The sequence below is a fragment of the Canis lupus genome, chromosome 13 (genome assembly GCF_048164855.1).
Source record: "Canis lupus baileyi chromosome 13, mCanLup2.hap1, whole genome shotgun sequence".
In the NCBI taxonomy this organism is placed as follows: Eukaryota; Metazoa; Chordata; class Mammalia; order Carnivora; family Canidae; genus Canis; species Canis lupus.
Genome location: NC_132850.1, coordinates 33,529,955 through 33,674,133, shown reverse-complemented (window position 1 = coordinate 33,674,133; position 144,179 = coordinate 33,529,955).

The following is a 144,179-nucleotide window of genomic DNA, read 5'->3' as shown; positions in this document are numbered from 1 at the left end:
GATTTGTTTGTTTGTTTCCCTCAAAGTGAAACGCATGGTAGATACTCAATAAATATTCATTACTCAATTGGTGAAAACCTGCCAGAGCACTGTTTTATCCTGGAGACTGGAAAGCTAAGGGATATCCTCTAACTCAGAGTCAGAATTCACTGAGTATATTCTTCATACTTCCCCACATACTATGTGTCAGGACTTTGATTCTTCCAATGTGATTTTATTATGGGTGATTTGAAGAATGATTGCGGGGTACCAATCCATTGCAAAGTTCCATTTGTAGCTGTAACTAACTCCTTAGCTCCAATCTGTTTCTTTTCTGTTCTAGTCATTTATCACTCAGGCACCATTTTGGGTATTCTTTGCATCTACTAAAGACAACTTGTTATATATATATTTATTGTACGTTAGTAGTGGATACTTTAAATAAAAACATATTCTATAATCAATTTGTGGAAATTATTTAATTTACTGAAGGGCTAGTTTCTCTTTATGACTAGCAATGCACTTATATGAGAAGTAATCACAAAAATCTACATTGGTTAAAAATGGAGAAATTAGGATATTCAACTACATGGTTTAAATTGACTTATTTTTGTTTGGCTGTTGTAAAACCATACAGTGAAAGATATAAGAAATATAAGAATTATTTATCGTGGGATCCCTGGGTGGCGCAGCGGTTTAGCACCTGCCTTTGGCCCAGGGCGCGATCCTGGAGACCCGGGATCAAATCCCACGTCGGGCTCCTGGTGCATGGAGCCTGCTTTTCCCTCTGCCTATGTCTCTGCCTCCCTCTCTCTCTCTGTGTGTGACTATCATAAATAAAAATTAAAAAAAAAGAGAATTATTTATCGTGTGAACTGATTTGAAGTAAATTTGTGCAGTGGTATCATTTATAACTGAAATACTATTTTTTTCTGGAAAAGCAACCAAGCCATCCTGTGCTGATTAGTACATAGCAAATACATTTGAAATGAGTTCCAAAAACAAATTAATATTTAATTTTGTCAAAAATAATAGCAAGTTCTAATTATGAAAAGGAAAAGATCTTTATTTTGAGAGACTAAGTAACTGAGTTTTGACCACACAATTTCTACATTTCCTCCCAGTGAAGGTATATCATCACTCAGGTTATGAATATATAATCATTTTACCTGGATAGGTGCCACAAACTCTCAAGTGAGATAGCATCCCTAGACTTTGGACTGAAGACAATTTGTCTCCCATGATTCTGTGATTCTGGCTTTTAAACTCTCAACTTCTTGCTCTCCCTTTTCTGATAGCGAGGATGAAAAAATTTGTTGATATTAGATATCTAGGGAAGAAAAAAACTATAACATATCAGACTATTCCTTGTAACCCTTTGGACAGGGTAAGAAATAATTGGTATTTCCATAACAGAGTACATGAAATGGATTGCAAATGTTTCCTGATACTTCTAAGTATGACAATATCAGCAGAACAGGGATATATAGCTTCCTAAGGAGAAACACCTTACATTATTTTATAAATTGTATCTTCTAGGAATTAAATAAAGTCCTATGTAATAGGAAAGAACATGAAAATTATTTTTTATGATCTTTAATGTTGATCTGAATATTTTAGTTCTCAAAGAAATCTAGAGATTTTTGAAGACATAGAAGAAAAGTCTACACTCACCAAAGAACAGATCCTATATCTAACATGATTCAACTCCATAATTCACATAAACCTCCAAAGGTTGAAACTAATTTCCACAGATAAACATAAAGATGAGCAACATTTAGAAAACATCCTTTGCCTTTTAAATTCACCAGCTTTCATTCTGGAGGTTTGTTTTTTTTTTTTTAGAGTTACTAGGTGGCAAAACTATAAGTACACAGCAGAGGCAAATAGATTAGAAATAGATTAGCTACACAGTTTGAACAATATGGATAAAATGCCCAAAAAGTAATTGATTATGAAAAAGCTAATATTCTAGAAACCAAGTTAGAGAATATTGAGCTAGAAACACTTTTCTGTCCAGAATCAATTACTACTTATTAGGCTGCTTAGTACAGTTGTCTAACAAACCTATTGGAAAGTGATTAGACAACAAGCATGTGAAGATTTAGCTAACTTAATTAGTAATTAGATTACTATGAATCATCACTGCAAGGAAATTTATAAATTTATAAAATTTTATATTTACTCGATTGAAACAAGAGCTTGATAATACTAATTTTTGAAGAGATATGAGTCAGTGAAGTCTGATATAGATCAAAGTGGTTGTACCATTTTGTTCTTCTATATTGTTGGTAACTAGTTTGGAAAATAGTTTGTGTTGTCTTGTGAGAGACATATATAAGAATGTTTATATAGAAGCACTGTCATAAAAACAAAAATAAAGTAAAAAAAAATCTCTGTAAAATGCAAATAACCATCAAGTGGAGAATATATAAGAAGAATCATTAAAATCATGACATTACACAGTAGTGAAAATGATTGAACCACAACACTATACAATATGGATGAATTACCTAGTTTTGGGTAACAAGAAAACCTTAGAAGTTATATATAACATAATAGCCTTTTCCTAAAAAAGTGAAAAAAACAGCTCAGCAAAGAACACATTGCTTAAGCATATGTTATATGTAATACGGCTATTATTGAAAAATAGGGGAATGAATTAGAAAAGGTGGTGTGATGGGTAACTTGGGTTTACACTGTAAGCAGAAGACAGGATGGGATGAGTGCAGAGATACGTGTAAGCACTTGTTGGTGTTCTAGTTCTTGACCTGGATGTTGGGTTCATAGATGCTTATCAGTTATTGAGTTGAATGAATAAATAAGTAAATAAAATAAAAGAGGGTCATGCATGGGTCTGTGTTGGTCGTGTATCATGACCCATGAATTAATTTAAATCTCTTTTCTACAAGTTCATTTCAAAATCAAGCAAGACAACAAAGAAAAAGAAGCTATTGTTGATTTTTACTATTTATTTTTTAAAAATTTTCCAGCTGAAGAAACAAAAGGTACAATATTTATGATATAAAAAATGACATTTGAATGGTTGTGTTTAGAGGATTTATAACCTAATGTCATTAACCAGTCACAGAGTATGTGGCACACAGCTAGGCACCTGACTTTTCTAAAGCCAGATTTTACTAGGATTTTGTTGGGGATGAGAAGATAAGAATGTCCCCTCTATGAGTTGACATTTCATGAACAAAATATCTACAGATCATTCTGTCAACAGAGATTCGTTCTGCCATTGGTACTGTTAGGTTTGTATCTCTTAATGATGATTTTGTTTCTTATACCTTCAGGTCAGCTCCACTGCAGTTCTTTTTTTTTTTTTTTTCTGTATATTTTTCTTTCAGCCTGTAAACAGAATTAGCACAGTCGGCATGAAGGTGGCATTGTAATTATTACCGATATTAAGCAATACCAGTGGCTACCTGGACTAAATGAAATAGAAAAACTGGCCAGTCGTTCACTTTATGTAATTTAAGTCATCTTGATATAGATAATTTAAGCTTCTAAACTGAAGCTTAAAGCTATATTTCAATAGGTAGTTGTGTCCTTCTTCAATATAATTCAGATCCTCTAATCTCCCATCTCGGATGGTGAGAAAGACCAGGGCAGTCAAAACTTACAGTTAGAACAGACTTCATGTGAAGGGTCATGGAGATTAGGGTCTGGTATGTGTGTGTATGCTTGGGGTGGGAGGAGGTAGGTGGTAGCAGCACTCTACAGATACAGATCAGAATAGTAATATTTGTATACACTTTGTCCAAGTAACTATATCATTAGAAACAGAATAGCACTTTTTTTGTTTCCTTCAGGCTATATTATAAATTATACGGTTTTAAAAAGTCTCTCTATCTCTCTCTTTTTTGGTTAGTATACTATATAAAAATAGTGGAACCCCAAGGCAGAGTTTTTTTCTCCCCATTGTACTGCATATTTTGCCATGTCAGCTCCAAAACCAGGAGTAAATATTTGTTGAATGAATGACTTGGCCCCCATTAGGCAGTGAGATTGTTTTAGCAATCAGTCTCCTTAAATGGCATTATTTACTTGCTGAAAACATGCTTTCTACATTGGCTTAGAGTTTTAATTTACATAGGCCCACTGCCCTTCTGCTGTGACACAGATCACTTTCTGGTGATGTATAGCTTTTTTGAACTCCTTCTCACATCAAGGCAGGTTGAAAAATGCATCCCTTTTAATTCAACAGTACTGCCTGACCCTACCCGTCTGCCTAAATTGCAGATCTTTGATTCTTTACTATAGATCTAACATGTTCCAGCCTGGTGTGTGAGTTCATAAGTCCTTAGCTTTAGATTATAAATAGGGTTGCAACTCAAGTGGAGTCTTGTCTGCCTGTTTACTGGACTGCTTTAGAGATTGTTCAGACCCACAGCCAGGGGAGAGATGGAAACTTAATTTGTTTCAGGCTTCATTGCCTGGAGGCATAGCAGATTCTCAGTTTGCCGTGTGCAGGCTACTAAATACTATCAACCTTGGTAAGCAGCAAACACTGCACAGGCCATAGAGAGATTTTCCAAGTACAGACTGTACTCACATGACAGAGTTACCTGTCAAACACTGAATGAGACCCACCTATCCAGGGAGTTGAGCAATTCGTTGCTTGCTCAATACTTTAATCCTCAACTCAGTTAAACAGAGGCCTCGGCATACATAACAAAATACAGCAAACACACCATGTGCCAACATGATGGGGCTTTTGCTTGCTCTCCTTGGCCCTCACCTTCACAAATCCCTACTGGAATAACGAGTTTTTAAAAGTTCTTTCTATTGTCCTGGAAGCTGTTACTGTTGAGACAAAAAAAAAAAAAAAAAAAAAAGCTAGGATCAGAGTAAATACAATTGTTACATAAGATTGAAGCCAGTTGTTTAGTAGAATGAATTTTAGGCAACAGTTAAGTTTGAAATTTAAGTGTTAAGTGACTTAATACAAATGAATTACTGTTTTGTTGACCATAGTAAAAGGAAAGATGGTAAACTTAGTGTATCTCAGATGATTCAGTTTAATTCAGTTCAGCAATGATTTATAAACACCAGTCATCAAGGCTTGAAACAGACTATATGTTAGACATTGAATGTCATTCCACTCCTTAAGAAGCCCATAGTTTGGAGGTTGACTGATTTGCACAGACCAATGATTAATAATACAGAAACCAGCTTGTAATAGGCATGTAATACATTGTGTGCCATAGTGTTATTACTGTGTTGTTATTATTATATTACTGATACATGTCAAGTATTATAGGAAGGCCTGAATATTTTCATTATTCTTAAGAAAGGATTGTTAGAGAAAGCAATATATGAGCTTATTCTTGAATAGTGATCTTGCCAGTAGGAAGCAGCAAAAGATATTGAGACAGAAGAAATGGCATGTACAGAGCATCCATGGCATAAAATAAGTTACCCAGTTCAGTGGCAAGAAGTGTCCCAATCCTTCTTGGTAGGCAAGGACACATTTGGCAGGAGAATTGTCCATAGTAGTCCAGTCTAGGTCTCATGGTCCTTCCTCAGGTCTAGACCAGGCCAGGATAGCTTGGGGCAGTGTAGCCAGAGGGTGGATTTGAAGCACTGTAAGATAATGCAGCCAAAGTAGGCAGAAATCAATGCTTGTGGTGAAGTTTGAAGAGCCGGCTGAAGCTGTGTGTAGGATAATGAATAATGTAGTAAAAAGTCAATAGGAATTGGAAGCAGGTCCAGATGCAGATCTAGAACTAGTTTGGGGAGGGGCAGATTTCATATGTTTATTGGCACACTATTGAAAATGGATGAGACACAAGAATGAAAAGGACCAGTTAGAAAGCATTACAAAATCCAAGTGGAAATAAAGACTTGAAATAAGGCAGTGTTATTGAGGTCAAGTGTGAGAAAATTTAGGAAGCAAAAATGTGTCACACTTGATAAACAATGGCACATGACATTGAGAAGATTGATGCGGAAAATGCTGCAGCTCAGGGACCGCATCTTACAGAGTGTAGCTATAGGCTGAACCTGTGATCGGTACATGTTGACCCAGGAGTGAGAACACACGAGTCTGGGAACTGAAGGGTGCAAGTAGCACTAACCTCTCATCACCATTCTTCATGACTAACCCACGTGTGGATTGATGTTTCTCAACTTCAGATTCTGTCAAATTAAGAGTCTAAATTCTCAATGGTGGAATATTTCCATCAGGGGACTTAAAGATACCACATCACTTTATAGTCCTCTTTCTAGTGCCTGTGAAGGCAAAAGTTCAGGGGAAGATGACTCTGATAATAAATAAAACTGGAAAGTGATTAGTTCCAAAAAGAAAAATATCAAAGAATGTCATGGAAATCTAGAAGATGGAGAAATTGGTGAGATTCAGAAATGTAAAAATGCATAGACAGAAGGCTAAAAACGGACAATGCATTAAGGGTGATAAAAACGATAATGTCAGAAAGCTCCATATTATCTTATTGAATGAAAATATTCAGAGATACCCTTTTGGAAGTGTCCCTGTTGCATAAATAAAGGTGCATCTGTATATAACTAGACAGTATAGTTACTTGGTGATATTGCCTAATCATAATTTTTAATAACAATGAAGGAAATTAGGAAATATATAACCTCTGATAGTGAAACTCAACACTTTTCTTCTACTGCCATGTAGAGAATATTTTTTCTTGCATATTTATACCTTATTATTTAGAGATGTGCTATCTTAAGTATTCAAACATTTTAATGTAATAATCAAAACATAATAAACTTCAGAGGGTCAGATAGATTCAACTTGATTGTCTTGACCTTGTAGTGATTTGCCCCACATTCTACCCAGATTCAGATTCATATGATAAACTAGTACAAAGCTCAGCTTAACTGAAGTTGTCCAACTTCTTCTAGACAGTTGATATTTCTACTTCCATTCTCCAGTGGAGGGAATAATTTTGTGTGAGTGGTGTTGTGCTGACAGTCAGTATAGTATTATAACTAAGGGCAATGAGTTCTGGAGTTAGATGCAACCGGATATTAAGATCTAGGCAAGATACCTACTATGTTACCATACGCAAGTGAATTAACCTCTCTGCGTCAGGTTCTTCCTACGTAAAAGAGAGTTAATAATAAGATTACCTATTATGATTTTTGTGAAGATTAAGGAGTAAGTGTAAGTAAAATATTGGCCTAATTGTAGAATATTGTGAACTTCTGCTAACATAAAACCTTTAGTTTATTCAGTACTATTAATACCTCTGGCAGTAGAAATCGCAGTAGTAATAGTAGTAGTAGTAGTGATAATTACAAAAGATGATTTTCGAAAAATGGTAAATCACAACTTTTATGCATATATAAAAAGGAACATGTATTAAGTTTAATTTATTAATCATTGAAGGAACCAAGTGCATGCTATACCCAGTTCAAAAGGGAACCCAAAGAACATATATATATATATATATATATATATATATATATTTGAGAAAAAATGTGTCACACTTGATAAACAATGGAACATGACATTGAGAATATATGACATATATATATATATATATATATATATATATATATATATATGAGGGATATCAAAATGAATGTGAAAAGGGAACAAAACTGGCTTTTTCCACAGTGGAGGAGGAAGAATAATTGAACGGCCACTCAAAAGAGCTTACATGTCTGCAGAAGACAAGATCTTCTGACATTATTGTCAGTTATCTATAGCTTACAGAATTATAAAGCAGCTTCCATGGAATCAAGTTTTTTTAAAATGGAGAGGGATGTGCTATAGACAGTGTACTTTTCCATTGAAGTACAGTTTTCTTCTACATGGTAGTAATAGTGGTAGTATTTCTGGGTCGCAAGTAACATGTACAATATAAACATCTCTAAACACAGATAAATCCTGAAAAGCCTGAAAAAGAACAGAGTATGTAAATTATTCCAAAAGTTCTTGTGGCAAGAATGCTGGTCCCAGCATCAAGCAAGCCTGGATTCTAGTCCTACCTTTTCACCATTTATCACATGATTGACCTTGAGCAAGTCATTTAATCTGTTTGAGTCTTATTTTCCTCACATGTAATTAGGCACTGGAGGTTTTAAACAGTCCCTGTGGGTTCACATCTGTAGCCAAGAAACAATGACCGTTGCTGTGAATTTTAATGCAATGTCTCATGGATCATCTACTGATGGATAATTGAGACTTGGCTACAAATCCACAATGCCATCACAGTTACTGACCTAAACAATTCCAGCAAATGACAGGTCATTAGGGCCTTTGAAATGTCTCCCATTTTACTGTGTATATTTAATGAAATGCTAATGTAATTTTGCTAAACATGCAGTACTTATCATTACACATGATGGATTGGAGATATGAGTTTCCAATGGTAGTAAACTGTCATAGAAATAGTGATTAAGCACTACAATTATGGGAACACCTACCTTTTATATTAAAAAGTCATTTTTTTTCCCAGCTTGTGTCAGTTAAAGTGGTAAGAGACTGTGAATGTGAGGCAAAGGTTGTGTGCTGAAAGTATGGCTTAAGAACATTTATTTCAAACTCTGCTTGCATGGTGTCATCTGAGGGGGTAGGACCTACCTTCCATACCACGGCCACTATACATGACTTTTGTATATCATTCCACAATTCTGTGTGTGAGATAACCTGAGTTATTTGGACAAATGTTAGACTATAAGTGGTTTGCTTTTATAAAATAATTATTCATTATAAAAATTTTTAATAAAATATTTATTATGAAACATACAGGAAATGGAATAAAACACATGTAGAGCTTAATAGATTCCCATGATGCATCTATCACAAATGTTTGATACTTACTCAAGTGATACTCTAGGTATCCTCCTCTTCCTACTTAAGAGAAACCTCTGTCCTGTACTTTGATCACTTTCTTTTATTTTTTCACATTTTTTCTACCCAAGTACACATTCATAAACACTGTATTTTGCCTGCTTTTTATTAATGTGCTATTTAAATCTTTTTCACCTAAGTGTTCTTTCTACATCTTTATTCCTTTTGAAAATGTTTTCTAAACATGGGACATTTGATCCATAGAGATTCTCATTGCCTGGATTTTGAGTAAATTGGTAGTTGGATAGAGACTTGATTAGACTCAATGTTTTGTTTTGTAGGGGGAAGGAGGCACAAATAGAGGTAGGTAATGTGTTCTCCAATTGGAGGCATACACCATGCATGATATTTATTTTTTTAAGATTTTATTTATTTATTCATGAGAGAGAGAGAGAGAGAGAGAGAGAAAGAAAGAGAGGCAGAGACACAGGCAGAGGGAGAAGCAGGCTCCATGTAGGGAGCCCGACATGGGACTCAATACTGGGTCTCCAGGATCACAGGCCGAAGGCAACGCTAAACCGCTGAGCCACCCGGGCTGCCCCACCATGCATGATCATCTCTATTTTTGTAATGTTGCCAACCATTGAAACTCTATGTTCAGATCCATAAGTCTATGAGTAGTGTTTTGGGCTTGATTTCCTATGTGAGGGACTATTTAAAATGCATGTATATATCATTAATGTATTGACTATTGGTTCTTGTTATGCTATTATGTTGATATTACTGAGGTTTGGGATCATTATTTCTTGAACATTAAGTACAATAGGTTAGTTAACCTTGTTATTTCCACTCCTCAGTGTAACTCTATAAAGGCTCTATGTTATCTCAAAGATACTAAGAAAGTTAAATTTAAAACTGCTGAAAAATTGGTCTCTGAATTGACCTCCCATATTTATAAATGGCTAGGGTCATTCATAGTAAGTCTTCCTAACAAAATCTCTTTCAACAGGTCGAATGAGGGCAATGAAATTTGAGCCACATTCTGAAGCAAAGATCAAGTTTCCTATTGTAAAGAGTAGGATCTGAATTAAACTCAACAAATTTGATGAGCACTTACTTTGTGTAAGGAAAAGGCCAAAATTAACTGCACTAGTATTTTTGAGGTAAGAATCTTCCAGTTGAAGGTTCTAGATACCACAAATATAAATGTCAGGAGAAATGTTTACCATGAGCTATTTTCTACAGGATTTTCATTGATTCAGGTCTGATTCACTAGCAGATAGTATTCTATTTTATACTTACTGAGGGAAAAAATGTATTATTTTAGTTTTCTGATCTCAAATATCAAAGTATTATGTAGAATTAAGACTTTTTCTAGGTCTGAAATAACATGACTCTAAGGGGATTTCTTAACTTTGGTGCTGTTGATAATTTGGGCTAGATAATTCTGTATTGTGGGGGCTGTCCTGTATATTGTAGGATATTTTATAGCCTACATTTCCCCCCACCCAGAAGTTAGTTGTGACAACTACAGATGTTGCCAAACGTGACCAAATATTTCCTGGGTGAAAGTGGTCTTTCCTGATTGAAAGCTGCTATTCTAAGAAGTTCTTAAGGCATGAATACTTTTGGGGCAAAGAAGGAATCTGCCTGTAGTTTGCAAATAAAACATCTAATCCATTGCTAAACCCCCAGCAGTGGTTTGACATAACCACATTCTATAATATACCAGAGAGAAGTGGATGTAGCTATGTGTATAAATATCATCTTTATACAATTTTCAATGTCTCCAAATACTTGTAATTTTTGAATACTTGGTATTTATAGTGCCTTCCTGATTATATTACTCATACATATTTGCTATGTAAAATGCAGAAAAAAGTCAAAGAAGATAAAAATTATCTGTAATCTCATCCTAAAAATCCTGGCTTTTATTTAGTTGAGGTTTATCATAAGCTTTTTTCTCTATCCATCTTCCTGTATCATTTAAATATAAAATTATAGGAGCTCCTGGGTGGCTCAGTCAGTTAAGCGGCTGATTCTTGATTTTGAACCAGTCATAATCTCAGGGTCCTCGGATTGAACTCTGTGCTCAGTGGGGAGTCTGCTTCAGGATTCTCTCTCTCCCTTTGCTCCTCCCTCCTCTCTGGGCTTGATTTCCTGTCTCTCTATATAGCTAAAATAAATAGTAGCAATAAAAATAAATCTTTAAACCATTGCTATAAAAATTATATCACATGGATATACATGTAGTGTGTAAAATATTTTGCATTGTGTAGATCATTATATAATGCACATGGCTGCATTTCTTTAATTTATTTTCCCATATACTTCTTCCTTTTTGAAATATTTCGAAGCAAATCCTGGATACTATTTCACTTTGATCCATAAATAGTTAAAATATATTTCTAAAGGCTAAGGGCTTAAAAAAATCCACAATACCATTTATCTCATCAAAAATTAATAATTCCTATTCCAATGTATGTGCAAACATACAATGATAAATTCTATACATTTACTGTTGTATTATGTACCTTATAAATCATGCAAATGCAAAAAATAATAATTCCTTAAAATTATAAATTATCCAGTCACTCTGAAGGGAAATGACAATTTGAATTCAGTGTGTGATTGAAAATGTACTGAATCTAAATTTTTGTGCTACACTAATATTTTACTAACAGATTGACTTTCTGTAGCTATAGTACTGTCATTTAAGGAAAGCTTCTGGCTACTAAAAGGCAATATTTTTCATATTCTAGTAATCTATGCAATTGTTTTCTTGACAGAATGAGGCGGATATCTTAGAGGTTTGTTCCAGGCTTGTCCGTTCTCATCACGGCCCCCTGGTGGTCAGAAAGACTTGGCAAATGTTTCTTGCCCGAGTGTGTAAAAAAGGTGGTGTGTGTGTGTGTGTGTGTGTGTGTGTGTGTGATGTGTGGGATTTTGAAAGGAGAGGAGGGAAGAGACTTTAGAAGAGTACAGCGTAGTAAATTCTAATGTATTTCTTTCCCAATATAAATACTCTTGAGGTCCACTGAAAGCTGTTATATTTACTATAATCTTGGCTATAGTGAAGCCTGGGATCTTAGTCAAATGCAGCCAGGTATAGAAACCAGAAGATAAAAAAAAAAAAAAAAAAAAGAAACCAGAAGATCCTGGCCTAAGTCCTTGATAGTCAACTCTCTAGGTCAATTAGGGTTTTAATTTCCTATTTTATAAACCTATAAATAATAATAAATGAACTGCCAGGACACTTATAATCCTCTTGATTGGACAGTTCTATAAAATAGAAACTCTTCCATCAGTAGCTCCCTCAGAAGGCAAATGTTTACATAAATATTCCTTAAAGTATTCTGAATTTGAAATGCTTGGAGAAGAAATGAGTAAGTTCTGTTCTCTTCTGGTGAATTTCTTGTAGTATTGTTTTTTAAAAATTAAAATTTATATTTTTTTCTTCAAAAAAAACATTACTGACAGTCTACAATAGACCAGATACTCTGCTAGATATTGGAGTAGGGATCAGAGAGAAAAAAGTACATGTGATCAGCCTTAAAGAGTTCAAAATTTGTCAATGAAAAGATTAAAGTGACCGACTTTGGAAAAAAAGAAAAAAAATTGAATTTGACAAAATAAATACATTGTGGAATAGTTATTTGAACCATAACAGAAATGTGAGGGTCATGCTTTCACAGGGTTAACCTGTATAAAACAAGATATTGAAGTGCACACACACGCACTCAGACTCATCATCATGTGCAATCTGAGCTTTAATTGTGAGTACAAATTAATAGTATTAGTTATATTGACTGAGCTAGTTTACTTTTGGGATATCTCTTGGTTTGGCTATTGTGACTCAGATCAAGAATCACTGTTTAGAGGCAAGTGCTTGTCAGAAACGACTACATTTTTACTTTCTTTAGTCCCAAGGTACTAAAATAGCAAGACACTAAAAATGTTTCCATTCTTTCAAGATTTTTTTGAGGAAGTGCTAAATATGAGAAGTTTATAAGCAATCAGATTAATGATAGCAATAGATTAATGATAATTACTTTTTGTGTGTAGTAAACACACATGAAACCAAATTTTTAAGTGTACAATCTAGTAGTGTTAACTCTATGCACATTGTCGTACACCAGATCTCTGATCCGTTTTCCATCTTGTGTGACTGAAACCCTATACCCATTTGAACAGCAGCTCCCATTTCCCCCTTACCGGCCCCTGGCAACCATCAGTCTAGTTTCTGTATCTATGAGTTTGATTACTTGAGGTCTCAAATAAATGGAATCAGGTAGTATTGTCCTTCTGTGACTGGCTTACTTCACTTAACATAATGTTCTCAAGCTTCACCATGTTGTAGCAGATAGCAGAATTTCCTTCTTTTTCAAAGGCTGAATAATACTCCAGTGTTGTATGTAGTATATTTTCGTTATCCGTCCATCTGTCAGTGGACATTGAGACTGTTTCCATTTCTTGGCTAGTGTATAGAATGCTGCAATGAACGTCAAAGTGCAAATATTTCTTGGAGATCTTGTTTCCAATTCTTTTGAATAAATACCCCAAAGTGGGATTGCTGGATCATATGATAGTTCTATTTTGAATTTTTAAGAAACTTCCATACTGTTTTCCATAGTGGCTGCACCATTTTATAGTCTCCCAAATGGTGCACGAGGGTTCCAATTTCTCTATATCCTTGCCAACACTTGTTATTTTGTTTCTTCTTCTTGTCTTTTCTTGTCTTTCTGTCTTCCTTTCTTCCTTCCTTCAATAGCCATCTTAACAAGTGACCTCATTATGCTTTTGATTTGCATTTCCCTGATGATTAGTGATGTTGAACATCTTTTTATATAACTTTTGGCCATATGTATATCTTCTTTGGATAAAATATCTATATTAATGATTATTTCCTTTGCCTTTTGAAGCAAAGTTCATTCCTTTTCCATGAATAAAAAATAATTTAATTCCTTATAAAGAGCATGCACTGAACATATAAAAGATATACTGAGCCTGCAAGGATGCACATCTCCCTTTCTTGAAAGGCAGTTTGCATCAGAGAAGAAAAAACAAATTATGTCTATTCAAACCTGACTATAAGATAAAGCCTAAAATGTGTTAATGATAGTACTGGTTGTAGTGTGGATATGGTGAGGAGACAGGAGCCAACATTTATTAACCAGGGGTGATTACATCAAAATTTGATTGGATAAGGATCATCATCTAAGCTATCTGAGGTTCAGAGAAGTTAAATTATGTGCCCAGGGTCACCAGCAAATAGATCAAAGAATCAGCATTTGAACTGGATCCAAAATCCGTGATCTTTTCTTCTTTGGGAATCGAGTTTAACTTCAGAGAAATTTGACTTTGGAACTGAATCTCAAAGAATGGATCAATGCCAGTGTTAGAGGGTAAATAGTTTGACCAACTAGTCTGCTGTCTTTGTGATCTGTCTCAGAAATGAAGTGAAAAGCTTAGAGATAACAGAATCTGAAGAGAAAACGGGGGCAGGCAGTCTCTGAAGTATGGGTTAAAAGTCCCATTCACCCCAGGGGCACTGTTGAGCTTACAAGGGCCTCCTTATTTGAGACACTGAGGTTTCTAATTAGCGAGTCAAACATAACCCTTTGTCTGATTGTTCTGACCTGTTCCCTCTTCCTAGGGACCTTAGACCCTCATTTCCACCCTGAGTAATTGCCCTAAAGTGAGCTTCTCATAACTCTGAGCTTTTTTCTCTGGAGCATCATCTATTTAATAATTGTCAAATGCAAATGTAATGTGTTGATTCTGAGGGCAATTCTTGGGGCTGCACAGTTATTAGACAAATCAGAATTATGAATTCAGATCCAAAGGCAAGATCTTTAACATAACCAAGGACTCAACAACTAAGGATATGTTGTAATCAAGATTTTGGAGCTCTAAAAAGAAACCATCCTTGCCTAAGGGAGGCTGGCCTAGCATGGTGGAGGGGCTCTGTGGACCCTTGTGGGCTCCTCAGTGTTTATTTCCATCTGGAATTGTTGGCGGAGATGTGTTTCTCATTAGAGTCAACTGTGGGAATTCAGGAGTTTTATAATGTCTCCATTTATTCATTTAGAGCCAACAAATATTTACAGGCTGCAGAACATTATGAAGGACAGCATGAAGTTGTACTATATCCAGTTATATTCAGAAGGGAGAGGAGATCAGGATTATGTGGTCATCCTTGGATCTGCTGCCAGGCCACTTAGTCACTGAGAGAGGCCTCAGAACTGACCACATCCTGAGGATGGCTCATCTTACCTGAAACAGGGAAAAGATTCAGGCAGGTGGATGCCACTGTGGAAATGCCCAAACTTTGGCCTAACAGTTCGTTGTCATCTTTTAATAAACTGAATGTTAAATTGACAGATTGTTACCACCTATCACTTCATGAGCTGTTCTTCTGGAAGTAGTGTTACATGGTGGGAGGCACAGATAGGAGACAGATATCTTTCTGACCTCCGATTCTCTCACTAGTTGTGTGATTTGGGGCAGGTGACTTTACTTACTCCTTGGATCTTCATTTGTAACTTGGGCATATTAATACATGGGTTATGTAAACAGGAAATTAGATCCATTTTATGAATGTTTCTATTACATTATTACTATTATTTCTATTACTTGATATGTGACTAGTAAGTAGCATTTCCCCTTTCCATATTGTACAAGAACAAAGGAAGTCTTAGATAGCATATGTATACATTGAAGTAAAAAATGAAGTATTTCCTCCAAATGAAGATAAACCAATATATACTGAAATAGTGTTGAAAAATGTATAAGGCAATTGGGATTATTGTCAGCAAGTAATAATATTCTGCATACTTGGAAAGGAAGTGAAATTTAAAAATTTACCAGTGCACTCATTCAGCAAATATTCTTGGAATTCTTATTATGTTTCTATAACTAAACTGAACTGGAAACTAGGTGATGTGGATGATTAAGGTAATAGAAGAAAATGATTAAGGTAATACAACATGAACTAAGAGAAGTATGCAGACAAAACAGAATTGGGGGTTTTAAGGAAGAAGAAATTAGCCGAATTTAGATAAACCCTATGGGGGAAGAAAGAGTTTCTAAGCCAGTCTTTAAAGTACAAGTCGAGTTTCAAAGGGCAGAAATGGGGAATGAGGCATTCCAAAGAGGACCTGAGAAAAAAAGGGGAGTTCCAGATACGCAGGAGGCTAGCGGATGGGCTGGTTTGCTTGGAGGCCAGTCCAGGTTCCAGGGCCATGTGACTTGGCAACTCCACAGGGCCCTACACTTGGTTTATTGCCCTGTGGCCATTTTGAAATTCTTAATAAATTTTGAAATTCGTAATAAATTTTGAATAAGGGATCCTTAGTTTTCATTTTTCACTGGCTCTCAAAAGTTACACAGCTAGTCTTGACTAGAGAAAATGATTAAAATAAAAATCCTGAAATCCTGCAGGATCTTAAACGTCAGTATAAATAATCTAAATTTTCTTCTGTCAGGGAATGAGGAGAGCTTTGAGTAAGGGAGTGACATGAGCAGGATTATGTATTAACCATGCAAACCGTATGCATATTGAGTAGCAAAGGAGAGAGGCCAGAGGTGGGGAAGGAAGTGGTTTTTGCTGGGATCACCATACTTCTCTGTTTGCTTAGGGCTACTCTGGTTTATGGCAGCTATCCCAGTGTAATTATTAATAGTGCCCTCTTTCACTCTCAAAAGTATCCTAGTTTAGATGATAAATTATATGGTCACTCAAGTTATTTTGACAGTCAAGGTAAATTAAGCCCTGAATTTGAATGGAGACAGGAGGTGTGGACCAAGAAGAATCAAAAATGGCAAAAATTACCAAACTTTGAGTCTGAATTTCCCTTTTAACATCAATAAGTTCTACAAATGCCTGTGTGCTGGTAGTTCAACTTTTGGTATTTGTTGCTTGAGAAAATCCATGATGACATAATATTACTCTGAATCCAGTGTAGTCTTATATAAATAGTTTTTAATTAATCACTAGACATTTGAACATGTGTATTACATGTTTAAAGGAGATACTAGTTATCCTGTCTAAAGTCACTGCTTTGTATGCTTCTAGATTGGTGGACCTCTTACAAAATTTATTATTCATCTGTGGCCCTAGAGGGCAGACTCACTAATTTGTTACATTAAACTTCAAGTTATTTAACATTACATTCAAGACCATTTATCATATGGGCAGAATCTAAAGTAGAGCCTGTGTATTATGGATTGAAGAATCTGCCAACAGATAACTGAGTGTCCAACTATGGGAATAGGTGATGATGTGTATGTATGGGAAGGAAGGGGGATGGAGTAAGTGGATGTGATTTTATGGAAGTTATACTCCCATATAATTTCATTTCAATAAAAGAAATATTTGATGTTATCGAATTTATGTACTGGTTATCCACATGATACCTCTTGAGATATTTGTGAAATCCATAAATGTGGAAGAAAAAAACATTGTGAAATTTCAGATTTAAATCTCAGCCTTCCAATTTACCAGTTCTTGAATTTAAGCAAGTCCTTGAAGTTTTCTAAGCCCGTCTTCCTTCATTTATAAAATGGGGTTAATGATGCTGCTCTGCAGGCTGTCATAATGGTAAAGTAGATACAGTGTGTGAAATGCTTAAAAAAGTCTAACTAAAAAAAAAAAAGAAAGAAGAAAGAAAGAAGAAAGAAAGAAAGAAAGAAGAAAGAAAGAAAGAAGAAAGAAAGAAAGAAAGAAAGAAAGAAAGAAAGAAAGAAAGAAAGAACCCCCTCTAGCTCAGTGGTTCTCAAACCTTAGCATACATTAGGATCACTTAGAAGGCTTATTAAAGCAGATTGCTGGGCTCCAGCCTCCAGAGTTTCAGTTTTGGTAGAATCTGCATTCTAGCAAGTGTCCATGTTTATGGATTTGATGTTTGTGTGTCCCCCTAAAATTCAGATGTTGCAATTCACAGGAGGGAGAACCTGTGGGAGGTAATTAGATGACAGGGTGGAGCCCTCATGGATGGGATTAGTGCCCTTACAAAAGAAACCCCCCCGGGGAGCTCCATAGCCCTCTTTCCAATTGCAGGAGTGCAGTGAGAAGTTAGTCTGCAGCCTGGGAAAGAGTCCTCACCTGATCATTTTGACCATTCTAGCACCCTGATCTCAGTCTTCTGCTATCCGAACTGTAACAAATAAATTTTCTGTTGTTTATAAGCCACCAGTCTATGGTATTCTGTTATAGCAGACTGAATAGACTAAGACCCCATGTGATTTTATTTTTTATTTTTTAAAGATTTTATTTATTTATTCATGAGAGACACAGAGAGAGAGAGGCAGAGACACAGGCAGAGGGAGAAGCAGGATCCATGCACCGGGACCCCGACGTGGGATTTGATCCCGGGTCTCCAGGATCACGCCCTGGGCCAAAGGCAGGCGCTAAACCACTGCGCCACCCAGGGATCCCGACCCCATGTGTTTTTAATGCTGCTTCTCTAGGTACCATACTTTGAGAAACACTGCTCTTAGAAAATGTATATCTTAGCAGAGTTAGAAGAATAGTTCTCATCTGTCTAGAAGATAGGTATTTCGGGGAAGGTTGTACTACAAAATAAAAGAGACATTGACAAGGAAATGCACATGACTCAACATTTTCCTCGAGAAGGAAAATCTTGGCTGTGTGAAGAAAATAATAAAGATTGCTATGAATCATCTATTGGTCTCATGCAAACTAAAACCAAAGATTATACATCCAGCTTAATTTCAACTTTATAATGATTTCCTTTAATTACTGTGTAAGACCAAACATGAAGATGCAGTAGTGTGAAATTAATACTGACAACACCGGGCTTGCCTGGGCTCTGCAGATTAACCAGCATTTTACTGCATCAATAAAGGAATGAGGAAATAAAATTAAAAACTGATAGTGAATGGAATTACTTATTTGAAGCTAGTGATTATGTCAAGCTGTCACTCCCACAGATGGATTAAGCACAGAAAGACAACCAGATAAATTATAAACCACTCTACGAAACCCGTATCCATCTAGTCCACAAGCTTGGTAACAATGGAAATCTGAAATCGACTTGGTCATGGCAGATTTGGGTTGCGTGTTCAGCATGTCATAGACTCCTAGCATCTTGAAGAGCAGAGATCAAAAAGACCTTAGAGGTCATGTGAGATTAGATTCCACTTTTTGAAGCATTACATTGAATTATTTAATCCAAAATGGAAAAACTAAAGAGGTTTCTTTCCCTTTTTTAAAATCACTGACGTACAATTTAGAGAAAAGCGAATAGTGCCAAACAGCATACCTAAAGCATGTGAAACAGAAGTTACATTAAAATACAGCAAAGGTAGTTCTCTGCACGTTTGAGTAGGTTGTGTTTATTCAGGCCATAGATTTTATTTTAGTTTCCTTTTCTTTGTCTTAATTTTCCTTTCCAACTTTGTTCTTTTTACCGGTATTCCTTTATAATCTAGACTTAGATCACCCAAAAGTCTTAAAATTCACAGGAATACTGATTCCTTATTTACCAGCTGCTCTTTGGGCAAACTGTGCTTTGTTATATTGGGTCCCGGCTTTAGCAGAAACAAGGCTGCATTTCTCTGTGTAAATGAAAATAATTATAGAACCATGAAATGTTAGGGTCAAACATGATCTTAGAGAAGCTCTCCTAATTCTCTCTCAAATTACGGCAGGACACGGTTCTATCTTGCCTATGCTTACATCCTCACTGTTGCAATGGGGAGTCTTTTTTCCTTTTTTCTTTTTTAAATCATCCTCAAACATTAGGATCTTGCTAAACGAAGTACTCAATACTAGCAATGAGATGTTGTTTGTTTTGTAGCCAATCCTCTCCGAAGAACATAAATATCTAACATACTTCTTTTAGGATGGAACTTTAATCACAAGTACTGACATGAGATGGAATCTGGACTCCGAAGAAGTAGAAAAGGAAAAAGAAAAGAGGCTATGGGGCTTCAGGCATCCATATTATTTGTTATCAAATAATTCCCACTGTGTGTGAATTTATCCTAGGAATCCTGTGACCATCTCCCCTCCAACAATCTCAAAACATGGGGACAATCATTACATCTTCCAGTTAAAAGGGTTCCCTGGTCATCCAGGAAATGACTGATCTGATGTGAGGTTTATCTCTTCATTGTCCATGACAAAGATCCATTCAGGTTTCATTGAAGACTTAGGGTGATGGAGCTCTGAATGTGTTCCATTTTTTTGCACCGTTTTATTGTTGGGACATTTTTTCAAGTGAAAAAACAAACAAACAAACAAACAAACAAACAAACACAACAACCTGCAGCTCTGAGGAGTGGAGTTAACCCCAGACACTAACAGATCAAGTCTGACTTTTCTACATGCTGTGTATTTATCTTATATAGTAGCTAATGCACCTCAGTATTTACTGCTGAATAACTTCATGCCAAACCTTCACAATAATGCTACGGACTATTATTATACCCATTAATAGCTACGGGAATCAAGGTATAGAAATATTAAGTATATTGCCCAAGGTCACAAGGGATTTAAATGAAAGAGCTGGTATTCAAAACCAAATGGTCTTATTGCCAGAGCCCATGACCTTAACCACTAGGCAAATGACCTTTGATATGCTGATGGAAAATGCTTTTCTGTATCCTTTTCTATCCTCTGGATATTTCTACTCTTCTAATAGAAAAGCGTCGCTGGCTTTCCCATTGGACCCAGGACCTTTCATACATGAAAAAGATAATCTCTATCTCTCTTTTTTAAAATTGAAGTATAATCAACATAGTGTTATATTAGTTAGGTATACAATATAATGATCTATAATTCCATCCATTACTCAGTGTTTATCAAGGTAAATATAGTCTTAATCCTCTTTATTTAACCCATCTTCACACCTACTGCCCCCTGGCAACTATCAGTGTGTTTTGTGTATATTTTTTTAAATTACATTTAAATTCTAGTATAGTATAGTTTCATGTTAGTTTCCAGTGTACTATATCATGTTTCAGCAATTCCATATATTACTCAGTGCTCATCAAAATAAGTACTCCTAATCTCCTTCACCTGTTTCACCTATTGCCCCACTAACCTCCCCTCTGGTAACTACCTATTTTTTCCCCATAGTTAAAAGTCTGTTTTTTGTTTTTTCTTTCTTTCTTTCTTTCTTTCTTTCTTTCTTTCTTTCTTTCTTTCTTTCTTTCTTTCTTTGTTTTGTTATGTTTTTTTAAATTCTACATATGAGTGAAATCATCTGGTATTTTTCTTTCTCTGGCTGGCTTATTTTGTTTAGCATTATATTCTCTTGATCCATCCATGTTGTTGCAAATGGCAAGATTTTATCCTTTTTGATGACTGAATAATTTTCCAATAATATATATATATATAATCAGTTTATCCATTCATCTATTGATAGACACTTGGGCTGTTTCTATAACTTGGCTATTATAAATAATGCTCCAGTAAACATAAGGGTGCACACATCCCTTCGAATTAGTATTTTTATACTTTTTGGATGAATACCCAGTAGTGTGATTACTGGATCATAGTGTAGTTCTAATTTTAATTTTTTGGGGAACCATCATACTGTTTCCCATAGTGGCGGCACCAGTTTGCATCCCATTGACGGTGCACAAGTGTTCCTTTTCCTCTACATCCTCACCAACACTTGTTATTTCTTGAGCTTTTGGTTTTAGCCATTCTGACAGGTGTGGTAATATCCTATTGTGGTTTTGATTTGCATTTCCCTGACGATGAGTGATGTTGAGCATCTTTTCCTGTGTCTGTTTTGTATTTGTGTTTCTTCTTTGGATTAATGTCTGTTCATGTCTTCTTACCTTTTGTTAATTGGATTATTATTATTGAGGGGTTTTTTTTGGTGTTGGGTTGTATAAGTTGTTTATATATATTTTGGATATTAACTCCTTATTAGATATGTCATTTGCAAATGTTTTCTCACATTCAGTAGGTTGTCTTTTTCTTTTGTTGATGGTATCCTTTGCCACGCAAAAACTTTTTATTAATCCCACTAATTAATTTCACTTATGTTTCCTTTGTCTCAGGAGACAGATGTAGAAAAATGTTTCTATACCTAATGTCAAAGAAATTACTCTCTATGCTTTCTTTTAGGATTTTTATGGTTCCAAGTTTCACATTTAGGTCTGTAATCCATTTTGAGTTTATTTTTGTGTATGGTGTAAGAAAATGGTCCAGTTTCATTCTTTCGTAATACTGTTTGATTTTCCCAGCACCATTTGTTGAAGAGACTATGTTTTCCCCATTGTATTTTCTTGCCCTCTTTGTCATAGATTAATTGACTACATGAGAATTAGTTTGTTTCTGGGCTCTCTGTTCTGTTTCACCTATCTATGTGTCAGTTTTTTGTGCCAGTGCCATACTGTTTTGATTACTATAGTTTTGTAGTATATCTTAAAAACTGGGATGATGATACCTCTAGCTTTGTTCTTCTTTCTCAAAATTTCTTTGACTCTTCAGGGTGATTTGTGGTTCTATATATTTTAGGATTATTTGTTCAAGTTCTGTGAAAACTGTTGTTGGTATTTTGATAAAGATTGCATCAAATCTGTGGATTGCTTTGGGGATTATGGATGTTTTAGCAAAACCCTAAAGACTCCAGAAAGTCTACTAGAATTGATAAATAAATTCAGTAAATTCACAGGGTACAAAATTAATATACATAAATCTATTACATTTATATATACTAATAACTAAGCAGCAGAAAGATAAACTAGGAAAATAGTCCTATTTACAACTGTAACAAAAATAATAAGATACTTTGAATAAGCTTAACCAAGGATGTGAAATACCTGTGCTGTGAAAACATTGTTGAGAGAAATTGAAGTTGATACAAACAAATGGAAATATATTTCATACTCATGGATTGAAAGAACTAAAAAGGCAACTTAATATTTGGGCATATTTCATAATGTCATTCAATGAATTAATTTTAATATAACTAAATACTCTTCCAATGAGGTAAAAGATAAATGGAAGTCAATGGGAGTATGCTTTGTAGAACAGGCAGCTTTAAAGCTTACAAGTGATGCATTAGCAGGTTTTTGTTCAATGTCATTATAAGAAATTGATCTCAGACACTAGAAAATGGAACTGCTTATGGAATTCTCAGACGCATCCATACCAAGCCTGTGTCTTTCACAGTTCTTTCCAGCTGGCCTCCCACTCACTGTCAGAGCAATAAGAAAACATACAAATAGAGAAGAAATGTTGTAAGCTCTTCAAAAAGCATTCAAACTCAACTGAGGGAGACAGTTTTTATTTATTTTTTTAAAGCTTTTAACCTGTACTTTCTGGGTGATCTAATGATGAACTAAGAAAACCAAAAGAATTTCATATCCAGGGGACTTGCTCTCTGCTTATAGCTAGCACTTCCTTTCTCTCTCACTCTCTCTGTAAGGTCTGTAATTCATTTTTGTTATCCATGGCTGTTCCTAAGACTTTTAAAATTCTTTAAAGGAAGTAATTAGTGAAATATTTTTAAAAATTCAGTAAAAAATGAAAGCAGAGGCAGCAATCAGATGAAATACACTAGGCAGCAAATCCTTAAAAACAATAACAAAAAAAAAACAATAACAATTATAATTTCTGTTCAAAGCTAAAGGAATCACAATAGTAAAAGTAATACCTGAGCCCTGAAAATATTTTTTAAAGCCCAGTTAGTTTTTTGAATATTTAAAGTAAATATATGTATGTCTTGGGGCACCTGGGTGGCATGGTAGGTTAAGCACCCAACTCTTGGTTTCTGCTCAGGTTGTGATCTCAAAGTCCTGAGATTGAGCCCGGTGTTGAGCACCATGCTCAGCACAGAGCCTTCTTAAGATTTTCTCTTGCTCTCCTTCTGCCCCTCCATCCTCACTCTCTTTCTCTCTCTCTTTCAAATAAATATGTAAATCTTTAAAAAAATAAATACATATGTGTCTTAAACTCAAGAATTTGTTGAGAAACTAAACAATAAATAGAGGGAAATACATTTGTTCCTTTTTTATATATTCAGCAGAAGTCCACTGGGTAAGAGATGAGAAAGAAAAAGTGGAGTGTGGTGAGAATGCATGCAATTTCCCTTGCAAAGAGATGTCAATTTAGGTGGCACACACAACAGTTTCTGTCTTGAGGCTACTGCTGGACTTGTAGAAATGTTTGAGGATTACTCTACATTTCCACAGTGATGGAATAATATCTCTAAGACAAAAATCTAAGACACACACACAAAAATAAGACAAAATCTCTGAGATTCTAAAAGAAAATAATACCTTTAAATATTTAGCCAAAATATAGATCATTCCAAATACAAAAAGCAAAAGCACAATTCAGAGTTTAATTGTTTACCATCTAGTAATCTTTACCATAAACTCTAGTGAAGATAAAGTATGCCAAATCCGTGCTGGTGTGTTTGGCTCATTATGAGTAATTCACTATTCATTGGAAATTAGAGATTGATACCTAATGTCACTATTGAATGCAAACATCATATCAGATACATTAATGCTAGGTTTTTATGGAAGATATTTTTCAGAGGGAGGGGTAAATAAATGAGAGCTCACAACATGAAATTGAGAAGACATCTGTCACAGGGGCCAAACCTCCAGTAGGCTGGATGATGATTATGAATCTATTACTGTTGATATATTACATAAAGCTGTGGGAATAGAAAGCTTTTCAAATTACACAGAGAATAATCAACAGCCAACAGCAGTAGCCCCATGCTCTCACACCTGCTGCATGCCTCCCATGGGATTATGTGCATCTCCAAGCCTGGAATTATTGGCAAGATAGGAGTTTTCTTTCACCTTTAGTTTGGCTTTCAAATTATAAAATAAACCATTGGTTAGTCAGTCCCACAATAAGGATGATGGGAACCATGCTGTTCAAGCACTATTAATAGAAGCATCCTCTGCCTTCTTTCCTCACCATCTCAAGCTCAATTACCAAAGCTTTCTTGTGATCTCTTTCTTTGGTCTCTCTCTACCGCAAAAATCATATATTTTAAGGTAATTCAAAGAATTTCAAAAAACTCACAATTTACCTCAAGGAGAGGTGGAGGGGAGGAAAAAACATGGGAGAGGGTTCTTTAGGATTTTGAATAAAATTCTAAGAAACATTTTTTAAATTATAAGAATAGAAATTCTAGTTATTGTGAATCAGATGGTAAGTTCAGAATCTATTTAACCAAAATTGTAAGCTATCAAGCTGTAGTTACTACAGTTAGGTGGATAACTTGGTGGTGCATTGATTGAAGACAAAAAATGAAATGTCCGATTTCATGCTTAGCACATAATATATTGTCTATTCCTCAAAAACAGAGTTGTTAACATTGATCAGAGGTTAAGATAACTGGGCTATAATCTTTAGTAGCATTTGCATTCTACCCCCAAAATGATAATTGGTACCACTGTAGCCTGTATGTCAAATTTATGTGAATTTGAAAAAGACACCCCATCTTCAAGATATGTTATCATCTGCCAGAAATTGTATGTAAATATATTATGACTAACATGATATGCCTTCTAGATCTGTGCAATACACCATTCGTACAATCACATGCAACTATTTTGGCAGGTGGTACATGATTGCTTCCCCATTATTTCAGCTGATGGGTTCTTGGCCATCCTGCACTGTACTGTATTTGCTTAGGCACATCTTGATTTTTAAATTTTTATCCAGCTTGACACCACCAGACATACTAGTTTTCCCATTAGATGATTCTTATGCCCACAATATTCATGGCAGACTTCCTGGACCACCTCAACTTATTCTTACAGTCGTACTTTGGTTCTGATCCCATCTACTTTCTGATTCTTGACTATACCTCTTACTTAGGTCTTTGTTTACAGGATGTTCTTGATACACCAAAATCAAGCTGTATTTCTTGTCACACACACATAAATGAAAGGTCACTCTCTGATGGAAAACTAATAAAAATCAGAAGATGAAAGCATCCCTGTGAAGGATAATATATGTCAAGAAATATTTGCAAATATTTTGTTGAGACAGCTAAGGAAATACTCCAATAGGCTCACAATGGCATCCTTAGGTCTGGGATGTAACTAAAGCAACTGTTACTCAGAGAAGGCAGACTGCATAAAAAGGGAGAAGAACAAGAATTTTCAGTGTTTATACTATATTACTTAGTGTACACTGCTCCCTTGTCCAGAAGGAGAGGTCTGCTCTGCTTATGTAGATAAAAATGTCCTTTTCTTAGAGAAAGGACAATTCACTGCTAATGATTATTTGATGTAATTGTGCCTTTTTTTTTTTTTATCAAGCAGTTGATCTATAACTTTGTGTCCTGAGAATTCTTACATCCAAGATCAGTCATGATCTTTGATTCAGGCCTATTTGTCATTGTATTAAATTGAGGCTAAGATTTTATTTTATTTTACTTTTATTTTATATTTTATTTTATATTTTATTTTAATTTGTTCAGCTGTCTCCTATAAGTTAGCTTAATGCTAATTCCCTAGAATCTGAATTACTACCTATAGATGAGCTGATCAAGTGTAGTTTCTAAAACCTGACAGTCTGTTTCAGTGCATTAAAATGATCTCCCAACACTAGAGACCAACATAGTAGAACCTGTTGAGAGGAACTAGCAAGACGCTTCTTTGAATATTTGGCATGGTAGGTGCGTGATTCTTGAGATAGGTGCCTACCAAGGTCTCTACCTGAAATCTTGGAAACTTATTCCATATAGTTGCAGAGGGGCTTTCAGCAGCCACCTCGATTCTGCATGGTGTACAGTCATAGAGGAGATAGCAGCGGCACAAGGTAGATAGAATCCACACAGCAGCACACTGTCGATTGGAGCAAGAATGATCACCTGACTCAATCTGAACAGTTAAAGCTTCTCCTCCAGGAATTTGAAATTTGAACTGAAGAAATTTTCATTGCTTTTTGTGACCAGATTTGTTACAAATTGAGTTGAATATTACTCAGCCTTTAGAAAGGATGAATACCCGCCATTTGCTTCAATGTGGATGGAACTGAAGGATATTATCCTGGATGAAGTAAGTCAATCAGAGGACAATCATCATATGGTTTCACTCATATGTCTTTCTAGTTGGACATTTTATCTCTTTTCAATGAAAATTTGCTTTGGACCTATGAACCTGCTGATTTAACACATGCATTTGGCTTAACTTTTAGTATGGTAGGGAAAATTTATTTCTAAACAAAGTAAAATTTTAAGTTGTCAGGATTAGCTGGACTTAGTATTTGGTCATATAGGATTTAGTATTTGGTCATCTTATCTCTTATTATAAGAGTTGCCATCAATCTAAAAGCTGCTGGTTTACGGGGAATATAAGAAATAGTGGAAGGACTATAAGGGAAAGGAGGGGAACTGAGGGGAAAAATTAGAGAAGGAGACAAACCATGACAGACTCCTAACTCTGGGAAACGAACAAAGGGTTGCAGAAGGGGAGGTGGGTGGGGGCTTGGGGGTAACTGGATAACAGGCACTGAGGAGGGTACATGATGGGATGAGCACTGGGTGTTATACTATATGTTGGCAAATAGAACTTCAATAAAAACAAAAGAAAAAAAAAGCCATTGATGGTCACGTGAACTGGGGAACAGAGAGAAAAAGAAGGTAACAGCCAAGCACTAAGGAGATTTCGAGAAAAAGGAAAAATCCTGTGATGTTCTTGGCAGTTTTCCTATTATTGATTCTGGTTTTCTCATAGGGCTGGCCATCATCCTATCCTTGGGTCTCCAGGACAATCCAGGAGAAACACCGGTTTTGTTTTTCTTAAGTTAATTCATGCTTCTGGTACTTATTACAAAAGTCTTAACTTCTACAAGTCTGTAATACTGAATTTTCTTTTTTTTTTTTAAAGAATTTATTTTATTTATTTGACACAGAGAGGGAGAGTGCACAAGTGCTCAAGCAGGGGGGAAAGGCAGAGGGAGAGGGAGAAGTGGGCTCCCCACCAATCAGGGAGCCCAATGTGGGGCTTGATCCCAGGACCCTGGGATCATGACCTGTGCTAAAAGCAGATGTTAACTGACTAAGCCTACCCAAGTGTCCCTATAATACTGGATTTTCACCAGTACACTTGATCTTCTTACTCATTAGCTCAAGCAGGGGGATTTTTATTTTAATTCATCCCAAATCATGTGTATCTAAGGCAAGTCACTTAAGATTCTTAGTCTGTAAAATGGTATACAACACTTCACAGATTTGTTGTAAAAGTGGAGTGAGTTTATATATAAAATCTGAATAACAGTACCAGGCACACATAGAAAGGACCAAATACGTTTAGATTTTATAATTATTTACACGAATATGATTATATATTCTTTTAATGATCTTCCAATATGAAAAAGCATATTAGGAATGTTCTTTGTGTTTTAGCTTAGCATATTTCCAAAATGGAGTTTTAATTAGTCCTTACAAACACTCCACAGATGTATTCATTCATTAATTACTACACTCATTCAAGAAACAAGTTATTGGACACTTCAGATGTTCATGTGTATTTGTTTCTAGAAGAATCATTATTAAGCTATTGGTTAGAAACAATCTTCTTCTGTTCAATTTAGGATTTTAATTAATAAGATATTTTCTCTTATCTGCATTAATCATCCTTTAGCTTTAGAAAAAAAAAAGAAGAACCAAGAAAACATGTTCTTTGGAGATAATTCTGTATTATACACTTAGATGTCAGTGTTTGTTTAATAAATAAAAGAAATACAAAGGTGAGTGTATTTTAAGCTTTGTGATTATGCAGGTGATTGAATTATTAAAAAGATGGACAGGATTCCATTAGGAATGGTTACCTATGCCTTCATCTTGATCTTTCTCTAAAAAGAGGATTCTTTGATGCCCATGAACATTTGTTTTAATTGGTCCACTGAATATTTAAAGCTTATTTAAAAGGTCACATTTTTGGGCAAGAGTTCAGACATATAGCCCACATGGGCTAAAATACAAAGGAATGTAAATATGTCAAAGTTTGAGCTGTTAATACTAGGGTTTCTGGACTGATTGACTCAGATGTCGCTCTAATTTTAAGGAATTCCATTTGGAAATGTCATGAATAATTCTCCAGAGATTGAAGTGGATATAAAGTCACCATTGTCACCAACAGCACATAACAAAAGCCTGGCACAGCAAGTATGTTTGAGAAGATTCTCACTGAATAGTTTGAAATGGTACTCCAGAAACTATTAGAACTATCACTGAGATCAACATTTGCTTCCCTGGTTCACTGAAAGGGTGGAGAAATATGGGCATTACAATTTTATATCAGGAGTTTCACACCCCTAAGTTGCCATCAGGACACTTTTTGGATGTTTTCTAGTTTAGGAGTTTCTAAGATTCAAACTTATGCTTTTCTATGCTAATGTCTTCTTCACTTCTTACCCTGTAGGTCTGCTTTATTAGGTAAAAAATCGTTTTATAATAAATATTTTGTAATAAGCTCCTTACCTCTCTGGAATGAAATTAATAGATGACAAAACTACCAACAACGCAATTAAAAAAAATCAATGTAATAACCTAATTTTGAAAATTTTAAGAAATACAAGGGAAATAATTTTATCAAAATAATGTACAAAACCAGAGTAGAACATAAATGATTCCGTGTGATACCTGCATCTGAATGTCTTCGAAGATATTTAAAAGTTGAATGGGACAACTCTGTCCTGCATTTACGAGACACTTAGCCTCTATTGTTCTGACTCACTAAAGGCCTTACAACACTCATTTTTGATATAACTCAAAAATGCCCTCCAAAAAATTCTGAAATTACCCCTGGTATCCAGTACTACTCTTGTTGCTAACCATTACCTTTCCCATTTCTAAAAGGAAATTAAAACATAATTCCAACTGACAACAGTTTAGTTTATAATAAAACTATCAATAGTCCTTTCTATTGTTTTTATTATCACATCACCATTTAAAAAAATTCTATCAGTAATTCCCAGCTTTCCAAAATACAGAGACAATTATTTCTAAAAAATTACTTATTTGTTATTTTTTATATGAACATTTGACAGTGGTTTCAGGCACAAGAACAACGTAATATAAGTGCTGTTTTTTTAGGAAACGCTGAACTCTGTTATCAGACTTTGGGAGATTATATGTCTTGATGTACCATTACAAGTTACAGATATTTTTTGTTAAAGATTTTATTTTTAGGTAGTCTCTACAATCAATGCCGAGCTCAAACTCACAACCCCAAGAACAAGAGTCTCATACTGAGCCAGCCACGTGCCCGAAGTAACAGAGATTTTTAAAGGGCAAGAAGTCTTAAGTGGAGACATTAGTTTCTGTGAGAGTTTCCATGCAGTGGCCTCATTCTGTTTCCAGATAACCCTGATGGTAAGAGCACCAGAGCAGCCCACACATGAAGAAAAGTAATCCTGATAGAGTGTAGAATCAGAAGATTCGTAAAAAGAGACTTGTTCCAGGTGTCCAAGCAGTTGCTTTGCTTTATAACCTGACATAATGGAGCATAATGAGCAATTTTAAGATTGGGAGATGTGCATTGAAATTAAGACTGTTTTCAGACTCTGATTTGGTTATGATTGCAAAAAAGCAATTTCCTGTCTTCTAGTTTAGGTAGTTGAACTAATGTCTGTGTTTATATCCATATCTCTACCTGTATTTATAACTGTTTGTTTATTATTTTGTGGCAGCAAATGGGATATTTTAGTGCCTGAAATAAACAAAAACGACCAGCTTCAATCATGCAGCCTCCATATCCTTTCAAACAATATAGTTTTTTAACTGAAAGTTTGGTCAAAAGTCAGATGAAGTTTTTGAGTAAATTATGTACCTAGTTTTAGCCTTAGTTTTTGTATAAAATGATGCAATAGTAGTAACTCCTGCATAAATGTTATAGAACAGTAAGGATATACACATATAAAGTGCTTATTAGTTAATGCCTAATACAGGATAAACACTCAGTAAATATATCTTTTTAAGTTTTAAAATTCCAGTTAATTAAAATAGAGTGTAATGTTAGTTTCAGCTGTACAATATAGTGATGCAGCACTTCCATACAACACCCAGTGCTCATCAGAGCAAATACACTCTTTAATCCCCATCATCTATTTCTCCCATCCCCCCACCCCATAACCATCAGATTCTTCTCTATAGTTAGTCTGTTTCTTGATTTGCTTCTCAATCTCTTTTTTCTTTTGTTTATTTGTTTTGTTTCTTAAATTCCACATATGAGTGGAATCATATAATATTTGTTTTCTCCGACATATTTTGCTTAGCATAATATTCTCTAGTTATATCCGTGTTGTTGGAAATGGCAAGATTCCATTCGTTTTTATGACTAATATTCCATTGTGTATATATGTATGTGTATATATATATATATGTCTTCTTTTTATTTATTTATTTATTTTTCTTTTTATTTATTTTTATATATGTCTTTATCCATTCATCAATTGATGGACACTTGAGCTCTTTCCATAATTTGGCTATTGTAGGTGCTGCTGCTATAAACATCAGGTTGTATATATTCCCTTTGAATTAGTATTTTTTTTTCCTTTGGGCAAATACCTAATATTGTGATTGCTGGATCTTAGGGTAGATCTATTTTTAACTTTGTGGGGATCCTCATACTGTTTTCCAGAGTGGCTGCACCATTTTGCATTCCCACCAAGAGGGTGAGAGGGTTCCCCTTTCTCCACATCTTCACCAACATCTATTGTTTTTTCTGTTGTTGACTTTAGCCATTCTTATAGGTGTGAGGTGATAGCTCACTGTAATTTTGATTTACATTTCCCTGGTGATAAGTGATGTTGAGCTCTTTTTCATGTTTCTGTTGGCCATCCGTAGGTCTTCTTTGGAAAAATATCTATTCATGTCTTCTGCCCACTTTTTAATTGGATTATTCATATTTTGGGTGTTAAATTTTGTAAGTTCTTTATATATTTTGCATACTAACCCTTTATCAGATATGTCATTTGCAAATATCTTCTCCCATTCTATAGATTGCCTTTTAGTTTTGTTAACTGTTTCTTCACGGTGCAGAAGCTTTTTATTTTGATGCAGTTTCAATACTTTATTTTTGCTTTTGTTTTTCTTGTCTCAGGAGGTGTATCTAGAAGGAAGGTGCTACAGCTGATGTCAAAGAAGTTACTGCCTGTGTTCTCTTCTAGGATTTTTATGGTTTCAGGTCTCACATATAGGTCTTTCATTCATTTTGAATTTATTTTTGTATATGGTGTAAGAAAGTGGTACAATTTCATTTTTTTTCATGTTGTTTCATGTTGTCCAGTTTTACTCAACACCATTTGTCTTCCCATATTCTTTCCTGCTTTGTCGAAGACTAATTGACCAGATAGTTGTAGGCTTACTTATGGGTTTTTCATTATGTTCTATTGATCTGTGTGTCTATTTTTATGCCAGTACCATAGTCTTTTGATTGTTACAGCTTTGTAATATAAGTTAAAGTCTGGAATGGTGATGACTCCAGCTTTGTTTTTCTTTCTTTCTTTCTCTGTCTCTGTCTCTCTCTCTTTTTTTAAAAAAGATTTTATTTATTTATTCATGAGAGATACAGAGAGAGAGAGAAGCAGAGACATAGGCAGAGGGAGAAGCAGGCTCCATGCAGGGAGCCCGATGTGGGACTCAATCCCGGGACTCCAGGATCACGCTCTGGGCCAAAGGCAGGCGCTGAACCACTGGGCCACCCAGGGATCCCCCTCTGTCTCTATTTTTAAAGATTTTTTATTTGAGAGAGAGAGAGTGAGAGAGCACAGATGGGAGGAGGAGATAGAGAGAGAAGCAGGCTCCCCACCAAGCAGGGAACCTGCTGCAGGGCTTGATCTCAGGAACCCGAGATCATGACCCAAGCCTAAGGCAGACACTTAGCCGACTGAGCCACCCAGGTGCCCCTATTTTTCTTTTTCAAGGTTACTTTGGCTATTCAGGATCTTTTGTGGTTCCATACAAATTTTAGGATCATTTGTTCTAGCTCTGTGAAAAGTGTTATTGATATTTTGATGGGGCTTGCTTTAAATATGTAGATTGTTTTGGGTAGTACAGACACTTTAACAATATTTGTTCTTCCAATCCAAAAGCATGGAGTATCTTTCCATTTCTTTGTGTTATCTTCAATTTTTTCATTAGTGTTTTATAGTTTTCAGGGTACAGGTCTTTCACCTCTGTAGTTAGGTTTATTCCTAAGTATCTGGTTGTTTTTGGTGCAATTGTAATTGGAATTGATTTCTTAATTTCTCTTTCTGTTGCTTCATTATTGGTGTATAGAAACACAACAAGGGCACCTGGGTAGCTCAGTTGGTTAAGCACCTGACTTTAGCTCAAGTCATGATCCCAGGGTTCTGGGATCGAGCCTTACATTGGTCTCCTTGCTCAGCAGGGAGCCTGCTTCTCCCCCTCCCTCTGCCTGCCACTGCCTCTGCTTGTGTTCTCTTTTTCTGTCAAATAAGTAAATAAATAAAATCTTTTTTTTAAGAAATGCAACATATTTCTGTACATTGATTTTGTATCCTGCGACTTTACAGCAGGATATCAATTTATCAGTTCTAGCAGTTTTTTGATGCAGTCTTTTGGGTTTTCTATATATAGTATTATGTTACCTGCAAATAGTGAAAGTTTTACTTCTTCCTTGCTGATTTGGATGGCTATTGTTTCTTTTTGTCTTGCTACTGTGGCTAGAACTTCCAGTACTATGTTGAATAAAAATGGTGAGTGGACATCCCAGTCTTTTTCCAGTACTCAGCAAATATTAATTAATGTTATTAGTTGACTCCTCAGTTTCATCAGGTTTTATTTTTAGATAAAATCCTGGAGGACAAAAAGGTTATGGTCTGAATGGAATGCCCTTTAGGCCAGTTTGTGATCACTCTGGTTGGGGTACCATATGATTGATTGTGTAACCTGTGTCTATTTAAGACTTTGCATCAACATGGCACACAAGTGTGAAATGGGGTAAAGTGGATCTAACGGGTGGTTTCTCTGTTGGTAAATCTCTTTTCAGAAAGATTCAGCCATCCCTCTAATGATTTGTGATAAGACTAAAATCTAATGGACTATTTCTGAGTTAGTCTTAAGAAACAAATACAGACCAAATCTATGATCATGAGGTAAAAAGAGCTCACCCATCCAATATTTCATCACCTATAGCCTTGGTTTCCTGATCTATAATCCCATGTTCCATGTAGCTACCTTGTAAATAAATGCTAGTTGAAAAACATGTGCCTGCAAATGAATTATTCTAAAACAAGACAGAGATCAAACAAAGCAGTTCATCTAGGTTGATATAATAAAAGATGAACAACTTTAAGTTGCATCTAACTTAAAGTGTATTCATTCTTTATCATTGCATTCCTTTAGTGGTGAATTTTATGGATTCTCTTTGGAGAAATTATTTTATTGTTGGTCATGGAATTATATGAAGTTAACACAAAAATAAATAGCAAAAATATTTTACGTTTGAACTTCCACCAAATGAGTTTCATTTGCATGCAACCAAAGTCCCAGAGACCGTGCATTGCATACAGCAGCTTTGCCCCACATCAAAGACACTCTAGAGATCAAAACAAAATCAAGTTCTGAGGAAGGAATTCTCTTATTCTCCTTCTTAGTATACATGTTTTTGTTTTCTTCCTGGGTATGGGTCAATGTAAGGCAATATAAAAATCTGTGGACACCATTGACATTTGAGTGACTTCATCTTAACCTGAGAAGTAGGAGTGGTAGCTAATGACAATGTGGAAAGTCTGAGGAAGAGTCTGCAATTGGAATCTGAAAACCTGAAGCTGTGCTGAGAATGAAGGACCTTTGTACTATTTCAGCCTCTCTCTTGCAGAGGGGTGCGATTGCTGTCACAGGATTGGATTTATGTGGCGACATTTCCCCTTCCCTTTCAATTTTTTTTGTATGAGATCAACATGAAGATCATTGATTGTCCTTGTTAAGCCTGCCAGAGCCAAAGGACAATGACCTTTCCCGTGTTCTATCATCTGTGGGGTGGGTTTGTTCCAGTCTTTTGCTTTGTTTTCTCAGGGAAGGAAAATCCAGAGCCAATCAAACAGTAAGATCCTGACTGGGTTAAAGCCAGGCTAGGGTTACTTAAGCAGTGCTAACACTTTCATAGATCATTTCTGTGACAAAGATTGAAGGAGAATAGAAAATAGCACAACAGGATTCGATTCACGTGGCAAAAGGAAATTGTGCAAAGTTTAATCCATTCCTATCACAGTCTCAAGATTGTAATCTCCTTGGATGCTGAGCCTAGGAAAGACTTTTTTTCTACAATATGCATCATCATGTTGCTTTAGAAGCAGTGCTGCGGGCTGGAGCGAGGCGACACAAGTTATATAACATGCAATTTAAGATAATGGCCTTTGAAAAGGAGAAATTAATATAAACAGACGAGGCCAACAAAGCTTCAGTCATCTAGAAGGTAGTTTCCATCACCACTGACGTTAAACAATATCACCCCCACTGAGCTTACACCATGTTTATTATCATTTAATTTCTTGCCCAAATCGGCACTTTCTTATCACGATGTCGCAGGGAGTGCAAGCTCTGTTATGACTACAATTGGTAGAGAAATGCATTCATCTACATGAGTAACAAGATACAAAAATTGAGCTCTCTATCTTAACCTTTTGTGGCTTTAAACATTCTACTAAAAACATTAGCAAAAATGGAAGCTATAGCGTTTCCATAATTATCCCAGCACTGGCTTTGTTCTTATAATGATAGAATCCATACTTTCAATTTGGAGTGCTTAATAATAGCAGCTGTCTTGTCTGCTCAACTGTGGGGTTTTAGGGCTCCCATAATTATTCATTTTCACTCACTTGACAGTGGGTGTTTCCTTGTAATATTTCAGGCCACATCAGAAGATAGGGTTTTAAAATCCTTTTAAGTGTTCTGCTATACATAACAATATTGAATTATGCATTAATAAACCAAATTTAATTGACTTGGAGGTGCGTAAGCCCTAATTAACACTATACCTCAGTACTAAAAATGGATTGCCACAAATCAGCAAATAACACACAAATGCAATCGTAATGATTATACCGTTAATGTATGAAGGCCCGATGTTTCTTGGTCCTTAAAACCACACATTTTTTTTTTCCTTCACCTTCTCCCTTGCTCATTCCATCCTGATATACTTGCTGCTGGTTTTCCTTCTCTTTCTCTTGTTTTTCAAAACATTTCATCTTGGAATAGTTTTACATATACAGAAGAGTTGCATGGATAGAACAAGAATTCCGCCTTTCACTGAGCCCTCCTATTTTTCCTGAAGTTCATTAATGGGTAACTGAAAGATAAAGGGGAACAATAGAAACCTACCCACAGAAAATACAAATGGCACTCCCATCTTTCTGATATGCATGGGGCTAATTATGATAATAAATAAAATATGAATATTGGGAATAAACTGGGTATATCATTTTTCATTATTATGTAGTCTAAATGAACGGGTTGTTTTGTAGTGAGAGAATATAACATACATGCATATGTGTACTGCTACCAACAGCAGCGTGCTCTATTATGATGGGTGAAAATTATATGTTTCTGAGTGTATTTACATGTGCTGAGAGAGTGATTCCAGGGATGAGGAAGGTAGTTTTATGAGCAAGGCTGCGGAGATGCTGGAGAGGATAATTGAGAGAGGGAGATTTTTATGATATAATAAGGTGCAGAGTGTGTGTGAGAGAGTAGGGGCAGGATGAGTGAGTGGGGGATGGGCAGCAGTTACAGGATGCTTTCAGGACCTTTATGCTGGCATTGGTAGACTCTTTAATGGTCTCTCATGTGAAGGAACAGCTTCCAGGGTTGTGCAGCGGTAAAACTTCCCATTCTGTATGACAGTCTGCATTTAGTCTAAATAATTCATCCTGTTTTTTAAAAACACAGTTATATATATATATATACACATATATATACATATATATACACATATATATAATGTGTGTACAATTACAAAGTATACATTTAAATTTTATAATTGAAAATGACTAAAATAAGCCTTATTAAATCTTTTAGTCTTTTTCACTATATAAAATTTTGAAAATTTGTAAGAGTAGGAGGAAGAAATGAACTATCATAGATAGCCACTCTGAACAATTTAGTGCATTTTATTTTAAATTTTTATTCATTTTTTCTAAATTGTACCTTATAATTATTCTAAATTCTCTTTTGTTGTTGTTTTTATTTTTTTTAAGTAGATTTGTTTATCACATCTAGTCATGAGACAGGGGCTTTGAATAGCCCACATACAGTGTCATATCTTTCTTAAATCATATAAAAATATTCTAGAAAATGCCTCTCACTATGCAGAGGCAAACATGTAGATATAACCACTGGAAAGCATTAAAGAGACAGTTCCAAAGATAGAAAATTTCTATGACTCCCAAATACACACTCTGCTTTGTTCCCTACTGAAGGACAGGTATTGTTTTATAAGTACAATTTAAGAACTCTTGATGCTAAATGTAAACTCTCTTCTCATCCACACCTTTTCACTTGGAGTTAGAGCATTTTTTTTTTCATAATATCTATACCCATACTTCTCAGACTTTATCCATCTTTACCCTACAGGTACAACACCTAATACCATGATCATTTATTTATTATTTATTTATCATTTATTTATTGGTTGAATAAATAAGTTTATTTATAGGGAGGATGTATTAGTCAGTGTTATCCGTAGAAACAGAACCAATGGGAGGGAGGCGCGAGAGAGAGAATATATGAATATGAATGAGCACAAATGGTTTATTATGAAGGATTGGCTCGTGATTATGGAGGCTGAAAAGTCCTGCAGTCTGCCCTCTGTAAGCTGGAGGCCCAGGGTAGCTTGTGGTATAGTTTTACTCCAAATCTAAAGGATTGATAACCTGGGAGCCAATAATAAAATCACCACTCTGGATCAGAAGACCCAAAAACCAAAAGAGCCAATGTCATGGGACAGAAGAAGATTAATGTCCTAGTTCTAGTAAAGAGAGCAAATTCTTCCTCTACCTTTCTGTTCTATTCAAGCCCTCAATGGATTGGATAATGCCCACCTACACCGGGAAGGGTAAGCCCCTCTATTCATTTTACCAGTTCAAATGCTAATCTCTTCTGGAAACACCTTCATAGTCAAAGCTAGAAATAATGTTCTACCAGCTATCTGGGTATCTCTCAGTCCAGTCAAGGTGGGCTAAAAAAATTTAAACCATCACAGGGGTTCAATATTAAAAATTGTCCAGAGAAACTGAAGCAGGGTGACAGACTATTCAAAGATGCCAGAAATACTAAACTATTCCAAGAGCAAAGACTGATCAGGAAGTCAGCCATGATTCCGCTTCATAGCAGTGCCATTAAAACATTTAAGAAACATCAATTAATTGAGTTATGCTACACAGTTCTCTGTCTTCAGAGAGTCACCTAGGATATAACAAAACCTACTTTCCCTGGATATTAGAATCAGAGTGGCAATCAAGAATCTGCCTCAAGTTTACTAGATGCTTGGCAGCATTCCAGTGGACATCTCAGTCATTTGAGTATAGCTGTAGTGAATAGGCATGTCCATATAAATTTATTGAAATGTAAACGAGAAACAAACATCACATAATATTTTTAGGGAGAGATGAGCATATCATGGAATGACACCAAATAGAACTGTGTGTTGCAGTTCCCCAAATCTGGAAAACTTTGACTTTAGCTGGTAAACAATATTGTGATCTCAAACAGGCATAAAAATAGAATCAAATTAAATTCAACTAAAGAATAAAACAAAAACATAAACTAAAGTAACATAAAACGAAATGATTTACATGACCTAATGTAACTCTTTAAGGTCAAAAGCACAATAATTTACTGAGAATCTGTGGCTCTCTTAGTCTAAAAGCCCCAGGAACATTTCTCTAAACCAGCAGTTCAAAATATTCCTTTCAATTTAATAAATATCCATTTAGTACTTATGGTGTGCCAAGTACCATATGGAATGTTGGAACTAAAGTATTGACTAGGACAACAGAGCATACAGGTCTATGCTTATCCTTCAGCAGCAATATGAACTCATTCAACACAATTACAACGGAAGGTAATTGTAGCTATGATAGAAGTACTGGATTAAGGAGAGAAACAGAGCACAGGTGTGCTCTGTTTAGGAAAATCTTCCCAGGCAAAGTGACAGCCAAGCTACGACCTAGACTACAGGTAAGGTTTAGCCCATTAAAGCTGGGGCAGCTGTAGGAGAGAGGGGAGCAAACAAAACAAAATAAAATCCAGCTTAAAAGAACAGCATATGGAAAAACTGTGAAGATGGAGTGATGTGTGTCTGTGACCTCTTTTTTAAGAGACATAACAGTAAGAGAGGAGACTGGAGAGCTAATCAGGCCTTATTCTCCATATATTCTGTGGGAAGTTAATAGGTGGCGTAAAACGTCAAATAGATTGAGGAAACGTGCCATCCCCACAGGACTTCTCAGAGCCTTTACTGTGTTAATATGCACCATAAATCTCCAATTTTTAGAGCTCCTGAAATAAATCACAATCTTCCCATTGTTGGACTTTTTTAGCTATCTATAAGAAGTTAGAGCTGTGACCACCTCCCACTTTCTCTTTAATCTGGAGGAAAAAAAGGTGAAATGAGTTTCAAGTGAAATTTAGGTAGCCATCCATGATTTCTTGCTATATTTCCACTGGACCGTACTTCTGGTGCGTCTCACCCACTGTGCAATCCTGATTCATTCCAAAATCTTCATTTTTTAAAAAAGTGAGTTATTATTATACATATTCATCTCCATGCAAAGTTCACAGTAGATAAAAAGCGTCTACCCACCATGGCGAGTTTTACCTCATTCCTAAAAGAGTGTTTCCCTATATTGAGTGCACATTTTAAAGATTTTGATATATTCTACTTCTCCAGAAGCTTATTTTATTTGGCAGGCACAGCTACCCCACCATGAAATGAATGAATGAGTTAATAAATATATAAATAAATAAGAATATAGGCAGCAAGTTCCAAAAGCTGTGCATCTTCTTTTTTTTTTTTTTTTTTTTTTTTAGCTGTGCATCTTCTTGATAGAAAGTCAATATACAGTGGGCCTGGAAATCGAGAACGTTGAGCTAAATTTTTGTTTACCTTCCAGATAACTCCAGTTTCTGCTGTCATCAGGGTGATAAAAAAGAGAGCTTCCCCACTTTCCCATCTCATAATATCCTTTATAGGTCATGACAAGCCATTTACAATTATGTTCATTCAAGTCTAAATTCTGCCCAAATGCAGTTGACAGACCGCAGACAGCTAAGTGATGGAAATGGTACAAATAAATTCTGTATGATAATTATTTATTGATCTGCATAGTGCATTCTGTTTGGACTGATACTAAAACAAAGGCATGAATATGTTGAAAGCTCGTAATAATAATAATATTGAGAACATGGACAAGAGCAGGAGAAGCATGTGTCATGGTATAAATGTTCTTGGTAGAAAAGTAAGATTTCTTTCTGTTTCAATTCCTTCTAATACATGGATGTTTAAAGATTAGTAGTTTCTGTTTTCATATCCAAATCTAGATTCAGGAACATCCTTTGAAAACATATATTACCCCTTCAGCCACTGTATCCCAACCCCATTATTGTGTGATGGTGTTGTGTAAAATGTATACATTTATTATAAATTAATATTAGAAATTTATAGTAACTTAAAAATCAATGTTTCTTTAATATAAATTAGCAAAAGTCCGTGACAATGAAAAGGTGTTCAGATCTGACACTTAATTTAGAATGGCAGTATGATTCATGTTTTAAGCAAAGTTGTCTTTGTGTGGTCATTGCAATAGTCCTGCCCAAGGACACATAGCTGCATGATGCCATTATTGTCCAGTCTCTTAAGCAGAACTCCAGTGCGTGTCTCATAATTCTCATAGGGCAGGTATAACCCTGCCTTTAAATCCATCCATAGCTATAAATAAAAAAAAATCTATGTGCCCAATTTACCATTATATTAGTCCCAAATATGAAGGTGTCCAAGACTTATTTGACAAGCTTGCTCTATTCTCTTCTAATAAGTCTGAATTAGGTTCCAGGAATATTTTTATTTTTAGCAGCATTTCAGGTGGTTCTAATGCAAGTGCTCCTTTCGCTTAGAGCTGTTCACCTTTTCATCTCTGTACCCAGCACAGTGCCTAATATTTCTCAGGTGGGTTTTGGCTTAGAATTAGCATGGGTTAGTTTATGCTCAGTTCACTGGCCAGGACTAGCATGTGACCTTACAAAACTGCAAGGTGGCTGGATCGGTGACATTCCTGGGAGAAGAGAACTTTTAGTGATGAAAATTAGGAATCACTATCCCTGGGAGTAACATATAAGTGCCATTTTTTTTCATGTGTTTTTAAATGACTTTTTAGGTAATGCTTAAATATCATTCATAGACTGCTCTACTCCAGCTCCCCTGTCATGGCCTCCAATAAAACTCAACCAATACATCCGTATTGCTTTTATGGAAGAGTCAGTGAATGACAAGACCACACCATAGGCACAATATCTCTGTAGAAAACTCTACAAACACTTACATTAGTAAAGCATGATATAGTATTTAATGCTTTTCTCAAATAATACTCGAGTACTAAGGCCAGAATTTTAGAGCGACGAAGTATAGTGAACTGAGAACATAGGAGAAAAGTCTGCAAGAGCATATGGTTGATGCTTACATACTGACCAAAAACACGTGTATATTTAACTCAAATAACTATTAATTCTTCCAGGATTAATATCAGTATTTTGTATGTCAGATAACACTATGGATTGGGAAACTATTTGATATGTCTGAGACATACTCAAAGAAGAGAGAGAGGAAGAAGGTTCATGTGTAATCATTGCTACATGAGAATGGAATAAAAAGCCAGTGGGCAGTTTTAAAAACTATCTTCAATACAAGACAATAATTAAACTGGCTATTTAAGATAAGTCAAAAAATTGATTTTTTAAAGAAACTGAAACCTATAGTTGTTTTGCTACATGTATGCAGACTATAACCACTAGTTATACATTTCACTTAAAAGCAATATGTTTTCACTCCGGAGTTTTAAGCAAATGGTTAAAAATATGTAGTATTACAAAAGTTATATATGCTTTTAAATAAAATTCAAACAAAATAAAAGGAAAAATGAAAATCTCTTTTTACTTCTTCCTTTCCAAATCCCAGATATTAAAGTTTTGTTTCTTATATCCTTCCAAACTTTATATATATATGCAAATATACCCCTGTAAGCAAGCACTGGCACCTATTTTTATCCACATGTTATGAATACATATTGATCTCATCTAGACCTCAAGTAAAATGAAAATAAAGGAGGGTCAGTAGTAGTTCCTCAGCTTTATCCTTAGTACCAAACACAGTATTTTTGTGCACTGTAGATCATTAGTTGATCATCTAATGAGTGACTCTTTTTCCTTTTTCTATTTCTTTTTTTTTTGAAAGACTCTTAAATTAACAATACATCTTAGAGTTTTCCATGTAAGCCTTATTATTTTTAATGGCGGTGTAGTATTTCATAGTGCAAATGTGCTATAATATTTTAAAGAATTTTCTATGGATGAGTGTTTAGTTTCTTCCTATTCTTTCACTGTTACAAATAATTCATGAAAAAATTGTGCAACATATTTGTTCAATAAGATGGATATTTATGTAGAATACATCCCCAGAAATGTTTAGCTCAGTCATGAATGTTTTCAATTTTAATAGACGTTAATAGATGTTTAATAGATGTTTTCAATTTTAATAGGTTCTTCACTTTTTTCAGAGAATCACAGAACCATTTGACAATCTGATGAAAATCAGTGTACTCTCAGTAAATGACACAAATGTCTGATATAATTTCAGAAGTGTCGAGGCATAACTCCTATGTTGAGAACATCTCCTTGAGAGTGTTACATTAACTACTAAAGTTAATTTTGTCATAAATGATCTAGGCTTTTCGTTGCAACATGGTCTGCCAGCTTTCCTTCAGAACACAGATGTTCTCCGAAAAGAGACTTATACGATCTTGAGATATTAGATCTCATTTGTCTCATGCAAATTTTTAAGGTCAGTTTTCCCAATTTCAAAGGAAATGCTTCAGTGTCAATGCAGCAGTGTGACTATAAGAACTCCTACACTCTTGTCACATTAAAATCTTAGGTTAAGCCTAGGATTTCATTTCCTGCTATAAGTTCTTTAACTGCTCCAGTCACAGTGATGCTACCAAAATTTTTAAGAAAAGGGGGAACAGTCTGTTTCCAGCTAGATTGCCATCCAGTTGAATTAAGTAGGAACTTTAATTTTGCAAACTTGACAGTCACACTGAGTCATAAAAGATAGTTACTAATAGTGAGGAGAACGCTTGGTCAGCAGACACACAGAACCTGACTTCCTGGGGAGCAATGCAGAGCTCATATCTGCACAATACAGGCCATTTGGGTGAAAGCAATTATTGTTTTATAATTCTGAGCCGAAATCAAAATGAACTCTAAGGTGCCTTAGACATCAACTCTCCTTCACATACACACCTCAATTCTTCAGTTCTCTAAGCTCCTTCATTTTTTTCTTGAAGGAACAATAACAAAATTAACTAGTCCTCCTGTCCATTTTCAGAGAAAACAAAGTGTGAGCTAGAGGAAGAGATGGAAGTTTCAGCTGCCCTCCAAAGGAAGGATATTATTTTATTTAAGGGACTGCAACTGATATACATGAGAAAAAAGTACTCTAGGTTTACTCAGCTACAAATGATAGAGAGGCCTTATCTCAATTTACTTCTGAAAGAGGAACATTTGAATATTGCCGAGAACTGACTTTGACATCTTTAGAAAGTGGAATCACTTGGCTGGGCTCATTTCCTGGCTCCTGTGTTTTCATAGCACAGAGTTTCAAAGACAGTGTAAAGCCAACACACATTTAAAATTCTTGGTCTCTATCAAAACAAATCTGCCATTTCCTGCTTCACTTTTTTTAGTGAGGCTCATTATAGTCCTAAATTTGAACCTCATTAGAGAATAAAATCTACACCTGTCTTTAGAACATTCCTAAAAACTACCACTCTCCTATTTTGTAGTAAATGTTACTGTATGCAAACTTGAGATCCATAATTAATATCACTGAATAAAAATGTTACCAAACTTGAGTTTTAAACTCTGAAAGGAAAAAAAAGTATAAGTTCTCTCTTCACTGCCCTTTAAGAAATCAAACTGAAGATCAATTTAGGGGGAAACTGGTTAATTCCAATACAACATTTTAATCTTGACCCTTATTACACAAAGGGTGCTTTCTGCATCAGTAGCATCAGTATCACCTGCGAGCTGATTAGAAATGCAGAATCTAGAGGGATGCCTGGGGGCTAAGTGAGTTGAGCATCTGACTTGATTTCTGCTCTGGTTATGATTTAACGGTCATGTGTGTGGGGGAGGAGCCTCCACTGGAGCTCTGCCTCCGGCTCTGTGCTCAGGGCAGTCTGCTTGTCTCCCTCACGCTACTCTTCCCTTACATGCATGCGCTTTCTCTCTCTCTCTCTCTCTCTCAAATAAATAAATAAAATCTTAAAAAAAAAAAAAAAGAAATGCGGAACCTAGAACCCTACCCTAGATCTACCTATTCTTAGAAGGTATTTTTACAGGACCCCCAGGTAATTTGCATATACATTAAAGTTTAAGAAATTTTGATCTGGGCCACTGTTGTAAAGCTACCTAGAGACAAAAGGTATTTATCCCTTAAACCATTGTGTGACTAATGCCAACTACCACAAGTACAGCATTTTGGCCTTATGTGCAGTTTTGCTTCCCATGAATTCAGTTACCACTGGTACCTGTGATCTGGAAGCAGATGATCCTCCGGACACAGCATCAGAGGTCAGTAGTAGCCTAAGGCCTGTGTCATGTACCTCGTTTCATCTGTCCATTCTGCATTATATCATCTCACATCACAAGAAGAGTGAATACAGTACAAAAAGGTACTTTGAGAGAGATAATACTCTCTGAGGTTTCAGGCATGCACTCTGGGTCTTAGAAAGTATCCCCCAAAGATAAGGGGGGAACCACTGGATTTATAGTCCTCAGGATTACGGCACTCGACATTAGTTATCCGAGCAGGTCAGATATGAAATAGTGTGCCCTTGAGGAAATCTAATCAAAGAAGGAAAGTCAAATACACACCCAAGTTCTTCGAAGCTATGGTAAGATCCATGTGCAGAAAACATTACTGCAGAATCACCAAGTCAAGACAAGACTATGAATAAACTAAAACCAGAAGTTTTAGTTGCAAAAAAAAAAAGGACACAAAATGATAAAAACAGGTTCAATTAGTTTTAGCTAATTTAATTTATTATCAATTAAAATTACCTTTGTGGAGCTTACATTCTTGTGGGGAAAAAGGCAATGGATGCCCCTCAAAAGTAAAAAAATAAAAAGTAAATTATGTAGTGGATTGGAAGTGACGGGTAGCATGAAGAGTGGGCAGAGGGTTGCAATTTTAAACAGGAGTATCAGTTGTATAAGTACCATCTGAACAAAACTTGAAGGAAATGAGAAAACAGGAGAAAGTAGAGGAAGACCCAATTATCTTGGCCAGTGGGTAATAAATGTCAATCTCTTCTGTGTATTCACTATTCTGCATTTAAGAAAGAGCAGGGGAAGAAAGTGTTCTTCTCCTAACTTGTAATATGATCATTGATCCACTGCTTTTACAGTAAAGGAAAACTCTAGTCTATAATTGTATATATCGTTCTTCCTGGTGAGCCATATATTCAGCCAGGGGTGAACCCAGAATTTATTTTTCAGTTGCATCGGAATGCATAAAAATGATGTTCTTACTTTAAATATAGTTATGTCTATATATGCTTACTATGTACATCTTTTTTTCTGATTTTGGAAGGGAAGTATTGTTCTCCTTATATCTTTATATTAGAGATGAGAAAATGCAGGGTCTGACATAATGAGTCACACCCCAAGGTTAGAGAGCTAGGTTAGTGATTCAGGCAAAAATTAAACTTAGTTCTCTTAGAAGCCAAAGTCACAATTTTTTTACTAAGCCATGAACCATGATTTGTTCTCAATGCAGTGTGTTAGACACCTGTAATCTGTAATTTCATTGCAAGTTTACTTAGAGGACAGACTACACTAATTTCTTACTACAGACTTGATTCAGTACCAACAAACACAAATAGTTGTCACACACACAGCTAAATAATCATTTCATGGCAGCTCAATACTTAAATAAAACTTGAAGGTCCTAAAATAGTCTTTACAATAATACTTTTTACCAATCTTTTCTAGCTATAACTGCTCTTGTGTTCCACACATATAGTTGTTTCCATTGAGTTTTTCTTATGAGTTAAGAGTTGCTCTGTGTATTCCCAATATGTAATTGCATTTAATTAGAATAACATTAGATTAGAGATGAGAAACAAAATTCCAGACAGGCGAAGAAGGACCCTAAGTTCCATGGTGAATGGTGTGTCCTAGCCTCTTGTCGGAGCTCTAAAAGTGTCTAGGTAAGGGACTCCTTAAGCCACTTGGTGCAGGGAAGTTAAATAATAGCCCATCAGAATGTGATTAAGTCTAAGGGCTGGGTAAGGACTGAGTACCCTGGAGTCTGAGAGGCAGGAAAGCAGTACAAAATACCAATCCTCCTTCTAGAAAGAGGGCTGGAGACATGCATACTTTGCATGTGAGTAAAAGCTGCCATTTCTGGCTCCCAAGTCCCAGCAAAGGACCTGGTTTGTCTAGGTAACAGATCTATATAAATCTATTCTTGCTGGGAGGTGAGGGACAAAAAACGTACTCTCTCAGGGTCTGAAAGACTCTGAGTGTCCCTGGTCATCATAAGCAGCTGGCAAACTGAGATGAAAAAGGACCAAAAAAAAAAAAAAAAAGGAAAAAAATCAAACAGCACTGTGTGTAGCTCTAAGTACAATAAGCTATTGATAACGGAGACCCAGAGTCATCAAGAATACATTTAAGGAAACAGAGATGTGTGCAGCATATGATGAAAGCTTTTCATTTAAAATTGTTAAACTGAAAGTCTAGGCACTTGATCTGGCAAGTTTTATGAGCCCTACTGGAGAATGCACTTTATGTGGAATTCTCATTTCCTGAGAATCCTGGATAGATCAGGCATTGCTGTGATAATGTTCATCTCTGTGCATTATAATGAAGCTGCCATGGTAACTCGAGAAGTCACTTTAAAAATGTGCAATTTTAAAAGTTCATTTCTTAGAAAAAGATTAGCACAGCTGTAACACTCATAATAATCTAATGAGATTTGAAAAGAACACTCGGGCAAAAAATAGGTAGAGAGAGACTGCTCAGATTTCATGATCGCACGGTCCTTCTGAGAATGACGTGGTCTACCCGTGGACCCTAATCGATGAAACAAGGGGGAGATTAGGTCAGAAGCTTAATTAAATTTGGATGTGTATAACCCAGCAGCAGAACTCATTCAGCTCCTACTTAGCCCAGGATGCTTGTGAAGTAAATCACAGAAGCTCTTGCATAGAAAATTTTATGTACTTGTCATTTTCATAATATAAGGAGCTAGGTGTAATAAATGTTCCCAGCATTAGTTATTTAGGAAACGTTGACTGTACCCTTTATGACTGGTCACAGAAATTCAGACTGGGAAGGAAACAGATGTGACGCATGGGAATTGGGTACATTTCCAAAATAAAGCCCTCCATCCTCACCCCCATTCACCCCCATAAATTTTTTGAAGAAAAAGTTGTCCAAGGTCTCTGTACCTTGTTATGGAAAACATTTATCTTTCTTTCTAAGGGAAATTGTAACTTTTTCAAAGTTAATTGTTTTTTGGAGACTGAACCCATATATGACCGATATAGAGATAACAGCATGTTCAAGTAGCTCCTGTTATCTCTGGGACCTCATGAGCACCAGAAGCATGCATTCCTGGAGGTGTGATGTGATGAATTTTTGAAGTGGTATATTTAGTTAGAATATATTTTCCAGTGTTTTTCTTGGAGGCTTATAATTTAGGGTCAGGGCCCTGGCTACAAATTCAAATAAGTCAGATTTAATAAGTCTTCATTAACAGAAAGCTCTTAGGGCCATCTTCTAATAAAAGAAGAACCTTAATCTATAGTTAGCATTCCACATTCCCGAGAAAACTGTCCTACAAAGTTTAAGTAGCTTTTAGCTTCACAATTGCCTTTTAAAGAAACGAAGGTACATGATTCAGGGGTCATAGAATTCTATTTCCTCACTTAGCTTCACCTTCCAGGACACCCAGTAGTGATTTGATCATTAATTTCAACCCCTTAGTTAAAGAAAAGGGCAATGAAAGTGTTCGATGGATTCCTCTTCTACGCCCACCCCTGACACAATTCCTGCCATAGTCAGTTGAGTTGGTTGTTTGACATTGTGTGGATAAAACAATAGAAATATTTTAAGTCCTCTGTTTTGACTTCATGTCAAATCAGCCTTGCCATCACAACGTTATTTTGACCCTCTCAACAATTTCTAGATATGCTGCTAGTGGTGGAATCAGATAGAGGTGGACAAGTTTCTTTGAAACTGATTATGTTACATACAGTGGAAAAGAAGTGGAAAATCAAATTAGGCCAGTCATCCTGTTTAGTAGACTTAGCAGACAAGTTTGGTTGTCAGAGTACCAAGGAATGCTAGCTCAGCCTTCTGCCCTGAGAACAGTGACAGCGCTCATTCTTCCTCACGTGTTTGATTTGCATCTTTTGTAGGCATCATGCCATTTCTTGGGGGTGCTTGATGACTCCCACAACATAAAGATTTAGTGCCTAAAAGAAGTTCTCTTTAGCAGATGGGAGCAAGAACCAGTAAATTCAGAGTCATTGCCACTTCTGTGTCCCATTTTACCCATAAGCTGATAATGGTGAGAGAACCTCTACCCAAAGCTTCTATAAACTAATAGCAACTACCTTTTTCTAGATTGTGTTTTAAGCATTGGACCACAGGGGTGAAAAAGACAGAATTGCTGCTTTGAGGGAGCTTGGATGGGGGTGAACAAATCACTGTCACAGTGGGAGGAATAGACCCTCTTTCCATTCAGACATTGACATCCATCCATCCCCAGGCACTTCACTTCCCCATTCTGCCTGAAGGTTTTCCAAATCTTACACTCATTTGCCTTCAACTGAACCAACTGGTAGCAATCTTATCAGAAGATCTTACGACTTATTTTATCCACTGAAAAAAATAGACAAGCAGAATCAGATTTCTCCAAAATTCATCTTAGACTAACTGCACTCGGTTCCTTTCTTTAGATACGATTCTTATCCTTTTGCAAGGCTATTACTCATTTTTTAAAAAGGATTTTGTTTATTTGTTTTTTTATTTATTTACTCATGTGAGAAAGAGACAGAGAGAGAAAAAGAGAGAGAGGCAGAGACACAGGCAGAGGGAGAAGCAGGCTCCATGCAGGGAGCCCAATGTGGGACTCGATCCCGGGTCTCCAGGGTCAGGCCCTGAGCCAATGGCAGGCACTAAACCTCTGAGCCACCCAGGGATCCCCTATTACTCATTTTTAAAATTAACTCCCTCACACTTATGCTACAGACTCCTCGTGATCCATGGACAAAGCTGTGTGTTTCATACTCCAGTCCGTCTGAACTCTTCCACTCGGACTAGAACATTCTTCTACATTTGTCCTGCAGGGGCGCTATTACTCAACTATTATAAGCTATCTTCTCCTTTTTATACCCTTTTTCCCCCTTGTATCACTGATTTCTCTTTCTCACCTGAGTCTGTAAACTTAGCCTTCAAATATGTGTAAGTTCTCCTAAAAAAAAGTGACAAAACTTAAATCGTTTTTCTTGAATGTTACTCATCAAATTACTCAAATCCTTTCTCCTTATCCATGAAAGATATACATTCACCAACCATACTTTCTTTAAAAATATATTACTTAGAGACACCTGGGTGGCTTAGCAGTTGAGTGCCTGCTGTTGGCTCGGGTTGTGATCTCAGGCTGTTGGGATCAAGTTCCACATCGGGCTCCCCTCAAGGAGCCTGCTTCTCCTGCCCCTGCTTCTGCCTCTCTCTCTGTGTCTTTCATGAATAAATATATCTATATATTTATTTTATATATATATAACTTAGATATTTTAAAATTATGAAATTAATATAGAAAATTGGGGGAAAATGTTTAGGAGTTATAATGAGAGAAATAAACACCACATATAATCCCACCACTTACCGGACAATACTGGGATGATGGACAGAGATATACCATTGGTTTAAGTGAGCCAGCCTCCAGAGTTAGACTCAAGGTTTGAATCCTGACTCTGTCACACATCAGATGTGTGACTAGGGTCAAGTAACATCATAGCTCTGTGCCTTTGTTTCCCCTTGTGCAAAACAGAACAGCAGCCCTTTAAAGGAATAGCTGTGAAATTAAACAGGTTGATGTAAGTGCATGTGAAACATTTATAATAATTGACACTAGTAAAAAAATGTGATAACCATGTTGCTATTTATTTTTGTAGCTGATGTGTGTGTTTCTGGTCTTTTACTTGCACATGTACTTCAGCAGATTTTTATTTGGGATCTGTACAGATTGCCTAACAACTTTATTTCTCATCTAACCGTATTGTTTGTATCCATTTCCTAAGTGTTCCCCTTTATCTTACTGCAGCACCCAGCACCAGTGCCACATTGTAAAACCAACACTACAGACCAGCCATGTCGTCCCAGGTTCAGTGATGATCTTTAATAATATGCAGTGAGGGATCCCTGGGTGGCGCAGCGGTTTAGCGCCTGCCTTTGGCCCAGGGCGCGATCCTGGAGACTCGGGATCGAATCCCACGTCGGGCTCCCGGTGCATGGAGCCTGCTTCTCCCTCTGCCTATGTTTCTGCCTCTGTGTGTGTGTGTGTGTGTGTGTGTGTGTGTGTGACTATCATAAATAAATAAAAATAAAAGTTAAAAAAAATATATGCAGTGAGATCACCCCCAGTTCTCCTTGTTGAAGCTTTTATTACTACTGACCTTCCCTTATTGATATTACTTTCTTTTTTAAAATATTTTATTTATTTATTTGACAGAGAGTGAGCAAAAGCAAGCACACAAGCAGGGGGAGCAGCAGGCAGAGGAGAGGGAGAAGCAGGCTCCTTGCGGAGCAAGGAGCCCGATGCAGTACTCAATCCCAGGACCCTAGGATCATGACCTGAGCTGAAGGCAGACGCTTAACCGACTGAGCCACCCAGGCACCCTATTGGTACTCCTTTCTTAACTTCACTGACATTATTCTCATTGTTCCCTTCCACATGTTCTTAGTTTCCTATGAGATGTATGCCTTCCGCTGTTAAGCTGCTAAACATTGTCCATTCTTTTCCAGAGCACCCAAGGTATATGTCCTACTTCATGCTTTACCTCTTCCCTTGCTTATACTACACACCCTTCAAACTTAGGATTTTCAAAACCAACCCTGTTTTCTTTAAAAACGAAAACAAAAACAAAACAAAAAACTTTATTCCATTGTACATACAACCACCTGAATGGCATTACCACCTGCCCAGCCATCTAAGTCATTCTAAAACATTTTCTTTTCCCTTGAAGATATCTTCACTTAAAGCATTTTACATTGTGTAAAGCTGAACTTTCCTACATCCTCCATACATCAGGACCCGTCTCTCAAATCTCTCATTAGATGTATCCCAACCAGTGGTACCCAAATCCATCTGGTTTTCCTAGCTAGAAAAACTGGAATTTTCCTCAGTTCATAACTTCACCTCTTCCTCCCCTTCCATCATGACTTCCTGTCCCTGTGACCTCCTTCCTACCTATCTCTGACCTTTATCGCAGGTCCTCACAATCCCCTGTCTGTGTTATTGCAATGGCCCCTTGTGGTAGGTTGACTAGTATTTCACAAAAATGCATGCCTTCCTGGAACCTCAAAATGTGCCTTTATTTGGAAATAGAATCTTTACAAGTGCACTGGGAGTAGGATCCAGGTGAGGTCATACTGGATGAGGGGGACATTATCCTATAAGAAATAGAAAAAAAGACACAGAAAAAGATAGACACACTCAGGGAAGAGGGCATGTGAAGATGGAGGCAGAGATCAGAGTGATGCTGTCACAAGCTAAGGTATACCAGGGGCCACGAGAAGCTGGGAGAAGCAGAGAAGATTCTCTTCTAAAGCCTGCAGAAGGGGCATGGCCCTGTTCACATGTGATTGCATTTCCATTACTTTAGGTCATAGATTTTGTGGCAATTTATTATGGCAGTTTGGGAAACTAATATACCTCCCTACCCATTTTCTTCATTAATCCATCCTCTGTGCTTTTGTCAAAACTTGTATCGTGCTCTGTCTCTGATCACTGTCTTTCAATAAAATGCAACCAAGGCTCCTCCCAGCCTATCCTGATATGCTTTTCTTAGGCTCCTCCTGCACACTTTATAATCTTGACCACCTCTAGCTTCTTAACCAAGGTTTTGTCTACACCTAAGTACCTTTCTGAATCCCTCCTCTTTGCTTGGAATCCCCTTAACAGTTTTATCTTTCTCACGCTGTTAGTTATTTATCACAACCCAGCCCAGGCATCACCTCCTCTATGTGGTTCTCTTGACCCTTCTTTGTCATCTTCATTTCTTGCTTTTATTCTATTATTATGTTTATCACACATTATAATTGTTTATATTCTCTTAATCTTTATAGTCCAATATTTTCATCAGAGATCCAAGAGCATAGTATATTTCCAATATGTTTGTTGAATAAAAGAATTTATCTTCTTATAAATTATATATAATTAAATGTAAGTCTGTTTTAATTAAAAAATAATTTTTGAGTCTCTTTCTCCAATTTACTCCTTCGTCTTGCTTTGCTGTCTTGGTTCAAGAGTTCATCCATCTCTTCTAAGTGGTTTTTCTGCCTTCCATTATTGTCTTTCAGCTTTGTTTCTTCTTTTGTCATTAATAGAATCTTTCTGAAATCTATCTGTGATCATGTCATTCCTTCTGCTGGAAGCTCCAACAATTTCTCAACAGATTTAGTATAAATCACAAACTTTATGCCATAACTTAGAGTTATTACAATCTCTGTTCATCATGAATTCTGTGCTCCAATTTCACTAGATTTCCTACAAATCCCTAAACCCCATTTATTGTTTGTGTCTTCATATCTTTATACCTCAGCTTTTTCCTCCTGGTGGAGTCCTCTTCTTCTTTAGTGGGGTTCAAGTGTCCCCCTCCTCTTTGAGATTCTTCTCAGCTCTGGGGTGGCCATGCAGTCGGTACCTTACTGTTTCTCCTGTCTTCCTGTGGAACTCTGTCCCAGTGTCTTCATGAAAACTCAGTTCAGTGTGACATAGTTGGTTGTGTATATTACCTGTCTATTTTTCCCTCCTCGACACACCTAGATTATAAGAACCTTGAAACATAGGACCTTCCTTGTATACCTGATAGGCAATAGAGTCCTGATATGCTCAGTGTTGTTTCAAAGTTGACTCTTTCCCAGTTAGGAAGTTTGCTAATTTGTTTTCAGCCATAATGTACAAACACCCAAACATATACATGTGTGTAGTTGTAACAGTTAATCTTATGTATCAACTTGACCAGGCCATAATATCCAGATATTTGGTCAAACATTATTCATTATTCAGAGACTAGATGTCTCTGTGAAGGTATTTTCTTTCTGTCAGATTAACATTTAGATTGATAGACTTTGATTAAAGTAGATTGTACTTCATAATGTGGGTGTGTCTCATCCAATCAGTTGGAGATCTCTTTTTTTTTTAAGATTTTTATTTATTTATTAATGAAAGAGAGAGAGACAGAGACAGACAGAGATACAGAGAGAGAGAGGCAGAGGGAGAAGCAGGCGCCATGCAGGGAGCCCGATGTGGGACTCAATCCTGGGTCTCCAGGATCACTCCCTGGGCTGAAGGCGTTGCTAAACCACTGAGCCACCCGGGCCTCCCCAGTTGGAGATCTTAATGGGAAAAAGAATGACCTTAAGGAAGAGGAAATTCTGCCAGAAGAAGCCTTTGGACATAAACTACAACCCTTGTCTGGATCCTCAGCCTGCTGGGCTAATCTGAAGATTTTTGGATTTGGTAGCTTCCACCATGTGAACCAATTCCTTAAAATAGATCTCTCTCTCTCTCTCTCTGTCTCTGTGAATACCCTGTTGGTTCTATATCTCTGTAGAACCCTGAGGAATACAACAGTTAATGCATATCTCTTTTCACCTGAAACATTTCACTGATTCAATCTCCACACAAGGTTTCTAACACACAACAACATGAAACAAGTAATAAACACAATCCATGGGCTTAGATTTGGGAATATTTGTGAAGGTATGTTTGTGGTATGGCCCAGGAGCCCTGGAGTTTGAATTCTGGTTCTAGCAGCCAGGTCACCAGGGTCAGGTTACTTAGGCGCCAGGTTTTCTGTGACTTCTGCTTACCTTATATGATTGCTGTTGAGTGCATTAATGACTTATAATGAAAAGATGTAAAGTGCTTAAAACTGCCTGGCAAATAGTAAATACTCAATGAATCTTGCCTGTCATATTTATGAAGCCTCTCTCTCTGTTTGCCTAATTGCTTCGGTTCACTTATTCCCCTTTATCAGTTTATTATGAAGAAAAGAGAGATTATATTTGTCTGCAGCTCCTCTAGTCTGCAAATTGATACGTAATAATGTATTCATTACTATAAAATTTAATTATTAAATTTTTTGATTAGCTTATGTTGCTTGATGTAGTGGTATTATATGTAGTGATATTATATTCCCAGGGTGATATGTTTTTGGTTGCTTATTGTTTAAATAATAGTGTCTACTTTGATTCTAGGTTATAAGGAATGTGGTAAACTTAAATATACTGGTAAAAATGAAAGATATTTTCATTAAAGCCATAATCAAGACAGAAGGCATTAGCTGAGTAATTACTTAAGGGAATAAAAATGTTGTTTTTGAATTTGCGAGCTATTTTTTTCCTGCTGAGGGGTTGCTTGAGTTTTGTCTGTAGCTATAACATATGCAAATACATGCATAATTATAGCCAACTTTGGGTTTCCCTTACTCGTAAAAGAAAACAGTGGTTCAAAAGAGAAATAAATCTCAAAATATATTTTGTTCAGTCTTAGAATTGCACCACATGATTGGGAGGGGGGAATTAGTGGATTTATTTTGTGAGCATGTGTGTATGTTTTAACCCTTCATCTAAAACAAGACTAAAATTAATCTTTATGTCTTAGGGCATTCCTGCTTATCATTTAAAAAGGTGTTTTAGAATCATGCTAATCAGGTAGGGGAGTCAATCAGAAAGAGAAGAGCATGTGTGTGTGTGTGTGTGTGTGTGTATTTATATGTGTGTGTTTCACACACGAATCCCGTAAGACATTGCTTTTTCCTCATTACTTTCTGTTTTCCACTGATGATATTGAATTCCTCTTGCTCTTTCTTGATAAAGCATCATGTCCCTAAGGCTTATACTAATGTTGAAAGAAAACATTCATTTTTTCTCTCCTTTGAGTATGTGAAAGATTGATTATGAAGACACTCTCCATCTTCTCTCATGCAGTCCTCTCTTTACATCATTACTAATAATTTGGAAATCAAATGCACTCGAAAAATGTAGATGAAATAGTCTTTATTCTTTTTATCAGGGGCAACAACATTTCTGATTTACAAGTGAATCAAGAAACATATACATACTTCTCAGAAATATATTAATAACTATCTAAAAGATATATAAGTATAAATGATACACTGAGCATAAAGCAGTAAAAACTAAAAGGCCTATATTCCTGAAGTCATTTAAATCATCATCTGTCTTCCAATCAGGCTTCATTAAGTCAAAAACAGATTGATGAGTGTTTATCTCTTCCCTGTAAATTTCCAGGAAGGAAGATGCCTCATTTAAGGGGTAATCATTACCTATATATGTACATATATGCATATATATTTAGACATAAAACATATGCTATTCAAGAAAATTTGAGTCGTTTTAACTTGATTTGACCTTGCATTAAATATTTGCTCCTTTTTATCTTCTTCTCATAGTCCAGTGTAAACAGATTTATCCATATTTTATAGAAAGAAAAAAAGCACAAACTTGCCTACATTCCACAGTTAATAAAACATTTTTTAAAAATAAAAAAAAAAGACTTTTGCTTTTTGTTTTATTTCATGCTAGAGTTCTTTCCATTAGTCTAGCTTATTTTTTTTTAATGTCGAAATCGTCTCTTAAAAAACTGTCATCAATGGAGGGAAATCCTCAGGTGGTATAATTTTTCTCTCTTATACCTTATTTTTTTTCCACCAAAAATCTTCCTTAATATTTTAATAAAAAATGCTTAGACCCACACTCCATTGATCAAATATGGTAACCACAGGTTATCTTTGGCTCTCATTGTCCATATTTCTGTATATAAAAATCAGTTTTGTGTGAAATCTTTGTGCTTGGGTATTTATTAGTCTTGCTGACTAATGTAGATCTGTCTGGTGATTTTCACAGCTTCCAAAGGACTTGAGAAACAAACCCAAAAACCCTTTGAAAGTCGAGCCCACTAGATCTCTCAGTAGTTGTTGATATCCAGGGGTCAGTTTAGTTTGGCAGCTTTCCAGAGCCTGGAATGAAAAACAGTCCCTGAGACCTCCATCAAACCCTTCTTGTAAATGACCCACATCTTGTCTTTAATTGGGCTCTTCCTCCTTCATATTCCTGTGTTCTGTCCCCACCCTGACCTCACCCTATCCTCTTCTGACGTAATAGGAACACCTGGGGGTTTGAAATGGCATCATTTTATCAAACCCATTTCCCTTTGTCTGATGAGTGGAAGCTTACTTTTGTGTTTCTTCATTCCTAATTTTCAGCCAGGCCTTCCTTCGAATCTCTCTTATACTCCAGGTTCTCCTCCAGGGCAAAAGAGTATTCCCTTAATGTGTTTGACAGATGCTGCCTCTCATTGCCATCTTTTCTTGAGTACCGAAAAGTGCTCTATTGTGGAGCCTAGCATATATGCTTAAATATACAAACACAGCACTACTTCTTTTCTTTATTGACTTTCACTGAAATCTGTGCCTCTACTAAATAAGACACTTCGCCATCCCAGTATCAGGGCGCCCATGTGTGGAGACATTTGTGTCTCCTTAAAATACATCAGAACTTCCCAGTTTTGCCTCCAACAATATTTTAACAGATAACTCACTGCCAAAACCCAATCAAACACTTTCCAAATCTTCTCGACAGCACTATTGATGACAGATGGTTAGCCTCCACATTTCACCAAACCGTAGGACCATATTAGAAATCACACTGCCTCTATATGATCATGTACGCAAACAGCATATGTAATCTCTGTTCAACTCTTGACCCCTACAAGAACATAAACATTTAAAGGAGTTCCAAAATACCAGAAGGGCTATAATTGCACACAGTTTTATGTGAACTGTTTACTTACTGGTCCCCTTAGCTGAAGGGAGTTGTTTTTCTTTTCATTGGAATCGTGTCATTCTGCTATATTTATAATGTCCATTCTCAGAGGTTGCCAAAGAAAGGCAGCTAATTTTCCATGAGTGAAAATGCTCTGAAAATAGATTACTCAAGGCTTGAAAATGCAATTTCTCAGGAGTCTGATGTTTTCAGTTAGGAGTTTTTTGACCAGAAATAAAATGATATATGATTTTTCCTAGTTGTTATTTATGTTTTATTTCCTAATTAGTATTTTTTTTTTTTTTTTGGTTCTTTGTGAAAGCTAACCCTTAATCTCTAAATGTCAGGAAGGCAATTAATATTATGGAAAATGTGTTATTAGTATAGCTGCTTATATAAAAAACCTAAAGTTTGTAGGATAGTTATACATTTGAATAAATGTCTTGGACATAAAAATATGCTCTCATAATAAATAGCTTACCATGGATGCTTGGAATGGTTGTCATGTTCCTAGCTTCCTTAGTTCTCTTATATATCCATATATTTTCTTCCTAGATTATAAACTTTCTGAAGGTGAACATTATGTCTGTCCTGTTCACTTTTGTATTCTCAGCAGTAAGTATGGAATCTGTTGCCGTAATAGGTGCTCAATAAATTTGTGATGACTATCTGGATGAATAAATAGATGGATAAATCGATGGGTAGGTTTATATCATGTTAAATCATATTACCATGTTTACTTTTTCTTCAAGAATAACATAGTGAGAATAAGTGTACGTTATGGGTAAAAACCCAGCTTTAGCTCTGGTCACACTTACTAGCCTTATGAAAGTAGAAAGTTTTAAAACCTAGTGCTTCAATGTTCTCATCTTTAAAATGGGAGGAGTAATATTTCCTACAACATAAGATTATAGAGGTAGTGTTTCAATGGTGCTGAGCGCATTGGCTCTGGGGATGAATTTCCTATATTTGAATTCATGTGCTATCCTTACTAGTTATATGACTTTGCTGAAGGTTTTCCTGAGAGTTTGGTAAGCTGATATTTGTAAAGTTATAGTACCTAGGGCTTAGTAAGCACTCAAAAAACAAATGTTAGTTATTTTTATTGTGTGACATTATTTTTTCATTCTTGAAACAAATGAGGTTGTTTTTGTTTTTCTCTCATTAGTTAAAAGAAGAGAAAATCGGTCATTGTAATTCAAGAGCTATAAAATATGAAGCCATCAGTCAAGTTGCAAATGTGAAAAAAAGTGCTTTAGGGCACGGAGTGGAGATGGAAAAATAAACCTTCACTATAATAGAACTTTGCAGGAAATGTTATTTTCTCTATCCATCTATTAACTTCATTTAGTAATTTGCTCATTCATTCATTCATTCATTCATTCAGCAATATATATTGAGTTCTGTCTCTGTGATAGGCACTACTCTAGGTACAGTAAATATAGACAGTAGTTAGCAAATAAACAGAAATAATAGCCTGCAACAGCCCTTAGAACCATGTATGTTTTTTAGTGTTGTTTGTGTGTGTGTGTGTGTGTATAGAAAAAAGTGATAGGCAAAACAAATATATAGTAGGTTAAATTCATGTAGTAATTTACATTTAGGAGAAGATAGCTCAGAGAGAGATAATTTGGCACTTGGGAGTACAATTTTCCCAGAGTGGACAGGAGAACCCTCATTTATGTGATGGACTTAGGATAAAGATCAAGCAGAGATGAGAGAGTGAAGCATGCTCGTGTCTTTGGAAAGGACAGCCAGTCAGAGTGAGAAGCGTTTGGAAAGACACTGACGAGGAACACTAACTAGTACATTCCAGTAACATCAAGGAGGCCAGTCTTTTTGCAATCAAGCTCTACAAGGAGGGAAATCATAGGAGATGAAGTCAGAGAGGTTGGTGGGAGAGGACTAGATCATGTGGGGCCTTAGAGGCCAATGGAATGATTTCACTTTCAGTTGTAAATCTGAAAATTTTTAGCAGGTGGATGAAATTATCTGATCTAGATTGTAACAGGATTATTTTAATTACTTTATTGAGACTATACAGTAGGGAGGACAAAGGTGGAAATAGAGTTTGGAGACTTACAATACCGAAGTAAGATATGATGTGTTCTTGGAACAAGGTATGACACTGAGGACTGAAAAGTTGACAAATCATGAAGTTATTTTGAAGTTAATTAGATGTGAGGAAGGAAAGTACAGAGAGACACTTTTTTTAAAAATCTGAAGCTACCAGAAAGAGTTGTTGTTAACTATTTAGGAAGGCTAAAGGAGGTAAATTGGGAATTAGGTGGCCTGTTTCAGACTAGTGAGATTTTTGAGTAGGCAGCCATATCTATGTATCTCAAGTTCAGGACAGAAGTCTAGATTGGTGATTCACATTTGGAAGTCATCATTGTAGTGAGAACTTGAAAATGCACCCCAAAAATAGTTTTAGAAGCTTTTTGCTTAAAAGAAAACTAGAATTCAATAAGCAAAATACAATTATTAGTTATAAATTGGTAAAAAAAATTCAATGTATATCATGAAAGTTAAAACCCTAATATATAATTTCTTTAAAAGGAAGAGAAAAATACTGGCAACTCAACAAAATGCAGATAGCCCCAAAAACATGAGTAAGATGCTTACACTCATTTACAATGACAAATTTTAGATGCAAATCACAGTGAGATAATAGATCAAGGACTTTGACTATAAATGTTTTGGCAAGGCTCTGGGGAAGCAGGCACTTTCATTTATTGCTGGGTGGGAATGCAAAATGCCATTTGAGGGGAATTGGGAAATACCCAGTGAAATATATGTCTTTATTCTTTTATCTAGCAATTCCTTCTAGTAATCTACCTGAATATACCCTTGCAAAAATACAAAATGATGTATGTACAAGGATATTGATTTTGACAATATTTAAAATAGCAAAAGCCTAGAAACCACCTATATGTCCATCTCTAGTGAACTGGTTTAAAATAAATTATATTTCCCCATAATACAGCAACAATCCTCTGTAAAATGTAATGAGGAAGACCTCTATACATTGATATGAGGTGACTCCAGAGTATTTGTTTAAGTGATGAAAAAAATGCAGGAAATTCTCTCCACCTATAAAGTGGGAGAAAGGAGAAAAGAAGAAGGAAGTAGGATAGGAGCAAAGACCTCTCTGGCTATACATTGCATTATGTTTTTATTTTGGAATCAGTTTAATATTTTACAACATTAAAACAAACTCATTTAAATAAAAATAATTGCTAAATGTAATAAAGATTAAACAAATGATTCAAATTTTATATTGTGTGTTGAATAATCACATAAAAGAGATTACTTTATGTTATTTAAAATGCAGTATGTTGGGACGCCTGGGTGGCTCAGTGGTTGAGCGTATGCTTTCGGCTCAGGGCATGATGCTGGAGTCTCAGGATCGAGTCCCACATTGGGCTTCCTGCGTGGAGCCTGCTTCTCCCTCTGCCTCTCTCTCTGCCTCTCTCTCTGTGTCTTTCATGAATAAAGAAATAAAATCTTTAAAAATAAATAAATAAATAAAAATGCAGTATGTCTACTGTATAACTCTAATAAATATTTTAAAGACAAACAGCTATTTAAAAATAATTGACTGAATTCAGTAGACTTCTTTTTAGTAGTTCTATTATTTACTTATTTATTTTTTAAATTTTTTTTAGAGAGAGAGAGCACGTGTGTATGAATAGGAGGGAGGGGCAGAGGCAGAGAAAGAGAGAGAGAATCCAAACCAGGCCCCATGCCCAGTATGGAGCCCATTGTGAAGCTTGATCTCATGACTCTTAAGATCATGACCTGAGCCAAAATCAAGAGTCGGACACTTATCCAACTGTGCCACCAAGGCACCCCAGTAGTTTTATTATTATTATTTTAAATATATTGTTAGTTTTATAGAAATCAGTATTTTCAGTACAAGAAAAAAATATCAAATCAATTTAAAACCTGTTATTTGAAATGTAAACTATAACATCACTATAAGATCATCACTAATTTTCATGTTTGTCCAACACAATATATTTTTAGCTCTGTCCATAAAAAGTTCTAGAAGCAATGAAAACAATAGTTATGTGTACACCAATACCAGACTGTAGTCTTTAAATATTATTATTTTTTTTTTAACTTTTTTTTTTTTTTTTAATTTTTATTTATGATAGTCACACAGAGAGAGAGAGAGGCAGAGACACAGGCAGAGGGAGAAGCAGGCTCCATGCACCGGGAGCCCGACGTGGGATTCGATCCCGGGTCTCCAGGATCGCGCCCTGGGCCAAAGGCAGGCGCCAAACCGCTGCGCCACCCAGGGATCCCTAAATATTATTTTTTTAAAGAAAATGTTTCATTAAAGAAATTAACCTTATGTTTGTGATAGAAATTGCAAATTTTGTTTTCTATTTTATTCACCATTGTCTTGCACAGGTATTTTTGTCATGCAAATTTTATTTTTACATACTTAAGTTTTATGAGTTTTTATTCACAAATAAATAAGCTTTTCTTCCTCTAACATTATAAAGGAATTTATTCGTGTTTTAGTCAATTACTTCTTTGGTTTTACTTCTTGTATTTTATTTTTATACCTTTAGAAAGTGTTCTGGGGTTTGATTAGAGCTATAGATCCAATTTTGTCTTTTTTCCAGATGGCTGTGCAATTCCCTTGATACCATGTATTTTTTATTCTTCAATTTGAAAATGCTGTGTCATATGCTAAATTTCCATACAGATTTGTATCTATTTCTGGACTCCATATTCTGTTCTATTGATCTTTCTATTAGTAAATCTACTGTTTATTATAAACGCTTCGTAATGTGCTTCAGTATCTAGTAGGGGTAGTACCAATAATTTCTCTATCTTTTTTTTCATAGTTCTCCAAAATATTTTATTTTTAAAATTTTCTCATAGGTGTTTTAGAATTAATTACCTTTCTTAGTTCCCAAACAAAACAACAGGAATAATAAACAATCCCTTCCTCCCTCTAAAAAAACAAAACAAAACAAAACAAAACAAAACAAGCTTGTCAAGTATACTCTTGTGTCTTTAGAATTGTTTTAGAATTTTTCCTAACAAAGGATTTGGATTTTTCTTATTAAGCATTTCTAATAGTTATTTATATTGCAGAACCTCCCAAGCCTAGTGGTGTGAAACAATCATTTTGTTATGCTCATACATTCTGTGGGTCAGAAATTTGGAAAGGAAAGAATAGTGACTGTGATCACGCTTCTTCCTGACATCAGCTGAAAAGAGTTGAGGGCTGGAGGTAAATCAGTGGCTGGGGGTAGGAATCATTTGGAGGCACCTTCATTCACATGGCTAGCTATTTATACAGATTGTTCTCAGGAATCTCAGCTGGGGCTGCCACCAAGATACTTATATATGGCCTGTCTAGATTGCCTGGGCTGCCTCATAGCATGGCAGCCTTGGACATGGTACCTAGAACTCAGGATTCTAAAGGCAAGTAGCCCAAGAGAACCAGATGGGAGCTCTATCACCTTTGATAACTTAGCTCCAGAAGTCACATGGCATCATGTCTACTATAGTTATAGTCCATTCATTTTCAAGGGCAGAGACATAAATCTCACTTCTTGATGGAAGTGTGTAGGCACATCTTAAGAATATATGGGATGAAAGATAATGCTGAAGTCATTTTAAAAAAATACAATGTGCCAGAGCATTTGTTTCTCTTTGACATTATTTTTTTTCCTACTGACTTTACAGATTGAGTCTTTTCCTTCATTTTATATCCTAACTAGGTGTTTATTACTCAATTAATGTTACCAATTTCTATATATTAGTTATATATGCCACAATTTTATTTAATTCCATTATTTTCTTTTTTTCTGTTTGATTCTCTTCCATTACCAGTTATACGATCAGATAATTAGAAAAAATAAATTTTACCTCTTTCCTTCCAATATTTGAGACTTTTTAAACTCTCACTTTTACTTTTGCATAATTTTGTTGGCTATGAGCCTCCTATAACATTAAACGTAATGGTGATGGTGGTTGTTCATGCATTTTTTTTCTGACTGCTGCAGAAATGCCTGCATTTCCATTAATTAAAATGGTACAATTGAAAAGAGAATATATCCTCCAAAGGCTCCACTTTTTAAAAATTGCACTATGGTATTTGATGTATAGATAACCATTACTATTATATTTTCATTGTGAATTCCAGTCTTAACCATTACATTAGTGTCTACCACATTTTTGCTCTAGCTCTTTGTCTTCTCTTCCCTTCTCTTTTCTTTCAAATGCGTTTTGGTCTAATCTCTACCTGATCTGATATTAAGATTACTAACCTTGATTCTCCTTTATGGCTCATACTTTCTTTCCTTAAACATCTTGTAAGTGTTTTTCCACTGTCTTCTGACATTAAAACACACTGTGGGAAAAGTTGGACATTGTCTAAGCCTATTCAAGCTGCTATAATAAAATACCAGAGACTGGGTTGCTTATAAGCAACAGAAATTGATTTCTCACAGTTCTAGAGACTGGAAATTTGAGATCAGTGTGTCAGCATAGTTGGGTGAGTGCCTTTTTCTGGGTTATAGACTTCCTTATTGTATCCTCATGGGGAGGGAGGGAGGGATCTCTCAGGAGCCACTCTGATAAGGGCAATAGTCTCATTTATGGGGGCTCCATCATCATGACCCAGTTATTTCCCAAAGTTCCCACTTCTTAATACCATCATATTGAGCATTACTATTTAACACATGAATTTTAGGGGAACACAAGCATTCAGCCCATAACAGATACTAATCTTATTTTCCTCCCTTATAAAAGTGTTGATATTTTTGCCTATCCAGTGAATTGTTTTCTTTATTCTTAAAGCCCAAGAGTTTTATTAAGATACATCTTGGGGCCAATTTGTCTTGGTACACATATTCAGTGTATAGATTTACTTCTTCTTTTAGCCCAAACAATTTCTTTTTTTTTTTTTAATTTTTAAAAAAGATTTTATTTATTTGAGAAAGAGGGAAGGAGGGGAGAGAGCATGAGCAGGAGGAGGGGCAGAGGGAGAAGCAGACTGCCTGCTGAGCAGGGAACCAATGCAAGGCTCTCTCCCAGGCCCTTAGGCCCCCTTCAACCTGAGTTGAAGGCAGATGCTTAACCAATTGAACCACCCAAGTGCCCCTAGTTAAAATAATCTCTTAAAATGATATTTTAAAATGTTAATTCTCTCTTACTGTTTTTCTTTCTTGGAATCTTCAATTACACATATACTGCAATTTCTTCGCTTGTCTTCTATATCCATCATTTAATTTCTATTTATTTCCATCTCCTTATTTGTTTCCTGTGTTTGCTTCTAGTTGTCAGACCCTTTGTTGTAGTCTCCAGGACATCTTTTTCTTTCAGTTTTAAAATAATTTTGTCCTTTTTCCCCTGAGTTCTGTCAATCCTTTTTTTTTGTTTTTAAACCTTTGCTGGTTTTCTGGCCATCACCTCCTACTGTCTGACTGTGTTAGCTTAGAACTCTTGTATTCTTGCTTTGTGATCTTCCTTCATAGCTGCAAATAATTTGTTATTTTTAAAATTCTTATTGGAATAGTTGGTTGAAATTTTTATATGGTATTTTGTTAGATATTTTTAGTGAGTGTTTCATTCTATTGGAAAATTTCTCTCAATTTTCACATTTTAGTTCTGACACCATTTTAATTTTGTGTGTATGTCTTTACTCTTTCCTTTTTTGGTACTCATAAATGAGAACAATATGTTCCCAGATATGAGTATGAGGTGGAGTAGAGCGGACAGGAATAGCTTCCCTGATTCCCAGTGCAAGCCAGAAAGAATCGTATAGGCACTGATATGGTATGGAAACCAACCAATTTAAAACGGACATCTCATCCAACCTTTATAGGTTTAGAGAAAAAAAAAAAATAAAGCATTTGGGAACAACTTTCTGTTGAAAATCAATCCTGGGTTAAAAAAAAATCTTTTGTTATACTGTGGCACTTCTAGGTAGGTATCCTTCCTTTGCCTCCTGGAATGTAACTTGGCTCTGGAGAACTTCCTCATCCAGTCCTATATCGCCTCTGCTTATTCTATTGGCTGTGGCTACTCAGTGACTCAGGTCTTGCTTTCCAATGTAATCCACTTACTTTTAGAAAATGGATTTTTACTGACATTCTCAAAAATATATTCTCCTCTGCCCTTGTCTGGACAATTTTTAAGTCTTCCTTCTATCCCCAGTTGCTCATGCCCAACTGTCTTTAAACACTGGGCAAAGAAGCTTGCCCACAATTTGGGACCCTCATCTTTTGGAGAATAGATATTCATTTTGCTATTGGTTTCTGCGATTAGCCTCTGCAGTGTCAGCACTCCTTAATCTTCCCTACCACTGTAGCATGGCTGCTCTGGGGCCTTCCTGCCAGGCTTTGCTGGTTTCAGTTGCTTTTGGCAGCATGAACACATAATTTGAAGTTTGTGGGTTTTCTTTGTCTCCTATTTTAAGTGAAAATGGAGTTTGTGATTTTTTTTCTTTTCATTATCTTGTTGCTCTATTTCTAGCAGAAGCAGACAGATTCAGAATTAAGCAGCCATCATGTTCTTCCAGAATCATAATTAATATAATTTTTTTTGTCATAGTGAAAATATGAAGGATATTTTCTCATTTAGGTCGGGTAAATAAAGAACGGACTTTTTGTGTGGAAATAGGAGACTCTAAAAAATGGATCCCTTGGCAAAATATATTCCCCACTGGTGAGTTTTCAAGATGTGCTCTGGACATAATTGAGAGAGGGCAGCTCGATGAGCTTGTTAGATAAGCAAATCTATGCAGAGAGTCTGTCACTCCCTGAGAAATGAAACTGGGTAGAGGAAAAAGAATCAGATTTACATGTTACAAAATGCTGTTCTTTATTTTAATCGACAGAATTGGATTAGACTCCAGCATCAGCATGCATTTCCCATTGTTTTCTTTTTATATTAACTACAGGAGACTCATTAGAATTTCATGGATGTAATTGTTTCTGGGTTACATCCTCAATTAATGACTATAATTGAAAGATCGGATAGGACTGGGATGACGTGACTGTAATTTAAGTGTAAGACGTCTGGGCCTCTATTTACAATGCATTTGTTATTTTTTCTTCTACTGTGGAGGAGTATTTACGAGAGGCAGAAATAAATGCATTTCAAACAGCAATGTCTCAATCAAAACAATGTGCATATTGTGTGCTGGGTGTTGTTTTTCTGGGCTGTTTTGTGACTCTGTAGCCCTCAGCAGGATACATGTGCATAAAAAAAGCTTGTGCTTAGATCTTCTGGGAGGACTTGGGGGAGGAGAACATGTCTCAACAAAGGGGAGGTGGACCAGAAGGCTATCTGCCTTTTTTTTTTTAGGAGATGTGTTATAACAGCGGTTCAAAACCCAGCACCTCAGCCTGCACATGCTAAGGATTCCCTAATTAGTTTTAGATTATGTCATGGGGAAAGAAAAGAAGCCCCCCCCATCTCCTAATTATGACTCTTCTGCTTTCCTCTTCTTATATTTTCCCCTAAAAGTAGATATTAACCTTATTAGCGTTTGAGCAGTGCATCAGTGATTATCTACACACAGGCTTTGAGAGCAGCTGCAAGGGGCAGCTGAACAATTATCTGGGGTTAGTCAGATTTGCTCCAGATTCTGGGATCAGAGAAGCCTGTAGACTGGAGCTCTTAAGTTCAGGGATGTCTGCTATTTCTCCATCCAAGGTCAGGTGTGGACTGCATAGCTCATTATGTCTCTTTTTCAATAGTAGTGACCTTTCTTTCTCTTGTGGGTCTATTGATCTGGAGGGATGGCAAAGACAGCCAGGATGGATGGTATTATAGATGAGCTGGAGAGGCCAAGATGTGTGGCTGGACTAACCTACCATGGAAAGAAAAAGAAAAGTGAGACAGTTCACAGGCAGGAATAGAAAGTTAGGAGACAGAGAGGGTTAGAAGGGAGGGGCTGCTGGTTCAGAGGTGACTTCATAATAATGACTTGACAACTGTGTACCTCTTTTTATAGCTTTCATGCTGATACTGTGACCTGAGGAGTATTTCTTAATATGTCACCTCTGCTTCTAGAAACACAAGGGTGCTTGATAGAATGCAGATTATCATATCTTACTCAGATTTGTAGTAATCAAAATTTCTGGGCATGATCCCAGGAAGCTGCACGTATTCTGATAGACATTGGAGTTTGAGAATGACTGAGAAGGAGAAAGTAGAAAGTAGAAGGAATGGAATGGTAGTGACTGACCAGGGAAGGAAGCTGGGAGAGAGTAGACTGAGGTCAGATTCACAGATAAGGGACTTGAATCAGAGCAGTGAAGTATCTTTCTGTAAATTATGCATCTAGTAAGTGTCAGAGCCATGGTTTACACTTTTAAGTTTAAGCCTCTTTGTACTAAGTTTAAGTGAATAGGAATAGGAAAGTGCTAGAATTCGGATGGCAGGTTACAGGAAGAAGGCAACATGGCTTGGGAGCCATGCCTTGAATATGCTATGTGTTGAGATAGGAACACTTTTCAAGAGTATGTTATGAAAAGGAAAATATATTCAATTTTCTTTAAACTTATATTCTAAACTCATATTTTATTTGCCTTCCTCCATGAATATTTTGTACATGGTTGTGTATTTTTTTAAAAGATTTTATTTATTTATGAGAGACACACAGAGAGAGACAGAGACACAGGTAGAGGGAGAAGTAGGCTCCATGCAAGGAGCATGATGTGGGACTAAATCCTGGATTCCGGGATCACACCCTGAGCAGACACTAAACTGCTGAGCCACCCAGATGTCCCCATGATTGTGTATTAACTGTAAAATCATCCATGCAACTTTTTTTGGGGGTTAAATTGATATATATTTTTAAATTTAGCAGGTTCTAACTCATAATCTGAGATGTTAATTAAGGCATTCTAGCATACACTAGCTAATGGTCGACTAATAATTTCTTAAGAAATTCATCTGTATACTACTTAAAATCATCTTGCCAATGATACTACATATACTGATAATTTTGGATATAATGTTTTCGTCAAATTTGTCTTCTCCTCAAGACTGATGCCTCTTTCCATTTTCTCTCTTGTACCTCATTGTCCAGGACCCATTTGCATAACCTCAAACCATCATTTTTACTGCATTAGCTTGTTCAGCTTTGCTTTCCTAGTGGTGTAGCCTGGGTTACCCTCTTTCTTTGCTATCTCCACTTGTCCTTTGCAATTTGCTTATGAGCTTCTCCTCCAACCCTCATTTCTATCTTAATTTTATCCATGGAGTTTGGATCTCTCTGCCTTTAGTGGTCCTAACAAACTCCCTCCCTCCTCACTTATTAAATGTGACTACCTTATGAATAGCCTTCACTGATAATTCCTCTTATTGACATGGTGTTAGCAAAGTGTTTGATTGATAAATCAATTAATAAATCGTTTCAGACCCTGAGTAATATTTTTAGATGACTGTAAGTACTCAAATGGTTGGCATTAAAAGTGAACAAATAAATATGATAATGATACTGATTTATTCTATGGAAAAACTAAAACAGAAGTGTTAGAGAGTGATAAGAAGGTTCTTGCTCTATCTGTAGGATGGACAGGGATGATCTCTGAGAGAGGATGACTTGCATAATGAGAAGGAGCCAACTATGAGATGATCTCATTTCAATGGTATGTGTACAAGGGAGAGGTATACAAGAGACCCTCAGATGGGGATGAATGTAAAGCTCTGGGGGGACAGACATGAAGCTCAAAAAAGCTCATTTGGAACAAGAATTCCCCCTTGTTCTAGGGAGGTCAGTCTTTTGTTTTATTCAGCCCTTCAACTGATTGGATGAAGCCCACCCACATTAGGGATATTAGGGACAGCAATGTACTTTACTCCAAGTCCACTGGTTTAAGTGTTAATCTCATCCAAAACATCCTTCCAGAAACATCCAGAATAACACTTAGCTATGGGATCCCTGGGTGGCGCAGCGGTTTGGCGCCTGCCTTTGGCCCAGGGCGCGATCCTGGAGACCGGGGATCGGATCCCACGTCGGGCTCCCTCTGCCTGTGTCTCTGCCTCTCTCTCTGTGTGTGTGACTATCATAAATAAATAAAAATTAAAAAAAAAAAAAACCACTTAGCTACATAACTGGATACCATGGCCCAGCCAATCTGACACATTAAAATTAACCATCATACTTTTTTTATAAAACAAAGGAAGAAAACTAATTTCCCCATTTTAAGTAATAGTTCTGTATTTCATCACAGATAGATTTAGAGATATGCACTTTTCATGCTGCCAATAAATCAGTAACCATGGAATTAACAATCGCCTTCCAATAATGGTCATGTTTATTAAAGATTTTCCTGAAAAAAATGTCAGAAGTGTAGTAATTGGACTATAAGAATGAAGTGAAAAAGAACAAGGATAGGAACATAGACTAGGTTAAGCTAAAAGTTTAAAAAAAAAAAAAAAGAAAAAGATTAATAAATATCTCCTGAAGAAATTCACTAGTAAAGGGAGTAGAGACAGTTAGGAGTAACCTAAGCTTTGTTGCTACAGGATAGGATGATGATTTTTTTTTTTTAAGAGAGCTTTAATTGATCAGCACTTCATGTAAATTAATAATGTAGGTGAACCTTATCAGCATGCTAGAAGCTTACAATTATTCAAATTACACAAAGCCATCAAATATGTGGAAATCAAAACAACAGAAAGAGCCATTAATTCCTCTTCTGTCCCCCAGCATTCTAGGGTTTTACCCACATTTGTGATGGGAAGACACTTCAACCTTGAAATTGAACAGAGAACATGGTATGGCAATTTACTCACACATTCGCAGTTTAATTGTTTTAAAGGTGACCCAGGCAGATGTACAACACTGAAGTATGCACATTTTTAGTGTGCAGTCCAATTCTGTTCGTGTCTCGCATGATGGATTCGGAATTTCAGATCATTCTAGTTAATAGAAAATGTGTTAATTAAGATCAGTTTAATTGTGGTGTTTTTGGAGGATTAAAAGAATGTTTCATTTGAGCACCACATTTCCATTCTGAGAAGCTAGAGTGCTTAGAGAGTGAATATATTGGATATGAAATATCTCCTAAACAACTCATCCTTCACAAACTGGAATTCTGTATTTCCTGAGGTAGAATCCTTTTGTAATTCTCATAAGACTGTTCCCTTTCGTGCATCCCAGAATTCCCCTGTCTCTGCATACACCTGTGGTATCAATAGCTTAGGACAGTGGCTGCCAACCAGAATCCTTGAGTATCACTGGGGAGAGAGGCCCTGTAGAATGTGGGCTCTTTGCTGAGTTGGAGGGGAAAGTCCCAACAGAAGGGTCCATCTGCTAGTTCCCAATGAGCCAAATTCCAGTTATAGTATGGCCAAAGGGACTACCTTCTATGGGTCTTAGTGATGTCTCATTTAAAGATGTCAGAGAAATGGCCTGATGGTAAATACACACAAAACAATATTTGGCTAAGGAGATCTGATGGTCTGGAAAATCCACTGCCACTAGCAAGCTAGCTATATGATCTAGGGCAAGTTATCATTTTCTGTGCCCATATTCTTTCATCTGTAAAATGGATAAAACTATAATGTACTGAGATTGTATTATGTGCTATGCACTTTTCATACTTAATCTCTCTCAATCTTCATGATGACATAATGAATTGGGCAGCATTATACACCCACTCATTCTTTTGCAGAAGGGATAGCTGATGCTTAGAGATATTGAGTATTGCCCAGGGTTACACAAGCATGCCCGCAAGATTTGAAAGCAAGTTTCCCATAATCCTTGACTTTAATTACAGAACAGATTTTCAGTAGGCTAATTAGTACCTACCTCGTTGGGTTGTTCCTGGGAAAAATCCATGTAATGTATGTAAAACACATCACACAAATATCTGAAAGTCAATGCTAGCTTTCGCACCTGGATATAGCAACAGCAACAAACGAAGTCTTCTTAGGTAATTTTCTTTATTAGTCTCCTTCTAGTATTCCCCTCACCTCTCTTCAGTGCTAATGCATTCAGAGTCAGTACCATTTAACAGGTATCTCTCCATGTAATCGAAACCTTTCAATTGTTCACTAATTATTTCATGAATGAATATGTTGTTTCCATCGTATCAGTTGTTTTATGCAGGGAGAGCCATGGACCAACAGGCTCTTGCTTAGAAAATCAGCATGAATTCTTAGCTCCTCCACTGGACTTTAAAGGAAAAAAAAAACCTCAGAAGTTCAGCTCTCTCATTTCTGAAAAGGGAATAATGATGCTTATTCTTCACCTCTGTCAGCACTAGAAAAAGATTGGAATGAAAGCAGGCATATGAAAGGCTTTCTAAACACCAATGTGCCATAGAAATGTAAAGGTGGTATTAGCAAGGGTTATGACATCTTCTGCTTTCTTTCCATTCATCCATTTTTATGTGTCTATCAACATAAAAAGCAATAATTTTTGACTTGCAAATTTTACTGTTAGCCTCAACTGTTGAATGACACAATGAAAGGAGGATGCATTCACATTTTATTTTTATGTGAATAAATTAAGGGCAACTGTTTTTCTCTTTTACTTCCACCCCCACCCCATGGCAAATGAGCTCCTCTTATTCATATTGAGACCAAAGTTTCAGATTTCTTTCTAGAAAGTACTTAGGATCTAAAAGCCCATTTGAGCTAATTAATTTGTATGAGGTTGGTTGGATTACTTCAGATGGTGTTATAAGTTGGGTTCCTCCTGAAGAAGATTGAGATAGTGATTTGAATATAAAAATGCTGTTAGAGAGTGCTCTTAAGGTCAATATCTCTGGGGGAAGATAAAGAAATAGGATGGGGCAGAGGGGAAATGTCCCCTTAATCTAACTCAGGAAAGTTCTTGTCTGATTCCACAGAGAAAAGTGAGATGATCCTTCAGAGTTGTCCTGAGTTGAGTTTTCCTGAGTTGTGAAGAAAAGACTGAAGTTTTTTTACTCCCTACAATAGTCAGTCTTGGATGTTCACTGTTCCTGGAAGAGGGCATGGCTTTAGGTGAATTAGCTTCCTTCAGATACAAGAACAATTTCCAGGATGGACTGATAGCCAGATGGACTTGCAGCCAGTGAGGAATTATGCCCCTCAGTTCTGAAAGGGGCTCTGGGCACCATATTATAGTATCCACTACATATGGCAATGCACTTGCTTTACCAAATCTAGGTAAGAATCTCATCTACAGCCTCCGGGGGAATGATCATACAAAATCAGGGAAGTCATTACTTCATGAGTATTTCTGTCTACATGTAGAAAGAAACATCTCATGTTATTCTGAACCTTGTATTAGGCTGATATCTGACTCCAGATTCCTTAATCGTTGAGAAAATTCTGAGGAAACACTGCTAAAGAGCCCAACTCGGCTTTGGAATAAAGAGAGTAAAGTACAATATTTGGCTATAGCACCAGCCTTTACTCATGGTTATAGTTTCCAGCCCCTGAGGAAGAATAATGGCTAATATTTTTTTAATATTCACTACATATTGGACACTGTTCTGAAGTCACTACATAAGTTAATTATGTTAATATCACAACCCTATAGGATGGACATTATAAACCACATTTTATAAATGAGAAAACAGGCTCAGAGAGGTAAAAATATATACCCATGTTTACATGTGTAGTAAATAATGAAAACTCTTACATTTCATAATGGAATGATAGTAAATTGGCACATCACATTTTAATCCTTCTTACCTTCCTCACCTTTTTTTTTTCTCTTTTCTACATGTACTAGTTTTCTAGGGCTGCCCTAAAAAAGTATCAAAAACTACATGGCTTAAAACAACAGAAATTTATTCTCTTGCTCTTGTGGAGGCCAGGAGTCAAAAATCAAGGTGGTGGGGCAAGGCTGGTTACTTCTGGAGATCTCTGAGGGAGAGTCTGTTTCATGCCTTTCTCTTAGCATCTGGTGTTACCAGCAATCCTTGGCTTGTGGACACATCACTCTAATCTCTGCCTTTATGGTCACATGATGTTGTTCCTTTGCATCTGTCTCTGTATCTCTTCTGCTTTTGCAGGGACACTAGACATACTGGGTTAAGGGTTAGCTTCATAGAGAATGACCTCATATTAACTTGATTGAATCTGCAAAGACATTGTTTCTATATAAGATCACATCCACAGGTTACTAGATTTTAGGAATTTAGCATATGTTTTGGGGAGGCATAATTCAAGCCAGAACATAGCATATTGTGAAGAAGTTATTCTCAGAGAAAATACTAATTCAATCAATGAATATTCTTAGGTATCTAAAATGTATCTGGTGTTATGCTAGCCACTGGAGGAAGAGTGGTTGACAAGACAAACTCTACTGCTCAGTCAAAATATTTATTAATCATCTATATATTAGGCACAGGTCCAAGAACTGAGAACACAGTAATGAATGGGATAAAGTCTCTGTTCTTAAGGAGTTTGTCTTTGAGTGAAATATAGACAATAAATACCTGAACAGATATGATGGTTTCTGATACTAAACTGCTCTGGGAGGCATAGGAAGATGGTGGAGGAGCAGAAGACCCTAGTTTTGTCTGGTCCCTGGAATTCTGCTAGATAGCTATCAAATCATTCTGAACACCTGCAAACTCAGTCTGCGATCTAAGAAAAGAATTCATGCAATTCTACAAATAGAAAAGCAACCATATTCTGCAAGGTAGGAGGTGTGGGGAAGTGAATCCAAGGCAATATATCTGAGGATAAACCTTGGGGCGGGGGAGGGTACATCCGTTAAGCTGGGTATCAGGAAGTGATAGAGCAGTAGAGTGCAGAACCAGAACTTTTAGAAGTCTGCTCTGGTGAGGGATGTCCCTTCCTGAAAGGCAGTCTCAGGCAGTTGTGGGGCAGCATCCCAGGTGGGACAGTGTGGCCTCAGGATCCCAGGATCACAGGAAGGCCAGGGTGCCTGAGTGCCTCAGAGTTCCCAGGCATCAGAACGGGGAAGCCAGCTGCAATGAGTGAGGCCAGGAGTGGGCTCTCACCTGGGGGTGCCATAAAGCATGAACTGGAGCACAGTCCATGGGACTGCTCCCTGAGCTGGGGCCCAGCAAGTGACAGAGCCCCATGGAGACTCCCCTTTCCTCCCCTGGGAGGAGTGGTGTGGATTTGAGTAGCTAGAGTCTGCAGGGCTTGGGGATTCCAGATGGGGGTCCCATGCCAGAGATAGAAACGCTCCATCACAGGTTGGGTGAGCATGGAACACGGATGGAGACCCGGGAGACAGGAGTGACTGACTGCTTTTCCCTGAGGGTGCACTAAAGAGTGGCGGGTCCAATATTTTAGCTCTGGGGCTGCAGATTAGAAAGCTGCCATTTTCATTCTTATTCCCTAAAGTGGCAAGGAAAGCCTTCAAGGAATAAAACTCATAGAGCAATTCCGGGTTGCTTACACTGAGCCCAGCCCCCTGGCAAGGTGGTGCAATTCTGCCCAGGGCAAAGACACCTGAAAATCAGTGCATCAGGCACCTCCCCCAGAAGATCAGCAAGGACATCCTGCTAAGACCAAGTTTACACAGAACTGCAAAACTCCAGGGATCCTGGGAGTGGTTCAGTGGTTTAGTGCCTGCCTTTGGCCCAGGGTGTGATCCTGGAGTCCCAAGATTGAGTCTCACATCAGGGTCCCGGCATGGAGCCTACTTCTCCTTCTGTCTGCCTCTCTCTCTCTCTCTCTCTCTCTCTCTCTCTCTCCCTGTGTCTTACATGAATGAATAATAATAAAAAAAAAAATCTTAAAAAAAAACTGCAAAACTCCAGTGCTAGGGAAAATGGTATATAGAATTCATGTTTTTTCTCATGATATCAGTATTATTTTTTTCCTTTTCAACTAATTTCTTATTTTATCAACTCTTTTAAAGACTTTTTTAATTTTCATTTTTACAGTTACATGCTATCCTTTCATTGTATTTGATTTTATTTTTTGTATGTAGATAAGTTTTTCTTCCTTTACAATTTTGGGATGTAGTTTCTTTTAACAAACAATTGAAAATATACCCAGAATCTAGTGTATTGCTCTGTTCTTTTCACCTATCAGATTATATTATTTCTCTCTCTCTCTCTCTTTTTAATTTTCTTTTTTATTTCAGGTCTCTTCTGATTTGTTTGGTATATATTTCTCTGGTGTCATTGTTGCTATTTTAGTATTTTGTTCTCTTGTTTATCTGTTCTTCTCTGGGCAGAATGACAGGGTGGAAAAACTGACCTCAAAAAAAAGAGAACAAGAAGCAGTACTCACTGCTGGAAACCTAATCATCATGGATGTAAGTAAGATGTCAGAACTGGAGTTCAGAATAACAATTTTAAAGATACTAGTTAGGCTTGAAAAATGCATGGAAGACACTAGAAAATCCCTTTCTGTAGAAATAAAAGAACTAAAATTTAATCAGGTCAAAATGAAAAGACTACTATTGAGATGCAATAAAAGATAGAGACTCTAACAGCTAGGATAGATGGAGCAGAAGAGAGAATTAGTGGTATAGAAGACAAAATGATGGAGAATAAAGAAGCTGAGAGAGAGAGAGATAACTACTGGATTATGAGGGGAGAATTTGAGAGTTAAATGATACCATAAAGCAAAACAATATTAGAGTCATTGGATCCCAGAAGAAGAAGAAAGAGGGGTGCAGGAGGTATACAGGAGCAAATTATAGCTGAGAACTTCCCTAATCTGGAGAAAGAAATAGGCATTCAAGTACAGGAGACAAGAGAATCTTCCTCAAAGCAAAGAAGTAGGTCAACATCTTGACATATAATAGTGAAGCTTGGGAATCTCAGAGACAAAGAGAAAATCCTGAAAGCAGCTCAGGACAAAAGGTCCTTAACCTACAAGGGTAAAGACATTAGACTGGCAGCAGAGCTGCCCACAGAGACCTGGCAGGCCAGAAATAACTGGCATCATATATTCAGGGTGCTAAATGAGACAAATATGCAGCCAATAATATTTTATTCAGCAAGGATGTCATTCAGAATAGGAAAGATAAAGAGCTTCCTGGACAAACAGAAACTAAAAGAATTTGTGATCACTAAAGCAGCCCTACAAGAAATATTAAAGGGGTTCCTTTAAGTGAAAAGAGAGTCCAAAAGTAACATAGACAGAAAGGAACAGACACAATATACAGAAACAGTGACTTTACAGGTAATACAATGACACTAAATTCATATCTTTCAGTAGTGACTCTGAATGTAAATGGACTAAATGCCCCAATCAAAAGACCAGGGTATCAGATTGGATAAAGAAGCAAACCTATTGATATGCTATCTACAAGAGATTCATTTTAGACCCAATGACACCTTCAGATCAAAAGTGAAGGGGTGGAAAACAATTTAACATGCTAATGGGCATCAAAAGAAAGATTGGGTAAAAATCCTTATTTCAGACAAATTAGATTTTAAACCAAAGCCTCTAATAAGAGATGAGGAAGGACATTAAATCATAATTAAAAGGTCTATCCAACAAAATCTAACAATTATAAATATTTATGCTCCTAACATGAGAGCAGCCAATTATATAAACCAATTAATAACAAAATTAAAGAAACACATTGATAATAATACAATAATAGTAGAGAACTTTAATACCCCATTCACTGCAATGGACAGATCATCTAAGCAGATCAACAAGGAAACAAGTACTTTGAGTGACACATTGGACCAGAGGGACTTCCCAGATATATTCAGGGCATTCCTTCCTAAAGCAGCAGAATGCACATTCTCCTGGAGTGCACATGGAACATTCTCCATAATGGATCACATACTGGGTTACAAATCGGGTCTCAACTGGTACCAAAAGAGTGGAATCATTGCCTGCATATTTTCAGATCACAATACTTTGAAACTTGAACTCAATCACAAGAGGAAACTTGAAAAGATAAATGGAGGCTAAAGAAAATCCTATTGAAGAATGAATGGCTCAACTAGAAAATTAAAGGAGAATTTAAAAGTTCATGGAAACAAATGAAAATGAAAACAAAACTGTTCAAAACCTTTGGGATGCAGCAAAGACTGTCCTAAGAGGGAAATATATAGCAATACAAGCCTTTCTCAAGATATAAGAAAGGTCTCAAATACACAACCTAACCCTACAACTAAAAGAAGTAGAGAAAGAACAGCAAATCAAGTTTAAACCCAGCAGGAGAAAAGAATTAATAAGGATTAGAGACAAAAGCAATGAAATAGAAACCAAAAGTACAGTGGAACAGATCAAGAAAACTAGGAGCTGGTCCTTTGAAAGAATTAATAAGATAAATAAACCCCTGGCCAGACTTACCAAAAAGAAAAGAGAAAGGACCCAAATAAATTATAAATTAAAGGGCAGAGATCACAACCAACACCAAATAAACATAAATAGTTATAAGAACATATTATGAGCAACCATATGCCAACAAATTAGGCAATCTGGAAGAAATGGATGCATTCCTAGAGTGGTGTGGACTATCAAAGCTCAAAACAGAAAGAAATAGAAAACCTGAACAGACCCATAGCCAGTAAGGAAATTGAAGCAGTAATCAAAAATCTCCCAATAAACAAGAATCCAGGGCTGATGGCTTCTCAGGGGAGTTCTACCAAACATTTAAAGAAGAATTAATATCAATTCTTCTGAAGCTGTTTCAAAAAATAGAAATGGAAAGAAAATTTCCAAACCTTTTTTATTATGAGCACAGCATTACTTTGATCCCAAAACCAGACAAAGACCCCACAAAAAAGAATTACAAACCAATATCCCAGATGAACATGGATGCCGAGCTTTTCACCAAGATACTAGCCAGTGGAATCCATTAAAAGGATACGATACATTAAAAACATTATTCACCATGGCCAAGTAGGATTTATTCCTGGGCTGCAAGGGTGGTTCAACATCTGCAAATCAATCAATGTGATACACTACTTTAATAAAGAAAGGACAAGAGCCATATGATCCTCTCAATAGATACAGAAAACACATTTGACAAAGTATAACATCCTTTCTTAATTAAAACTCTTCACAGTGTAGGGACAGAGTGAACATACCTCAATATCATAAAAGCCATCTACGAAATGCCCACAGTGAATATCATTCTCAGTGGGGAAAAACTAAGAGCTTTTCTCCTAAGGTCAAGAAGATGACAGGGCCTGTCCACTCTCACCACTGTTGTTCAACAAAGTACTAGAAGTTTTCGCTTCAGCAATCAGACAATAAGAAAGGGCAGAAAGAATTGGCAAAGAAGTCAAACTCTCACTTTCCACATAATATTCTATGTGGAAAACTCAAAAGTCCCCACCTCAAAATTTCTAGAATTCATACAGGAATTCAGCATCATGGCAGGATATAAAATCAATGCACAAAATTCAGTTGCATTCCTATACACTAACAATGAGACATTAAAAAAAGAAATTAAGGAGTTGATCCCATTTATAACTGCACCAAAAACCATAAGATACCTGGGAATAAACCTAACCAAAAAAGCAAAGGATCTGTACTCAGAAAACTATAGAACACTCATGAAAGAAATTGAGGAAGACACAAAGAAATGGAAAAATGATCCATGCTCGTGGATTGGAAGAATAAATATTGTTAAAATGTGTATGCTACCTAGAGTGATTTATACATTCAATGCAATCCCTATCAAAATACCATCAACTTATTTCACAGAGCTGAAACAAATAATCCTAAAATTAGCATGGAATCAGAAAAGACCCCAGATAGCCAAAGGAATGTTGGGGAAAAAAACAAAACAAAACAAAACAAAGCTGATTGGCATCACAATTCCAGACTTCAAGTTCTATTACAAAGCTATAATCATCAAGACAGTTTGGTACTGGCACAAAAACAGACAGATCAGCCACATGCAGAAGAATGAAACTGAAACATTTTCTTACATCATACACAAAAATAGACTTAAAATGGATGAAAGACCTAAATGTTAGACACGAATCCATCAAAATTCTAGAGGAGAACACAGTCAGCAACCTCTGTGACCTCAGCCACAGCAACTTCTTGACAAAGGCAAGGGGAACAAAAATAAAAATGAACCATTGGGACTTCATTGAGATAAAAAAGTTTTGCACAGTAAAGGAAACACTCGACAAAACCAATAGACAACTGACAGAATGGGAGAAGATATTTGCAAATCTCTTATTAGATAGAGGATAAGTGTCCAAAATCTATCAAGAACTTAACAAACTCAACACCCAAAGAACAAATAATGAAATAGAGAAATGGGCAGAAGACATGAACAGACATTTCTATAAAGAAGACCTACACATGGCCAACAGACACATGAATAAATGCTCCACATCCCTCAGCATCAGGGAAATACAAATCAAAATCACAATGAGAATCACCTCACACTGGTCAGAATGGCTAAAATTAACAAGTCAAGAAATGACATGTTGGTGAGGATGCAGAGAGAGGGGAATCCTCTTTCACTGTTGGTGGGAATGCAAGCTGGTGCAGCTACACTGGAAAACAGTATGGAGGTTCCTCAAAAAGTTGGAGATAGAACTACCCTACTATCTGGCAATTGCACTACTAGATACAAATGTAGTGATCCAAAGGGTACCTGTGCCCCAACGTTCATAGCAACAATGTCCACAATAGCCAAACTATAGAAAGAGCCCAGATGTCAACAGATGAATGGATAAAGAAGATGTGGCATATATCAGAAAATGAAATTTTGCCATTTGCAACGACATGGATGGAACTAGAGGGTTTTGTGCTAAGCAAAATAAGTCAATCAGAGGAAGACAATTATCATATTATTTTCCTCATATGTGGAATTTAAAAAAACAAAACAGAGGAGCATAAGGAAAGGGAGGGAAAAATAAAATTAGATGAAATCAGAGAGGGAGATAAGCCAAAAGAGACTCTTATTTCTAAGAAACAAACTGCAGGTTGTTGAAGGGGGGTGGGCTGGGGGAATGAGGTAACTGGGTGATGGACATTAAGGAGGGCATGTAATGTAATGAGCACTGGGTGTTATATAAGACTGATGAATCAGGGAACTCTACCTCTGAAACTAACAATACACTGTATGTTAATTAATTGAATTTAAATAAAGAAATAGAAAATTACAGCAGGAAATAAAATGTGCTGTGAAAAAGATGATGTAGGGAAAGATGAGAATGAGTGACAGGAGCAGGGTAGGCACCTTTGTCTAAAGTCAAGGAAGATCTCTCTGGAAGGGTGACATTTGAGTTGAGATCTGAGTGACTAGAAGGGGGCGGCCATGTGAAGACCTTGAGCAGAGAGTCCAAGCATAAAGGTGCTCCAAGGCAAAGACCCTGGTTGGGGATAAATGTACAAAGTCCATAAAGGAAGTGGAAGACAGTCTCCCTAAAGTATATAAACTAAGGGGAAAATGATTTTGAAAGAAACATGTTAAAAGAAATAAGTGGGTAAAGGGATTAGCTCTTATCGCCCTTTCCATTGGAAATTACTTGAGGGGGTTATTAAGGACAATGATTTGGCTGTAAGTTTTAGAAGTATCCCTCTGGCTGCATTCTGTAGGGCAGACTGTAGAAGGATAAGAACAGAATCAGGAAGACCACTTTGGTGACAACTGTACGACTCCAAACAAAAAATGAGACCGTGGAATAGGATTGTAGTATTGAAGTTGGTGAGAAGGAATTGGGACAGAGATATATTTCAGTAGTACAGAGGATGGAACCTTGTCATTCATTTTCCTATAAAGCATCATCTATATCAGTTCATTACAAAACTATTGGTGGCACAGCTTTTATAATTATAATTGCTCGGTATTAATCACATTAAGGGAGAAACACAGTATTTTCCACACCAGGCACAAACCTTCCTGTGACATCTAAGTAGATTATTACTTTATGCTTGCACTATCATCTGTTTACCTCATTTTATTTTTCTGCTATTAGAAGTTTAGTTTGACCTTGACCCCGGATATTAGCATATCTTGCTGCTCTTCAAGGCTTCTGACCACTCATTCATGAGTTGTTCCTCTTGAGAATCTTCCCCTTGATGATATCTTCCCTAGCATTGGCCATCCCATTGGTATACCATTGGAGCTCTATTTATTTCACCCCATCTGCATGGTAAATTATTCCAGCATACATTTTGTTAGTCTCTGATTTAGCGGGTGGTTTCTGTCATATAGCTGCATGAAAATATGTGAAGTCTTCAAACAAACCATGACCTCTTGGAACTCTGCCTGAAATACAAATTTTACAATCATTTGGGAGAGTGAGTTAACTTCACCATTCATCTGCCTAGTCATAGATTAGGAAGCAAGACATAAAATCAATGTTTTCATAATCAAGTGTGCTTTTCTATAAACATAAAACTTCTAAATAAAATATTCAGTATAAATATTGATTAAAGTAAGCTGTAAAGGAAAGGTCTAGGAAAAAAAGAGGAAATGGAGCAAAATTTAAGCAATTACAGCTGGAGAGGCACAGATGAGTGCACTTACTCTTAAATGTGTACATGTAGGGGCGCCTGGGTGGCTCATTTGGTTAAGCTGCTGCCTTGCACTCAGGTCATGATCTCAGGGTCCTGGGATCAAGCCCTGTGTCTGGCTCCCTGCTCCGCGCAGAGCCTACTTCTCCCTCTCCCTCTGCCCCTTCCCCCTGCTCATTCTCTCTCTCTGAAATAAATAAATAAAATATTTTTAAAAATTTACATGTATACATCTATGCACACATATACACATACATATGTATGTGTGCATATGTATATAAATTTAAACTTCTGATATTTTCTCAGAATTAATTTCCACTGAATTATGTCCTTTAAGTTCATAAATCTTTCAGTGCTGTGCTAGGAGCTAGTGGTACTTGAAAGCTTAATGCATAACCACTTTGGGCAGGCTTTTTTTGGGGGGAGGGCAGGCTTTTATATAGATATTCACCTCTTAATTGAGAGAAAAGTAGTTAGCATTTTTACCTTCTCACTTCCTTCATTAAGTCATTCAAGTGACTACCTAAAGCTACCCTATTTTCATTTGATAAAGGAAACAAAACCAAATCTCTTTGTGTCACTTTCTCTTAAAGTGTGTTGAGAAAAGGAAACTAATATGAATCAACTCTCCCTTTCTTAAGATCAATTTAAGAAAACTATATGTGTTCCAGTTATTTGGCCATTTTGTTAATTTCTGCTTTTACTCTGCCTCTGAAAAATGACCATCAACTTTTCTAGAATATGCTTAAACCACTGCCACTTAATTTTAAAGATACTGAACACTGCTGCCTTGGGTGTTACAGCATATCTTAAGCAAATCATACTGCAGCTATTTTAAGTGAAATCAGGGAATGGCTTGTCCCAAAACAGTAACTAGTTTTCCCAGTGGAGATAATTATTCCTTTCAGTACATTTCAGAATAAAAATCAGGATCATCAGTTTAGTGCATAAATAGAAATGTACACTAGATTGTCCTGTCTTGGTGAGTACAAGGAGAAAACAACAACAACAACAACAATAAACAAAATCAAGTGAAAAGAAATTCTAGGTATTTTTTTAATGGAATGTGGACAAAAAACAAACAAACAAACAAAAAAAACACAACCTGAAAGTCTACTCTGAAATGTTGCAATTTCTAAAAGTGAAAGAAATTTCACAAAAGCATGTAAAGGAATTAAAAAGAAATCTGAATATTCAAGCTTTACTTCAGTAAAACAGCTACTGCCCTGTAGTATCCTGAAGATGCCTATAGCCAATCAGAATAACAAGATTTTTCTGGAATATCAGATTCCAACATTAATGCATAATCAAAACCAATTGCAGGCATCAGCCCTCAAGCCCCACACCTTTCCTGAAAAGCAAGGTGGGAGCTGGAAGGATGACAAAATGGTAGCGTGGGGAGGTCATCCAGAGAAACTGTAACTAATTAAGCAACCACATTAAAAATAAATTGTGTTGTATCGTCACTGTGCACTTTCCTGTTAAGTGAGCTCCTGGATATTCTATCCTTACTAATCTTTTTCTGCAGGTGCTGGTGCTGGATGCTTCTTGATAGCAAATGAGAGAAAATAAAAAAAAATGTTCGTTGTGCATTAAGTCATCTGGTAAGTCCTTTGAGAAGAACACGATTTGAGAAATGCTGGTTTCCACATCGCTGAACCCTCTGGTACACAGCTATATATTAACTGGAGAGTAGTACATAAAAGAAAACATTACTATCCCAAATATAAGTTTCATATGCATGACAATAATGAGGATTAACATAGTGGTTTTTTATATAAATATGTGTTTTAGAAAATAGCTCTCTCTATATCATTAGCGTATAATGGCATCATTTAGAAATTTGGGAAAAAATGGCAATTTTATCTTAATTAAAATATTTTTCTGAAGGGATTCACTTTTCATGTAATTCAGTGTTTCAGGTGCCATTATCTTTTCAATAATAATTAGACAAAAATGCAATCATTATACTTGTTTCATGGGAAAATTTATTGTAGGTTGCATATAGAATTGGTTCCCTCTGTTGCACTTTTTATCTTTCCTTTGGAATTACTGTGACCTGAACCATTACAAATAATTATTGAGGGACCTAATTAAAGTTGTACTGTTTTCTGATGTTTGAGGGTGTTAAATATCACTATTTGGTCCTTTTATTATTTTTGTACAATTTTCTCTTATTTCAGTGCTTAGATAGCTTAGTTTATATGACTAGGCGACAATCACATAGATATCGTATGTTAAGTATCTGGCACCTCTCATATGTCATAGAATGCTCACAGGAAAGGTGAGAATAGCTCATCATGATGATACTTGGGTATAATGACATATTAGGTAAAATGTAGAAAAAATGGGGAAAAATAGCTTTACTTTTTTTTTTAAGATTTTATTTATTCATTCATGAGAGACAGAGAGAGAGAGGCAGAGACACAGGCAGAGGGAGAAGCAGGCTCCATGCAAGTAGCCGATGTGGGACTCGATCCTGGATCCCGGAATCATGCCCTGAACCGAAGGCTGATGCTCAAACGCTGAGCCACGCAGGCATCCCTACTTTCTAATATTGTAAAAGATATTTTCTTCCTTATATTTACCTGTACCATACATCCATATATATGTGCATTCATTGAACCATATATGGGCTTTTTAAAAATTTTTTTTGTTTTTTAAATCACGAAATAGAAGCAGTTTTGTTGGAGTACAGAGGGACGTATAAATGGAGGGGCATGGAATAGCTTTTATTCCTTCAGACTTTATTGTTGTTTTTGATCACTTAGAGAGGCTATTTTGGTGAGAGACTTTGGAAATCTGTGTATAGCACATTTTGCTTGGGGATGCAGAAGATGAAAATTAGCAAACAAACAGAAGTCAGTTGTTATCCACCTATGCTGAAAACCCAACCCTGCCCCTTTGATAACATTGAGAGGCAACCCTCTTGGTACAAATATTGTCAGGGGGAGCAGCAAGGGAGAGGCTCTTTGTTGGGATCACTCTTCAAAGCAAGATTCAGAGCAGAGCAAAACATGATGGGCACCCCATGTATAAGGTAGCTGGTAATTTGACTTGGGTTTAAAACACACTTGTAGATTTCCCTGGGGGGTGTCCTGGGAAACATGTGGGGAAATACAAAGGGTCCGGTGGTTCTGCATGCATGACAGCAATGATAGGAATATTAGCTTATTGATATCACTGTAGGGTTATTTGCACTTCTCAGGTGACATAGATTAACATTGGGATTATATATTATAGCATCTCTTAGTTTTAACCTCATGGTCTTAGACATAGTCAGAATAAAACCTAGATCTCAAAATACTGTGTTAGGAAACTTGGTGGTAGCCATCTCAGTGATGTGAAATATATGGATTTGTTTCTCAGGTAAATCTGCTATAGATCAGGGATCTTCCACTTTGAGTTTTGCCATGTGGAATCCATGACTTCCGTGTTTGTGTATGTGTGTGTGTGTTTAAGATTTTATTTATTTATTCATGAGAGATACAGAGAGAGCAGAGACATAGGCAAAGGGAGAAGTAGGATCCATGCAGGGAGCCCGATGTGGAACTTGATCCCGGTATTCCCAGATCACACCCTGAGCCAAAGGTAGATGCTCAACTGCTGAGCCACCCAGGTGTCTCCATGACTTCCATGTTCACTGCAACAGAGGAAGGGAAAGATAGAGGAGGTTTCGCACTTTTGGTACAACATCAGATACGGTTTGATTATCTATCATCTATCTATCTATCTATCTATCTATCTATCTATCTATCTATCATCTATCTATCTACCTAATGATTTATTATAAGGAATTGGCTCACCTGATTATGGAAGGAGGCAGGTCTCAAGATCTACAGGCTGAATTAGCAAGCTGGAGGCCAGGAAAATTAATGGTTTAATTCTAGTCCAAACACAAGAAAAACAAACAAACAAACAATCATGTCCCAGTTTGAAGACAGTCAAGCAGGTAGAATTTTTTCTTTTGCTCAGGGGAGGGTCAGCTATTTTGTTCCATTCAGGCCTTCAGCTGATTAGATGAGGCCCATTCACATTAGGGAGAATAATCACTCAGTCTACCTACCCATTTGAGTGTTAACTCATCCAAAAACACCCTCACAGGGGATCCCTGGGTGGCTCAGTGGTTTAGCGCCTGCCTTTGGCCCAGGGCGTGATCCTGGAGTCCCAGGATCGAGTCCCGCATCAGGCTCCCGGCATGGAGCCTGCTTCTCCCTCCTCCTGTGTCTCTGCCTCTCTCTATGTCTATCATAAATAAATAAATAAATAAATAAATAAATAAATATTAAAAAAAAAAAACCACCCTCACAGAAACACCCAGAACAGTATTTGACCAACTATCTGGCACCTTGTAGCCTAATCAAATTGATGCATAAAATTAACCATCACAAGTCTACCCCTTGTCAACTAGGCACTTATGTACATATCTTTAACCCATACTTAACCTTCATATAAGGACAATAACAAGATCATTATTGTACCTAATATGATACAACTATGGAGCTTACAGCCCCAAAACATAGTAATCTCTTTCCCAGAAGAGGAAGTAAAATATGTGAGTGATGCTTACTCTTCTCCATGGTATCCTGTAATTTAAAAATGATATAAAGTTAACAATATTAAACACTATGGTATAATATCAATGCATCTTATGTTGCATGATAAGGGAGTAAGAGAGGAAAGAAAATATATATTTGCTTAAAATTGTACACTTATGACACACACACAAACATATTCAAAACAAAACAAAGAGGAAACATTCTTGACAATTCCAGTTCTTATTTCTGTAACTGATTACATGGTTCTAGCTAGTATTTATTTTATTTTATTTTTTAAATCTTTTTTTAAATTTTTATTTATTTATGATAGTCACAGAGAGAGAGAGGCAGAGACACAGGAGGAGGGAGAAGCAGGCTCCATGCACCGGGAGCCTGATGCGGGATTTGATCCCGGGTCTCCAGGATCATGCCCTGGGCCAAAGGCAGGCGCCAAACCGCTGCGCCACCCAGGGATCCCTAGCTAGTATTTATAAATACTATTTTCCACTTCTCATTCTATATATTCTTTTTGGCTTTAGCAAGCACCTCAGCTGGTCATGATTCTTTACCTGGGGTGGTGACCCAAACCCTTATTCCAAGAGAGTGTGGGGGTATTAGGGAATATTGAGGATTACCTGGGATATTTGGTGAACCCTAAGTATTTCCACTATGGTAGTTGAACTTTGCAAAGTGAAAAGTATATGTACGGTCTATGAAAATCAATTGTACCAAAGCTAGAAAACCAGACACTTGTATTTTTGGACCATATGAGGCAATTTTTGTTTGAGGATTGATCATATGTTCTTTGCCTAAGTGAAAAAAAGCTTGTTTTTATGTCTCAGTTCTAGACAACTCCTATTGATTTTTGCCCTCATGCTGATGACCTATCCACACAGGCTATTTCCTTAGGGATTCTCAGGCATTTTCACAACAGAGTCTATATTACTTAACTATGAAATGATCCAAGTAATCAATTAAGCAAGCTGAAAGTTCACAGTAGACTCTCCCATCATGTACTCATGTTTGAGGTATAGACAAGCCCCTTTACCATATATTCCATTTCCTGCAAAAGTACCTTTTAGGAATAAGTGGGAAAAAAATCATGCCGTGTGCACTTGTTCTATTGTTTACTCTCCATGAGTATGGTGCTGCTATCCTATCTTCCCATTCAAAGCATCTGTCATACAGAAATAAAATCATAGGAAACAGGTGCATTTCTATCCTCACTCTTCCTTAATGAGCCTTGTGCTCTACCTAAGACTAAGGCAAACACTAAGTATGTTTGAAGATTTCTTATTTATCTTCTCCTAAATCAAACATCCCATCATCATCATCATCATCATCATCATCTTACTGAAAAGCTGTATTTCAGAGAGAATGGGTGGAAACCCCAGAATAAATGAAGAAAGAAAGAACAATTAGGAAGCATGATGCCACAGGTTTTGCTACCAATTACTCAAGTGGTTTCTTAGGTCTTTATTTTTCTATTCTCTGGTAGTTTGACTACAGTATTACCTTTTAGTTTGGTCTCCTTGTATGGTATTATTTTAAAAGAAATGATAGCTTTAGTCAGTTAATGAAAAAATTAAATTTATGTTTGTCATCATGTGACTAAAACAACAAATATCCTCTGGCTTAGCATTTTTATAGTTTCTCTTGGAATCAAGGACATATGGCCTTGACCCAATTAACATGGAGAATAAGCTCCATCACAACTTACCCCTTGTATGATGTGTCAGGTGGGGTTACTAAGTAAGGTGTCCGGTTCTTATTTATTTCATATCTTTTATTAAGAAAACTGGGTTATATGCTTTATTATAAAGATTCCTTTGACATGTGGGAGGGTATATAGGATATGTGTATGTGTGCATGTGTTGGTATGTATATTTGTGTATATAAATCTGATGCAAAATGGTTTTTAAAATTAGTTGGAGAGTGGACACAATAAAATCTCTAATTCAGTCTTCTAGTTTTTCTGCTCAGTTTGTTTTTTCTTGATTCATACTCTGTCTTTAGTTGATATCATTACTTTGTGACAATACAAATTTTCAGTCAACATGTTTGGGGTATGAACATTTTTTTCTCACATTGTACTTATCTGCTTTGATGTTTCTGACTCCTTCCTTAGATGGGATTTCTTGTGTTATTTTCTTCTCCCAGATCAAAGCAATGTCACAAAACCCTGGGATTTCATATCTTAGTGTACAAAAAAATTCAAGGGTATGAAGTTTAGAAAAATTTAAAAGAAACATCTGAGTAATGAAACTCTGTATAGCCAGGTGTTTCTTGTAGCCTAATATTATCATATAGGATGTAGTAACTAAGACAAGGTACAAAAATCCCAACGCATTTCTTTGGCATAATATATAGTTTGCAAAGAACATTTGGATATGTGATCTATCTATATCTATATCTATATCATCTATATCTATATCTACATCTATCATAGCTCACGTTATATTTACTGCAACTCTAAAAAAAGATGGACCAGATGTTATCTAACCTGATATATTTCTTTTTTTTTTAAGATTTTATTTATTCATGAGAGACAAAAAGAGAGGCAGAGAGATAGACAGAGATAGGAGAAGCAGGCTCCATGCAAGGAGCCCGATATGAGACTCGATCCTGGGAGTCCGGGATCATGCCCTGAGCCAAAGGCAGACATTCAACCACTGAGCCACCCAGGCTTCCCTAAACTGGTATATTTCAAACGATGTTGTAGAGTTAGGAAGGGATAAAACTAGGACTCTAATAGTCTTAGCCAAAGTTCTTTAGTAAGAAAGAAGATTCAAAAACTGGAGAGATCAGGTGTGTATATGAGATCTAAAAGATGAGGGTGGGATCACACATAAGCAACAGAGCCAGTGCTCAGTGTGATCTAGTAATTAAAGTTAGAAAAATCCTGGGTCATTATGGAAAAGTGTTAGGGGGCTATGAACTGGGAATGTGTTAAGCAATAACACATAGTGGTGTTAAGGTATAGGGTCAGAATAGACAACGCTCTCCCTGTATATTAAATTTCTGGGTTGTGAAAGGAAGCACTCTGTCATCAGATTCACTTGTCAAATCAGTGTTTGATCCAGATTGACTTCAAAACTCTAAAAGATAAAAAAATTAGACAGTGATATTCATTGTGACTCAGAGAAGGAATTTGTATAGAAAGAGTCAGAGACACTGCTGGTCCAGAGACAAGATTTAATACCAAGGTGGAAGTAGGCATGGTCAGAGTGCTGAGACACTGGTCACTCAGGTATGACCTTGGGAAGCTGACTTACATAGGGTAATTCTCAGATAAGCTGAGGAAGTTGGACTGGGGAGAGCATTAATAATATTTTTTGGCTGTGAAGCCTTACGTATCTATAAATGATACGTGCAACTAAAACATCAGCTATCAGTACTAATACAATTTCTTCACAGTGACTAGTCTTTTCAGCAATTATAAAGTTATAATAACAGAATACCTAATAAACCCCTTTCTTGGGTGGGGGGATGGGAGAGAGTATCTTCTATTTTTATCCAGGAAGCTTTGACATCTCTCTAGAGGTAGAGTCAAATTTTTGAAGGGATTTATTTAACAGCAAACTCTCATGGATTCTGCTAGACTCAATCTCAAAGGGTTTTATAGGAGTAACTTTGGTAGGATTACTTTCTATATACTTTAGGGGCAGACATAGGACATTCTAACATTCTTAGAGATAAAATACTCTTGCCTGAGATGACCTTTATTATCAAGGAAGTGTAGGAATCTTTTCTTTGCTGATAATATAATAACCAGGTGACATCAGGCCACAGAGGACACACATTTTCTTTTTCTTTTTCTTTTTTTAAAATATTTTATTTATTTATTCATGACAGACACACACACAGAGGCAGAATCATAAGCAGAGGGAGAAGCAGGCTCCCTGCAGGGAGTCTGATGCTGGACTAGATCCCATGACCCCAGGATCATGACCTGAGCCAAAGGCAGACGCTTCGCTCAACCACTGAGCCATCCCAGTGCCCCGAGGACACACATTTTCATGTTGCATCAATGTTTCCTTGATTTTGCTATTACTGACAGGAGATATGTAATTGGCCTTTCCTCATTTATCAAGTCTTATCATTTGCGCAATTTCAGATTTCAACAATAAGATACTTGATTGATAGAGTAAAACTAGACTTTGAGGGAACCACTTAATCGGACAGCCATGGTGTGGAATCTTAGAATATTTTCTAGCAAAATATGATGAAATGTTTCTGAATAAATTTAAACTGAGAAGAAACAATATTAAATAATATTAAATATTGCAGTGGAGTTTGGGACACTAAGGTTGATTAGGCTATTTGTTTTGTGATGTTCCCTAGGGTTATTTTGTTGAGAGTTTGCCATTAAGTGGTCTAATTGTGTCAGTGGATGGGGGCCTTTTCAATTTGCATAATTTCCTCAAGGGACTGCAGCTGCTAATTTGGTGATTAATTATCCATATTACACATTGTTTATTTGACCATGCCTAGATTAATTTCTTTTTCTCAGCAAATCACATTTAGATATAAATTTGCATATCTTGATTACATTTTAATGCCTTGGCTATCATTGTCTCTTCCCTGGACACCTCATCAGATTACAGAAGAGTACTCAAGCAGAGAATGATGGAATGTCTTAAATGACATTGCACATCAGTGGACAGATAATGCACATGACTTATTTTTAATGAAGAATGTGTTTTTTATAATTAGGTGAGTTATGACATCTAATGTACAATATATTTTATGTTTCTACCATTTCCATTTTACTAGAATCAGTCAATTTCAAAAATAGTCTTTATTAATATTTTGAATATTACTTATACTATATCTTTCTATGTCAAAATATTTTATTTCTATTTATCTATAATCTTGTATTTTGTTGTCAAATACTTGCAATCTGGGTTAATAGCCAAGGTCTCTAATTAGCTAATCTCCCACCCAATTTCTTTCAGCTTTGAAAACCATTGAGGTTTTGGTGGCATTATACCACAGTTTCCTTATAATCGAGGACTGTGTCTCAATTTATCTTTTATTTAATTTATCTGATAGAGTGTCTTTACTGTTGTTATCATTATTGTAAAAGTAGATTGTAATTAATAATCATAGCTACACTTTATTGAACACTATCTAGGTCTCAGATGGTGTTAAGAGATTTACTTGTATCATCTCCTTTAGTTGTTAAGCCGTCTTACGAGAAAAGTATTATTTTCCTTGGTTTTACAGTGAGACGGTAAATTTTAGAGGCAAGCAGAAAATAATTTGTTCAAGGTGAAATAACTAGGAAACAGTATGGCCAAAATTAGGAACTGTCTAAGTGTAAAGCCTGTGCTTTTACCCAACTTTATGGGTGGAGAATGCTAAATGATAAATGCTCTTAACCAAAATGAATAAATGCTCTTAATCAACAGTGAATGAATGCTTTTAATCAACTGAAGGGGCACAGAACAATGAGTGTATTAATGGTCTTAATCAACAATGAATACATGTTCTTTACTAACTGTATGGACATAGAACACTGAGTGAATGAGAGAATGAATGATGGAATATTGCTCTCCTATACCAGAGATGTGATCATTATGAAGAAACTCAATTTCAACCCTCCATCTAAATGACAGGGTAGGAACAAACAGGGTCAGGTCCAAGGCCTCCCCTGAGTAAGAGCTGGCAGGCTTGATATAATGAGTACATTATGGTTAGAAGCTGGAGTGGAGCACAGGTATCATTCACCTCTCCCTCCATGCTGCATTACCCCTACCCATCCCTGGATGGAATAAAGAAACTTTACTTACAAAATTTCCATAAAATGTGGACTCTACCAGTGTTTTGGTTTTGAAGACTGCAAGTAAAGTAAAACTCTGTGGGTTTGTGTCGGGAGAAATTCTTTACGCCCTTAACTGCTGCTCCAATAAAGATATGCTTCAGAAACCTGAAAACTCATTCCCACATGCTGGTCCCTGCTAGACCTGCAGGAGTGAACCATAGAGATGGTACCTCAATGGCTTTACCAAGGCGATTTGTACAGTGTCTTAGCCATGCTAGGATGTTGGCGCAAACTATTTAATTTCTCTGTACTTCAGTTTCCCCATCTATAAGATGAGTAAAGTAATAGTAAGGATATGTTTTATATTATGTACTTAATATGTCAATTCTCTATTAAAAAAATATCAATTTGCATATATTCATAAATAAAATAATATACTTCTAATAATATTATAGAGCTCCCCTAACAAATAAATGTTATTGCTTACCAACTAAGCAATAGTTGGTAGTTTAGGCCTTTGGCAAGCACTAAATATGTTACGTATTACTATTGTTACCAATTTTTGTTATATGCTCATGCTAACCCGAAGTTCTCCTAATTTATACTCAGGTAGCCAGTTTTAAAAATTCAATTTCACTACCTATACTTTCTGCTTTTTCTGGAAATCATTGCTTCTTTTCAGCATCAGAAATGGTGCTGGAATTAATCTCTACATTAAACAGACATTTTATTAAACACTTTCTGCATCTGAAAGAGCTTGAACTCTGACCTGAGGGAACTTGTGATCCTAGATGGGAAATTCATCAGCAAGTAAATATAGAGTGTATCTTAAATATTGTGATGATGGGAATCTGAAGTTCTCTGGCAGCTGAAGAGGGAAAATAAAAAAAAAAAAAATCCAGGATTTTGTAAGTTGCTGAATGTGGCTGAAGGTGATTATGGGTGGTGGAGAGAAGTTTAAGGTAATATCTAGTTAACCTGAGAATGAGGCATGACACAGCATTTCTAGGTCAGTAAAATGTTGTCCTCTCTGTCCTCTTTTTTTTTTTCTTCTGTCCTCCTCTTCTCCTGTCTCTTTGAATTTGAAATTTTACATTTTCCTGTTTTTATAGAGGAGCTATTAATAGAGACATGTGCCAATTTGTCATCTATGGAATGCAAGGAAATATGTCTTTCCTAGGTGTTTCCTAAGGACCAAATATGGCAAGTTCCTGGTAGGCTACCTTGTTGGCACTGTGTGGGTATTGATATGCTAGGAACTGTGTAATGGATTTCACTACATGTGGTGGTGGAAAGGATTGACAACTGAGAACCACAACATGGGTTTGATCTCTAGGTTTCCTTAGACAAACTAAGCTATCTCTTTGATCTTCAGTTTCTTTACCTATGAAATTGGGATAAGAACATTCCTTCATAGGGTTATTATAAAGACAGAATAAGTTATTATGTAAAAGTGCTCTGTAACCACTGAGGACTAAGTTAAATTTAAAAATGTAAAAAAAAAAGTATAGAGTAACTGTACAAAATGGATCGAAAGCAAGTGTGGCCAAATGGAGTGTCTATAAAGGTAGGAAAAGTTCTTTTCTTCACTTTTTCTCCCTCCTTTCATCCTCCCTCCTTTCTCTCTCCCTCTTGCTCTCTCTCCTTTCCTTCTCCTTCCCATCTTCCTTCTCTCCCTCCCTTCCCTCCCTTCCCTACCCTCCATCCCCTTCTTTGATTATCTCTTCACAAATGCATGACCATGTATTATAGCCAATTTCTTATGGTCAGTAGTATCTTATTTGACATTTGTCTACCATTTTTCCTCTACCTCTCTAAAAAGGGTTGGTTTATTTCTCAAACCCCTTAAATTCTTAGCCTGCATCCTGTTAGTCGCCTAGGTACTCTGACCATTTATCATGACTTCAGTTCACCCTGCAAGTCTCAGACAGGCTCAGCTTCCCTGTATCAACTATTCCAGTGCTTACCTTCCAGCACCCAAGGCTAGTCAGGATAGCTGGAGGTTGTCACAAAATTCTGATGTATCCTTTATGTTTTTCATACTTTGTGACATTACTGAAGCTTTATAACTACTTGGCAATTTTTGTACATTCCTTGCTATAAAAGTCACAATGACTATTTCAATTTTCTTATAATTTATGTATTCCATTTGGGTAGCATTTAGTGTTTTCTGCTTTATAGGATGTGTGTCTGTGTGTGCGTGCAGGTACAGGTGCTTCCTGAATGGGCATTTTAGGGATCAGTCCTAAGTTTTAATAGCTTTTGTAGCTCCTATCACATCTAGTAAATTTGTATTAATTTATTTAACGAATATTTATTGAATTAATTCTATGTGTTAGACATATTCTAAGCATAGGGAATTCAGCAGTATCCCACATGAACATGATTTCTGCTTTCATGGTACTTATATTCTATCAAGGGACAGACGAAAAAATATGTAAACATAAATAACCAAGATAATATCGATTAAGTGAGTTATTCCCTCAAGCCTGTGGTTTTTCCTTTGAGAAATGGTGAAAATTGCATAGTTCTTATCTACCTTTGTGACTTTAAGGGATGGTACGAGTATATTTGGTAATGCCTGTGTGCCCTACAAGGCTATTACCATTATTGACAATAACAGTGGAAGCAATCCTTGATCAGTTGTCAAGGAAACTTAGTTCTAGCTACATTTTAGTCATGAATTCTCTCTCAGCCTCGGTGTTCTCACCTGTAAAATAAGGGAGCCAGCCTGGATGTTTAAAAAGATTCCTTCCAGCATAGCGCTGTATGCCTCTAAAATCATGATACTGCTATTCATGTCTAGAGGCCCCAATTGATCCATCAAAGTATGCAGAATATCTTTGAAAAGACACTATAAATGTCTTCTGGGAAGTTTCATTTTAATAACTATTAGGACAACAGGAATACTGTGTCTTTTATTAAATTTGTCTGTCCCCTGGTGCTGATAGTATCTTCTGAATATAAATTGCACAATATAATATAATAAAGCACAGTTTAGAATTGTTTTCATAATCGTGCATACCATAGTACTCGGCCATAAAATAAGAACTGAAAGTACATCTTGTTCTGTAAACTCATAATTTTCAGCTGTCTAAAAACTGGGTGTAAAAAGGAAATTAATAAGGGAAAACATTTCACAGCATGCCTGCACAGTTGAAAAAAAAGATTATGTTCTTTATAGAAAAAGAAAAAACAGGAACCTTATTCTTCTGGTATTTGGAAAATACCAGAAAATATTTGGAAAATATTTGCATTTTTAATCTCTGTTTTTGCTAATAATTATCACTGGCATATTTATTTATTCATTTGTTTATTCTTTAATTCTCTTAAAAAGCATTTGTTTAGGAGTCCTTGCGTACTCAACTTTCATATCCACTTATATATATTAAAAGAAAAGATGACCTCTAGAAGCTTGGAAAATGTGAGATTTTACATTAAAGATAAATGAATGTCTAGTTGAAGTTCAATATCCTTAATTTGAGTTTGGCCAACCTGTAAGATTAGTTTAAAAGTAACTTGTTCTAGCAGCATTGGTCAGATAGCTTTGAGTCATCATTAATTAACATGGTCATATGATAGATAAAAGATCCACATTAGATGCAAAATGCTTGTTGTGGCAACATAATTCTGTCAATCAACTTCCTTGTCATTGGGACAGAAATTATGGTTTTGATTTCTGTGGTTATAGATAATATAATAATGACATTAATAATATTGTCATAAAATATGCCATGGGCTTTGTCTTTCATTGCATAGCCATCATTTCACCATATTCTTGGAACAAAATGGGAAGAATGGCAAAGTCATTGTGTTCAAAATGCTAAAATGTGGAAGACTCATGGAGTCTTTATCGCCCTCAATGGAGGGCAATAAATGCTGTGAAGGGTGGTATGGAAGAGTTTATTCATATAACCACTCTGGCCTTAGAAAGGTGTAGTGGGCAAGTTTATACATTGTGTGTTTTGACTATCTAAAATGTAGATATGATGTAGATATGATGATCTGCATTATACAGATAAAGAAACTAAGCCAGAAACTAGATCAAGATCACATAGATAAAAATTATGACAGCTGAAGTTTTAACCCCTGGTTCCAAAGCACTTACCTGCTGCAACAGAGACTAGAATCTCTATCTCATTCCCAGATGCTTGCTTGCTGATGGTCATGGGGAAAATGATTAAAAGATCGTGAGTGGATCAATAAAAAGGCAGAAACAATGATAACAACAATGTATGCATATATACACAAACATGCACCCACATACTGCACATATACACAAACACATATACAAACACACATAGATCATACCTACACATACAGATTCTGCTCTTTTTGAGTCAGTGGTATATGCAGCATGGTATAAGAGGAAAAAAAGGGGGGCTTTTGGATCCAGATGACAGGGTTTAAATTCCATTTCCCAATACATGCATAGTGAAACTGGTCCCCACAATCTTTAGAAAATCACTTCCCACATCTGTAAAGTTACATTGATAATGATAATGTTTACTATTCCCATATGTTGAATATTGCATACTCAGTAATGTACTTGAAAGTTACTGTAAGCATTAAAGGTTCTACCAATATCAGCAATTCATTTTAAATGTGGTAATTTATATGAAATTGTCAGATGCTGGTTATTAGTTTATCAGCCTCTATGCCCAGAATCCAATCTAGGTAAATTTGAAGCATCAGTAGATATAATAAAAAATTAAGTGAATAGCCTCTTGTCATAGTATTTTGGAGATCCCATTTTTGTCCTAAAACGTGGAATCATCTGGATAAAGACATTTTATCCTGAAGACAAACTATATGTTGCTACTCAGTGAGCATTTCTCAGGCATCACCTTGCCCATCCAGAGTTTTGACATAGTGATCACTCTGTCAGGAAACATATTTGCTGTATTTTCCTTCCTTTATAGACACTCCTCAGAATCTCTTTTAGCGATTCCTCATCATCTCCCTTTCCTCCAAAGGCCACAGTGCCTTAGGGGTCAGGCCATGGACCTCTATCTTCACAATCTCCATTTACCCCTTTGGGGGTCTCATCCATTCTGATGACTTCCAATGCCATTTACACCTTGAACATTTATTTCTCCAGCACAGACTTCACTCCTCAGCTCCACACTCATATATCTAACAGCCTATTTGACATCTCTGCTTGAATGTCAAAAAAGCATCTCAAATTTAACATGACCCAAACTGAACTAGCAATAGGACAACTGCTTATTCCTACTTGTCCTTCAATTTTCCCTCATTTAAATTAATTAAATGTCATTTTTTTTTTAGTTGCTCAGGTCAATAGCTTTCATATAATCCTTGATCCATTTCTTTCCCTCAAATACTACATGTGGTCTAGTTCACTGGACTCTACTTTCATAATTTGACCAGTTCTCAGTTCCAATGCTGCCATCAAAACTATCCTCTTGCATCTAGATTGCGTAAGGACCTACCTGCTGTTCTTGCTTCTACTTTTGTCCGATTCTGCGATCTTTTCTCAGCACAGCTGCTGAAGCACATGTCATTTCTTTGCCTAAGACTTTCCAATGATTTCCCACTCCATGTAGAATAAAAGTCAAAGTCCTAATAGTGACCTACATGACCTTCATCATTTGCAGCAACCTTCATCTCATCGCTCTGACCTCCTGTTCTTTGGCCTCAATTTTCTCCAGCCCTACTAACCTGCTGGCTGCTCTGTGAAGTCCCAGGCACACTACTTTGGGGCCTTTGCAGGCTGTTTCCTCTGCCAAGAGGAATTTTCTCCAGATATCTGAACACCTAGAACCCTCATGTTTTGTTCATGCATTTACCAAAATCCTCCTTCTCTGTGAAAAGTTCTATGGTTATTCTTTCTAAAATTACACTACACCTATGTTTATATTCCTTTTTCCTGATCTATGTTTTCTTCTTGGCAGTTCTTACCATCTATCAGGCTTTATATTTTACTCATTTATTTATTATGTCTTATCTCCTTCCCCTTTTCATAGAAACTAAGTTCCAAGAGTATTTCTGCCTGTTTTCTTTACCACCATATCCTTAGGTTATAACATTACCTGACATATTGTAGGTGCTCAATAAATATTTATTGAGTTGATGAATTTATGAATTTTGTTACACATGCATACTAATAACATATGTGTGATATATATGTGTGTGTGTGTATGAATGCTGTGTTGTTAATTGAGAACAAATCATTCAAATGTGCCCTGAGCTTGAATTATCCATAATAGCTATCTCAAAGGTCTCTTTTATTTTATTTGTGTAGGCACTGTCTGAAGAGAAATTGAATGAGAAAAATAGGGTACATCTGTATTCATTCCTTAAATCAAGGACTATGGAGGGGTGCTTGAGTGGCTCAGTTGGTTAAGCATCTGCCTTGGGCTCAGGTCATGATATCAGGGTCCTGGGATGGAGCTCGTTGTCAGGCTGTCTGCTCAGCATGTCAGGCTGTCTGCTCAGCAGGGAGCCTGGTTCTCTCTCTCCCTCATCCTGCCACTCCCCCTGCTTGTGCACACTCTCTGTCAAATAAATAAATAAAATCTTAAAAAAATATATCAAAGATGGAAAAGTTAGAGTGAAATTAAGAGAATCTAAAGGCAAAATTAGTTGAGTATATTTGCAGGTATCATAGAAGTATCACAGACTTAATTAGTTTTAAAAATTCTTCCCAAGACTCCCCTACTCATTTGATGGGCAAACAAACAAACAGTTATAAGATTTTGTTGCTGCCACAATATGAGGGAGAATTTCAACATGGATTATTCAAATGTGGCTTCAAATGCAATTTGTTCAGTAGACAAGAAATGTAGCTGTTCTGGCAAAAGTATGGCACATTCTTTGTATAGCAGTTAAGGTCTGTATTTTTAAGTTGAAGTTAATCAAACAAATAGAGTTGTGTTTTCACGCAGAATCCAGTACCATCATAACCAATACTATCCTCAAAAAGAGAAAAGAGGAAATATTAAGTTGATTTAGAAAAATCTTCGAGACAACTGAATAACAGGAAACTCACCAGAGTAAGTGGAAAAACACTGAAGAACTCTTTTAACATATATTAGTAGAACTTATCATTTGCTATCTAATTCTACAGTAACATCCTACATCTACTTAATGTTTACCTTGCTTTGTTCTTCAGTATATCATAAGCTTATAGAAGATAAAAACCATAAGCACAGGGAGTTGGTTACTTTCTCATTGCCACTAGTGTCCACACCTAGTCCCCTAGCATATTCGAGTAGCAAGTGAGGAGCAAAAAACAAGTCAGAGCTGGGATAATATTCCAGCATAATCTTCCAACATTGTGTAGTAGCTTGAGGATTTTTTCAGGGATCTCCATTTAGTTGACATAAAGGCCACCTGGTAACCCTGAGACTACCAGATTTAGGGTTCATTTCTGGACTAATGTATGTATTAAGTAATATTTTCTGAATTTTTTGTTTGTTCCTGACATTATTTTAGGTGTGTTGAGGATACAGAGAGAAACAAAGCAGGTATGAAATGTATGTTACAGAGAGACAGGCAGTCAATTAAAAAGTAAGTATGTAGCATTGCATAATATCAGGTGAATATTATTATTGGGTTAAGTAGAAAACAATAAAGCAATAGCAGAGCAAGAGGGAGGGTGCCCTTGTTCATTTTTTATGGTGTAGAAAGAACTTTTCTCTCTGAAGAGGTGACTGGGAGAATGACATGGTGCAATTGTCCTTGAGATTCTTTGGGAAAGGATCCTCTAGGTCTCTGGAGATAACACCAAGGTTCTAGGAGTGGTGGAAGAGGGAAAGCATGTTTGGTTTGAAGAGCAGCAGGAAGCCGATGTGATGGTGCTGAGAAAGAGTTAGATCATGGAGGGTTCTTATAAGCCATGGTCAGCCCTTTGGACTGAGATCTGAATGACACAGGAAGACATGGGGTGAGGGACTATGCTTAGCAAAAGACTGTCTTTCAAAGATTGATGATTTAAAAGATAATTGTGGCTATTATGTGGCAAATATACTCTAAAGGATGTATTGAGAAACCAAGTAGAAGGTGATTCCAGCAGGGTAGGGGAGACATGATGGTGTCTCACACTGTGTGTAGCAGAGAACTGGAAGTGTTTCTAATACCACATGAAGATAGAGCCTATGTGACTTGATGACAGAATGTGGAATATGAAATGGGATGTGAGGAAGAAGAGGACATTGAGGATGCCACCTGTTTGTGGCATTTGCTGAGGAAGAGTGAAAGTTTGCAGGATGTTGAAATCCAGAGTTCATTCTAGATATGTTGATTTCGATTTTAGCTATCCAGGGAGTAATGTTGAATGGGCAGTTGTATAGATGAGAGTGAAGTTCGGAGGAGGAGACGACTGTATTTTTTTTAAAAAAATGAAGAAACAAGCATATGGTGGGAGAGGACTGCTAGATGTACCTACCAGGCACAGATCCATCAGGAAAGTTTAGTGTAAGCAAGGGCAGATCTGTCAGGCCTGGTGGATTTTAGGTTGGACACAACTTAATCCTCTTGGAGGTTTATTGCATAGAGTCCTTATTACCACACACACTCATGCACAAAGCAGCAGACTCTTTCCAGGTCTTACTTTCAGTATTTCACCAGGCCTGAGGTCCTTGGCTCAGGAACATTGATTTTTTTGCTGACAACATAACAGGGCTAGAGCAAGAGGTACTTGACACAGCACCATGCCCATGGGGCGGTGGGGGCAGATAAAGCATGCAATTCTCATCAGGTAAATTGATGAAGTAATCATCAGGTCTTTTCCCTCTCATAACTGAGATTCAGCATTTCCAATACTGTCCACTGAGTATTTGAAGACATTAAGTCAAGTAAGAAGGCATACAACTTACAACATAAATGTTTTCTGGAGAGTGGATGCAAGCCCAACTTTGACGAGTAAAGATGTCACCTCTTTTGGTGACAATTATAGCTTGTGTCAAAGTCTTATATCATGCCAACACCATTTCCTCTCTTAAGGAAAAAAAAACTTTTTTTTTTTTTTTTTGATAATTGTTTCCTTCGATGCCTCATTAGTCCTTTTCTTCAATCTGTAAAATGTTTTAACTGGTTCATATCCACATGGATTCCCTAGGTCTTATTCTGCATTTATGCAATTAAAATTCTCCAGTGTATGAATCCTCCTTTATTCCTCATCACCGCTGATTATTTTGACTCAGTGCCTACTGTCTTAGTGAGATGTCAGTGTCAATTGGATTTTGCTGTCATGGTGGTCAGATTATGAGCTTTGGTCATCATTGTAAGGCATCTCATTTATGATAAGAAATGTAAGAAAAAAATGGGCAGCCTGGGTGGTCAGTGGCTTAGCGTGGCCTTCAGCCCAGGGTGTGATCCTGGAGACCCGGGATCGAGTCCCATGTCGGGCTCCCTGCATGGAGCCTGCTTCTCCCTCTGCCTGTGTCTCTGCCTCTCTCTCCTCTGTGTGTCTCATGAATAAATAAATAAATAAAATCTTTAAAAGAAAAAAAGAAATGTGAGAAGAACAAGGAGTTACAAGTAGAGATATGATAAGCTGGGGTGCTAGAGGTTACCCTGACATTATATAAGTGTTTTTTATTGTTATTCACTCACATTATAAGCTTATGTTTAACATATAATTTATTCATTCAGCAGCTAGTGATCAGGCTTTAATTAGGCTTTGGATTTACAATGGTGAAGAAACAGACACTAGGTCTACTAGTGAGCTTTCAGACAGACAATAAACAAACCCTGTGTGTGTGTGTGTGTGTGTGTGTGTGTGTACAATCACAGCCTATGAAGGAAACAAATAGGGTGCAAAGAAAGATAGGTCTTTCTTAGGTCAAGTGACTAAGAATAGCATTTCAGAGGAAGTGACAATTAAACTGAAATTTGAAGGATAAAAAAGGTCAACAAACATTGAGAGCCGTGGGAGAGTATCTAATATTGGAAAAAGGAACAGTGTGTAAACATCCTGGGACAGGTGCATTAGGGAAAGATTAAGACATTTGTGGTGGACGGGGGAAAAGCAAGTCAAGAAAAAAAAGAAAATAGGTTGGAAAGAAGGCAAGATCTTTAAAACTTGGTAAGTTTATTAGTGTTTCATTTGAGAAGTAGAGCAAATGGCAGCAAAATCGCATGTATTAGTGCTTGCCCCTTCAGATCATATTATTTTCACCTTCAAAGTCCAATACCAATTGATATGTTATGTAATGGCATATTCCCTATGAGCTTTATGATGAACTCTATCTTGGAGATTAACAATGTACTCATGATTTCTGTAGAACTACCATGTTATTAAAAAAATAAAATCTTAAACTGTAATAAGTACTTAATGTAAGAGTTAAAATCAAAGATGTCTGGGTTCATGTATTAGTAAGTAGTTAGCTATATGATCTTTGGCAATTAATCTCTCTGAACCTCAGTTTTTTCAGCAATAAAATGGGAATAATATTTGCTAAATTAGGTTGTTGTAAGCATTAATTGAGATGATATATGGCAAGTGCTTGTCATAATATAAGGTCTCAATAAATAGATTATTAATTATTATTATCACTACAATTAAACTTACTGCTATCAGATGAAATCACTTTCTTCCTTTCTCTAGAATATTTTTTTTTCTTTGCTATAAGCTTGCTATAGGGATGCCTGGGTGGCTCAGCAGTTGAGCATCCTCCTTTGGCTTTGGTATGATCCTCGGGTCCTAGGTTCGAGTCCCACATCAGGTTCCCCGCAGGGATTCTGCTTCTCCCTCTGCCTATGTTTCTGACTCTTTCTCTGTGTCTCGCATGAATAAATAAATTAAATCTTGAAAAAAAAGGTTGCTATAAGCTTAAAAATGGTAAATTGTGACAAAGTTTATTTTGTATGCTATCTTACGAGACCAACAGAATTGTTGAGCACCCTTTCCAGAATGATGGCCATATTTTCTTCTTTGCATATTTCCAAAATATATTAGAGGAGCTAACGCAGCAGAGGGAAAGCAAAAAAAAAAAAAAATTACAAGAGAACATGAAGCATTTCTTCCAATTAAGTTTCAGAAGTAGATTGCAAAACTGTCAGTGTAGAGGAAGAACAAAGACACAAAGAAATTGTCTCCATAGCTTTGTAGTAAAACTTTGGAATTAGATCTGAAGCGATAAGATATGGGGGCTTCTTTTGAGACTAAAGACAAAAATTAGGGTTGTGAATAGAGGAATGACTGTCTAATGATCTTTCATAGAAGTTCTGTTTTGGCTAGTGGTATTTTAAAGTGGAAGACAACTCTTAATTTAAAAATAAATATCAATGAAAGAGATTAAGAGATATAAACTTTGTTATAAGATGAATAAGTCACAGAGATGAAAAATACAACATAGGGAGTATAGTCAATAATATTGTCATAATATTGGATGCTGAAAGATGGTGGAGTCACTTATCATAGTAAGCAATGAGTAATGTATAGAGTTGTTGAATCACTATGTTGTACACCTGAAACTTATATAACATTGTATGTCAAATATGTACAAAAATGAATTCTAAGAAGTAGATATTCTATTGTAAAGAGTTAATCCTAATATCATAGTTTTGGAAAAGCAAATTAGCAGGTTGACTATGTTGAGATTTCTTAGGAGTTTTCTACATAGGAGTTGGTCACTCTAATTGGACAGGTCAGATAGGTCAGCTCATATACGACTAGGGCAGAAAATATAGAAGGGAAGTTATCCTAAGGCAGTTGCAAACAGAGGAAGTTCAATTTGAGAGGCACATCTCAATGACAGAGGTCCTCAAAACATGTAAGCAGAATAGATACTATAGGATTTGCTATTTTAAAACAATTCTAAATTCTTTTTCGATACTCTAAAATTCAGTGAAATTTGTTACATACTCACTACTTGTTGAGCCAGATGTATACACAGATGAAAAAATTGTGCCTGTCCAAGAGAGACTATATAGAAACACGTAATTGAAACACAATAAGAAGTATGGAGTGGACCTTCTGTACCTTCAGACTACATTCTAGAAAATGTCAATGATTAAGCATTCTAAAACTTGGCATATACCTATATCTAATTGTTTGTTAGAGCATCATACACATGTACACACACATGTATAGTAAACATTCATGTGTGTGTGTGTATTATGGTGTCATGATGCTTAGGGATAATTAAGACCTTCTGAAAGTAGGATCTCTGATTTTATAACCTTGTTATAATGCTTATTAGCCATATGATTTTGGACAAGCTACTTAACTTCCCTGAGCTTTGATTTCTTCACATATGAAACAGGGATATTAAAATCTATCCCACAGCCTTGTGAAGATAGTAAAAGATAATGCTGGTTAAGCATTGGACCAGTGCCTGACACAGGGAGTATTCAAGAAATACTCGCTATTACTTTTCTTATTGTTTTTATTATCATTGTTTTATTTTTACTCTTAGTAGTAGCAACAGTTTGGTAAAATCAAGTTAACTGAGAGAATATTTTCTCAGTGGCTATTATTCTCCTATTTTAGAGGGCACATATTGAGATCTTTCCCAAACTTTCATTGTATCAAGAATACAAACATTTCTATGGCCCTTAACAAGTGCCCGGCAGTGATCTGCTATACAAGTATTAATTCATTTATCAGAATAATAATGACATAGCAACTATTATTATTATTATACTACTTCACATTGTACTAACAGGGAACCTTCTATACTAGCTATTGAAGAAGAGGAAAGGCAATGTCCAGAAAAACTATTGCTGACAGGATAATCCCATAAATTCCCTCCCTCTTTTCTTTCCTCCGTTCCTCTCTCTTCTATATTGAAAAGTTGATTCAGATTATATTACAATTTTCCTACTTTCTTTCAAATAATATATCATAGTCATGTTTACATGTTATTACCTACAGATCCATCTCATTATTCTTAAATTTTATAGAGCTTTATTTTTGCAAGATGAACAGAGTTCTGGACATGGATGGCAGTGATGGTTGCACAAAAGTCTGAATGTACTTAATACCACTGAACTTTACACTTAAAAATGGCTCAGTAGAAAAAAAAATGGCTCGGTAGTAAATTTTGTTATGTGTATTTTACCATGATAAAAAAAAATTGGGAGAAAAGTAAAGGCTATAGAATTTCATTGCCCATATTAGATTTTGTTCAAACTCTCTCTTGTTGAAGAATGTTTACAGTAGTGCTGTGATAATTTTCTTTGAACATCCTTTTCTGTAGTGTATGATAATAAAATAATAGGTATAATTTATTGAGAGCTTACTATGTGCCAAACACCATGCTAAGCACTTTATATAGATAATCGAATTTGAGCCTCACATCAGTCCTGTAAAGTTGATACCCTTTTCCCTCTCCCTGGATTATGCAGGTTGTTCCTTGCTCTGGGGTACCTGCTTGAGGTGGCAATTTGGGGCTGATATCCAGCTTGAACTTTTCACCAAACTTTGGCCCAAGGTTCCTTTTAGCAGAAAGAAGGAGGGATTTATTCTAAAATGCCCCAAGACACCTTCTGGTTGTCAAACCTTGTGTCCCTAGCCTACCTCTATCCAGAGGAGCAACTTTTTCTAATCCTGAGGCATCTTATGGCCAGCTATGATCCTGTAGTTGCCCCTAACTTTTGTTGCAGAGCCAGGGTTGAATTCAGGAAGTCTCCATGAGAACTCTATACTGAGTCACTACAGAGACATTGCCTCTTGAGAAATAAATTCCCAGGAGAGCAATTGCTAAGTCAAAGGATAGATACATTGAAGATGCTGAGTTTCTTCCAAAAACACTTTAATCTATTTCTTTTCCACCAAGAGTTTTTGAGAATTTCTGTTTCCTTACACCCTAGGAAATCTTGGATTTCACAATTCCTTTTTCTATTAGGTTTGAATTATCATAGTGCAAAATGTTGTCAGACACAGCTACATTTTTTTCCACTGTTGTTATTTTACTTAATCTAAGATACCTGATACTTTTGACTTTTTGTCCTAAATGCAAAAGTGGGTGTTTAAAAATCTTAGAAAATTAATGTGTTGACATTGATTTTTCTCTGTCTGAGCAACTTGATTTGACACATGAAAATATCATAGTTCTTCTGACATACTTGATAAAGAGATTTGATAATACAAAGACTTAGACTTGGTTTATTATTATTATTTTTTAATTTTTATCTTATTTTTTATACTTGTTTTGGGTGATAGTTTGAAGTTTGTGAGAGCAGATATAGATACTAAAATATCTTACTGTATTTTAAAAGGCTGTTTGATCCATCATTAGGCCATTTCCCTTAGTGTAAGTAAAATCAATTTTATTAGAGTATTTGCCAACCATAAGCTATAACTATAGACAGTGTATGTGCTTTATATTAAGCTACTTCAAAGCCTGTGTTAATAGAATCATCAAGGCCTCCAGTCCAGGCATACTTGTAAATTACTAGTGTGTCCTTTTGTCTTTAAAGATCTTCTGATGTGGAGAATGGATAAAAGTTTGGAACTATTTTTAAAGACGCATTTAAAACTTGATTCACACAGATGTAGATTTTATTTGTATTTCTTTCACTCAAATGCTTTCTGTATTATATTAGTCCGAACTTTCTCTCATTTTAATCTATTCCATCTTTTCCATTTTAATTCTTTTTACCATCTTTTGGTGCCTAACAAACATGTAGCCTCAAATAAAAAAGAATAGATCTCATTCTCAGTCCAATGAAACAACTCAGAAGAGGTAGAAAAAATAGAGACCAGCTGTTCTTACTCCTAGAGATTTACTATGAGTCCCCCAGAGGAAGAAGAATTACAGATCTTCTAACACAATCAAAATTTAAATAATAGCTAACATTTATATTAAGGGATACTGTTTTCCAGGGACAATGTCAAGTATTTTCCATGTATTGACCTCCTTTATCTTATGCATCCTACTTTTCAGATGAGAAAATTGAAGCATAGACAGGCTAAAAACCTTACCTAAAGTCGAATGGTTCTGAACCAAATAGCTTGAGCCACCTCTCTTAACCATTGTGTTATACTACAGAGAGAAGGAAGTTTGTTTTAGGTAATACAGGGTTTACTTTGACTATGTTTTCAGGAGACAAATATAACTAAACAACATGAATATTTGTTATGCCTCCTTCCATCACTCCTATGGTGCTCTTAAGACTCAGTTCTGTATGTTGAGAAAGAAACGAAAGACAGAGAAAAGTCATCAATAGGTTCTGCACCTGAGTCAGATCATGTTTTGGTAGCCAAAATTATCTTGAAGAAACTGGCTGTAATCAACACAGTTTAAATAAAAAGAAATTATTTTTAGCTTGATAAAATAGTGGGAAGAGAAAAGAGAAAGAATACTGAATAGTTCAACCAGAGTATATCACATTCTAACACAAGAATGAAACTTAATAAACACACAAGACACACTGAAGGAAGGTTAATTCCTTTTAGTGAAACTTTTCAACAACTTCTCCATCACTCTGTGGGTCTTTCTAGTTATGCCCTAATAGTAACACCAGTACGATTAGTAATAGTCATAGTGGCCATGCTAGCTGAGAAGCCAATAAAGCACTAGCACTAGTATAAGCATGGACTTTAGAGTCAGAAGATCCAACTCCAGAAACGTGCCTCTTCCACTCACAAGTTTTGTGACCCTAGAGAAGTGACTCTCTTATAGCCTTCATTTCTTTGTCAAATAAGGATAAAGATATTTATCTCACAGGACTGTTAGGAATAAGTGAAATGATTATTATGATCACCTAGCATGTACTGACACTTAGTGGGTCCCTAATATCTACAATAAATGTTAGTTTCTTTCTCTTCTTTTTATTCCCACCCTTCTCCCCTCGTCCTCCTCCTCCTCCTCCTCTTCCTCCTCCTCTTCCTCCTCCTCCTCCTCCTCTTCCTCCTCCTCCTCCTCCTCCTCCTCCTCCTCCTCCTCCTCCTCCTCCTCCTCCTCCTCCTCCTTCTTCTTCTTCTTCTTCTTCTTCTTCTTCTTCTTCTTCTTCTTCTTCTTCTTCTTCTTCTTCTTCTTCTTCTTCTTCCTCTTTCCCACAATGGCCTTCAGTTTCTTCAGTTGGAACAGAAAGAACAGGATGTCCGACAGTTTCTAAAAACATTGTTCACTCTCCCATATTGGCACGCTGCTACCCAAATCTTCTGTACCAACTACTCTTAGCATCTAAAATAATTACTGAGTACTTTTTATAGGCTTGGTATGATCTTTCTACTGTTCTCAGGTCAGTCTAGGCTTATTTAAGAATCCACTTGTAATGTATTTATTTTGTCATTTCTTCAAAATATATGTCACCATGGAAACCAACATTTTATAATTCCATTTGTAAAGGCAAAATGTAATACATTCCTTTAAGTTAAGATGTTTATTCTTGGGAGCCTTCTTTAGAGAGTCTCCTTAAGACATTTTTTCTTTCTTTTGAGCCTTAAGCCCTCTTTTCACTTGGATACTGATTTAAAGTATTAGGGCTAGATATGTCCAATAATCATAGATTGTGCTAACAAGTGAAAGTTTTATGTAAATTCTTATGTCATTTGTGTTTTTTTACACAAGATGAAGCAAATGAAACAGTAGGACAAATGATGTGTGTCAACTCAATTCTTATTGGAATGACACCACTCCTGGCCAAACACAACAATCTGGTTAAGGTTTTATCCTGCCTCAGGCACAGAGATAGGGAGTCAGTTAGACTCCAGGGATGGCAAATAACAGAAATTGATTGTAGCTAACTCATGCAGAGAAAGCAGGATATCAGTTAGCTGGATGATAAGAAGAGCTATGGGAAGGGTGATGACAAACTAGAAAATCAAGGTTCTGTAAAGATGAGACTCAGAAGATCTAGGAGTCTAGATAACTAGAACTGAATGAACTAGGTCAAAATGAGCTTCTTCAGCTTATAATTTTTCCTACCTTGACATCATGCCTCTTGAGATTTAAAGTCTTAGAAGGGAGAATCTGATTTTTATTTATTTTATTTATTTATGAGAGAGAGAGAGAGAGAGAGAGAGAGAGGCAGAGGGAGAAACAGGCTCCATGCAGGCAGCCTGACGTAGGACTCAATCCCAGGATCCCAGGATCCCAGGATCATGCCCTGGGCTGAAGGCAGGCGCTAAGCCACTGAGCTACCCAGGGATCCCCGATAATCTGATTTAACTTGCTTGATTTAGGGGGTATAGAGTGGACACATTGAATAAGAATTCTACCATGCATGATGGAGGCAAGGAGATTTTTAAAATACCAAAAGAAGAAAAGAAGAGAGAGTAAATACTAACCAAGCACAAATCAGTGAGGAAAGAAGTCCACTGTAGAAGACAACAAATTCTTCCTGGCAATGATTCAATTATTTGGAAATATTTTTATAAAAAGAAATTTATACAGATTTTATAACATTTTTTTCAAAGATAAAGTACCATTAAGCCTTAGATTTAATATAGAGCAATGGAATAAAACTTACTGAATATACAATGTTTTTAAACTATGTTTAGTTATGGTAAGACACAAATTTATTTCATAATTCTGGTTCTGCTTCCAACCAGCTTTATAAATTTAGGTCACTAACATTATTTTTTGGATACTGATTTCTTACCTACTTAAAATGAGGAAATTGGGTAAAGATCTCTTTAAGGTATAAACTATAGCATAGGAATGATCCTTGGACCCCCACTTGCATTTTCAATCCTAACCCAAACCAATAAGGTGTGTTAGTTTGTGACAATGCTTTCAAACTTTGGCCATAGTAAGCTGGATTAGCGTCTTTGATTAACTCATCTTGTTCCAATAAAAAAAAGAAGTACCATAATTATTCTCGGCATGCATCCAAAAATATGCCTCACTATCCAGTTCCAATTAATAATGTGTGACTTGTTAAAAACACATTTTGTTCATTTGAAGGTTTTAATAGCACCCAGTTTCAACTTAGTTCTCTTGGGAAAATATTTAGCATGCATTTAACTAGCTTGACACATACAACTAATTAATTTGTCTAAAGCAAACTATTATATGAATCATAAACAAGGAACTGAAAATTGAAATAATGCCAGAATTAAAGCTTGAGGTACCTTTTGTTTAATTAGCCTCAGGTTGTTTTTTTGGTCTCTATTTCTATTAAATAAGGTACATAGATTAATGTTATGTCATTTTCAGATAGAAAACTGAAAACTCACATATGAAACTGAGTGTTCTTTATTTTTTTTATAAAGATTTCATTTATTTATTTGAGAGAGAGGGAGCAAGCATGAACAGGGGAAAGGGCAGAGAGAGAAGCAGACTCCCTGCTGAGCAGGGAGCCAGATGTGGGGCTGGATATCAGAACCCCGAGATCATGGCCTGAGCAGAAGGCAGATGCTTAACTGACTGAGCCACCCAGGCGCCCCTGAAATTAGGTGTTCTTTATGTATTTTCAGAGATTGAAATATCTTTCAGAAATCTTATTTTTAAGGATTGTATCTAAATGGCAAAGATAACTGATAGTGGACAGGGTGACAAACTAACATGAGCTGCTATGCCTTTCTTCCTAACACAAATTCAGAGAGGCACAGAAGCAGGAGGGAGCTTGATAGATTAAAGAATATTTGCATTACAGGCTTATTAAATATTTAGTACTTTCCATTTCTTAGCAAGAGTATACATTTATTCTGAAAAGACCTTGAGAAATAGAAATTGATTATATTAGTGCAATATAATCCCTAAAATGGAAGAAGATCAGGTACAATGAGGAGAGAGGTTTTTTGATGTGGTATTTCCTTGCTCCTTGCCTCTTGCCAGTATTGCCTTGGAAGGATCATTGCCCAGTCGGTAATTAATGAAAGACAGAAGAATAGCAGTGCCAGTTGAGTGTGGTAGTGGGATGATATAATTTAGCTGAGGTGAGATACAGATAACAGGAAGTGTAGGAAGACTGGCTGGTTATTGCCATTTATTACTTCTCACCTCTTTCTCTAAACTTGAAGGTGGGAAAATTATATCCCTCATCTTATGTTGGTGGAAGTGGAAGATGTTTTCCTGTAATATAGATTTACCTAGTATAGAGGAATTTATATAGAGGAGGCCCCCTACCTTGATGCACTTACATTCCCAAGTCCTAAACTTATGTGAAGCTACTAAATATGGACTGGACTGCTTTATCTACCTCTCCCCATGCTCATCACTAACCCAGCGACTGATAGATCTGGAGAAAAACTGACCTCAAGGAAGCCTAATAACTTATCTGGGGGAAGGCAGTCAACACTACAGAAGAAAGACCACATGTTCAACAGCTCATATGAGAAGAAGCAGAATCCCTTGGCCAGATGGAGAAAAGATCTAAAAAAGAAGAGAAATTATCTTCAAAGAAATAAAATAGTGGTATAGCAGGAGTAAGCAATTTGTAAAGAACTAATTCAAAATATTGGGTGTGAATTATATAATAATTCAAATAAAGAACTCAATGAGTTTAATAACACAAAGAAAATAATTGAAGAATGAATTAGTGAATTGAAAGGTCAGATTTAGAAAACGTTTCAATAAATCCTAGGAAGGGATCAGTAAGCAAGAGAGAGATGGAAAATAAAAATACTAAGTAAAGGCATATGGAATCTAAAAGTCTCAGCAGGTATATAGGGAATTTTCTAAAAGAGAGAGAAAAAAATAAATAATGAAATAATGGGAGGCAATAGTTGAAGAAATAATTTACCTTAATTTTTCAGATTAAAAGAAGGAAGAAAACACTTTGAAGTAGCATATAGAATGCCAAACAAAAAAGAACAAACAGAACTAAGTTAAAAAAAAAAAACTCTTAAAAAAACTAAACAGAATTTTAAGGACACCAATAAAAGAAGGGATAAAAGGGTGGCTCTACGATCTTAGAGCTTTGGATTAGTGTCAGAGTACTTAAAAACTTAGAAAAATTATAATATAATGAAATAATATTTTCAAAGAAAAAAGCTTTAGAATTGTTTGTCTAACTTCACACAAATGTGAGTAAAATGAAATTTTTCTCAGGCATCTAAGACCTCAGAACTTTTACCACAGTAAGATTAATTTCAAAAAGAATCCCAGAGGAAGTATTTCATTAAAAAGAACAGCAAGAATTCCAAGAGGATGTTGAAAGATCTATGAGAAAGATGAGTAAATAATTTAGTAGAATTTAATTTTTTTTTAAATGTAGCCAAAAATGTGTATAAATGACAACCCAGAAAACTGTATGCTGCAAACATGAGGTAGGACTAGGCACATTCCTATATACTTATTTTTTTCCATGAAGAAGCTATAAATAATAATACAGTTAGAAAAGTGATATAAAATAAATATGCCTTTAAGTTTAAAATTAAAAACAACAGAGAAATAATGTGTAACTTTCAAATGAACAGAGAGAAAAGAGAAATAGAGAATATGGTAAATATGTCACATGAAATAAAATGATTGAGGACAGTCACAGTGTAGCCATAATTGCCATAAATGTAAATAAGTTAAGTTAGCTGATAAAGGAATATCTCATATTAGATGAAAATTATCAATTAATCTCATAATTTCAGTTCCTCAAGAGGTAAGTTTTCAGGGAGAGATTTGTATGCAAGAGGTTTTCGGGTTGGGCTTTCAAGCACCATAGTTGTAGAGAATGAATTGTATGAATGAGTTGTAGATAATGATGGAGAATTGAACAGAGGAAGAAGATGAACTGTGATACAGTTTCATCAAAACTCTCTGCTGAATTCACAAGAGAGTTCTGAAGCTGGGATGGCCCCTCACATATGTCTAAAATTGAAGCTGTGGTGTCGGGGCTTAATACCAACACATTGACCAGAAAGATATTAGGTGTGGACTAATACCGAGGTGACATAACCTCGAGTGAAGCAGCTCCCTCTGGTCAAAGATAATTCCTAGACAGGGACTCAACTGTTAGTCATAGACAGGCAACACTGCCAGTGACCGAAACAATGAGTTTCTCAGTCCTGAAGAGGGGAAGGGTGGGGTCAGCACAGTTTACTGTATAGTCCACACCTTTAGTCACCCAGCTCAACTTGCTTTGGGAAATACCTTCACTCACCTAGAAACAGCTTCTCCACAATTCTAGGAGGTCTCTTTTTCTGGGAAAACTCCAAGAGAAAGGCTAGTGGGATAAACTATAGCCCCTGCTGCTATAGGAGTTGTTGGGACCACCACAAATGATACTCATCATTTTCCTGTACTACTATCCATCTTAGCCACCCCTGCCACCCATCAGGTTCATCTAGTACCTCTGTTGGTCTTGGTGACACTAACATCTATATGAGGTCTGAGTCCTTAGTTCAGGATTGATTGATTGATTGATTGATTGATTGATTTATTTATTATAGACCTAGAGAGAGAGAGGCAGAGACACAGGCAGAGGGAGAAGCAGGCTCCATGCACCGGGAGCCCGACGTGGGATTAGATCCCGGGCCTCCAGGATCGCGCCCTGGGCCAAAGGCAGGCGCCAAACCGCTGCGCCACCCAGGGATCCCTACTGTCAAGGTTGTTGAGGGCGGTATCAAGAAATGTCATTGTAGATCGCTAGTGTCAAACATATTCTCTCTGCCTCCAGGTATAACAGCAGCTCCTCATCCTCTTGATGATCAGAGTCAAACCCCTATCAGGATAGTGTCTCCTTTCCTGGTCTGTTGGTGTTTTGTCAGGAAACATCCAAAGTAACTAGATGGCAGCCATGGCTTAAATTTTCATGGAAGTATTGTGGCATTTGCCATGGTGAAGGTGTTTCCCTCAGGGAAACATAATCTCTAGATCCACATAATTTGAAGTTGCAGGGATGGAAATCATGTATTCCCCAGATGGATTCCTGAATGATAATCTGTCTCTATCCCTTGGTTCTTAGATCTGTGTATTGTTTGTTGAGGTCACAGAATCAAACAATTGTTAATTTAGAGCATATACTGTGACATGAAAGATGACATTCTATCCTTTCTTGGTATCACTCTTAAGCTGGTGCCTCAGTTTATAAGTGGTGCAGCGTGTGGTGGGACCAGTGGATCTCATGGTAATGTGTCACTGCTACACCTCCGTTGTTATAAAAGTAGTACCTTGGACTGAAGTGACATTATGTGGGATTCCTCACTGAGAGAACAAACTTTGTAAGCTTTCAGATAGTGATGTGAACTGAGGCCCTGTGGGCAGCAGTGTCAAATGTATACCAAAAATATGTGTCAAAAATTTACATATTTTTCTGCCTTTTTCAGTGTAGGAGAGATCCCATGAAATCAATCTACTTTGCCACCAAGAGCTGGTTGGTTTTATTTAGGCATGATATCATATCAGGAGCTCAGTTGGCAAATAAAATATTCTGAAGTGGCAGTGCCTAGATTAGATTTGGTGACCAAGAACCTATACTTTTGCTGATAAATAGCTTCTATTCTTATTACCATGTATACCATTGTGGCAGCACTGAGGAAGTTGATGCAGGGACCAATTGACCTTGACTGGCCACCTTGTTCAATTGATTAGTGCCTCTTCCATGATGGATAGTCTGTGGTAGGAATTAATATATCAGACAAAAATCCACATGCTTGGGATCCCTGGGTGGCACAGCGGTAAATTTAGCGCCTGCCTTTGGCCCAGGGCGCGATCCTGGAGAGCCAGGATCGAATCCCACGTCGGGCTCCCGGTGCATGGAGCCTGCTTCTCCCTTGGCCTGTGTCTCTGCCTCTCTCTCTCTCTCTCTGTGACTATCATAAATAAATAAAAATTTTAAAAAAATTCACATGCTTTGTGACAACTCCTATGTGTTCATACATGTGCCTCTTCTTAAGGCTTCCCTGTCTTAGCTATGCTAATAATTCCCTGAATTAGCTATGCTAATTCCCCTGATGCAGCTCTGAGGCCATTCACCACTGGCCTCAGAGCTATATAATAGATATATTATATATATAACATATATATATATTATATGTAATATATTATTAGCATAATATCAATACATATATTAATATACCAAATATAACATATTATTATATTATGATAATTATAATTATTAATAATACTATAATTAATTATACTAATACTATAATTATACTAATTATAATTATTAATTACTGTGTATTATATATTAATATATATCTATTATATAGACATAAATCTATATCTATCTCTCTATATATATTTAACCTCAGGCCAATATTCATTCCACACAAAGTGAAGAGTTAGGCATATTGTCCAGAACTCTGCTGAATGGCAGGATTTCTCCCCACTTCTTTCTCTCAGGGCCATCAAAAGTGGGACTATAATATAGAGTGGTCCATCTTTGTTTGTTTTAATCAACATATTAAGCCAAACCATCTAAGGGCCAAGTTCAGCCTTTTTTCTCTATCAACTAGTAATAAAGGCTGCCTTACCCGTGTGAAATTAGCATACATAGAGAGATCTGTACGGATGGCAGTGGTGTGTGACACCACCAGTAGTGTCTGGGCCATCTGCTCCTACAGCTTACTTCTGCTCTCTGTTGCATCTCTCCATCTTAGATGTAGATACCACTTCTGTGGGACAATGGGTTGCTGTCTTATAACTTGTTTCTGACACAGCCCAGCTCATGATGGGCAGTTTGGCTGGTTGTTCCCATGTTCCAAGGCTAGGTATTCCTGCTCTACTGGAGCACAAAGGCATTTCAGAAGTTGTTTTTCAAATGGCATGTAATTTTCTGCTATAGTTTTCTGAAGTCTTGCTTTGGAACCCTAAGTATCCACATTGTAATACTACTACTGATGATTGCCGTAACTCTACAAGGCATGTTTTACATCACAGATGTCTCTAATACCATAGATTCTGCCGGTTTGCATGGCCCAGGAGGCAGAGATGTTTGCACTTGCACTTGCTGCAAAGCCCATCCTATTCTAGGCCTGGTTTAAAGTTGACAGCCTTCCATTTCACTTGGTAGATTTTTGCATTTGTTTGTTTGTTTGTTTGCTTGTTTGTTTTAATCACATTGAGTCATTTGATGAGAGATAGGATGCACCATAAATTGTCCTTTACATTGGAAGGGATGCCCAAACATTCCTCAACCTAGTATGTCCCTAAAAACTTCACAAATATGATAGGCCTCTGTATCTTCTTTTTTTTTTTTTTAAATATTTTTTCTTTATTTATTTATGATAGTCACAGAGAGAGAGAGAGAGAGAGAGAGAGGCAGAGGGAGAAGCAGGCTCCATGCACCGGGAGCCCGACGTGGGATTCGATCCCGGCTCTCCAGGATCGCGCCCTGGGCCAAAGGCAGGCGCCAAACCGCTGCGCCACCCAGGGATCCCGGCCTCTGTATCTTCTAAAGCACATTTATCTTACAAAGACCTTAATGTACTTGTCATTTCTCGCTCATTCAGTCTGATTAAGATGATATCATTGATAGGATGCACTATGATGGAATTTTGTAAAATGGCCATCTGGTCCAAGTTCCTTCAGCCTCTCTTATGACAGAGAGTAAAAGAGTTAACAAGAAGTTTCCCATCCCACCTGAAAGCAGTGCTTTTCTGGTCCTGGTTCCCAGTAAGAATGGAAAAGAAGGCATATACCAAATAGATGACTGCAGATCATATGCTGAACTGGGTTAATCTGATCCAGTCACTTTCACTGCATATTTAACAGCAACTACTAATGTTTGTTGGTATTTGACAAAGTTTGAAGTAGTCCACAATAATCCAAAAAAATCTTTTTTTTTGTCAAGACCAGACTATTTTGGAGATATGATCAGAACCATTACCTCTACATCATTTAGTTCCTTAAGGGTGGCACCAATCTCTGCCAATCTTCAAGATATAATATCATTGTGCCTTTACTATTTCTGCCAGGTTGAGGAGGGGAAGAGTTTTTAGTTTTCCTTTTAACTTTCCGCAGTCTGATTGCTCTTACTTCACAGACCAAGGAAGTAATGTGACAGTTCAGTCAACTAGCAAATGTGTCTATTCTGATTATTCATTTGGTGGATGGGGAAATGACCATTGGGTGGATCCACAAGTTCAGTGGACCTACTGTGAGCTGAGTCTGGACAGTTGTCTGTTGGTTGGTCCTCATTGATCCTTATTCTTAAAGGGTTATCATGATCATGCTTCAAGTATCAGTATCATCTCAGATCCTGTGTCCGACAGTTTCAAATGTCTGAGTGGTCTGATTTCTCCCCCTTTTTTCAGTGTAGTTTCCTTTGAGGAAGTCTGAAGGAATAATTAGAATGCATACATGTAATGGTGTTATAGAGTCCTTCCTCGTGAGGACCTGGCCTCTCCTTCAGGCATCGGGTCCTGGGTCTAAAATCTGGTTCAGGTATGTAAAATGGCAAGAGGTCATGATTTTTATTGGAGTGAATTCTTTCAGCTTCCTGATAATCCATCTTTGGATTATTTTGATTTTATAGATTGAACAAAAACCCTTGCAGGTTTCCAATACATCTAACCTCTAGGATACTGTTTTCTATATAATCATCACCATAGTTCTCTGTAGGTCAACACCACCCCCATTTTCTGGCTGCCATGCAGACTTTTTGCTTATTTCTATAATTGTAGCCACCTGCTTTTCTCATAGTTAAATACCACCAGCTGGTCTCCATTATTTTGAGATCTTATCATGTCCTATTGATATCAGTTCTGTAACAGCTTCTCTTACCACCAGATGGCAAGCTTCTTAGTGATGTTGGTGCCCCTCTAAATAGTGTGTTCCTTAGAGATTTGGAAAACCAAGTGTCTCTGGGCTTTCCCCATGGAACATTGTTGGATGGTAGGTTTCTTAGCTGTTCTGGTTATCACTGGGAGGAGCTGTAAGCTGAAGAGGACTTGTCACAGACATAGGTTAAGAAGCAGCCAAGGCTTCCTAGTGAATACTAAGAGCAAAGGTAGAAAAAAAATGATGTAGGTAAAATCATTTGGAAAACAATTACTCTGCTTGATAAATTAGTCCTGTGTCTTTCCTTCGCTCAATTAACACATGAATGACTGACTTTAGCTCAATGATGCTAACAAAATATTGACAGAAAAAGAAACCATCAAATTTAAAGCAGAATCCTTGTTAATGCTAAACCCAAATATTTCCAATGATTTATTTCTATCAATTATTAAAATTTGTCAATGTATTCTATTAGGAATAGAATAATCAATTCTTAGTGATTCCATTTTAAACTCCCTAATAAAAAGTAAAAAGCATGTTTGTTGGTATGTTTTTCCTCTTGTTAACCCAAAGTCACAAAAACTTTTTCTGTATTTTCTTTTAGAGCTTTTATAGCTTTTGGTTTCACATTTAGGTCTATTATCCATTTTGAGATATTTTTGGTGTATCATGTGATGTATGAATCAAATTTTATTATTTCTTTGCATACGGAAATCCAGTTGTTTCAGTATTATCTGTTGAAAAGACAATACTTTTTCTACTGAATATTCTTCTCTCTTTGTTGAAAACTAATTGATTGTATATGTGTTGGTCTATTTCTGGACTGTATTTGTCACATTAATTTGTTTATCTTCATGCCATTAGCATACTGTTTGGAAGCTTTTAATTTTGCAAGTGCTTTTATTTATTTTTCTTGCTTTATTGCTCTGGCTACAACCTGCAGTACAATGTTGAATAGGAGTGATAAAATGGCTATTTTGTCTTGTTTTTCTTCTTAGGAAGTAAGTTCAGTCTTTCACAATTAAGAATGATGGTAGATATAAATTTATTATAGATGCCATTTATTAAAGTAAGAAAAAATTCTATTCCTAGCATGCTAACAGTTATTTCTTTTTTGCTTTGAGAATTTTATTTATTTGAGAGAGAGTGAGTGAGAGAGCATGATTGGGGGTGTTGGAGGGGCAAAAAGAGAGGGAGAAGCAGACTTCCCTGCTGAACAGGGAGCCTGCCTCTGGACTTGATCCCAGGATTCCAGGAATCATGATCTGAGTTGGAGGCAGATGCTTAACCTGAGCCACCCAGGTGCCCCAACTGACAGTTTTTTTTTTTTTTTTAATAAAGAATGTTTTGGGGATCCCTGGGTGGCCAGCGGTTTAGCGCCTGCCTTTGGCCCAGGGCGCGATCCTGGAGTCCCGGGATCGAGTCCCACGTCGGGCTCCCGGCATGGAGCCTGCTTCTCCCTCCTCCTGTGTCTCTGCCTCTCTCGCTCTCTCTCTATGTCTATCATAAATAAATAAATAAATCTTAAAAAAAAAAAAAGAATGTTTTGGATTTTGTCAAATGATTTATTTTTTTTATCTAGTTGAATGATTTGTTTTGTCTGGTGATATAGTGAATTACATTCATTTGTTTTCCAGTGTTAAAATAACCTTTCATTCTTGAAATAAACCCTACTTTGTCACGTGTTATTGGATAAATTTACTAATATTTATTAGGAATTTTGTATCTTTGTTCACAAAGGATATTGTTCTGTAGTCCTCGTTTCTTGAAATACCTTTGCCTGATTTCATTTATTTTATTTTTTATTTCTTTTCCTTTGCCTGATTTTAGTATTAGAATAATACTTGCCTCATAAATGAGTTGGAAAATTTTTCCTCTGCAATTTCTGGCAGAATTTGTATTATTTCGTTTTTTACATGTCCAGCAGACTTAATCAATGAAATTATCTGGGCCTAGAGTATTCTTTTTGGGAAGATTTTAACTTGATATTTAATTTCTTTAGTAAATATAGGACTATTCAGATTATTTGAGAAGATGCAATTACATTTTTTTCCCTGGGGAAAAAATGGGTAATAGGCTGAATTCTGTAGCATTAGAGATTTGTAAAGGATAGAGGAAAAGTAAGTGAAAATAGAATAAAGTTAATTGCAATAAGAAACTTTAAAAAAATTTCTTTGTGAATTATGGCAATGGAAAAAAATGTACGTCAAGGGGTTTTCTTAATATAAATATATCTAAGTTTATAAGGTTGGTTCTTCTCAGATTTTATCAATTTATAGAAGTCATATACAGTTTATAGAGATGAATAGTTCATGATTAGTAATACATAATATTTCCTATTGCTAGTGATGTGATCAAGAATATATAAATTTCAAAAAATTAAAAACCCTTATTCATGCATTTATTCACAAACTCATTTTTGTATTCATTGATTAAGTTCATGAACTTATTCATTCCCAAACATAATTTACTGAAGGTCTTCTATGTGCCAGGCATTATTTGAAGCCCTGAAAATTTAGTTGTGAACAATTAAAACTAGCATAAGTAAATAAGAAAATTTCAGATGACCATTAATACTATCATAAAAATAAAATCAAATATTGGGAAAGGGAACAACCTAGGGACTGCTTTAGATTGAGAGGCCAGAAAGGTATTAATAAGGAGATGGAATTTAAGCTGACCTCTTAGTGACATAAAGGGACTTGTCATGAGTAAATTTAAAGGATAAACAATTTATGAAAATGAAACAATTCATTAACAGAACAACCTGATAGAACAGGCTGGGCCTCTCTGAGAATCTCTGAGGCCAGGGAAGCTAGAACAGACTGAGTGGAATGTGCTTAGTTGGAAATGAAGTAAGACAAGTGGAAAAGGTCTACAAGTAAGGCCCATTGGGCCAAGGTACTTTAGTGTAGGAACAATGTGATAGGAAGTGCTAAGAAAACATTTTGTGAGAGTGAGAATGAAGTCGTATTTTTGAATATCTTAACTTTGAAGTATCCAATAAATATTCCAGTGGAAATGTCAAATAGGCCTATATAAATTCAGAGTTGAGAGGGATGACATTCATTAACTCATTCACTCATTCCATGAAAAACTTAAGAGACCATTACATACATTAGGTAAGTGTGCTAGTGATGGGGATGTTAATAGAAGGAAGAAGTAAGATCATCCTTACTTTAAAAAGTTCACCTTCTAGATGGGGAGACAGGTGTATAAATGCATAATTACTATACAGTGTGACAAGTACTATAATAAAGAAAGAAACAAAGTACTTTAAATATCAGATGATGGCACAATTGTTTCTGCTTGAGAGAATTGGTAAAGGAGCTGCTAACATTTTGAAGTTGATAGTACTTTATTTTTAGTATAAAAATGATGCCGAATTACTAGAGTAAAATTTTGAAAGTAATCTTGTAAATGTGTGTGAGATCTTTTAAAACTAAGCTTAATGTCTTCAGAAAGACACTATGGGGGATTGACCCCAAATACACATAGAGACAAATTGGTAAAAGAGTTGCTAACATTTTGAAGTTGATAGTACTTGGTGTAGAACTTGGTAAATTGGTAAAGGAATTGCTAACATTTTGAAGTTGATAGTACTTATTTTTAGTACAAAAATTATGCCGAATTACTAGAGTAAAATTTTGAAAGTAATCTTGTAAATGTGTGTGAGATGCATTAAAGCTAAGCTTAATGTCTTCAGAAAGATGCCATGGGGGATTGACCCCAAATACACATAAAGACAAATGGAAGAATTAAGACACCCCATACACTGAAAATAAAACATTTTGCTTGTGTTACATTTTGTTTGATTAGTTTTATCACCTTTTTTGGATAACATATTATCCAATGAAAGTAATTCAATGAATATCAAAAATTTTCCCATTTCCTTTAATAGTCTAAGCAAGTGAGAATTTTTCAATATTCAATATTCTTCAGGTATATTTTTAAAGAATAGCACTAAGTGCCCACATCCTCCAGGCAGTTTCTTGGCAACACATATACATCAAATCTTATTTTCAAGTGCTTGCTACTGTTATCATCTACTCTATTTAATTAAGGACTTTACTGATTTCTTGTCCTACTTCTGTCTGTTTCTCCTTCACATATAGCCTTGAAGGGAATGGACTAAGTACTAGAAACTAAAAGTTTAATTGCTTCTTACACCATCCTGGAAACTGAGTGTACAGGGAGAGATGGGTAATTAGGTAGATAATTTTCTTCAGTCAGAGAGGTTATGTAGTCCTAGCACAGGGTTAAGAAAAAAGGAGCTCCAAATGTGGGAAGCAGAAGTGGTACATTTGCCAGCTTTCTGGTACTTCTTCAGGTGAATGGTGTAAAGCCTAAAATTAAAGGCCAATAGTATTTTCTGCCTTGACATCTGGTAAACCTAAGAGGACCTCAAATGGTCAAAGCATAAGTTTCCCTCCCAATTCTTCTCCTATGGATAAGATCCCCTACTAAGCAACTCTCTTTATCAAAGGACCAAGTGAAGTTATGCCTTATGCCTGAACACCTGCTTTCAGTTCCCTGCTGCTCCATGGGATTGTTCAAACGGGCCAATCACATCCTCCCACAGAACCAAAGGTCATCCTACCCTCTTGATACTCCAAAGCCTGCCTCCCACAGGCCCCAGTTGTTCACTCTGTTCCTGAGTGCAGCCTCCATGTAGCCGTGCTTTGCATGTTATGTTTTCCTTCCGTGGGCTGTGAGTATATGTGACTAATAAACTGCTGTCTAGTGTATCTATCCAGTGTCAGATGTTGTGCATTCGGCCATCCCAACAACTCTAGGGCCGGAATCTCTCACTCGTGGTTGGGGCAAATAAGAGGTGATTAAAACAAGTTGGTATTAGGATACACACAACTTTTTTGCCCTGGACAGGAAAAGGGTCCTTTAAGAACTGGAAGAGCATGACTTTACTCACTCTTCTTCTTTTTTTTTAATTTTTTAATTTAAATTCAGTTTGCCAACATATAGTATAACACCCATTGCTCATCCAATCAAGTGCCCTCCTCAGTGCCTGTCACCCAGTCACCTCATCCCCCCACCTACCTCCCCTTCTGCAACTCTTTGTTTCCCAGAGTTAGGAGTCTCTCATGGTTTGTCACCCTCTCTTAATTTTTCCTACTCAGTTTCCCTCCTTTCCTTTAGAGTCTCTTTCACTATTTCTTATATTCCATGTATGAGTGAAACCTTATGATGATGGTCTTTCTCCAATTGACTTATTTCACTCAGCATAATACCCTCCAGTGCCATCCACATCAAAACAAATGCTGGGTATTCATATTTTCTGATAGGTCAATAATATTCTATTGTATGTATAGACCACATCTTCTGTATCCACTCATCTATCAAAGGACATCATGGTTTCTTCCACAGTTTGGCTATTGTGGACATTTCTGGTATGAACACTGGGGTGCAGGTGTCCTGGCATTTCACTACATCAGTATCTTTGGGGTAAATACCTAGTAGTGCAATTGCTGGGTCATAGGGTAGCTCTATTTTTAACCTCTTGAGGAACCTCCACACAGTTTTCCAGAGTGGCTGCACCAGTTCACATTCCCACCAACAGTGCAAGAGGGTTCCCCTTTCTCCACATCCTCTCCAACATTTGTTTCCTGCCTTGTTAATGTTCGACATTCTCACTGGTGTGAGGCGGTATCTCATTGTGGTTTTGATTTGTATTTCCCTGATGGCAAGTGATGCAGAGCATTTTCTCATGTGCTTGTTGGCCATGTTTATGTCTTCTTTGGTGAAATTTCTGTTCATGTCTTCAGCCCATTTCATGATTGGATTGTTTGGTTCTTGGGTGTTGAGTTTGATAAATTCTTTATAGATCTTGAATACTAGCCCTTTATAAATGTAACTGCAAGAAATGATTTGCTTTCCATGCCATCCTACCTTTTTGTAAGTGTTTTTGGAACTTGGTATTACATGTCCACAACTCATGCTTTCTTTCTGACTCCTTGCCTTTATCCTTCGTTACTCAGTTTGGTCTGATCCTCTACTGACATCAGTGTCTAATTCTCAGTTCTGCATGGGTTGATTCCTTTTCTAATTATACTTTCCTTTCTGCCTTCTAACACCATGCTATGATGGGTGTTCAGAAGCAGGAGTTCTGTGAAAGCAAACCCTTTTCATCCTCTCTTGCTCCTTGGCTCTACAACTGTGATCCTTCAAGTTTTGATTGGAGTCTATTCTTTGGTCGTCAACTCCTGCCAAGTTCAGTAGTTAGGATGCTTGCATGTGGTCTCGTTATTTCGTTTGGAGTATTATCCATTTTTAGATCACTAGGCAACTTTCCTTCTAAAAATATAAAAACTCCACCATAAATCAAGCATAAGTAATAGGCATTAGGTTTTGTGTTTTTCTTGTTATTTTTGTTTTGTTTTATTTTGTTTTCTGCTCCTTGGATTAATGCAGTGAATTAAAAGTTAACTAACATCCATTATCCACATGAGCACGTATGGAGTTTTTCAGGAAGGACTGTTGATGGCATCAACTTTGTAGCCATTTTGCATGTCTGGGTAGCTACACATGTACACACGTACACACACACCTGTGCATACCTCATTTTCATACATACAATAGATTACTTGTTTGTTCCACCTTTTTCCTCCTCCCGCTGCAAAAGTGTTCCATTTCCATTGGACTCTGATGGAAAATGTTCCCAAGTGAAAGGGAGCATTTGGTCATCCAATGAACTGAAGCTGCAGTGATTACACATTTAGAGTTGTCAAGAAGAAGGAGATTGATTTCTGAAAATGGAATCAAATGGCAACTGAAAGTGTTAGCTTCAAAACTATCTCCCCCTTCTGTTTGACATCGATCTTTCCCGCATGTGCCAGCTCATTATCTGGTGGGCAGAGGAGAATTGCTACTTGACGTCATCTGTGGCAGTTTTACAAGGGAGAGCGGAAGGGCAGACTGTCTGGTACAATGCTCTGATTGACAGAGGCTTGTAGCCCACAAATGATGGCGTGATATACCCATATGGGAAGAAAAGTATTTATTGGTGGACTAAAGCTACGTTTAAATAGCTAGAGATCATGTTATAAATGGTAAGAAAACCCACAATGGGCAATTCTAGTCTAGGCTAGTATTTAAAAGAATAGGCTTGTATTAACATGGCATTTCCCAGCTCATACTTTGGTTTTCTCTGCAGCTTGAAGACAATTTAATTTCAGTTGGAGTCTTTGTAGTGCTCTGGTGCATTTCCAAGGACAGATTAAAGACAATTCTTAGGCCATGGAACATATCACAGTTACCAAGTTAGGACCTGGTAATTGGTACCAATGAATGAATGCATTTACTCTGGGAGGGTTCTGAGATCAAATAGGTCTAATGAAATTGCTTTAAATGGATCCTTCACCTCATTTAAAAAAGAGTACTGTAGCCCCATCAATTTACTTTGAAGGTTTTTTTTTTTTGCCATCTGGAGAGATTGGTGCATACGCTCATTTTTGATAATATCAAGGGGGCTCCGCCCTGTATTACACGTATGTCTGTCTGTCGAAGTGTGCTTACAGTGTCTGGGAATTGTGTACCCCTGGCTTTTTGCATTAAAATTGGAGAGGATACAGCTTTCCTGGAATAGGAATCCTATGGCATGTGGAACAAAGAGTTGCCTGCTTCTAGGCAGAGTATACTAAATAGTACATCGGAATGCAATGCAGCCTATGCACACTGAGTTCACAGATCCAGTTTTTAAGGAAGGAACACAGAATAATTCTTTTGTCATCTTGATGTAAATCTTACTTTTTAAATCATACCTCACATCTTCCCTTTGGTTCTCAACCATTCTCTGACTTCTGTGCCCACCAATGTGATCATTACATTCAACAGATAAACTTGTCTGGTACCTAAACTAGCCTGGCGCCTTTCATACCCTATGGTATGAAAAAGATAAAAGCCATAATAAGCAGAAATCCTCACAAATTTCTCTCTCACTCCCTTAGCAAAAACGATTTAAAGAGAGGTTTGTACTACATTGCCCTTCCTTGTTCTCTGCTTGTTCTCCACCTACTACAACCTAGCTCCTACCCACTCTCTTCAACTAAAAAAAAAGTTCTCCCATTAAAATCAGCAATAACTTTCTAGCTGGTAAGTTAAAGCACCATTTCCCTGCCTTGCTCTACTTGCTCTCCATAGTATTTGTCATTATAGTGCACACTTCCTTTCTCTTTTTCCTCTTCCTTCAAATCCAAAGACTGTATCTAACATTTTTCTCCCAATGTCTCAGACTATTGCCTTTCTGTTTGCTCCCGGGACTCCTTTGCTTCTGCTTGCATGAGATAGAGGTGAGGGGATGTAAATATTCTTGGAGTCACATAGCACGTGGGGCAGGAGAGTTCACCATCACCCATTAATGTTGGCTTTCAGCTCTGTTTCCTGTCAGGCTTGGTGTATCCCCTCTGTTAACTATTTTACCTCCAATAGAAAGTGCTCAACTCATTATCTGGCACATAGTATGTGCTTAATTAAAATCAGTTAATTATGGATGCATTTAAATGATCTAATACAAATATTTCCAAAACTTTCTATAATTTGCATTAGCCATTAATTTTCAATAAATTCCTTCCTTCTCTTTAAAACAATTCAATTTGTATCCAAATTCATATCACCTGGGTATTATCCTATGGTACTCTATATTTCCTCTATATTAAATCATTTCCACTTTTGGACTTGGGTCAATAGTTCTTTATATACTTCATCAGAGTTCCAGTAAAGCCTCTCGATAATTTATTGTATAACTTAAAAAAATTAATAGGATACAGAGGATAAGTCAGAAGAATTTTACAGTAAAATAAAAGGTATTTTTGAAATGAGATGGAATTCAAAGTCACATAGTAGCTTTGATTGGGGATTTAGCGGACTGAACATTTCGATCAAAAATAGAAGTCACCAGGAGAAGCATTTGTGGCTTTAGTTTTCATCTCAGAGATAGGATCTGCTGCCAAAGTCTTTGACAAGGTTGCTAATGAGACCAAACAATGGGCCATATCCTCTGACTGGTATAAGCAGGCAATGGATATTAAAGCAAACAAACAAACAAATAAAAACAATGCCATGGAGAAATGAGGCAGTGAGATTTAGTAGAAAATATATAAGACCTGGATTCAAGTTATACTTCCAGCACTCATTGCTCTCTTTTAACTCACTGAACTCCTTTAATGGGGTCCTACAAGTTGGGAAAAATTCTACCTACCTATTTCCTGATGCTGGAAAGTTGTTTGTGGGTAATACCATTATATTTTTGTAGAAGACTATTTAGATGACGCTGTATTGATCAAATAATGTATTACCTGTTGGCCAATTTGAGTTGTCTTTTTTCTAAAAGACAATAACCTCATGAGCCAGGTAGTTCATTACCATGCTACCTGGAGTATAAAGCTCTAGAATGATGGAAATTTCTATATTTTTTAAAAACGATTTTTATTTATTTATTCATGAGAGACACACACGGAGAGAGAGGGAGAGGCAGAGACACAGGCAGAGGGAGAAGCAGGCCCCATGCAGGGAGCCTGATGTGGGACTCGATCCTGGGTCTTGATCTGGGTTTCCAGAATCAGGCCCTGGGCTGAAGGCGGTGCTAAACTGCTGAGCCACCTGGGATGCCCAGAAAATTCCTATATTAACTGTTACTTTATCTTCACAAGTTTCACATTTTCATCTGAGAAATGAGGACATTAATGGTACCTCTCTCAAGGGAGAGTTGTAAAGATTACTTCAGAAAATACATCGATTTAATTGGTACTCAACATCTCTGCCTACCTTTCTATTCTCATTTCCAATAACTCTTCCTTATGCACCTTAAAAACTTGCCATACTGCACTATGTTCATGTTCTAGAATATCATCTTCTCTCATGCCTCCATGCTTTTGCACATATTCTTTCCTTTTCCAGGATATTGTTCCTCTCTTATTCCTTCCTGTCCATACTCTTCTTGCTAAAAGCCCATGTGCATCCATAAAGACAATTCATTTCTCCTTCAGGCGTTTGTCACTTCCAATTGCCAGCCAAGTAGGTAAGGGATAGATTTCTGTTTTGATTCTGTCTCTAGAATAATAAAGTTAACTCTAAAGCAGCACTTGGCTGTGGGAGCACTATTTTCCCTATGGTTTTAATCATCACAGGCAAGATAGGACATCACACAACATCTGCCACTATTTTCGCCCTCCTCTAGAACTTCTCTTTTACCAGTGCTAATGTTTGAAAAATATATGGGAAAGCACTGTTAAAAAATAAAGTGATATATAAAAATCATAGACTTACACTGCTTCAAACATCCTAGGAGCTCTAGAATGATGGAAAATTGTTGAAGTGTGAAGCATTCAACTTTATTTTTAATTTTTTAAAAAGATTTTATTTATTTATTCATGAGAGACAGAGAGAGAGAGAGAGAGAGACAGACAGACAGACACAGGCCGAGGAAGAAGCAGGCTCCATGCAGGGAGCCCGATGTGGGACTGGGCCCGGGAACCTGGGATCATGCCCTGAGCCAAAGGCAGATGCTCAACCGCCGAGCCATCCAGGCATCCCAGCGTTCAACTTTAAATTGCCTTTCTCTCTTTCTTTCTTTTTTTTCTCTCTCTCTTTTTTTCTACCATCTTAAACATTTTTAAATATAGCATTCAGTAGTGTTAAGAACATTTATATTGCTGTGTGACAATACATTGAACAATAAGTCCTCATTTCTCTCTCTCCTCACCCCCTGGGAACCACCTTTCTATTTTCTGTCTCAATAAATTTGACTTCCCTACATACCTCATATAAGGGGAATCATACAGTTTTTGTCTTTTTGTGACTAGCTTATTTCACTTAGCATAATGTTTTCAAGTTTCATCGTTGTAGCATGTATCAGAATTTCCTCCCTTAAGCTGAATAATATTCCATTGTGTGTGTGTGTGTGTGTATATATATATGTATATATAATATTTTTCTTATTCATTCATCTGCTGCTGGACACAGAGTTCTTCCATCTTTTGGCTATCGTGAATATGTTGCTATAAACATGGGTGTGCAGATATCTCTTTGAGACCCTATTTTCAATTCTTTTGGGTATATAACCCAAAGTGGAATAACTATATCATTTATTACTACATTTTTAATTTTTTGAGGAACCTCTATACTCTTTCCCATTGCAGCTGTACCATTTTACATTCTCACCAACAGCACACAAAGGTGACAATTTATCCACATCTTCACCAGCACTTGTTATTTTCTGTTTTTTGTTTTGTCTTAATAGAAGCCATCCTAGTGGGTATCCTCCACATTCTTTTGGGGGTCTACCACTAATTTTCTTAGTAGATCTTTCTCCTAGGAAATGGTGTCTCCCTAGCCACAAAGAGCAGGTCCAAAATACAGAGTTTCTTTATACCAATATAAGCTTCTGGGTCTCAAAAAACAAACAAACAAACAAACAAATATGTAGATGTGTTTGACATTTTGGCTACCAAACTCAAATTTCCAGCTATACATTCACTGTCTAGGATTTTTGTCCTGCCTTAATTTGAGACAACACACTATTAATTCTTTAGACTTAAGATTCTACTTAATTTTCCTTCCATTTATAAAATATTACTTCCTCAGACAAAATTAAGGTAGGTCTTAATCTTTTTTCCAAGACATTCTATATATTGCTTGAGTTCATCCATTACATTATGATTGTTGGCTTATAAATTTGTCTCTGAAGCAGATCTAACAGACTCAATTACCCTTCTCCTTTTTGTTCTTACTAAAACAACTATGGCCTTCTTTTGAATAGCCTATATCCAACTAACAACCAACTCTCTGGAATCTAAAGCCACTCATATGACATAGTTCTAATGAACGAGAACAATGGCAACATTGGTGATATCTGAGTAAGTTTTGGTTTCCTAACATGGGTATCATTCCCTCCTTCATAATTGGAGTATAATGAGAAGCTAGACATGGAGCAGCCATTTTGGAGTTGTATGACAACCATGAAAAAAGAAGCCATATATGAAGGATGATGAAGCAAAAAGAAATGAAAGGAAGCTGTAGTGACATTATGGAACTTATGTACCATGTCTGGCTGTGTGTTATGAATTTTTTAACTATGACAAAATATCAACCTGTTTGGTAAGGCCAATTTCCTGATTCTTTTTAACTTCACAAAATACATAGAAAATGATAATATTTGAAGCTTTCAAGGAAATGGCAACTCATAGACAAAGTTGAATATTTAAAATTATCTCTTTGCTCTCAAGTAGAGAAATGAAGGGTTCATTATCTTGTCACACCTATATATAACCCACTGGTGAAACAAGAATGTCCTATACATCACACCTGTTGGGAATCTCTGACTAAGCCAGACTAATCACATTACTCTTTCAGAAAGCTGCACACAATTTCTTACTAACAGAATTTCTCTAGCTGAACAATGAAGTTACTTAGGGAAGAACAATACATTATTCATCATGTTTCTTACCTTATATGCTGCTAGGAACTTAATAGTTACTCACTAAGTTTTTATTGAATAAATGAGAGGAGAAAAACAACTCCTTGTTCCAGACTGACTGGTTTACTCACAGTTCTGGATCTTGCTCATTTCTGAGTCAAAATCTTTATTCAGCTTCCTCTAACCTGGAAAAAACTTCTGACCCCCTCTCCGTGTAGCCAACTCCTACCCATTCTTCAAAGTCCTTTTCAAGTCTTTCTCTTCCATGAAAGCCTCCTAATCATTTTGGCTCAGATCACACCACTTTATTGACTTTTCTGTCCTCCTATAACTCTTGCTGAAAAAAAGGTTCACTGTGGCCTTACTCATATGCATATACTCCAACTAATGACCTTTTCCATGTTGTCATATGCTAACTATATTTTTCTACTGACAAACTGTTGAACTTAGGATAGTCTTTTCTTAAAAACATATTTCATGCCATGAAAATACAACTAGTAACAAAAATACATGAGGAAATTAATCAAATTTAAAAAACACTAAACAATGTAAACATTTTATTTTAAATGTGGTTTTGGGGGCAGCATTCTGTCTGAGATGGATCAGCTGTGGTTTTTCTGTTTTGTTCTGTTTTTTAATATGGATCTAATAAAGTTGGGCTAATTGCACCAAATTGAGCAGAATCTCCCTAGAGATTCTAGCAGATTTGCCCAGGATTTTCAGGGCCCCAGATTCTTAGAATTGGATTTAAAGATATTATCATCTGTCCCAAAATTTTTACTGAAAATTTGACTTGAAAATAGGCTTATTCTGGATTGTACTGTTTGCTTATCTTTTACATATTCATATTAAATAATGGCCTTTATTATAAGGAAATTTGCACCTTTACTTTCATTCCTTGTTAACTGGATGGGTTGATACATAATTTAAATTTGTTGAGTAAACACTCATGCCTTATAAATATATATACTTAATTTTGGGTTGTACTGTTTGCTTATCTTTTACATATTCATATGAAATAGTTTTTAATGTTAAAGAGCAGTTATATTACAATATCTTCAAAACTGAAGGGTCCCCTCACTGGCTAGAGATAGATTGTCCATTGTTCAGTAAAATTTGCCCCTGACTGATTCAGGGTAGTTTATTTTGAAAGGTTGGTTCCTTTCCTTTTTGTAAGAAATCCACAAAAAGGAAGCTTTTGGCTTACCTACCAGGTAATACTGTCACATGCATTCAACTTACAACTGTTTTTGAATTCAGAACCATAAGACTCTCTGCAGGTATGGCTTTCAATAGATTGTAAAGTGCTTCAACAGATGGGACATTGCTATTAGCATGGATAATATATTTTTATTGTATTGGTGTTGAAAGTGATTTTTCAGAAAATGGCTTAGACAAATGTTTGTGTTATCTGTCCAGTTAATTCATGAAAAAAAGTGCAGCCTGGCTTTCAGGAGCAATTCTACTTTGATTGAATATTTTTTATTAAATATTTAATTCCTATGAATGTCTTACCACATTGTTGGAGATCTTCTGGTTATTTTCTTTTTGAAGTCATTGTTATTAAATTATTTGACTTAATAATGACTTCTGACTAATCCAGAAATTCATTTTAAACTCACAGCTACATGTCTTATTATATTTCAGGTGATTCATTAAAAAAAAAAAAAAAAAAAAAAAGAACATCTCAACAAAGGCCTTTTCATATTCTCACAGATATCATGGAATGTAGGTCAAGGGGTCATACTTATTAGATGAGATGCTATAGCTGGAGCCCTAAAACCAAATGAATTGTTCACTCCTCAACCTGAGAATTAGACACAGAATAGCAATGTCACCTATTTATTTATTCCACCAGGAAACTGTCTCTCATGTAGCAGTCACTATGCTAGGTGTTGGTACACACACACATACACACACACACACGCACAAAATAATAAATTTTAAAAAAGAGAGAGTTAAGAAGACAAGGAAATGACTGACATTTAAAAGTATAATTTCGGGGATCCCTGGGTGGCTCAGTGGTTTGGCGCCTGCCTTTGGCCTGGGGCGCGGTCCTGGGGTCCTGGGATCGAGTCCCGCATCTGGCTCCCGGTGTGGAGCCTTCTTCTCCCTCTGCCACTCTCTCTCTCTCTCTCTCTCTCTCTGTCTATCATAAATAAATAAATAAATAAATATTAAAATAAAATAAAAATAAATAAAAGTATAATTTCACCTTCCTATGATTAGGGAGATGTAATACTAATACTTATGAACTGTGTGGCCTCGATACACTACTTATTCTGTTTCAGCCCCAATTTCTCTATTAAGATGGGAGATATTAACCATATATACCTCCAGAATTGATGGAAAAGTGAAATAGGATATGATTGCCTGATACAAATATGATAAATAAAAACAAAAGCTAAAGTTTTGAATAACTTGGAGTTTACCATACCAATATTTACCATATTTAGTTTACCATTTATATCATTTATATCATTCCCCAAATTTCTCAGCTGATAAATATTATAGCAAACATTTATATATCTCATATTCCTTGAGTCTTTAAAATTTCCAAACTCCTATTTGTTGTTATTAATTTAGGTGGGGAGTAGGGAAGTCATTATAGCCATTCTTGGTTTGGTAGACCATTCCTACTTGACATTTTCTTTGTCTTTGGTTTCCTGAATCAGTTGGAAAATCTATACTGCTAATAACAACATCCCTCTACCAACAAATAAAACAAAACCAACAAAAAACAAATCCATAGAAAAAGCTGTATTAGTTTCCTATTGCCACTGTAACAAATTACCACAAACCTGGTGGCTTAAAGCACAGCAATTTATTCACTTACAAATCTGGAGGTCAGAAGTTTAAAATAGGTAAGCAGAGATGTCTTCCTTTCAGATGCTCTCAGGGAGAGTCTATTTGATTGCCTTCCAGAGGCCACCCACATTCTTTGGCTCATGGCCCCACATCACTCAACTGCTTCTGTTGTCACATTGTCTTCTCTGATTCTGATTTTTCTGCCTTCCTATATTATAAGGCCCTTTGTGATTACCATAGGCTCACTTGGATAACTCAAGATATTCTCACATCTCAAGATCCTTAATTTATTCATGTCTACAAACCTCTTTTTGCCATGTAAATAACATACCACAAGTTCTAGGTGTTAGGCCTTGCATATTTTTGGGAGACTATTATTTTCCCTATCATAATACCATAGGAAGATGAAAGGAAATCTGAAACACGGCTATATTTTCAGGAATTAGTTGGGATGGCAGGAAATAGATTAAGCACAGACAATGAACACACATGATATTATCTTTCAATGGATATAATAAATTCTGTTATGATTCATTGGGAAAAGTCAATTTGGGAATTATAGAATTTTGTTGTAAGAGCAGTATTTTTGCACTGAGTACCAAAGAATAAACTAGAACCTAGCTGACTGAAAATGGCCTGGTAGACATTGTTGGTAATTGTGTTTTAGGAAACAAGATAGTTAGAAATTACAGGGAAGAGTTAAAAATTAGCATGTGGATCTATCATGAAATAGTACTAGTTCATTATTTTTTACAGTAATAGAGACATCACAAAGAAGTTTCTTGTATATTATTTTCTATTTAATACTCTAAGCAGCCTTGTAAGGTAGATTAGGAATGTATTTTTAACCCTGTATTACTGACAAAACACTGAGGATCAGTGATACTAAATAATGAGCTCATGGTTATAGGCTGGAATGCTGAGGATCTGACTGGCACAATTCAGGTCTGTGCATTCTGATGCTTGAGGGTATCTGAGATCCATTTGATCTCTGAAGTAGCTGAATGATCCCTTTCAAGTCTTGTTTATGCTGTGGTTGCCCCTTGACATTCTGGAGGACTATACCTTAAGACTGCAGAAAAGTCTCTAAATTAATAAGTAATGCCCTATTTTCTTATTTCTAATATCACTGTTAATGCAATTCATCACATCAGAGAGGTGAGCTACTACTACTTGAATATTTTACTTTTTATTTTACTTTCTGCCGTGACCATCAGAAAAATGAACTGTTAAAGAAAAAGAAAGAGTAACTTTTGTCTTTCATTTTCTGGACCATTTCTAATAAAGGACCAAACGTTTTTATCACTCTTGAAGATGACCTACCTGCAATTGTTCTGAGGAATTATTAATCCCTGTTAAATAATGAACCACTTGTAGCTGCTCAACATTATGGGACAATTACTAGAAGCCACTCATATGAGAAGCAGCAACTCTGAAAATTAAACCTACAAACAGAAGCATCTGCCCATCTGGCTCTCAACATGGACTCACAATCGATAAGCCACATCTCCCCATTAGGCCCCCTGTAGGACTCCTACTCCGATGCCTGCCTCTGGAGGACAGGTGCTTGTATCTTGGTGCTCTCACTCTATCTTATGCCTTTTGTGTTTACCAGAGAGCCAATGTTTTAGGTCAGACCAACACAAGCATACTCTTAAAATTTGTTGCAAATTTTTTCCTCAGTTTCAACTGGTCTGGGGGATAGCAACTTATCTCTTTAAACTACCCCCAGAGGATCTCAAAGTGAAATTCCATCATTCCAAATTTAGTCTCTAAACGTAAGCAATTAGCATCCAGCTGTTTTCCTGTGGTGAAATAAAATCTTGATTTTATGTTAAGGTAAGAGGTTCTGTTTATTTAAAGATATGTAGTGAACAACAAAATGTATCAAATAACTCCCTGGGCTCTCCAGCTTGGTAGAACCCATGATTCAAATGTGTGCATTGGCAACATAAATCACAGTGTGTCCTAGGTCACCAGTTTCATTCTTTCATGGCCGCCTGCGCAATTTCCTCCCAAATATCTTCTGAATTGATTGCCTTAGGTAAAGTTATGTGCATTCATTAGTAGGACCATAGATAACTTATAAGTGAACTGAATAATGAAGAAAAACCCTCAGTTTAGCCACAGGATCCTGCTATTGCAGTTAATGAGGTGCCAAGCAAGGAGACTCTTTACATACCCCATTTCAGTACACAGCTCATCTTCTCTCCCTTCCACAGACTTTGTGATTTCATTTTCTCAAATACAGCATAAGGGGCTGTTACCTTTACTTTGGAATATTATTTTTTTTCTTAATAAATACCTTGGTGTATATCACTGTCCAGTGAGGCTTATAGACTAAGGGGGAAGAAAAGCCAACAAAACAGAACAGCGGGTACTCTGTCATTTTGAAAGGTTCCAATTGCATAGGCTGTTATGACAAAGACTTTGCTGTATTTTGTATCAACAGCTTGTCACGTGGCTTCCAGTTCATAGTCTGTGTCATTATTTCCCAAAATGAATTTGCTTATCTGCTCTTCCCTTTATGGGTAACACTACCTAGGAAACCAAGCTCACCCTGTTTTGTGTGAATTCTGTTTCCCTCCGTTTTGAGTATTCTATACGGGTGTGAATAATATAATGCACGTGTCTGGTAAATGGCTCATTTTAATCTGGCTCTTCTGTCTCTGTGATGCCTCAGACCTAAGGGAAAAACTTTGACTTTTGATTATTTTCTTTTATTTCACTTTGCAAGCTCTCATTTTACTGCCCTCTGCCAAAAAGCAATTTAAAAAAAAAAAAAAAGCACTGCTATTTGGTTTCTTCATCATTTAAAAGCCTATGGTCTGAGATCCTTCTTCCCACTCAGCTCCCACATCAAAAGCAAGTGACCTTTCCTCAAGCTGAATATTGTTCTTTGCTTTGATGCTCAGATCCCTACCATTTTGCACACTCCTGATACTATTGTCTCTTCTTAACTGCTGTTGACAGAGCCAACCCCAGGATAAAGCCAACCAAAGCAACTGCTCTGGGCTCCAGCACTAGGTCCCATCACACTTCTGTGACTAGACTACGGGTCAGAAAGCTAGGGTGGGGGTTGGCAGGAAGGTAAGGAAATAGTGAGGGGAAGGTCTTTGATAGAATCAGAGTTTACATTTTCAATAATTTACCAACTTTTCTTTCTACTTCACATCCCTTCCCTTTTTTATCCCACTTCCCCCACAAAAAAAACTATAAATGATACTATTTTATCCATGCATTAATACATCTCTGTATCAGTTTCGATTTCAAGCAATCATCATCAACTCTGGTTGTGTTCAGCTAAAGTAAAATGTATGGGGACTCACAATAGTATTGAGTGGCAAGTATAGAAAAATGATAGGAAACAAGCAGGACCACCTGAGGGCTAGCAGTAGGCGCCCCATCAAAGATAATGCTGCAGAATCAGTCTGATCTACATGCTGCTAGAACAGAGGTGTATACCAGGGCACCTTTAGATGTCAAACCTCAGGAGGGGTGAGTCTGAATGACCACAACTGTTGTTAGTCCAAACTAAGTCTTTGTGTGAATTAGAACATGGCACCTTATCTGGGGAGAGACACTTACGCAGACCCCAGCTGACTTTGAGTCTCCATGGACCTTCTTGACCTTTTGCCCTCATGAATAAGGAATGACCTGCATCATCATTCTCATGACTCCACAGCTGGGCCATGCCTGATTGAAGCAGGAAGGGGAGGGGAGGATTCATTCCGCCTTCTTAGGGGGAGGTGGGCCCGGCATACAGTGGGGAGTTCCCAAAAAGGAAAAGTAGAGGAGGGTAATTGAAAAGAGGTTTAAATATTGGAAAAGTATTGCGAAAGATTCATTGCATATCCAGAGATCTAAAGATGTCCTTTGTTACATTCTTGTACTTCATCTTTTCCTTTAATGAAAATACAGACTCCCGATATAGACAAGGATATAAAGGATTTCTCTCTTTAAGATTTGTATGGGCTCCGATATCCCTAAGTTCAGCTTCCATAGACTTTCATAAGACCTCGAATAATTGATATTACAGGAAAATGATAAATTTTCAGTGTTAGGCAACTGGGAAATCATTTTGCCTTTATTTATTGGAGCATCTTTAGGGAAAGATAATGATACAAACTATACAGTTTAAGAGTTGTGATATTTAATACATGAGTGCTTAAACCAAAGTTTGGTTTTGCTTAAATTAACTACATGCATGTTAAATTTGTAATCATATGTTCTTGATATATCTGGAATAAAGTAGTATAACATCCTTGTAATATTTTTATATATATGTTTGTAATAATCCGGTAACTTTCTGATTAAACATAGATTTAACACATACTTTTCACTTCTGCCCACTGCCAAAACCTCATTAAGTAAAGGAATTTGAAATGGTAAAAACACAGAAGAAAGATAATGCACGAGAAGACAATAAAAGACTGAAGTGGCAAGTACTTGAGTAAATAGAAAGTAAATGGAGAAGTTAGTAGAGCTGAGAAAGTTGACTAGAGAAAAAGGCAATGAGAACTGAGCTTAGTTTTCTCTCCAGATCCTGGGACAGGATCACATAAATCAGGGGAAGATGTGGTGCTGCAATCAGGAAGCTGGTGGGGAGTCTCTATAGAGACAGGTAAGATCTTCTCCTCTGGTGTGTTGGGTCAACAGACTCACCCATCCCTAGTCTGATAGGCGACTGCCGGTTCATTCTGAATCAGAACAAGAGGTCCTGGGCTCATGGACAGGAGGTAGAGCAGAAGCAGAAGAGAGGAGCCAAACTGAAAATAGAAGATTTAATAAAAATCTATACATTGAACTGCGCAGCTACTAGCACCCTGCTATCGCTTGGCATATGTGGCCACTAGGAGATTAGAGGGGTTTTGTTTTGTTTTGTTTTGTTATTCTGGTGGTGGGGAGAAATGGAAAGCCTTGGGGTGGGTGGTAAGGTGGGGTTTCCAATATGAAATTAAAGGATTCCCAATAAGTCATTCTCAAGGACAAGATTCTCAGCTGGAACTTTCCATCCCCTTACACAGAGCTTCCATTTAGGCTTCTAATGCCTCTCTCTTAAAAATGAACAGAAAACAAAATCTCTGGCTATTGAGAGAAGTGCCACTTAGAAATAAAAGCACCAAAGAGAGAGAGAAAGAGAGAGAGATTGAAAAAAAAAAAAAAAGAACTCAGAGAAAACAGGGGATGCAGAGAACAGACAAAAGCTATAATTAAAACTATTATTTATGTTCTCAGATAAGTGAGAAGTCATCGCACTCAATAGGATATTATAAAAATGGAACTGTCAGCTAAATAGAGGTCTTAAAAACTAGAAATATGAAAATGGGATGAAAGATTCTTCTGAAGAGCTATATGATAAAACCAAGGTATCCTCAGAGAAAGCAGAACAAAATTAAGTGGAAGTTGCAATAGACACACAAAAATAAGAATATTAATAGGTCAGTCCAGGAAGTCCAAAGGCTGACCAAAAAAAGTTTCAGGAAAAGATAACAGAAGGGAAGAAATTAGTAAACAATTAATATGAAAAAAATTTCTAAAACTAAAATACTTAAGTTTCCATATGAAAAAAGTCTAAAAATGCCCAGCACAATTATCTTTTTAAAAAATGACCACACTAAGGCCACTTAGTAGATCCCTTATAGATCACTGTAAGACTTCAAAATACTGGCAATAATGACATGCAAAAATTTTCAATTAACAAGCTGAAAGTTTACAAATGAAAAAAAAAAAAAAACAGGTTCAAACTGGAACTTCTTTTTTCAAATTGAATTTCTTAAAAGAAATAACCCAAAGCAAGAAATCAAGGAAGAAATGAAGACAGAATTGTAAATTTTCCAAACCAGAAAAAGACATCACAAGAAAGAAAAACTAGAGACTAATATCTCTCATGAACATAGATGCAAAAATCCTCAACAAAATACTAACAAATCAAATCCAGCAGTATATTAAACATTTATATAATACAGCCGAGTGGGATTTTTCCCAAATGTGCAAGTCTGGTTCAAAATTTGAAAATCAATTAATGTAATTCACCACATCACTAAGCTAGAGTAGAAAAATCATATTATCATATCAATGGGTGCATAGAAAGAAGTTGACAATACCCAAGACCCATTCATGATTAAAAATAACACAGCAAAAAAAAAAAAAAAAAAAAAAAAAAACCTCAGCAATCTAGGAATGGAGGGGAACTTCCTCCACTTTGATATGGAATATTTACCCAAAACTGTATAACTAACATTATATTGAATGTTGATAAATTAGGTGCTTTCCCCCTCAGATCAGGAACAAACAAGGATGCTCCTGTCACTATTCCTATTCAGAATCATAGTAGAAGGCCTATGGTGTGCAATAAGGCAAGACAGGTAAAGAAAGGTTTGGAAGATTGAGAAGGAAAAAAAAATCCCTTTGTTCATAGATCACATGATTGCCTATATAAAACATATAAAAATTTAACAACAAAAACAGGAACAAAACTGGTTATACCAAATGCTAGGGAGGATATGGGGTAAAACTCATTCATTACTGGGGTATGCAGCCACATTAGTAGACAGTTTGGCATTTTCATAAAAAGTAAAAATTTGGTCTTACCATGTAATCCAGCCACTGTGCCACTAGGTATTTATCCAAATGAGTTAATTTTTTTTCCTTACAAAAACCTGCACATTGAATGTTTATAGGAACTTTATTCATAATTGTCAAAATACTGGAAACTACCAAGGTATCCTTCAGAAGAAGATGGATAAATATTCAACAGAATATTATTTAGCAATACCAAGATAATCAAGCCATGAAAAAGACATGGTGGGAAATTAAGTGCATATTGCTTAGTGAAAGAGTCTCTGGAAAAGCTAAACATTAATGGATTCCAACTATATGACATTCTAGAAAAGGGCAAACTATAGAGACAGTACAAAGTGGTTACCAAGAGTTTGAAGGAGGAGAAGAGGACTGAATTAAAAATAAATTCTGGACCTTAAGAATTGAAAATTCTCCTACATGCAGAGTGAACTTATCCTTTCCCAAGATCCCCACAAGTCTTATCCCATTATGGAGTCAGGTTCAGGTTCAGGTCCTGAATATTTCATCATCCAAATTAGTTTGAAGTGCAATGGAGTAAGACGAGTTTCTCAGGGCAAGTTCCTCAGTCACAGTTTTTCAAAAATGACTTCTGATTTGAAGACTTGTGAATGAAAAGACAAGTTATTTGACCTTTCCATTTCACCCCTTCTATACACAGACCCCGTGATTGGATAATTGCAACTGAAAAACTGGGCAGAAGAGAAGCCTTTAGTAGTCACTGGTTAGTACAACTATGAAGTCTAGCTGAGCACCTGTTTGCAGTCCTTGATCAGGACTCTATTCTCCTTTCTGCAAGCAGCTCCCATACCCCCTGAGTCATTTTCCTTTTCTTTAGAGATCACCTGTTTGGTGGCTGAGAAGCAAATTCGGTCTGCTTCCTGTTCATGAAAGTTTGGGGACCCAGAGATCTTTTTTCAATGTAAATGATGTCTGTCTAATTCAGTCACAGCTGCAGGCGCTTCTAACAATTATAGTTCTCTTAATAGCTTTCTGGGTTTCTTATAAATCTTATTGTAGTTGACTCCATGAGACAAAGTCACACCCATAGATCTTTCTGAGACAGGCTTCACTCTACTTTGGGTTGAATATACAGATCTTTTGGACAAGGCCTTTAATATTCTTAAAGCCTTTTGTCCAGCTGAGAGAGTCTTTCAGATGCAAACATAAATTTCTCTGGGGTGACAACCTGGACTCTTATTCTACTCTTAACTTAATCCAACCACCTAATCAAAAGGGTTTTTCTCCTTTCTCTTACAACATAGCCAGTCATAGTACTTAATATGTCGTGATTATTTTCTAGTTATTGAAAAAAAAATTAATGTTTATCTGCCTCTGTTTAATAAAATCTAAAATCATGGGGTGGGGACTTTGTTTTGTTTTCCATTGTGTATCCAGACCCTAATCCAATCTGCGTTATGTAGTGGCCCATAAATGTCTGTGGATGAGCCAATAAGCGAGCATTACTACTAATAGTGATATTTATACTACTTTTGCTATGGTTATTGATTTAATAGTAATTACAATTACAATAGAAACTCATTTAGGAACACAGCTACATGTTTCCATTAGAGATGAGTCCAGGGTTAATTATAGGCCCCTTGTGGCCATACCAAAGCAGAGAGGGTGGGGATACATCCCAAAGGTCCCATTATGCTTTCCTTTGGCCTAAATCTATATGAGATTTCCACATTGGTAGAATTAACTATTCTTATTCTCAGTTTCTTACTTATCCATAAAACTGTCAGAAAAATTAAAAATAAATTTCTATATAGCATCTGACAGAGGAAGCTCTCAATATAGTGCAGTTTGTAGTATTGCAAAGGGAGGGAGAGAAACTCTATCTTTGAAAGTATTCTTATATTTCATTCATCATTCATAACTTCCTTAACCAAAAATTTGGTCTTGAAATGTATCTTCAGATTGTGTTTTTTTTTCATTATTAGACACATTGATGTGCTTCTCTTAATTTAAACAGATTCCCACCATAAAATATTCAATTACAAGAACAACAACTAATAGAAAAGTATTGCTTATAGCAAAATTTTACCTCTTATTAAAATAGATGTTGAATTAGCTAATGGGAACTTATAGTCTAGTTGCAGTTAGGTTAAACCAGATTGAAAAAATTGGGACATTTCCATTTTTCTGTAAACACCCTCTGACACTATCACTCATTCTTGGAAATTGAATGGAAATGCTAGTATGTTGGAATTATTTCCCAGCTCTGTCTTTGTTTTCTGTCTTCATGACATCTACACACACAGCCACATATTTGTTTTCAGGGGCAGCATTAGCCCAGAGCTTCTTCACTCTGATTCCCTGCATTTATTTTAATACTTTATATAATACTCAACTCTCATGATATTATAGTAGGGCTAGATAAACATTTTCTGCAAAGCACTACAGATTAAATATCTTCATTTCTGTGTGGTCTTGATCATAACCTTTTGTCTTACAGAAAAACAGTAGCACAAAAAGCAGACAATATGCAAACAAATAAGCATGGCCATGTTCCAATTAAACTTTCCTTATGGATCATGAAATATAAATTTCATACAATGTTCACATGTTATGAATGATCATCCTTCCTTAACACTTCAAAATATTTTAAAAAGTTAACTCGTAAGCTAGATCAAAACAGGTGATGAGCCAGATTTCACCCACAAGCCGTAGTTTGCTGATCCCTGTAATATACCGACCCAGGAGACTAAGTCACAAAACTTTCCCAAAGTGATACTATCAGTGAGTGTGGGAGACTGGATTCAAAGTAAGTATTTCTGAATCTTTTTTAAAGTATTTATTTATTTATTTATTTATTTATTTATTTATTTATTTATGAAAGTAAAGGGCAAGGTCCAGAGGAAGAGGGAGAGAGAAATCCCAAACTGACTCTGCCCTGAGCACAGAGCTCACATGGGGTTCCATCTCCAGGACCCTGAGATCATGACCTGAGCCAAAATCAAGAGTTGGATGCTTAACTGACCCCCAGATACCCCCAGTATCTCTGATTCTTACCCCTTGTGATATATTGCCACTGGACAGTATCTTAACTCTTAAATCTTAAAACTCTAGTTTCACTAAGCTGCCAATTCAGATCACTTTTGCTTAGCCTAAAAACCTAGCCACTATGTAACAACATTGTTTATATGTCCAAAGATAGTACTATTTCTAAGTGACATCATTACTTTGTAATTATTTCCTGTTCTGGGGACTGCCTATATGCACATATATACTTACATATGAAAATAATTGTTTTTTCTTCTAAACATTTAAATAATAGTATTATCATTTGTTATTTGATTATGAATTTTCACCAATGAGCTAACAGATGCATTTTCAACTAAAAATCATTTTCTTGGGGCACCTGTGTGGCTCAGTGGTTGAGCATCTGTCTTTGGCTCAGGTTGTGGTCCTGGGGTCCTGGGGTCCCGGGATCGAGTCCTGCATCAGGCTCCCTGCATGGAGCCTGCTTCTCTCTCTGCCTATGTCTCTGCGCCTCTCTGTGTCTCTCATGAATAAATAAATAAAATCTTTAAAAACAAAACAAAAGCATTTTCCCTTGTGATCTATCCACAGTGCCAACAGTTGCAGCACCTCTGCCTGCTGCCGCCTCCCCTCACTGCCCAGGTTGGGGCTAGATAGAGGTTAGCTAACCAGCCATACAGGAGACCACAGATTTCTCCTGGGTGATTCGGATGATCATAATATTTGCACAAAGCTCTGCTCTGCCTCATGTTAGTATAACTATAACTATATAGTTGACTGAACATCTGGGGCAGGCAGGATACAAAATCATTTTCCCAGCCCTGAAAAAAAACAAACAAGTAATGTGTCTGTACAAATGCTGATGTTTATGCCTTCTCTTCCCCATGTCTTCACTGCCCACTGCCCCCCATGTTTCCTTTCTTGGGGAGACTTGGGCCCAGAGTGCTTGTTGGGCCTACTCATTATCTTGAACTCTGAAATTCAAACCCTTTATATTTTAATTCAAAAGGGAGCATTGTTCCAAATCATCCATTATTTTCAACAAGGGCAAAATAATGCAGGCTGTCAAGGGCCCCCAAACACAGGTAATTTATTGCTCAGAAATGCTGGATTGAATGTGGTCCCCAAGAAGGCATTCTTCAAAACCAAATACTAGGCACCACCGTGTAGGAATCCGACTGTAAATGATTAAAAACACAATGGATCACTGGTCAGTTGTTTGGTCTGTCTAGAATCATTATGCTTGGAAAAGACGTTAAGAAGCTAGGGAAGGAAACCCTTTGAGGTCTGTTCTCTATAAAGAAAGAGGATTAAAAAAAAAAAAACAGTCCTCCTCCCCCAACATCATAGACAATGATTGTGTACACACATAGACACAGACAAACACACCCAGAGCCATATATTGCTCAAATAGCCTAGGGCTTAGTGTTAAGAATTATAAGGGAAAGATTTAAAAATGCAAGTTTGGGCAATGACTTAAAACAGAAGGAGGAAGTCAAAGCAAATGAGTATTATTTAATCCTATACATTTGCTCTCCTATGGTGTTCATAAAGATGTAGGTAAGAGGCATTTGTTTGCTCACTGTTGTGGCTAGAAGCCTAGGAAAATAAATTTATTCAGGCACGCCAGTCTGTCTGCAAAGACTTCCATTTTGCCTTTTATGGAAATCCTGAACAAAGAAGAGTATCTTTGCTTCTGTCAGGAAAGCAGTTTCAATCAGACTGATGAATAAAAAGCACAGCTGCCAAAAATGATCCATAGCAGGGTAAAGTTTAGATGCCCAACTGCCCATTATTCTATTAAAATGTGTCATGAATGTTGGCCTGGGCTAATAGAGCAAGGCTTTGCAGTGCACTAAATTGCTTCTCAATTTTAAAATACCAATTCCGGAAAGAATTATATAGGATAAAATGTAGAACCTCAGTGTCACAAAACACAGGCCATTCAGTGACACAAACGTTTTTGCTTTGCAGACACCAAAGGTAGTTTTATGCCGTTTACAAATTTGTTAAGTCTCTGGTTATGCCTGTTTCCAGAGAACTGTGAT